This window comes from Talpa europaea (genome assembly GCF_964194135.1).
Source record: "Talpa europaea genome assembly, chromosome: 14".
Lineage (NCBI taxonomy): Eukaryota > Metazoa > Chordata > Mammalia > Eulipotyphla > Talpidae > Talpa > Talpa europaea.
The window spans coordinates 79,596,843-79,741,021 of NC_140082.1; the positions used below are offsets into that span (position 1 = coordinate 79,596,843).

The 144,179-nt window shown below is 43.5% G+C and overlaps 3 protein-coding genes across 3 annotated transcripts; 1 reads left to right on the forward strand and 2 right to left on the reverse strand.

Annotated features, from left to right (window-relative positions):
- Positions 1-494: 494 nt before the first annotated feature.
- Positions 495-40,726, forward strand: MTMR10 (myotubularin related protein 10; the record flags this gene model as incomplete). The annotated part of the gene is made up of 16 exons (XM_084253900.1): positions 495-687; positions 1,167-1,227; positions 9,358-9,494; positions 9,782-9,854; positions 10,378-10,520; positions 17,207-17,297; positions 24,194-24,359; positions 26,009-26,096; positions 26,179-26,267; positions 28,412-28,542; positions 29,991-30,060; positions 31,231-31,301; positions 34,981-35,150; positions 37,071-37,241; positions 39,414-39,596; positions 40,130-40,726. The coding sequence occupies exons 1-16, from the start codon at positions 628-630 to the stop codon at positions 40,724-40,726; spliced, it is 2,301 nt and encodes a 766-aa protein (XP_084110026.1). The 5' UTR covers positions 495-627.
- Positions 40,727-43,955: 3,229 nt separating this feature from the next.
- Positions 43,956-64,176, reverse strand: FAN1 (FANCD2 and FANCI associated nuclease 1; the record flags this gene model as incomplete). The annotated part of the gene is made up of 13 exons (XM_084253129.1): positions 62,880-64,176; positions 60,957-61,097; positions 59,170-59,371; positions 56,034-56,267; positions 54,976-55,107; positions 52,198-52,306; positions 50,995-51,114; positions 47,902-48,066; positions 47,395-47,542; positions 46,616-46,719; positions 45,861-46,055; positions 45,165-45,293; positions 43,956-44,093 (listed from the first exon to the last, which is right to left on the reverse strand). Exons 1-13 carry the CDS (start codon positions 64,114-64,116, stop codon positions 43,956-43,958), a joined length of 3,054 nt encoding a protein of 1,017 aa, XP_084109255.1. The 5' UTR covers positions 64,117-64,176.
- Positions 64,177-68,812: 4,636 nt separating this feature from the next.
- Positions 68,813-82,016, reverse strand: MPHOSPH10 (M-phase phosphoprotein 10; the record flags this gene model as incomplete). Its single annotated transcript, XM_084253657.1, has 11 exons — positions 68,813-69,055; positions 69,426-69,656; positions 70,610-70,717; positions 73,371-73,481; positions 74,105-74,242; positions 75,119-75,186; positions 75,941-76,082; positions 78,087-78,258; positions 78,765-78,913; positions 79,322-80,057; positions 81,928-82,016. The coding sequence occupies 11 exons, from the start codon at positions 82,014-82,016 to the stop codon at positions 68,909-68,911; spliced, it is 2,091 nt and encodes a 696-aa protein (XP_084109783.1). The 3' UTR covers positions 68,813-68,908.
- Between the last annotated feature and the right edge of the window lie 62,163 nt (positions 82,017-144,179).

The following is a 144,179-nucleotide window of genomic DNA, read 5'->3' on the forward strand; positions in this document are numbered from 1 at the left end:
CCTCCGCCCCGGGTCCCCCTCGACGACTTAAAAAATCAAAGATCGGACGAGCCGGGCGACTAATGAGGCTCGGTCAAGGGAGCTGTCCGAGGATAAGAAGCCCTCGCAGCGCCGGGTCGCGGCCGCCGCGCGCTGCCGCCATGGCCCCTGCGGGCCGCCGTAGACCCCCGCGGGCCGCGCTGGGCCCCGCCGGCCGCCGTAGGCGCGACCCGCCCGCCTGCCTCCTTAAGATGGCCGCCGGGCCCCGCGCCCCCCGGCGCCCTCGCTGAGGTCCCGGCTGCCCGCGCCGGGCGCCCGTCTTTCATTCGGGCGCCAGCGCGGCCCAGAGGCCGGAGAGGCCGGCCGGCGGCCCCGCGCACCGTCTCCCTGGGCGGGGCGCCGGGCCCCTTCCGGGGATGGGCCCCGGCGCGCGCGTCGGCCCGACGCTGCCCCCGCTCCTCCCCGCGCGGGCGGGCGCTCCGCCGCGTCCCCGCCCGTCAGTCCGCCGGGCCCGGCCGGCAGCAGACGGGGCCTGGGCGGCCGCGCCGGGAGCACAGAGCCCGCGGGCGTCCGGAGGCGTCCGCGCCGTCGCTGGCCCGCGGCGGGTCCAGGCTTCCGCCCCGGCCGCGGCGAAAAGGCGGCGGCACCATGTTCTCCCTCAAACCGCCCAGACCTACCTTCAGGTCCTACCTCCTGCCGCCGCCCCAGGTGAACGGCCCCTTCCCCGCCGGCGCCCCGGGCCCGGCGCTTCCGGGGAGACGCCGGGCGGCCCGGGGGAGCCTCGGGGGCACCCCAACTCCTGCGCGGAGCCTCCGCCGGCTCGGTGGGAACTTGCAGAGCTCCGCCGCGGCGCCCGACCCCGAGACCTGGGCCCGGGGTGTCGCGGAGGCACGAGTCCCGGGGGGGCGCCCCGAGCGCGGCCGGCTGCCCGGGAAGCCGGGGTGCTGCGCGCGGGTGGGGACCGGGCGGAGGAGGCTGGCGCGGGCGCTTGTCGTGTTTTATTGTGAGATGCCAGCTGGAGAGCGAGCAGGTCTTAGAAGGGGCTTGGTCTCGTGGGAGCGAGTGTTGGTGGGGAGTTCCGTGTCCGTCGCTTGTCACTTGTGTCGTAACTTGGAGAACCACATTTGCTGTAGTGTCTCGCGGGGGAGGGGAAGGAGTTTTGACTTCTTTTGCTGATGTTTTTTCAGGCTGACGATAAGGTGAATTCGGAACCGAAGATCAAAAAACTGGAGCCAGTCCTTTTGCCAGGTACTAGCGGGTACTGGAGTGATGCGTTCGGGTCTGAGATTATGGTGCCTCCTAGAATCATGTGGTTAACTTTTCTCCTCTGTTGACTTTAAACTTTGTCCAGTTAGAAGTACAACGACTGAGGGTGGAAAAAAGAAAGTTGGTTAAAACTAAGCCAAGAGTAATGATCGATTGATGTTTGTCCTGGAAGTCTTAAGCATCACAGAAAAATCAAGGGTATCGCTGCCTCGTTTCCTTTTTTGTCTGTTGAATTTTTTTAAGCCATCTTTAATTGCTTAGGCAGTGAAAGTATTCTTTGTGTCTGTCTGCAACTTGGTGACTTAATGATTAACAGATTATCATGTTAACAGTATGAAAAGCAAATTTTATCTGTGTCTATATGCCAATAACAAGTTTAGTGAACTTTTAATTACTTGGCAGTTGTTTTTGAAGGTGTAGGCTATGTTTGCAAACTGACTTGTTTGGGTTTAGAAGGGGGTTTCCCAACAGGTACTGTTGACATTTTGGGCCCCAGTACTCCTTTGCTGTAAGGATTATCCTGTGCATTATAAGATGTTAGGCAGCATTTTTGGCCCTACCCACTAGATGCCAGTAGTACCCTCCTCCTCCACCTGCTAGGTGTGACAACTGAAATGTCCTCAGATATTATAAAATCTTTTTCTTTCTTTTTTTTTTTTTTTTTGACCTGGGGGTGGAGGGGACAAATTTTTTCCCAATTGAGAATCACTGGTTTGGAACAAAATTTATGTTGGAGGACCTCAGATGTAGAGATAGGGCTTGGTGGCAGATAGTTTAAAGTATATAATAGATTATTTGATTCGTATTTCAAATTGTTCGATAATTAGGAAGAGTCAGTCATTTGCTATGATTATGGGAGAGGTAGGCAGAGACTCAGGAATACTTGTTTAAACCTGAAGTATAATCAAATACCCGTTTGTGTGTCTACCATCAACATTTGAAAAGTCTCAGGCAGTACTTAAGGACAAATCTAGTAAAATGATTTGAACTTTCTTTATAGTACTGTAGTAATTGGGCAAATATTGAAACTGCATACTGTGCTTTGTGAAAGTTTATTAAGAACAAATACATTAAAGATGTTAACCTATGGTTCCATATGGTAGATGCTAACTCTTTAAAAGTTGTTTTAAACTTTATTATAGGAGTTACAAATATTTTCCCTCGAAAATTTTACCCAAAAGTATGTACTAAATAGTCCTTTGTGCTTTTACTCAGAGTGAGCAATGGAATTAATAAGTAACTTGCTCCCTGTGTCCGCTGTTTTAGTCTTAGTCATTCCAGGCATTTAAAAGTCAGCTGTGGGGAACAGCTCTTGAACTTTGGCTTCCTTTACTTTGTGTGACTGGCCCCGTTCTTAGGCTTTTATTTCTCTTTCCCATATTATAATATAACACCAACAAAGAGCATGATCTTAGCTACAAATGATGGTATTTTTTTTTAACTTTTGTTTTAGAGATGCTCATGAAAACTGTTAGTAAATGTTATTAAACTTAAAGAACTTTACATCAAAGGATTATCCAGTCTATAGAATTGACTAAAAACATAACCTTTCCACTCAAAATGTCAGAGCTTCCTGGAGAAAATGTAAGCTCATTCCTGACTAAGTGGTTTACTTGTCCTAGAAGTAGAGGCTAAACCCAAGTCTTCTCACCATGTTCATTTTTCGCCCATTGGCTCTGTGTGTACATGAAGGCTCTGGTACCCTGCATTCTGTTTACACCTGCTCATTCCTTATAGAACATTTAGCCAGTCCTAAATTAATGTGTCTTTTTTCCCCTCTTCCCAACTCCTGTTCTTATCTTCTCAGCATCACCTTCCCATTCTCTTCTCTGTTCTGATTTATCTGGGCAATAGGAGATCTTTTGTGTTTCTGCTTCACTTTTCATGTCACATTTCTCCTTTTTTTTTTTTTTAAAGATTTATTTATTTATTCACACAAGCACTGGGTACAGTCAGAAGCGCGGGAGGGTAAGAGAATTCACCAGAGCCAGAGCTGGGAACAGAACAGGCAGACCAACGAGATACACTGCTGAGGGGAGCAGCGGGCGAGACAGGAGAGGTCTGTCGCGCCACGTGGGACCCTTGCTGGCGGCCGGGGATCGAACCCGTGCTGCAGAGGCTGCGTGCAGCTTCGCAGCCCAGCGCTCAACCGCTGAGCCATCAGGGAAGGCCCCCATGTCACACTTCTGATGACCACTCAGACCTCTTTTGCTCCTTCTTTAGCCTGCAGCTTCCTGCACTATCCATGAAATCTGAAAGACAAGGGGAAATTACTGAAATATTGTTGACCTAAAGACCTGGGCTGGGTTAGGGCTGTTACCGAGAAAACTAATACTATAGCTCTGGCCTTTGTTACACTCAGAAACCAAGAGAAAACTTGGCCATGTCACCTGGGGCTTTACACAGGCACACAGAACAAGAAGCAATTGTTCAGAGATGCATGTTATGTTCAATTGCATGTTATGCTTTGGCGTAATGCCTGGGTTCAAGGATATCCTACTTCAGTTGCCCAAGGTTTGAACTTTTAATTCAATAAGCAGATGAAAATTAGAATACAAAATGAATTATTTGTATGCAGTTACCATGAGCTCTTTTGGAACTTAACAAGTCTAAATTTAAGATGATCTGCATCTTTCATTAAGAAAAGAAAACAGAAGAAACTGACTAGTAATTTAATTTAGAGTGTGGTTTATGTTAGCAATTTTCAACTTGCCTAGTTCCTGAAATTCCTTGAGATAGAAATAGTTCCTGATTCAACTTTGTGTCCCTGAAGTCTAGCAAAATGCACTGAGACATTAATTGAACGAATGACTGAATGAAAGGACCCCTCAGACCACCTATTAAAATAGTATTGTCAAGTGCGTGCATGTGCACATGTGTGCACACGTGAACACGCACACAGCAACCCTCAGATTCAGTAGTAACAGGAAGACTTATTTTATGCCATGCGTCTCTGCTTTCTCCCAGAACCATACTTCTCAACAAAATTATAGCTGACCCTGGAATTAAAATACAGCCCTCTCTCAAAGCAGCTACCTTGGCTTTCTCGTCATCTTTCCACCGTTATATGAATCTTGTTCTTTTAATGATTGTGTGTATATGTGTAAAACCACCCAGTCCTTTTGAAAATAGGAAGAGTGTGAATTTTAACGTGTATCTGTGTTCCAGCTTATATTTGTTAAAAGCAAGTATTGCCAGATCATGCTCATTGTAGATAGCTGCTGGATGGGTGGACTGGTTTCTCTTGGGTGCCTGGTTCTGTGCTAGCTGAGCTGCCTGTGAACAAGGTAACCTATATCAGTGGTTCCCAGATTCCAGCCAGAACCTGACTGGCATCAGATAAGGAAGAAGTTTTTACAGCCCTTATTCAAATTGAGAAAATTAAGAAAAATGTAGCTTTTTTTCATAAAGGTAACTCAGTTTCATTTAAAGGATTGTCCTTTATTCTGAGATTTTTGTCCTTTTAGTTCCTTTGGTACAGGTATATTCTTTTTTTTTTTTAAGCTGGCGAAATGAACACTAAGAACACTTCATTGGTTCCCTGAATTGTTTTTGTAGTATACAAAACAATTTGTGGACACTGGTTTGTGGATGCTGAACTGGGAGCCATTCAATGAGATATTATACTATTCAAGGTGCAATTTCATGAGCACTCACAGAACATGGATTTTGTCTGCCTGGGAGTCTTTCCACCATCTTCTGAAAAAAAGGCAACCTCCCTCTTTTAACAAATTTGGCTCCCCACATCTCTACCTATCCTTAGGTTCTAGCGTGACCAGTAAGGATGAATAACCTACCTCAGATAGTAAGCCTGAGTACAGATCTGCTCCAAGTATTTTCAGAGTGATACTAATGGACGAGCTCTTTTTGGTCTTGCTGTCAGTGGCCAGAATTCCAGAAAACCTGTCCAAAAAGAGTAAAGTCACACATTGAGAGAAGCAGAGACACTGACCTCATTATTGTTAGCCACTGCATTTCAAGTATCCTCCTACCTACCTCACAGATCCTTAAAAAGATCCATGACCTTTGGAGAGTTCTAATGGTGCTCAAGGTCCCAGGTTCCATTTTCCGTGAAGTCCAGCTACAAAGCCACAGAATTCCCTTTTTGCTAAGTTAGGTCCATACGCATTTGTTAACACTTTGAACTATATTCCTTAACTAAAATGTAATGAATGTGTCATGACTTTTCCAACAACCCAGTAGCTTACAGATTGTTCCTCATAACAGCCCTATCAGCTCGGGTATCGATGTATCTTCATTTACCAGAAGAGAAAACTAGTTGTAAAGGGGAAAGCCAGAATTCTAAGACCGACTTCAGGCTGTGCCTTTAACCACTAAGCAGCAGGACCTACCTGTCCCCATGCTGGTGATATTAGGGTACAGAGTTACGCTCTGGAACTAGATAGAGGGCCAACTGGATGTCAGTTTAGAGGGAGTTCTCTCGTGAGGGAAAAAGAGCTCTCTGTGGCTGTGCCCTTTCCATAGCAGGGACAAATTTTGACCCAGCTTGAAGAATGACTTTCAGACAATTTCATTTGCCAGAAGATGGACTATCTTGGGAGGCAGTGGACTTCCTGTTACTGGCTGCTGAAGCAGAGACTGGTGGAATGCCAGCAGCTTTGTTGTAAGGATGTGAGATTTGCATTGAGTGGGGCTTGGGGGCCTTGTCTCTCTCCTGGCTCTGGGACATGGATCTTTTTAAGGATCTATTTGGTAGGAGGGAGGATGACTTGAATTCTGTGGCTAACAATAATGAGCTCATTGTTCTGCAGGTATTGAGTGCTTGTTTGATGCTGCCTGGCAGAGGAGTAACAATTTGAAAGAGTCAAAGTCCTGCGCTTAGTTTCAGTTCACTGGGGAAAAGCCTAAGTAGAGGAGAATAAAGGTTGTGAGAGCTCAGAGCAAGGTCACCTGAGCCAGATTTGGGGGAGGAAGTGATGTGTGCTCTGCATCTAGAGTGCCTCGAAGTCTCAGCCTTGAGCTAAGGCTGTGGTCAACTTAGCTCTTTCCTGCCGTCTGTGATGCCTATAGCGCTTTCTATCAAGATAAACTATTCCATGCATAGATGGATAATGAATGCACTGACTGTCAATCTTTTGTAATCAATCAGAAAAACATAGCCGTGGGCCATCTAGAACATGAAAGTAGTCTTTTTTTTTAAGCGTCTTGTTTATTTTTTTTAATATATTCACGGTTTGGACCTTTATTTTTGTTCTGTTCTTGTTTTTTGCCTCACTGTCTCATTTCCTCACTTCATTATGAATCCCCCTTCTTTGGGGGTTGTAATATGTTTTGTTTTTAATCTTTTTATAGGTAGGCTTTAGAGAGATCATTGTAATGTTTTAATGCATGCATACATTGCTATTGAAAAACCAAAGTACTTGTAACTTGCCCCTTGAACTTTGAACAGTGTCATCAACTGCAGTGTCATAGCTTAGGTTTGTGCCTCACCTGTAGAAGCTCTAGAGTGTGTGGGGTGGTCTGTGGTTCCCTCCGTAGGCTGCTGCTACAGCACCTATGTCAGCATTTCAGTACTCACTTTACTCCCAACTATCAGTCTATTAGTACCTTGCAGCTCCTGCGCAGAAACATTTCTTGAACCTCCATACGTGAAATCCCGTTAAACAGGATAAAATCCAAATTTGTGAATCTGTGGTTTGCTAACTCTTTACCTTGCTCCCCTATTCACTGTTTCCGTTCCTCACTCCTCTCCCAGATCCCTTATTCCTTATTTAGGCCTTTGTTTCTGTTGTCATCACACGTCCTCTCCAGCTTAACTTCTTGCCTTCAAGATTTCCTTCTAATGTCTCCCTAAGGGCTGCGTTGCTAACCTTGCATGATTACATGCTTTGTTGTATTTTGTGTGACCTTCAGAGTCAGATCCTGCAGAGCTTCCTCCACAAAAGGATTCCTTCAAAGGAATCCGTGAGGGTTGGAATCAGCTTTTTCAGACTCCCGTTCATGTTGCTCATCTGAATTTCCTCCCATGAATCAGAAATGTTCTTAATGGCTTCAAGAATGGCTAATCCTTTCCAAAAGGTTTTCAGTGGGCTTTTCCCAAAACCATCAGAGGAATCACTATCTATGGCAGCGATAGCCTTACAAAAAGTATTTCTTAAATACTAAGTGTTAAATACTAATTCCTTGATCCATGGGCTGCAGAGTGGATGTTGTATTAGACATCATGAAACAATATTCATCTCCTTGTACATTTCCATCAAAGCTGTTGGGTGACCAGGTACAATGCCAATGAGCAGTAATCTTTCGAAAGGCACTTTTTTTTTTTTTCTTGAGCATTATTTCTCAACAGTGAGCTTAAAATATTCAATAAACCGTGTTGTAAACAGAGGTGCTATCATCCTGGCTTTGTTGTACCATTTATAGAGCCCTGGCAGAGTAGGTTTAGGGTTGAGTGGAGCCCTAGGATTTTCGGAATAGTAAATGAGCATTGACTTCAGCTTCAAGTGACCAACTTGAGCCCCTAATAGGAGAGTCAGCCTGTCCTTTGAAGCTTTGAAGCCAGGCATTAACTCCTCTCTGGCTATGAAAGTCTTCCTACAACAGGCTGTCTCACTACATTGGAAATCGGGTGTTTAGCGCAGCCACCTTCATCAGTGACCTTAGCAGGACCTTCTGGACAACTTGCTGCAGCTTCTCCATCAGCACTTGCTGGTTTACTTTTACTTTCATGTTACGGAGACAACTTCTTTATTTAAACCTCATGACCCAACCTTAAACTTTTCTCTGCAGCTCCTTACCTATTAACTTTTAGAACTGGAGAGTTACATCCTTGCTCTGGGTTAGATTTTAGTTTAAGGGAATGTTGTGGCTGCTTTACCTTTTTATCCAGACCTCTAAAACTTTCTCCATATAAGCAATAAGACTATTTTACTTTCTTACCTTTTTTTTTGTGTCACAGGCATAGTATTTTAATTTCCTGCAAGAACTGTTTCTTTGCATTCACAATTTGGCTGTTTGGTGAAAGAGCCATAGCTTTAGGCTTGTCTTGGTTTTCAATGTGCCTTCCTCTCTAGGTTTAATCATTTCTAGCTTTTCATTTAAAATGAGAGATGTGGGCCTCCCCGGTGGCGCAGCGGTTGAGCGCTGGGTTGCAAAGCTGCCCGCGGCCTTTGCGGCGCCGGTTCAATCCCCAGCTGCTCCCCAGCCACCGGAGAGGAGGGTCCCACATGGCGCGCAGACCTCTCCTGCCACTCGTTGCTGCCCTCAGCAGTGTACTTCAGTCCTTCTGCCTGCTCTGCTCCCCGCTCTGGCTCTGGTGAATTCTCTCACCCTCCCGCGCTTCTGACTGTACCCAGTGCATGTATAAACAAAACAAACAAACAAATAAAATAAATAAATAACATGCCTCTATTAAAAAAAAAATTAAAAAAAAAGAGAGATGCGTGATTCTTCCTTCCACTTGAACACTTAGAGGCCATTGAAGGGTTATTAATTGACCTATTATAATTTTAGTATTTTTGTGTCTTAGGCAAAAGTAGGGCCCAAGGAGAGAGAGCAGAGGGACCAGCCAGTGGGTCGGGCAGTAAGAACATGCACATTTATTAAGTTCACGTGCAGTCTTATGTGGGCACAGTTCATGGTATTCCAAGATAATTACTATGCTGATATCAAAGATCACTGACCACAGAGCACTGTAACATATAATAATAATAAAGGTTGAGATATTGTGAAAATCGCCAAAATGTGACACAGACAGGAAGTAAGTCCTTGGTATTAGAAAAATGGCACCAATAGAATTGCTTGATGCAGGGTTTTCATGGACCTTCAATTTGTAAAAAAAAAAATGCAATACTGGGAAGCACAGTAAAGTGATATGTGAGAAAGGAGCTGTGCCTGTAGTCAGGAACGCAAACACGGGTGAGCCATTGTGTTCTACCATTCTGATTCCCACACCCTTAGTCTCCATTGCTCTATCTTACAAATGAGTACAACCCTTCATTCTGTTATTGTTGTAAGTGCCAGCACATTCAGTTTTTAGCTTAAGTTTTCCTTGTTACTGCCATCATCATGAAATAATCTCTCTAGGTCATACAATAACTGTTGAACACTTTATGGTATGGTTGTAGCTCACACAGTATTTTTCTTTTTAAGGAGAAATTGTTGTAAATGAAGTTAATTTTGTGAGAAAATGCATTGCAACGGACACAAGTCAGTACGATTTGTGGGGAAAGCTGATATGCAGTAACTTCAAAATTTCCTTTATTACGGATGACCCAATGCCATTACAGGTGTGTTTTACTTATTTACTGTTTTATTGTCAAGGTGTTTGACTCTAAACAAAATACTGTATAAAGCACAGGTACGAAGTAAACATGAACACAGCATTTCTTTCTCCCTTACTGTAGTACTAAAGTGTGTTCCAAGATACTGCATCCTTATGATTGTCATAGCTGCACAGACAAAAAAGCCTCTTCTTTTTAAAGTAGTTATCACAGTTTCTCATTACACCTCAAAATAATGCTCATTGCAATGTTATCAGGAAAAGAATTAACGTGAATATAATTTTTTATTTCAGAAATTCCATTACAGGAACCTCCTTCTTGGTGAACATGATGTTCCTTTAACGTGTATTGAGCAAATCGTCACAGGTATGTAGTATTCTTTCTCACTTCATCAGTGCTGTTTCTACTCGGGAAGTACTCCTTGAAGAGTCATCCATCTTAAATACTTGAGTTGGAATTTTATTTCTGTTGGTTTCCTTATTTTCCCTTCATTTCTCTCTCTCTCTCTCTCTCTCTCTCTCTCTCTCTCTCTCTCTCTCTCTTTGAGTACCAGAAACATGAAGAAAATGTTTAAAAATGGCAATATGAAATGTATTGCTGTTTTTATATTCTAAGTCTTGTCTTTATAATTAAAATTTTAATCATAAGTATGCTTAGATGGTAGTGGGTTTGTGGAAAGAATCATTTACGGTATCTTCACACACAGAATTCAAATTGATCCCCCAAAGTGCTAGGAATGATAGACAAGTATGAACGATTGCAGAAAAACGGTGCTCAAGTTCTGGGTGGCCTTACAGTGATTTTCAGTAAGAGTTTTTTAGAAGTATACTAAAAAGTGAGTAATAAGAAAGAATTTTTACACATTTTTTTCTTTATTTTTCTTTTTTAGTAAATGATCACAAGAGGAAGCAAAAAGTCCTAGGTCCCAATCAGAAGTTGAAATTTAATCCAACAGAGTTAATTATTTACTGTAAAGATTTCAGAATTGTCAGATTTCGCTTTGATGAATCGGGTCCTGAAAGTGCCAAAAAGGTAATAATGCTGTTAAGTTTTATTGAGTTCTCACGTTCATACTGTATTGACCTACTTCAGTTCTGTATGGAAGTTCTCGCTTCTCAATTGCTCAGATTTGGTGATGTGTTATCAGATATCTCCTATGTAAAGTCAGTCAGGAATGTAAGTAGAACTATTTCCCCTGACTAATTTATGGCTGCTTGAAAGGATGCTATATCATCTCTTTATTTTCATTTGTTCCTAAAATCTTTAAAACTGTCATGTGAAGATTACTCTCTCTTACATTACTGACTGGTTTCTATCTTAGCTAAAATGATTGAAAAGATCGAGATATATTATAATTGAGGCTTGGCAAGATTTTTAATTTACTACCCCAGTGTTTGATTAACAAATTAAAAATTGGACTTAGGGGGCCTCCCCAGTGGCGTGGCGGTTGAGCACTGGGCTGCAAAACTGCCCGCAGCCTCTGCAGCCCCGGTTCGATCCCCGGCTGCCAGTGAGGGTCCCACATGGCGCATAGACCTCTCCTGCTGCCCGCTGCTCCCCTCAGCAGTGTATTTCGTCAGTCTGCCCCTTCTGCTCCCCGCTCTGGCTCTGGTGAATTCTCTCACCCTCCCGCGCTTCTGACTGTACCCAGTGCTTGTATAAATAAATAAATCTTTAAAAAAAAAATTGGACTTAGGTTACGTAAGGGTTAGGTAAATGTATAGTTAAGGTATGGCCTAATAATTACTGGTACTTTAAAGAAATCTTAATGAATTAATTTGAGTAATATTTCACAGGGACGGCTAAATAGTAGACACTTTTTACTTGGTTTGTTTTTTCCCTGCATTCCACTGAATGTTTATTGCCTACTCATGGAGTAAGATTCAAGAACAGAAATCCTCCCTTCTTTGATTCCGTGGATTAGTTTGGCAGAGGAATGACACTGCTGGACCTGCTCCAGTCTGTGGTGTGGCAGATGTAGAGAATATTAACAGAATTTCCAGGAGAAACCTGCTCCCATGTATTGGGAATAGAGGAACAGTGTCTTAGTGAAATAGGAAGTTGCTTTTTCTCAGAAATGAGGCAGCTTTTGTACCACCCAAAAATAGATGCATTTGTTTTGCATTGTCAATAGACTTATTGCAGTAACTTTTCTGTTGCTATCAAAATGAGGCTGGAAAAAAAGATCATAAGGCAGCTGTCTTCATACACTTTGGTGAGGAGGTAGATTTAATTTTAGGACTAGAACCAATAGTTTGAGATGACTATCTTAACATGCATGACCATGGGACTAGGTTTTCTAGCAAAGTGATAGTGGGTTCTATGGCTAAAAGCTTTCAAATAGCTCTGTGTCTTACAACATGTTTCATTATTGAAAATTTAACTGGATCACTTAAAGTTCTTTTCAGGTGTTTAATTCTGCTGTTTTTGATTTTTGGCATTTTACTCATTTGAGATGCCTATTTTTATATAGAAAGACTTTATAATTAATTAACTAGTACACTGTATGTGAATATTTTAGCCAGGTTGCTGTCTTGATCTTCAATACTTGTAATTTAATTAAAGCATCAAAAATCTACTTATGAAAATCTTATTCAGGATGTATAGCATCTCGATAATAGGGATACCACAGAACTTAGGCAGTTGAGTTAGGACAGGATACTTTTTAAGTAATGAAATGATCCAGTGGTCCGTTATTCTTCAGAAACTTAGATCTCTCATGGTCTATTATATTTTTCAGACTATTTCAGTAATTGGAAATAATAGTATTTTGGCTTAGTTTCTCGAGCCATGTGGTGGGATATTTGTTGGTTATTTTTGATATGTGAGGCAGTGTCCAAATTTAGTTAAGAAAATAAAGCAGAAGGGGCCTCCTGGGTGGTGCAAGGGGTAAAGCACCGCACTATGAAGCAATCCACAGCATAAATTCAATTCCCAGCCAGCCAGGGAGCAACCCACATGGCGCGGCAGCCCTCTCCTGTCTCACCCACTGCTCCCCTCACCAGTGTATTTCAGTCAGTCTGCTTGTTCTGTTCCCCACTCTGTCTCTGGTGAATCCTCTCACCCCCCCCCCCCCACACACCTCTGGCCTGTACCCCAGCTCTTGTATGCATAAATAAATAAATCTTTAAAAAAATAAAAAAGAAAATAAAGCATGAACAAATGAAAAATTACAGGACAAAGTAAAAGCATAAATGAATAAGTACCAAATGAATGAAATTGGTAATAAGTGGTCTGGAAATTCAGGCCACCTCTTATCTGTTGTGCTGCTGATAACTGATAAAGGGGCTTCATTGAAGTGTGTATACAAAGCAGGTGAGTCTGACTTTCTGTACTTTCCCAAGACCAAGTTTCTCACCAAGTCTTTCTCCTCTGTCTTAAAATATGAAAGATGTGCTACCTTAAGCCCAAAAGAAATGCACTCTTTTTGTCTTTTCTACAGTGCTGGGGGTCAGGGATAAGTAGAGGGGGGCAAAAAAGAGGCAGTAGAATATGGAATCTTTTCCCCGGATCTGCATATTTTCAAACAAGCTTTGACTGCCAAAGCTTATAGGCTTTATGAGTTAAAAACAAAAATTCTAGCATAGTCTTTTATTTCAAGTGAAAGTTTTCATCTAATGTTAGTTAACAGCTGGGAAGATACAACTTGATTTTATCATCTAGAAATTTTGAATGCTGAGTTTTCTCTGGAAATGTTTCTATTTTTACAAGTTGTTTCAAAATGACCACATGCATAGTTGAGTTCTCTGGTAGGTAAACCATTGGTAATTTTGAAATATGGGAAGCATTTATATTTCTGTTTGAAATATGAAATCACGAAATACTAAATTGGTTCACATTTTGTTAAATGTGAAGCCTCTGGTAGTCGAGTGGGTGTTGCCTGAACTATGTCAGGACTGAATTAAATGAGTTTTGCTGCTGCATGCATTAGCATTCACCCTCATTGTTCTTGGGCTACCACAAGAAAATAGCGTGTTTGGGAAAGGTCTGTATAAAGAAAAAAGAAATTCGATGATGCAGAATTGAACATCTAAACTCAGAACAACTTTGAGCCACCATTTCCTTTTGAAGAACTTTTGCTCAAAGCGGAAAGATAAATTTGTTTTTAATGATTTATCACTTTAAAATATATCTACACACACACACACACACACACACACACGAGATGGTAAGTGAAATAGATGCTCTTTGTGTCTACTTCATTTTGCATTTATTTAGTTGATTGTGAGTCACTTGTTCAGGCATACTTTGTAGAAATGAAAATTCAGCTCGTCTATTTAAAGTTGACCTTTTTCTGAACTGTCATTTTTACTTTGACTCTGAGACTTAACTCCTTGGTGGTTGGTTTTCAGACGGAGATTTGCCAGTGTGCTAGAACTTGATGAGGTTTGAACTTCTTAAGTGCTGTACCTCCTACTAATTTTAGAGGAGAGCCATCATCTATGGGTACTTCTGACTTCTGTCCAGACAAAAAAATCATCAACCTTGGTCAAAAAAAAAAAAAAAAAAATCACTTCAAAAGTAGTTTACTTATTTTCCTGCAATAAAATATTTACCACAATTTGACATCTTTAATACCAAGAGTTTCTTCATCACCAGGGCAAATAACTATTTCAGAGGGAGTTTTTAAAGATACAAAGTTTAGTTTTTTTTAAGTATTTTTAATGCATAGGGAGGACACTACAAAATTTAAATGATTTTATATAGAAATAAAAGTTCCTTTTTTAAGCCTTTGAAACTCTTAGTAATAGAAAAAAGGAATGTGGACATAGGCTTTAACAACAGTGTGTATTTAAAAGTTCAAGGAAAAGAACCCCTGGCTTGCTTTCTCTTTTCAAGAGGTCCTGTAGTAACAATGTAATCAAGTCGTCTGTGCCTTTTTCTGGATTCACAAAGATACCCCTTACTTAAGCTTTACAAAAATAAGTTATACACACATGTAATTACACTCCCAAAAAGCAGCTTTAGTTTAAGTCCAAAAATCAACCACTGAGTAAGTGATTAAACAAAGTTTCAGTATCACAGTATTTTTTTATAGCCTTCTTTAAATGCAGATGTTTATTAGGACATACTCACTTGTTTTCTAACCTTTGGACTTTTGGAAGTGGGCTGCATTATATTTTACCTAGCAAAATGACTTTTTGTTTTTGCTTTGTGGCCAAATGTACATATTCCATAATCAATGATCTTTTGTGTAAACACTGCCTGTTGATTCTTTTCTGAATGTCTTAGAGAAAGTGATAGACTTGTACTATTGAATTGGAGCATTTCCATTACAATGTTAATAACTAGCTTTGTCAACAATATTTTTAGTGCTGCTGTTATCATAAAGTACCTTCAGAAAGCTACTAAAGAGGTGGCAAGAATGCAAAGGTCTTCGCCCTTTATTCAGATTTACACAGAGATGTCCTTCCTGATCTGCTTCTCTATAAATAATTAACCTACTTCTCCCTGTCTGTAGTGCTTCCTATACCCTTCCCTTCTGGATCTTTTTTCTCCTTTAGCACTTAAATTATTTAACTTGATGTATTTTTTTCTTCTTGTTTAGTGTCTGTCTTCCCCACTAGAATGTGAGATGAGTGAGGACAGGGATTTGTGTCTGTTTTGTCCACTGCTGTAGCCCCAGGACTTAGAACATGATGGACGTTCAGTAAATATCTGTTGAATGAATGAGAGATGGGGCATTACCATGAAGGAGCTGAAGGAAGTAAAACCAAGAACTCCAATGCCTACTTTATATATGGATAAACCACTCACATAACTCTTAACATGAATACTTTGGAAGTACAGCTACATAAGCACAATGAATGAAAGAGACACAGTTGGAACTGTGCAGAGAGAACAGAGGTTTCTACAATAAATGGTTCAGTCTGGAAGATTTGTAAGAGATTAGAATTGAACAGAGGTGACAATTTCAGAGAGAGCATGGTTGGCTAGGCAGAATGTGGCTGGAACTAAGAGGAGATAGCTGGAACTAAGTCAGATAAAATATGGCAAGCAGGTGTTTCTCTGACCAGAGACTACTGAGAAGGTGAGGGAAATCAGACAGAGGACAGCCAGTTTGGTGAAAAGTTAAAAATAAGATATAATTTATTCAGTTATCTGGTAATCACATCAGATTATCCAGGGAGCAAAGTTACTAGTCAAAATTCCACTTTCAGAAGAGAATTCATAAGTGTTACGGATTTTGTTTTAAAATGTAGGAAAGCCCACAGAAATGTCTTAGTGAGTATAACTTAAAGATGTGGCTATGGTAGTGCAGGAAAATGGAAGAAAAATGAAAAATAGTCTTGAAAAAATTGTGACAAAGCTTAAAGGTTAAATATGGTCAGAGGAATAAAAGTGATGAGGACTTTTGCTGCAAGAAGAATTGCTGTCAGGAAGACTGTTGGGCAGATTGTAGATCGCTCTCTCCTAAATTTTTTATGTGGAACTCTCATAGAAAGATCTCTATATGCATCAGAAAAATAAGACTATTACAAGATGTTTCAAGCAGTCTTTGTCGATGGTGGTTTTGGCCAAAACTAGTAATAAACCCTGTTCCATTGATTGTATGTTTTAATTTAGTAACACATGAAACCTTTGTTTATAGATAACTTTTTAAAAATGTTTTAAAGACGAAGCTAACACATGCTTAATAGAGTTTGTATCAATCTACCCCAAATACCAATAGTTTGACATGGACTAACAAATTTTTCTTTCTTGCTCACTAAGGAATTTCATTCTGGCTTAATGCTTTTCCATCTAAGTGATATTTAATATTTTTAAGTAAGGTCTTTTATTCTTTCCTTGCATATGACTTTAATTTCCTCTTTCCTCTTTGTTCATTTAAGACTTTTCTCCCAGCCTAGTCCAGGGCCTTGTAATCATAGAGCCCCATCCTTCTTACTTTTCAGTAGCAGTTGAGATAGTAATAACCATATTCCCATGTATGGAGCCCCTCCAGCAGCCAGGCATGCATTTAGATTATTAATCTTTATCAGAGCTAAGGGCATTGTCTTTATTTTACAGATGAGCAGACTGATGCCCTAGATAAACTGACTTGACACAAGTTTCATGGCATGTGCATGCTCGAGTTAGGACTCACACCCTGACATGTTTGATTGGAAAACCCATGCTTCATCCACCTCAAGCACAGTCTCAAACTATTTTATTTTAAACTCAGCCTTTATTTTCAAATGTACTTTTTTGAGCCACCCATGTCCTTCTGGGTTTCTTGCTAATCGTGTGTGTGTGTGTGTTTGTGTGTGTGTGTATCAAGTTTAGATTTTTTTAATCCATGAGGTATGAATATTTAACTTTTCATACCTTACATTAAATTGTCCATATTGTTGGTATGAAATCATTATAGTCCACTAAAAATGAAACTTTTATTTTAGGTGTGGGTATGTCATGGCCTTTTGGAGAAGGCTTCTGTAGTTTTCAAGTTTTATTAATTTGAATAAAATTACTTTCCTGTTAAAATTCAACTCAGCAGACATATACTGAATAGTTTCCATGTACTCACTAAAGATTAAACAGTATGTGAGGGTCACAACAATGAATAAGATATCTGGCCTTAAGGAGCTCTTTCAGATTCTAGATCAACAGAAAACTATGTAAATAAGTATCTATAATTACTGCCCCAAAATGATGCTCCCAATAATCAAGGCCTTATTGTACATTTCATTTAACTAAGTGTGTTAAAAATCAAATTCTAAATGTAGAATTTTTCCTAGGTATGCCTTGCAATAGCTCATTATTCCCAGCCAACAGACCTCCAGCTACTCTTTGCATTTGAATATGTTGGGAAAAAATACCACAATTCAGGTAAATATGAAAATATTAAATATTGTGACTAACTTTACATTGTGTAAATTTTATTATGTTTATCAGAAGGCTTCAAGTACATGAACTTTAATGATTATAGAATGATTAGCTTTTTAACTGCTAGAGAAATAAGCACTATAATTAACAGAGACAGTATTTGTCAGATTATTTCTTAAAAAGTGACCAGGCCGAACCCTGTCACTTATGAACCACTGTAACATAGGCATATAAGAATCATGTCAAATAATTTTACCTATATCAATGGCTTGCATGTTATGATGAAGGAAGATACACTTCCCCCTCTCCCCCCTTTTGTAATTGATAGCTTGAGGTAAAGTAATCTCCTCTTTTTTAATTTGATCTTTTAAGCAAAAAGTGAAAAGATAGTTAACGCACATAATCCTTTCTGACAAAGTTTGATTTCATGCAAAAGTTGAAGTGGTTATTTTTTAGTGGGCTTCAATAAAAAGTCAAAATAATGACTTTCTATTATGGAATAAGAATGATGAAAGGAAGAGGACCATTTGTCCAAAGGACAGGTGTATTCTGTGCATTTTCGTAAAGTTCTTTCCACATGTCTGTGTCAGCAGTGACATCACCAAATGAAAATTCCAGATGGTTGTATAATTTTGTACTTTCTTTTTACCTACAAATGTAACTTTAAGCAGCCACTTTAAAAATCTCATGAAAGGATAGATAGGAAACAGGTCATGTCTCATATTAACCCCTTTTTGGATTAGTAACCACTTGTCTACTGCTTACTGAGGCATTTATGCCACTTTTTATAGAAGAAAAATAAGTTCATTACATACTTAAAATGAGAGATCATTCAACCTTGCTTCCTATGGATGGAGAACTTACAAATTATTACTAGTAGTAGATTTTTTTACAATTAGTTACCTAAAAACATGGTGGCAATTTAAATTACATGCACAATCAAAAAATATATTCCAATATCACTATATTGTAAATAAATTATAGGAACAGTACACAGTATCTGCAGATGCATATGGTACCAAGTACATTTTCACTACTTTGAAAGATAATTATCCACATGGTAGAGATGATACTGTAAAAGCATGCTTTCTAGAATGAGAGGCTTTTGTGGTACTAATGTTTATAGAAGTTAGATAACACAAAGTATAAGTTAATTTTTCTTATCAAAATAATTGTATCTTAGGTTTGAACAATGCAGTTTACTTTTTTAAGTTTATTTCTTCTATAAGGAAAAGTAGTCACGTGCCACATAATGGTAGTCCTGACAGGCTGCATATATCAGGGTAGTCCCAAAATCCATGCTGCATAGTGATAGCATAGCCCACACTGCCAGTGTATTACAGCAGCATGAAGTCATGGATGCCCAGCTCCTCTTCCAGGATGCCCTCCTGTGCTGCTGTGTAAATGAAAAGAGAAGAGTTGTTTGGAGAATAGCTTATATTCTGTGATGTGTACAATGGTGAATTCACTTGCTACACATTGATCAGAAAGTACCTTAGTCGTTATATGACACTTGACTCTATTGTAGATCCTGCACTGTTAATCAGGTGACTCTGCCTTTGGATCATCATCGAGGTGTACACTGTGATCATCAGGGTTATCTGCCATAAGATCTTCACCCACAGCTGCAAGAGAGTAGCTGAAGTGAAAGTTTCTAGAGATGTAAGAGTTGTAGGAAAGAGTCTTTGATTCCCACTTAAGTTTGTTTATGTTACTGACCAGTTGTTGATGCTACTCTCTTTCTGGTGGAAATAATCCAGTCCAGGGTACAGATCTGTAACTTCTGCAGTACTGTAATGACATGGATTCAGCAAGTAGAGTAAACTTCATTATGCATGTGGTGACCTGACCCTTGCTTAAGTTTCTTTTCACAGTTTTCTTCATTCCTGGTGGGCCTCTCTGGGTTAATAATACTTTAAACAGTTTATTCAGACCATAGCTCTTCTGTGGATGTGCATATTTGCATCAGTCCTCTACATATTCAGTTGTTGATAAAATTTGATAATACCTAAAATATTCAGGAACTCTTTTTAGATTACATCCTTCAGACTGCTTCTTTGACAAGTACTTCATAAGCATTACACTTGGCCAGAGTTTTGTTAAGATTCTTCATAGGATAACATCCTTTAATATCCTTCCATGCTGTTGCAGAAGCATAAGCATCTTTAAGATCAAAAGAAGCCTGAAATTTCCACACACCACAGTCAGAATTCATTAATTTGTGAGTGAAAGATGCCCAATAATCCACTCTTGAACTCCTGGATGACACCTTGATTCATTGGCTGGATTAAAGAAGTCCTTTTTGCAGGCAGGTAGGTGACAAAGCTGTTTCCAAAAATAAGATTTAAGAAAAGAATCTTTTAGCCAGCCTTATTAGGCAATTTGAGACTTTCTTTCCTATTTAGCATCACAGGAGTTAAAAACCATTTCTGAAGAGCTCAGCCTTATCCAAGTCCTTCTGTGAGGACCCTGGAGTACAGGAAAATGGAAGCACCCGCAGGCTGTGGGCCATGACTACTGGCCCCACAAGACGCACTGACACAAACAAGAACAGTGATTCTGTTTTTTCTTTTAACTTGAAAGGGACCAGAAAGACTGTTTTTATCAGACATGTTGTTATTTTGCAAATAATGTCCACAACGTATAGATTTATCTTTGCTATAAAATTAGTAAAATGTCAGATTATACTTTAAAGAAGCAAAAGCCCCCTGAAGTTACTACTGCTTCAGCATTAGCAACTCGACTCCATCGAGTGTGCTTGCAAATTGTGATGTACGCTCACATCAGAAAAAAGTACATTTTCAGCAAAAATTTTAAAATTAACCATTTTGGTCTTGGTATTAGATTTTCTTTTAAATGCTTATTTGGAAAGCACAGAATACACATTTGAAACATGAAGGGATTTTTTAAGGTTGTTCCTTCTCAGGTATTTAAGATTCTAAGTATAGCTATAAATGATTGTGACTGACCCTTTTGTCTCTTGAATCCTGGTCGTTCTTAACCAGCCACGTGCTTCATAGTTACTGGAGGAACTTTTAGAAAAACAACCATGCAGTTTCCACCCAAGCCCACAAAGTCGAAACCTCCCAGTTAGGGCAGTCTGGTTGACTCACCTCTGTTGAACTTAGTGCTCACAGTTCTATTTTTGCCACCTTTTTTATGGCTTCTGGTATATCATCACTACCATAGGCTTTCTTTTCTTAGGTTGACCACTGTTGTGTTTGCTGTTGCTTGAGGCAAATCTAAATATGCATGAGCTAATTAAGTGGGAACTCCAGAGTAAATCCCTTGAGGCAGTCTAAGATTAGTTCAGAAGATGGACAAGTTAAGGAGTGCTTAGTATGTAGTTTCACTTCTAGTCAGCTGAGGAGCTGTGTCCTAAAATCTCAGTCAGACAGCAGGCAAAGAAGCTGATCCACCTAAGGTCTCCCGCTTTGCCAGTTTGTTGCTGCAGTCAGTGATTCTCTCGAGGAGCAGGCCACAGGTATCAACTGTTGGAACTTTCTGGAAAGCACTAGAATGTCTGGACTCTCAGCTGCCAGGTTGAGGGCCAGGTACACATTCTAAAATGAGCGATTACTGAAGAAGATATAGTGCATGTAAAAGGCCTAGTCCTGGTAGTTGAAAAATGGGAAAGTTTTGAACAAGCAAAATGGCAAACAGTATAAGAGCCTTTGGAAATTCTTACTTTATGTCAGAAAAATTTTCCTATTCTTACTTGTATCTTGAGACTAAAATATTACCAGATAAACAGTCTAATATACAATAGCACATTCTCAACCTAACTTATTTAAGTCTGTAACTTCAAAACTTAAAAAGTAGTCAATGCTATATTTTCAGCTAGGGGTATGCTGTCAGGCTATATAATTTTTTAAATGTTTTGAGGGTGTTTCTTAAACATTTTTAACAGTGGCTGTCCCCTTGTTGGGCAAGGACTTCCAGTAGTGTTGAGGAGTGTTTGCTTTTATAAAGCCTAATGAGGTTGATAACTTGCTGTGTGTTTCTGATAAATACACTTCTCAAGTTAAGGAAATGCCCTTTCATTCCTAATTTACTAATGTTTTTGTTTAATCATGAGCAGGTAACTATCACATGTTTTTCTGTACTTGCAGACTAATTAGATACATTCAAATGATGAATTAGATTTTCTAATTGAGTAGTTTTCTGTGTTTTGTTTGTTTGTTGGTGCTCTGTAACACTGTGTGTAAAGTGGGGCTGGTTGGAAATCCCATAAAGGTTTTGCATTCTGGAGAGAACCTGATTCCCCATTCCTCAGCGCATCTTCAGGTTGTTGCTTCAGAGAAGTTGCTGGGGTAGAGTGGACTCCAGGATATGTGTTTAGAATTCACATTTTACTTTTTAACAAACTCTGCTAAAGTTAGGATCACTGGAGAGATCTGATGCCACTTAAAGGCTAAAATTCAAAATTCCTTGGGGGTGGCACTTTAAGACCCTGTGTAATGTAGAATAGCACTCCCTATCCAGTGTAGAATGTTCTCTCATCTGCACTGTGCAGTGGAGGGGCCACTAGCCTCATGGGGCTCTTAAGCACTTAAAATGTAACTGGTGGGACTAGAGAACTGAATTTTTCATTTTAATTTCAGTTTAAATTGCATGTGTAGGGCCTCCTCGGTGGCGCAGCGGTTGAGCGCTGGGTTGCGAAGCTGCCCGCAGCCTCTGCAGCGCCGGTTCGATCCCCGGCTGCTCCCCAGCCACCAGAGGAGGGTCCCACATGGCGCGCAGACCTCTCCTGCCGCCCGCTGCTCCCCTCAGCAAGTGTACTTTGGTCCTTCTGCCTGCTCTGCTCCCCGCTCTGGCTCTGGTGAATTCTCTCACCCTCCCGCGCTTCTGACTGTACCCAGTGCTTGTATAAATAAATAAATAAATAAATCTTTTTTAAAAAAAAAAAAAAATAAATAAATTGCATGTGTAGCTAGTGGCTACTCTCTTGGGCAACACAGATCTAGTGTCTAGACCCCATCTAATTTCCCCATCTCTCTTTCGCCATCCCTTGCATTTCTGAAGTTCTAATTGTGTTTAATTTTTTAATGTTGTAAATTACACTATGTTTTCTATGTACTCTACCCAACATGCCTACTACTTTCTCACCAGCTACCTGGCAACATTTGACTCACTCCTTAGGACTCTGTTCAGCTGTGTTCAAGTTGTGGGTCCTTTCCTCTCCAGTGAGAGCTTCCTTCTCCACGCTCCCCCTGCCCTCGGACATCAGCGCCCTGTGACTAGTGCTGAGCCTCCCCTTCACTCTCCTCCTATTGCTTTCAAGATAGAGATAGGATCTTTTTAGGTTTAAAATGTTCAAGTCTTAGCATATGATTGGTTCTCAGAATACCTGATTGCACCGGATGTTACTGTCCCTAGGAATGGGCATGGCATATCAACGTGACAATAAAGAGTTTCTCATGGCTGTAGGGGAAAGTGGGAATTAGGGATAATTAGAAGTAAAGTTCATTTCTATGAGGGCTCTTTGAGAGAAACCATTTAGGTTTGCTTTATTTAGATGGAAAATGAGCAGCATCAAGTTTGGGGCAAGGAGAACATCATGAAAGCGTAATTTCTGGGAAACGTATCTTGTAGCAAGGTGCAGGCTAGTTTGAGTAGAACAGAGCATCATATCAGGGATGTCAGCTGCGAGACTGCCACAGTTGCAACCTGAAGCAGTGAGACACTGAACCAGGAAGGATTGGGCTCCCTGTCACCCAGGTTGCCAGGGCAGATATAACTGACAGTTGGGGCGACTTCTTTGTCTCTACTCACTCTGCAGACCCTCTTGAGGCTGTGGCCAAGCTCCCACAAGGTAGCAGCACTCCTCTGTGAGAAGGTTCCTTGCTAGGGAAATTCAAGTCTAGGCCCTCTCTTTGCTAACATCTGCATATGGGACTGCATTGGTGAAGTACAAGGAACCTATGTGAGATTGTCAAAGGAAAATTGAGTCAGACACCAAGAATTTTATAATAAGCAGTAAAAATGGGTTGAAAAAATCTATATTGGAAAAATGAAAGATTTGGATAACTTAAGAGATGATTGTTGGCATCATTCATTTCTAGGCAAAATGTATGCAGAGAATAGATTAACTTGTATCTACTCACAAAGGGGGCAGGGATATAGGAGGGATGGAAGACAATTAGAAGTTTAGGAGAAAATAAATGGAGAAGAAATGTAGTCAGCAAGCATTGTTCATCGTTGAGGAAGGTGGTCCATAAAAGGGGGATGGAAAAATGTTTGCAGAAGTCTCTCCTTATCCTTGAAGGAGACGTCCCACGACCCCCGTGATGTCTGAAACCACAGAGAGTGTGGAACCCTGTGCTTTTGTCTCCTCTACTCAAAATACTTAGTGTGGTAGCTTAATTTATAAACTAGGTACATAAGGGATTCATAATATGAATAAAATAATATGATTGTAACAATAATATATTGTAATAAAATGTAGGTAAATGTGATCTCTCTCTCTCTCAAAATATTTTATGGTACATAATAGCTTCTGGCCCTGATTGGCTGTGGAGAGTGAAACTTCAGATAAGGTTATTATGTAGCTAGAGTCCTGTAGTGTGATTAAGTGAAATTTCTTCAAAATCAAGTTTACCTGTTTGTTTAAAGGCAAAGGAGAAAGACCCAGTGGAAGGACAGAAAAAACAAAGGTGCTGAAGAGCTGAAAGAGATGGACCAGGACAAGAATAATTGAGTGCTTTGGAGAGGGGAGACTTGCCTTTCTCAGGACTGCTGGAACGGGGGAGATGGTCCTGGAGAAACTTGAAAACTGAAGCAGGGAGGAGATAACACATCAGAGTGTGTTTGTGATAGGACGTAGGAAGAGAGGAGAGGGAGTATTGGATGAAATATGGCAGTTAAAACAAAATTAATAAATTTGCTTTTTCCTATAGCCAACAAAATTAATGGAATACCCTCGGGAGGCGGAGGAGGAGGAGGCAGCAGCCCCAAAACTCCACTATTTGAAACTTACTCAGACTGGGACAGAGAAATCAAGAGGACCGGCGCTTCTGGGTGGAGAGTTTGTTCTATTAATGAGGGTTACATGATATCCACTTGGTAAGTCCAGCTTCACCAATGTTGTTTCCAGCTGGGAATGTCTTAATAATAATCCAGCTCCACTGTCAGCAATAACTGTGAAGATATGGTTAATGGAATATTTGTTTTTAATAATGTTTTGTGACTATTTGGGGCCTTTAAACATGATCACAATATCAATATCCATTGAAAGAAATGGACAGTAATTCTTTGTTATTGTCAACAATGCATCCAGTGTTTGTTTGCATTTATTGCTTGTAAATGTGTTTTACAGACCTGTCACACATTGAGCCTGCGTGGTCTGGCACTTTCACTCTGCAATGGTCTCCTCCCACTTTCTTTCTACTTACTGTTTATTTATTGGCAAAACCTGGTCATTTGTTCTCCAGAACTTTCCACACGCTAGGATAGCTGTGTCCCCATGGTATCTTTTAATGTTTTCGTCTGCCTCAGGTATTTTCCATAAAATGTCAGTTACCTCTAGAAGCTTAATGACTAGATTCCGCTTCCCAGTCTTGGCACAGATGCTTCATGAGGTTGCATCGTGTGTGCCTCCTGTTGCATCATCTGGGCCCTCAGCCTCAATCTGATGCTGACTGACCACGGGTCCAGCATTTAATCTATCCCATACAAAGTTCCCCTTTCATATAATGAGTTTAGTCACCAAAAATGGTTTTCATTAGGAGGATCATTACCCAGATCCTTACTTCATTAAGAGTTGCTGTTGATGACATTCTATCATTCATTGTTTTCTATCAGACTTTTCATCAACTCTTTAGTACCTGCAGTACAGTTTATACAAGAAAGGTAGTATAAATGTTTACTTTTTCCCTTCATTTAACCAAGTTTAAGATTAATAAGCTAATTCCCTACACCCTCTCTCAAAATGATCAGAAAAATGGTTTTTAAATTGGTTTGTTTAATATCTTTTAGTGGTCTTGGTTTTTGGGAATACTTCATTTAAAGATCATTAAAGTCTTCACTGGTTCTTGCAAATAAACAGCATTTTTGAACAAAAACTGCTCTTAGATATCACTGGGTGGTCCAATACCAGGCGCTTCTAGGAGTATATTTCTGGGGCAAAGGTGCTTTGGAGCAATTAGCTTGAGCCTTCTGCCTCCCCTGGAATATAAACTTTGAGACCAGTGTGTTCTGCTACATTATTTGTTGAAGTCTGCTTCTATCTGCCTGCTTAGCCTGATGGAGGAAAGAAGAGAGCAAGAGGTTTTATAGTGATACTTGTTGTCTGATTCATGCTAGAGTCTGAGTTTGAGGACTGGGACTGGAAAGGAGAGGAAGATAAAAAGGATGTAAAAACTTATTAGTATTTCTGTGGGTTGGGTTGGTTTGGTGTGCCTGGAATCTCTTTACCCAGTCACTGTTAAGAGAACAAGATGGGTAGACTTTTCAGAAACGGCCTACATTTGATTAAAAGTCATTCTTGAAAATATTTCAAGTATTCTTTGGATTTTTTTCCCCTGCCATACATATAAATTGACCACATCACATCTTAGACTGAGATATCAAGGATCATTAGTATCTTCCACTGTGCCCATCTGTGCCCACTAAGTAGGGGATACATATCTTAATTGTGAGTGGGGGCTACAGAGCACACTTATCCTGCCAAAGCACAGCACTCTTATGTTACAATTTGTTTTCCTCCCCTCCAGCCTTCCAGAATACTTTGTTGTGCCAAGTTCTTTAGCAGACCAAGACCTAAAGATATTTTCCCATTCTTTTGTCGGAAGAAGGATGCCAGTAAGTGATGTCTGTTAGAGATCAGTAATTCTGGTGTTTATTTCTTTTACCCAGTGAAGTGAAGGCTCTGCTTCTTTCCTAGCTCTGGTGCTGGAGCCACGCCAACGGCAGCGCTCTCGTGCGAATGGCCCTCATCAAGGACGTGCAGCAGCAGAGGAAAATAGACCAAAGGTAATGAAGAAATGGTCGTTACGTCAGACATTTTTATCTGTCCTAAATATTTATAGTAATTATCTAAATTTAAGTTAATACTATTTTAATTCTTTGACTCATTAAACAATTGAGGATCTTACACTGCAGACATCTTGCCATACATGGCCTTTAACATACTTTCATAATGCAGTACGTCAGGATGGTTCAAGGCTTTCATGTAGTTCAATGCATCTTACTTAACGTCTGTAATAGCTAGGATGGTGGTTTTAATTAGCCATCACAAACTTGAAGGGTACCACGACCTCCATGGCATCAAAGTAGTAGGCAATTCCAGTCTTCTCAGGGCAGTAGTGTTCTGGGCCCTCTGCTCCTGATGCTTTCCTTCCTCCATGCCACTCTGCCTTCTAAGCCTATTGTCCTTTCTGCAGGCATAGTCTCTCTAAGACCATTTCTCTATATTCCCTTCCTAAAGAAATTCACTTGTAGCTGTGACTTTAATGACTACAGATTTATATCTCCAGTCAAGTTCATGTCTTCCACATGTAAGGTCTCCAAGACCCTTGAAATTCATTATGCCCAAAATCAAATGCAAAGATATGGCTACCATACCCTCTCCCAGCCTGCTCTCAGGTGCCTAGGAGTCATCCTTGATGCCTTCCTCTTTGACTTCCCATCTCCATGTCCAACACATCATCAGATTCTGTTTCTTTACTTTTCAGAAATCTTACAGTCCATATGCTTCCACCCGTTTCCGCCCTACCACTGTGTTGCAGAGTGCCCTTGTTTCTCCGCATTGGGTCTCGTGCCACCCCTTGTCCTCCTCCTGGACTCCAGCCAGCCTGGACTTGCCCTGGTCTTTTCCAGTTCCTGATAAATATGGTCTTTTCTATCTCCCGATAAAGTAGCCATGTTCCTCCCTTCTGGCCTGCCTTTCTCATGCTTATCCACAAGTGCTCTCTGCCCCAGTACTGTGTCCTAGTACTCAGTCTTCAGATCTTACTTCAGACATCTCTTCTTCCTTAAGATTAGCCTTCCCTATCGTAAGGGATATTTGCACAAATTAGATCAGACCTCAACTTACACATTCTCTTTGGCTGATTTTTTTCAAAACCCTTATTTTGATTCTTAATTGTGTGGATGTTACAGTTCAGTTATTGCCTGTCTTTCTTACTAGACTGTAAGCTCCGTGAAGTGAAGGGACTATACCTGTTTTACACACCGTTGTATATTTAGCACAAAGGAGCGACCCATGATACTGAATAATTAGTCAATACTTAATTAGGTAAATGAAGAACAAAGAAACAGATCTTAGGAAACAGGCTCAGAGAGTGCCTCAAAATTGTTCATCATAGTCTATTATTGGTAGCACAGGATCTTAGGGTTTTTCCCACAGCACCTTAACTTAAGAAAATCACATATCCTGAAGCCAGTGTCTGTCAGGTGGCCTCAGATCACCCTTTCCAGAGAGGAGGAACTATAATTTATACAAGCCTGCATTCTCTGGCGTATTTTAATTTCCTTTTAATCACTTTAGAAATGAACCCTAATGTGTCGTACTGCAAGCCTTGTTTTCAGTGACATAGTTGCTACTTAAGTGCTCTGTTAGGGGTGTTGCTGTTAAAGTGAAAATGGCAAAAATTCTTTAGTGATGGTTCTAAAACCTTATGGCAGTTTGAATTATTTAAATTTTTTAAGCTAAGAATTATTTTAATTTCTTAAATACTCTATTTGTCATAATTGAGACAGATTCTCTTTGTTGTCCAACTTCATCTTGACCCCTTTTTTCCGCTTACTGACCTTTTCCAGCTTTCTGCAGCAGCCATGTTTGTGGCCTTTTCACTAGCTATCCTTCTGCCTGGAACATTTTGTCCCAGATCATTACAGGTCCCTGCTAACTTGGGTTAGCTTTAGTATCTTAAGGGAGGAGCCTTTTCTGATCATGTTACCCTACTCTCCTGCAGTCACTCAGTTCCATCACCCCTGGCATTCACCACGGCCTGTTCTCTCATTATGTATCCCCTGCCAAGAATGTAAATCCATGAAGGTGGAGACCCACTGTGTCTTGTTCAGCTCTCTAACCTCAACTCTTAAAGCAGTGACTTAGCTTACAGTAGTTGTTTAAAAGATACATGTGACTAAATGAATGGATTTTGTCTTTTTAGGATTTGTAATGCAGTAACTAAAAGTCATCCACAGAGAAGTGATGTTTACAAATTAGACTTGGATAAGACCTTGCCCAATATCCAAGAAATACAGGCGGCTTTTGTAAAACTTAAGCAACTGTGCGTTAATGGTAACTTCATTTTTATTTTTTATGCATATATATGTGTATATAAAATGAATGGGGGAGCACAGCACTGTATGAGGCGTGTGAGAAAAAGTGATATAGCTTAGAAATACTGAAACAGATCAATTTTAAATAGAGATTCGTTGAAATATTTGCACAAATTATTGTATAGCTAAAGCTCTTAGAAAATGAAGTTTAAACTGCTTTTCTTTTGGAAATAAAAATGAATCAGTTAATGGGGGCCTCCATGGTGGCGCAAGGGGTTAAGCACCACACTATGAAGCAATCCGCAGCCTCTGCAACACGAATTTGATCCTCGGCCAGCCAGAGAGGAACCCACATGGCGAGGCAGACCTCTCCTGTCTCGCCCGCCGTTCCCCTCAGCAGTGTATTTCAGTCACTCTGCCTATTCTGTTCCCTGCTCTGTCTCTGATGAGTCCTCTCATCCCTCTCCCCCCCCCCCGCCCTGTACCCCAGCTCTTGTATGCATAAATAAATGTGTCTTTTTTTTAAAAATGGATCAGTTAAGTCACCTTCAAATCATGAGGTATAATAGATAGTAATGTGTCTGCCCAAGGGAAAAAATGTTGCTACCTTGCGGATAGACTTACTAAGATTTTTATGCATACAGTTGTAATTTAAGATATATGACTTAACATGGATTTTTGAATAGAGCTGTGGTATAATCTTTGTGGCCTCAGAACAAATGCTTTTCATGTGTTCCATGTGCCCTGAAGGAATAACTCCTAGGGAAGTGTCTTTGGCACAAAATGAGTCCCCCTTGATGTGTGTACAGAGAGACCCCCTAAGTCACCTGAGAGTCAGGAGACACGAACATGGATGCATGTCCTGGAAGGAGAGCTGGGAGAGTGTGGCAGTGGTAAAAACACAGAAACATGAATGGTTACCAGTGGTCTAGTGAATTCAAAGTGAGTGACGCCTGGGGTTTGTGAAGTGAGAGGCACCTTGAGATGGACCGGGACTCAACTGGGTAGCAAGTCACATGCCCTACAAGGAAGTTGCCCTTATTCCTGCATGGTCAGCATAAGGCCACATGAGGCAGCACTGGCAGAAAGGGAAGAGGAGAGAAGCAGTCAGGGCCAGAATCATCAAGGGGAAGTGGGGACCGGGCTGGGGGGGGGTCTGAACTGAGTAGGAAGGTAGGGACTCACCAGCTCTTAGGAGGCAGAGGTGTTTGGACGCTCCAAGATTTCTTTGAAGGAGCCAAAAATATGATGGAGGCCTAGGGAATGCATTGGTTTTTATAGAATTGTAATTTACCTTAAATGTTTGTATTATTAAATGAAAATGAATGGCACTTCCTTAAAGCCAGTTCTTAAGAAATATTTCACTCTCATGTTGATCATGTAAAATTAAGCTTTCAACACCCAAAAATTTGTGTTTGTATATACAGTGTTATATACTGATATATGGAATTACCATGTTTATTACAGAGCCTTTTGAAGAAACTGAGGAGAAATGGTTATCTTCACTAGAAAATACTCGATGGTTAGAATATGTAAGGTTTGTACAACTCCTTTCCTTCCTTTTTTTTTTTTAAGATTTATTTATTTATTTATACAAGAACCAGGGTACAGGCCAGATTCGCGGGAGGATGAGAAGATTCACCAGAGACAGAGTGGGGAACAGAACAGGCAGACTGACGAAACACACTGCTGAGGGGAACAGCGGGTGCAACAGGAGAGGCCTGCCACACCATGTGGGACCCTCGCCGGCCAGCTGGGATCAAACCCGCACTGCAGAAGCTGCAGACAGCTTCACAGTGCTGTGCTCAACCACCTGCACCACCCGGGGAGGCCCCTCTTTTTTTTTTTAAATAATTCACAGGAGGTACAAAAATAGTATAGAGAGCCAGGTAGTCTTCAGTTTCCCCCAGTGGTAATATCTTACATAGCTAGAATATGCTGTCAAAATTAGGAAATTGTGGTTCAAGCTATAGGCCTTCCTCAGATTTCACCAGTTTGTATATATTTATCTGTGTGGGTACATGTGTGCATGGTTCCGTACAGTTTAATCACATGTATGGAGCTGTGCTACCACCACCACAGTCGAGACAGAATTGCTTTATCACCACAGGCTCCCTCATGCTCCTCTTTAGACTCGCCCCATCCCTGCTCCTGGCAACCTAATCTCTTCTCCCTCTGTAGTTTCATGATTTCAACAATATTGTGTAAATCAGCTCATCCTTTTTACAAAAGGTTAATGGATTTCCCTGATATAAAAATCAAAAGGTAATCTGTTGAAAATCATAAATACTGAAGAAATTCATAAAGGTTAAGAACACAAATATATAGAAAGTAAAATTAAATTTGCTTTATTTCACGTATTTTTTTACTTTTTCCTATTTTCATCTTTTTAAAATTTTTTCCAGCACAATCCCTAGTATCACTTTGACCTTTTCCCCCTCCTTGCTCCCTATTAACCTCAAAACCTCACTTCATTTAATGTCCACTAGTTTTTATAAGTATTTTGCTTTGTCAAATCATCTGCTATGAAAGCATTTGTTGTTGCTTTACTAGACATAATTCCCTCAAATTCCTTCCATTTTGCTGTAAAACTGGCAGCATTTTGTCTTTCCTTATGGCTAATATTCCGTAGTGTGATGTCAGGTACTTTTAAAAAAAATACTTGTAGTGGAAATTTGATGTTTTTACAGTGTTTTTCTCTTTTCAGGACATTTCTTAAACATTCAGCAGAGCTTGTGTACACGCTGGAAAGCAGGCGCCTCTCTGTAGTCCTGCAAGGTAACTGATAACTGAAAACATGATCACATGCCAGCTTCACCATCTCTTATTTACTACACTATTACCTGACACACTGCAGAGTTTCCACATCTTCAGAGTCAAACAGTAGCACCAAGACTGCAAGCACAAGAACAGAAAAGAGATCAGTGTTCTCTCCGGTGTGACATCCTGTCCTCTTCCTTTTATTGTGGGAAGGGTGGGTCATAGCTCTTACTGGATTTGTACAAAGTATTGTCTTGACAGAGCATTCATTTACTCTTGTCTTTTTGATTCATACAAAGTTTAAATGCCTCTGGCTCATTCTAGATTGTGACTCTAAAGGAAGTTTGGTATCAGCAAATTGACTTGTATATACCAGTGGTGTGACTTTTTTCCGTTTATTAGTAAGAATAAACTGCAGTATAAAAATCTTTCAGTTAAGGAAAAGGATAGTTGAATATGAAATAACTTTACAGCTAATGGAATTTCTGAGCTTACAGATAAAGTTAAATGAATCATGAACTAGCTACCTAATTTTATAATATACTGATATTGCATAGTAGGTAGTTCTACTATGCTACTGAAACTTCCAGGAGCATTTTTACCAAGTGTCAATTTAACTAATTTTAACTAGGTAAAAATATTTAAAACCCTTGTGGGGGGAAATACTAATAATGCAAGTAATATAGTAATACAATTCCAAGTAATCCTTTCACTGAAGTGATCTGAGTGTATTTAACATGTGTGCAGAGACTAGTGACCAAGCAGTCTCTCCTGTAAACCGGTGAGTATTCCCATCCTGTTGCAAAGTTCCACTCGACACATTTCTTCATGCACTTGACCTCAGAAGGGGTACTGAGCCTACATTTACTAACACAGTTTTTTTAGAATTTTTTTTTAAGTTTATTGAGGTGTAATTTACATGCATATTTCAGTTATTTTTAGTAAATACAGAGTTCAGTTTTAGTAATTTTCCATCACCCCAAAAAGATTCCTGTGTCCAGTCCCAGGCAACACTAGCCTGCTTTCTGTCTCTCTGGGTTTGCTTTTTCTGCATATGCCATATAAATGGAATCAACATGTGCTCTTCTGCCTCTTCCCTCTCTCACTTAACATACATGTATTTGAGGGTCAGTCACGCAGCATATATCAGCAGTTTGTTCCTTTTTATTTTTGAATAGTGTTCTACTGTTTGTAAATACCTTTAATTTTTTTTTTATTCATTTCCTGTTGATGGACATTTGGGTTGTTTCTACTTTATGGCTCTTATGAATTATTCTGTTGGGAACATTCAACAAAAAAAGGTCTTTGTGGGCACACGTAGGTTTCTTGATTAGCTACTGAAATTGCTCAGTTACGTGGCAGATTTATGTTAACTTTATAAAAGAAACTGCCAGACTGTTTTCTAAGGTGGCTAGAACACATTTCCCTTTGTCTCAGAAATGTATCAGGATTTCTATCTCCACATGGTCGCCAGTACTCTTCTTGCCGTCTCCGGGCTGTCATCACACTGGTGGTTGGGAAGCGTGGCGCTCATTGTGCTTTGTGTCTGTGTTTCTCCAGTGCCTTCATGTGCTCATTGCCAGTGGGTATTGTCTTTGGTGAAATAGCAAGTTTTTTGCCCATTCTTCTATTAGGTGGTTTGTCTTACAGAATTCTAAGAATTCTTGACCTATTCTGGGTACAAGTCCTTTATATTTTTACCTAATTAGCAAACATTTTCTCCTTTGTGATTTGTCTTTTTATTTGGTGACTTCTGAAGCACAGTTTTAAGATTTGTTATGAAGTCCAGTTTATCCATTACCTTCTGTATGTATCATGTTTTGGGTGTCATGTCTGAGAACTCTGCCTTATGCAAGGGTCATGAAGTCTCTCTCCTTTGTTTTATTTATTTATTTTTTTATTTTATTTTATTTTTTTGTGGGACCTTCGCCGGTGGCCGGGGAACTAACCAGCGCTGCAGAGGCTACGGGCAGCCTCGCAGCCCAACACTCAACCACTTCGCCACCAGGGGAGGCCCTCTCCTTTGTTTTACTGAATAAGCGTTTTATAGTTGTAGTTCCTAACTTTCGATCTCTGACCCATTTTGAATGAATTTTTATGTGTGTTGCATTTCCTTATTGAATTGCCCCAACCCAGTTTATTGAAGAATCATTTCTCTATTGAATTGCCTTGGCATCTGTCAAAAATCAATTGACTGTAAATTAGAAGGGTTTATATTTAAACTCTTAGTTCTACCCCATTGATCTTTATGTCTCTCCTTATTCCACTGTCACACTTATCTTGAGTACTGTAGTTTTAAAATTGAGACGTGTATGTACTCAACTTTGTTTTCAAAATTGCTTTGGTTATTTTGGGTCCTTTGCCTTTCTCTGTGACTTTTATGATTAGCTTAAAAAGCCTACTGGAATTTTGATAGGAATATGTTGAACCTATAGATAAATTTGAGGAGTATACCATGCCATCTTAGCAATTTTAAATCTGCCAGTTCATGAAATGAGCATCTTTTTATTTGGAGCGTCGTTTCATTTATCAGTAATGTTTTACAGTTTTTCTGTGTAAAAGCCTTACACTTACTAAAACTCTTAAGTATTTCATTTTTGATACTATTATTAATATGATTGATTTCTTAATTTCATTTTTACAGTTTTATTGTATACTCAAAATGTTATTGTGTATGGAATTCTTGAGGCTTTTTCATTAGATCTAGTAGTTACTTTGTGGAGTCTTTAAAGATTTTTTTTTACACATAGGGTCACATTGTCTGCAAACATTCTTATTTTCTTTGCCTTTCCATTTTGCCTTTTATTTATTTTTCTTATTTAATCCTCTGACTATAGCTTCTAGTATAATGTGTAATAGAAGTGGCAAGATCAGGCATCCTGGACTTGTTCCTGATCTTAGAAGGAAAGCATCCTATCTTTCACTAATAAGAATGGTGTTAGTCTTTTTTTAGAGATGCCACTTACAGTTTGAAGTTCTCACCATCATGGTTTGCTGAGAGTTTTTATCTGAAATGAATGTTGGATTTCTGTTACACAGATGTGTTTCTGCATCTAGTGGGATGATAGTATTATTTTTGTACTTATTAATATGGTGTGTTTCATTCAGTGTCAGATGTTAAACTATTCTTGTATTCTGAAATAAATTCTCACATTCACGAGATAATTTGGTTTACTTATATTTTGTTGCTGACTTACACGTAATCATGAGGGCTATTGGACAGTAGTTTTCTTCTCATTTCTTTGGCTGGCTTTGATAGCAGGGTACCACTGACATCATTGAAAAGGACAACTATAATAGACAGACAGAAAATGGATGATACTGACAATCTCATTCCTCTCATCCACCTCTGAGTCACCATGTGGAGCTGTGGGTAGAAAGACTGTATTTACTATCCTTGACAAAGCAGAAATGGACTCTAGAAAGAGTTGTATCATGAACTATCAAAATGTGAGGAGTGCACTTCCTACTTTCTGTAAAATATTCATGTATAAAGGGCCATCTTCCATTAAATTCTAATTATAGTTTAGTTGATCTTAAAAGTCTATAATAGTTTAGAGTTGCTGGAATCCAGTGAAGCTTCCTAACATGGATTGTTTTGAAGGCAGCTTAGGCACAGAATACAGAATTATTTACTTTTCCTTCCCTTTCAGCATTTTTCTATAGATTAATAATTTTCTTTCCATTTTATTGACAGAGGAAGAGGGAAGAGATTTGAGCTGCATTATAGCCTCTCTTGTGCAAGTGATGCTGGATCCCTATTTTAGGACAATTACTGGATTCCAGAGTCTGATACAGAAGGAGTGGGTCATGGCAGGATATCAGTTCCTAGACAGATGCAACCACTTAAAGAGATCGGAGAAAGAGGTAACAAAAAATCTTAACATTTATTATCAATCTTTAAGTATATTCAAGTTAAAATTCATGTCATTATGTGAAGGGATGTTAATCTTAAAGAGGAGGCCTCCCTGGTGGCACAGGGGTTAAAGACAGTGCTGTTAAGCTACTGCCAGCCACTCCAGCACAAGATCGATCCCTGGGTGGCCAGGGAGCTGACTACATGGTGCAGCAGACCTCTCCTGTCTTACCCACTGCTCCCCTCAGCAATGTATTTCAGTCAGTCTGCCTGTTCTGCTCCCCACTCACTCTGGTGAATACTCTCATTCCCCGCACCTTTGGCTTATACCCCAGTTCTTGTATGCATAAATAAATAATAAATCTTAAAAAAAAAAGTCTGAAAGACTAGGAGGCTCTGTAAAGTATGAATTCAGTACACCCTAGCTGCCTTAGTCTAAGACTAACCAGTGGGTAGAGTCCAAACTGGTGTTTAATATCATTATAACTATAGGGGTGAAATTCTAAAAAAATTTTCTATTGAATTTCTCTAAATAGAAAGCTCATTAAAAAAAAGGTTGCATTAACTCTTCTGCAAAGTAGATTGAGCACATTAGATACTTCGAAAAAATCTGTTTTGGAGTGCTACATTTTCTTAAAATGGAGTGCATGGTGTAAGATGAGAAAGTTTGAGAAGGAGATCTCTGATAGCTTTGGATCTAGTGCCCCCTTGGGTCCATAGGTGACTGGGAAAGGCACTGCTGTTATCTTAGGAAGAGGGCCATTTCAGAGAGCACAATTTGATTTGTCTTTCATGTTTAATAACAAATTGTATTAGTCGAGAAAATCTCAACAGTGAAATACTTCACTTTTAGTGCTGGGACTCACTCCTTGAGACGCACTGGGCAAGAGGCAGTGGCTGTCAGTTGCTTTGCTTGGGATTCATCATGTGACTGAGAGGCTGATGCCAGCAGCTTTCTGAAACAGGAAGTTTCCTGAACCTACAGGGCCAACCAAAAACTAATTATACATTTGGTTTTTGGGTTGAGTTTTTTTAGTTTTTCTTTCCTTAAATGTTCTAAGTGACTGTTTTCAGGATAGGTTTAAATATATATTTCACTCTGCCACATCCATGGAGACAACCTGCCCGCCTGATTACCGCACCATTTCAACTTGGTGTACTCACTATGGGGTTGTGGTATTTCTCATGGTCAAACAGATTTCTTAGGTTGATGTAAGTGATGTTTAATCTGCTCACTTACCTTAGCTCATGTTAGGAGCGAAGAGTTTTAGGCTTAGATGGCCTCTCTCTCCTTAACAACAGACATAAATTTGGTAGTAAAAGTGAACAACTCAAGGATCACATTAAATAATTCCAGTTTCTCAATTCCACTCCTAGATATTTACCCAAAGGACACAGAAACATTAATTCCAAAGGGCACCTGCACCCCCGTGTTTATAGCAGCACTATTTACAATAGCTAAGCTATGGAAACAGCCCAAATGCCCAAAAATAGATGACTGGATCAAGAATCTGTGGTACATATATACCATGGAATATTACTCAGCAATTAAAAAAGATAAACACATGCAATTTGCAGCAACATGGATGGAGCTAGAAGGGATCATGCTCAGCGAAATAAGTCGAAAGAAAAATACCAGATGGTCTCACTCATAGCAGGAATTTAGAAAACCTAAATAAGGGACCAGGAGAAAGACTAATTATAATAAAGTAAAAATCAAAATCAACAAGCAACTATAAGCCAGAGACACACTACGGCAGGGGAAGGAGGGAATAGGATCAAAACAAGGGTGGTGGGAATCGTATGGGGACTATAACCAAGATGAAAATGCATACATTGTGCAATGAAAAATGATGTTAAAAAAATATGTACAATTTAAAAAATAATTTTTTAAAAAATAAATAATCCCGCTTTCTGTTTCTATTTGCCAGTCTCCCTTGTTTTTACTATTCTTGGACACCACGTGGCAGCTGTTAGAACAACATCCTGCAGCTTTTGAGTTCTCAGAGACCTACCTGGCTGTGCTCTATGACAGCACCCGCATCTCGCTCTTCGGTACCTTCCTTTTCAACTCTCCTCACCAGCGGGTGAAGCAAAGCACAGTAAGTGACATTGTGGTCATAGCTACTTATTTAACTACTTTACTGAGATACTATTGAAGTACAGATAGCTATGTGTTTAAAATATATATTTAAAACAATATATAATCTAAAACAATTGTCATAGTCACTGAGTAAATTAGAGACATAGACATCTAAGAACTCATGAATGAGCATTTTATGGTTTGTCTCCATTATACATTGTTCATAATAAGCCAGTTTAAAAGCCAAATGATTTTAACCACCTCAAGTGTTTTGTTTCTGTATTTATGTTTTCACACTAGGGTCGTGGGGATAGGCATGCACACGGTTTGAGCCTTCAGAGGTGACATGAGGCTAGGATATCCTAAAGCCTGTAAGGGTTTGGTGTAAAACCTGGGCACATGGGCCTGGGTCCTAGGGGCAGCGGTGCCTTCAGGCACCTGAGTGCAGGACTCTGGGGACTGAGAGCCACCTGCTCCTCACCCTTGCTCTTGACTGCATTCTGGCCACGCCCATGTGTGGTTACAAATAAATTCCTAACTGGAATAAAAGTTAAGTGTATCATTTGCTTTCTTTGTTCTGTGCTCTAATGCCGTATTTTTTAATTTGGCTTTTTTCAAAAGCTTTTTCTGGCAAATACACAACCCCTGCTCCCCCCTTGGTATTTTCATATTCATGATTTGATGTAATAGCTGACTGGAGGCCCAGAGGAACTTCATTTTCTCATGGGGAACTGCCCTTCCCCTCCCACACAGTCAGAGGCCTTTCTCTCCCTTCTGAGAGAGATAGTGATCAGGTACTGTTTGGGAAAATCCACTCTTCTTTGGAGATAAATATTTTTAGTTTTTACATTTAGAAAAACAGACTGCTTCCTAAGGTCCATTAAAATAGGTTAGGGTTTATGTTTTACTAGATTTCAGTTCTTAAAATACTGTTTTCTAAAGTAGATGAATTATTATCCATGCATTTATATGAGGAAATTTCAAATAACAAAAAATGTTAATTATATCTGGGGTCCATTTAATGAGTTTTACTTGGAAGTTTCGTAAAGGGCCCTGTGCTGTGGGGCACCTTGCCCATCACCTGCGGGGCCTGCACCAGCAGCACAGCCTGGGTGGTGCCTGGCTGCCATGGAACGAGTGAAGACTCCTGACTTGTAGTCTAATAATGCCTAGCCCTTGCCTTTTCCCCCTAATTTCCAAAGAGATTCTTACATTTTTGAAGAAAATTTGGAAAATTCTGAAGGTACAGAGCAGAAAATAAGAAATCAGTGATTTCCCACCGTCTAGAGACTAAGGATTCGGGGATATTTCCTCCAGAGAACAAATCTGTATGGGAGCTTGCTTTTGTCACCCAACCAAGATGAGGCTCCTTTCACCACATCATTAAGTGTGACAGAATAGTTGAGAGGTGCACATTTCCCCCTCCACAGCAACATCAACTGCCTCCCGCAGGGCTGTGCTGCTTGGCTTTGCTGTTGGGGGAAACCCAGCCACCAGGCGGCAGGTAGCCAGAGCAGGGCTGGAGGTGGGTTCCTGGAGCAAGGGGCCCAGCCTCGATGTGGTCCTCGGTGTAGGGCCCTGAGACCTGCTATCTCCCTCAGAAGGGAGACAGGCCTCTGGCTGTGTGGGAGGGGAAGGGCAGTTCCCCATGAGAAAATGAAGTGCCTCTGGGCCTCCAATCAGCTATTATATCAAATCCACATAGATGTGGATTCCTGCTGCCTGCTTCTGAGCCGTGCTACAGATACTTAGTCGCTGGGCAAGTGAAATGTAGCCACACACTTGGAAAATAAAGGGGAAAGCTAGAAGACGGTGCTGTCCTGTCCATCCACACATCGTTTTGTTCATCCACTTACATTTTCACACACAGCAGGTAGTTGCTTAAATGTATGATCATGTGCTTTAAAAATTAAATTACTGCAATTATAAAAATAACTGACACATTGAAGACATTGTGGTATCACTTAGTGAAATCTTACTTCTGGTAACACCACACCCATGGCCCACGGCTCCAAGAGCATCTTCTCTCGGAGTGAGACACGCTGCTGTAGTGGGCCTGGGTGCTCTAGATCAGAACTGTGATGTGTAATGATGAACAGTTCATCCAGAAAGGAGAGTGGGGAGAGGACTTACAAGAGAAAATCTTTAGTTCAACATCATTTCACATACACTTATCTATTTTATTTTGCAGGAATTTGCTATAAGCAAAAATATCCAGTTGGGTGATGAAAAGGGCTTAAAATTCCCCTCGGTTTGGGACTGGTCTCTTCAGTTCACGGCAAAGGATCGCACCCTTTTCCATAACCCCCTGTACATTGGAAAGAGTACGCCTTGTGTGCAAAACGGTTCTGTGAAATCTTTCAAATGGACAAAGGTAAATTACAAAAATACACTAACCATAAAAACCTGGTATTTGTTCACATACAACCAAAGACATCTTTTACAGAACACGGTGTTAAAAGTCACTTTCCATGCCAGCACTGCTAGTGCAGGTCTTGAGCATCATTTACTCTCTAACTGAAATGACCGTGCCTTGACATCTTGGTGACTGACGCCCACAGAACCCTGGTTAGCATCTGAGAATCAGCAGGGTGCAGCTCTGAGCCTGGGAATTCTGATCCCAGAATCCATGAGCTCTGCCTTTTCCTTTTCCTAGTGAATTCTAGATGTTTCCCTGACCCAGAAGTCTCAGAAATTTGCACTTAAGCAAATGCATGGGTGGGATGTATCACCTTCCCACCAGTCTCAGTAAGTACAGCTTTGGGGAGGTGCTGGATGAAATCTCATAAAAAGGAAGGAGCAAAAATGTCCAATTTTCCTAATGCTAAGTTTATTCTTGCTGTTGGACCTTCTCATCTAAAAAGGGAAGCTTTAGGAAAATAATGCTAACATCTCTCTTCTGTACAGAAAAGCTACAGCTCCACATTGCGAGGAATGCCAGCTTCCTTCAAGAATGGAATCATCAATGACCAAGAGTTACTTCCAAGGAGAAATTCATTGATATTAAAGGCGAAGCCAGAGCCTCCTCAGCAAGCCAACAGCCAGAGCAGGGGTGTGGAAGAGTATTTTCAAGAATGGTTTTCCAAGCCAGTTGACCTGCACGGTGTCCTGCTGCCACATCTCTCTGGAACACACATAAAGCTGTGGAAACTGTGCTACTTCCGCTGGGTGCCCGAGGCTCAGATCAACCTCGGGGGCTTCATCACTGCCTTCCACAAGCTCTCCCTGCTGGCCGACGAGGTGGACATGCTCAGCAGGACGCTGCGGCAGCCCGGGGCCAGCCCCGTGGAAGCCTGCTCCCCGGAGCTGGACCAGAGCAGGATGTACTTCCGGGCCAGCAGCCCACCTCAGACCCCGGGGACACCCGAGTTCCTCTCCTCCTCATTCCCCTTTTCTCCCGTAGGCAATCTCTGCAGACGAAGCATTTTAGGAACACCGTTAAGCAAATTTTTAAGTGGGGCCAAAATATGGTTATCTACCGAGACCCTAGCCACCGAAGACTAAAATCACTGTTTTCTGAACATTCGAGAGAAGCTATGAACTTTTCCTCTGGATTAAATTGCTGACGTAGGCATTTGAAACTTAATTTTATACATTAAGAATAACAGTTGAAATTTGCACTAATATTTTAAAACATGCTGAGTAATGCTTCCTGTATACTTTTTTTTTTAAAAGATAGATAAATCTTGTTTTTTTTATGTCCTCTTGTCATTTTCAGGTCTGGCTCACTTTTAGGTGAGTTACAGGCAGACTTTTCCCACTTTTTAGTACTGTGAGCAAAAGCTAGTCAGGTTATGTCTGCAACATTTATTTTGTCTGCATCCATTTTTCCTGCCACCTACTAAATGTTCTCTGATCTTTGGCCATATTGGCAATGCAAGATGCAGTCAGGAAAGTTAAGAAATTAGTGCTTAGAATATTTTCAAGACGCAGCCAGTAGCCCCCCTCAACAGGCATTAGTAGGTGTTCATGTATTTTTCTGGTCATTTTCTGTTCCTTCTAAATGAACTCACCAGGGGTTCAGTGTCCAAGGCCCTAATTTATTTTAGATCACTGTATTTGGGACCGTAGATCACTGTGTTTTAAAATCATGAGTTTGCTTTTAACTTCTTAGGACTAATGTTAAAATGAGATGCACTGTTAACTTTTAAAGCATTTGCTGTAGATAATGTAATTAAACTTAGAAGTGCCTTTGACATTGATATAAGGTATAAATACCACAGGAAAATATGTTTTTAAAGTTAACTTGTTCAAGTCCCACTGCATATTGGAAAGAGACTGTTCACGCTAATCTTCACACCAATAGCCAGGAATCCCCTCAGTCACATTTCCCACCCCACAATCCCAAGGGGTGTGAGGGTTAGATGCTGCTTCTGTCCAGAGCAGTTGGAGTTAAGTGCTATCTACACCAAACCCACCCCCAAAATAGAGGGCTTTCCCATCAATATTTCCAGTGTGCTAAAGTGTCCTTGGCACTGTCCCTTGGAAATAATAACTACTAATGGGGTCACAAGTCAGGTGACCTGCACAGATGTCCCTCTGCCCTCAGACAAAGCTCTTAATTCTTAGAGAAATCAAATGCACTTCTGTCAAAATACTGCTGTTTTAATAGATGAAAAAAAGCCTCACCCCACCCCCAGCTTTTGACAGCAATATTAATTGACTGAGAAGCAAGCAAAGGTGTATTCTTGGCCTAAAATGCCCTTGCTTTCAAACAGCGTGACAAGAGCCTCGCCAGAGCTTCAGGGTCAGCATTTAAGCTTACCGTGGTGGTGACATTACCACCAGTTCCCCACACCCCTCAACCCCATGTACACCCCATTTCCTGTTCAAAAGATGGATGTTTTCAAATTTGGCTATTAGAATTTCTTAAATTGACATCTTAAGCTTTAAAAACATTTTATATTAAAATGTCTAGTTGCCTTATTTCCTTTTCAAAAACAAGTTTTTTTCAAAAATTACCTTTTATGTCATGAATAGCCATTTCTATTTGAATTTATTTGCCTTTTAAAAATTGATAGTCTATATTTAAAGGGATATTATCTTAGAAAATTGTGCATATCTTGTGCATAAACCCAAAGTTTTTGCCAACTTGTTGCCTAGAAAATAAGGGCTTTGTTCAGTTTATATAAACAGCATTTTTGCCATTAAACATTTTTATAATCCTTGATTGGAAGCCAGTGCCCTTAAAACACCACAGCCTATCATGCCGTCGAGAGTGGAGTAATTCTCCCCTTTTTTATTAAGCTTCTTTATTCTTACAAATTAATCTAAATTTGATACTTTGGGGGAGGGCTGATCATTTAATTCTCTTCCTTAACACATTTATTTCAACTTTTTTAGCGATTTCTTTTGTTAATTTACAAGGTAAAGATTAGGTACTATTAATACTGTTTTAAAATAGAAAATGCATATTTTTATATGATAATCAAATGTAGTACAGTTTTTCATTTTATTTTTGCTGGACAGTTGTTATAGCATGATTATTGTGCCACAATTGATTGTGCATAATATGAAAAACAACTATAACAGCCTTAAATCCTAGCCATCGCAAAGCTGCTTGGTACCTCTGCCAGCAGAAAGGATGTTTTGGCGATGAAGTCCCAAGTGTGGGTGCAGACGTGGAACCAAAGAGCTGAACACTCAATGCCCACAGCCCTGCGGCGAAGCCTTTGCTGATCAATGCCACCCAGATGTCAGCCAGCTGCAGACTTCCAGTACTGAACTCAAAAGTGACAATGTTTTGCTGTTATTTTATGATGGAAACCAATTTTAAAACCAAAAATGTCTACTTTTTAAAGAAAAGTACATTAATTTGTGCTAAGAGGGCAAACACTTCACTGTATCCTTCAACAAAATCTGCTTGCTCCAGCAGTAACCTCAAGTAGTTAAAAACTTGATTTTGGGGAAAAACTAAAACCTTGTGCCTAAAATTGATTATGACTTGACTGCAAGTAGGATGAGCAGGAAGCTGAGAGATCTTGTTCAACAGTAATGAATGTGAAGGAAATTCTGGTTGCTGAATAAAATTTCCACAAAGTGTTTGTTGTAGTTATCAATGCAAAAATCACCTACCACAATATAGAACAGCTGAATGTACATAAATCCAAGAATCTACTTCCAGTATACTTATTGGAAACTGTGTGTACTACTTTTATAAAAAACCTGCAGATCATCTCATTTGGGTGTCAGTAAGTCTAATAAAACAGATCACATCCAACCCCTAAAATGACCACAAAGGTTTTGACCTTTAAAAAGTTCATTACTTGGGCCTCCCTGGTGGTGCAGCGGTTGAGCGCTGGGCTGCGAGGCTACCCACAGCCTCTGCAGCGCAGGTTCAATCTCCGGCCACCAGGCAAGGGTCCCACATGGTGCACAGACATCCTGCGGCGCCCGCTGCTCCCCTCAGCAGTGTACTTCGTCAGTCTGCCTGCCTGTTCTGCTCCCTGCTCTGGCTCTGGTGAATTCTCTCACCCTCCCGCACTTCTGAGTGTGCCAAGTGCTTGTATAAATAAAGAAAGAAATCTTTAAAAAAAAAAAAAAAGTTCATTACTTGCCTTGTGGCTAGACCAGTGTATTCTAGCCAATACAAGTTTTTGTAATATATAGACACTGTGCAAGATGAGTGGTTAAACCGTCAAGTTTATTACCACCAGTAACAAAATTAAATACAGGGTCACTTTATGCTTTTGAAATCTTATATATATGACTGATATTCTCAATTCTACAACTCTTAGTTAAGACCTTTGCTCTTCGCGCCAACTGCAACGACATGGCAGACTTCTACTTCAGCCCCTAACTTCTGCAACTCATCCAGCCAGATCATTTGCTTCTGTGAAAGACGGTCACTGGGGCCTTTAACTTCCACCAGCTGTAAGGTAAAGTTATAAAAAATTATTAGCATCTTATTGAAAATGGGCCAATGAACTACAGTAATTTGTACTGTTCACATGCCTGACTTTGTAGCCTACAAGGCTCATCTTAAATTCATCTCAGAAGGCCCAGCGCACCTCTTAGGGGCCTTCCTATATACTTTATGATGGTCTTTATCATAAGGATTAAACTTCACACATCAGCTCCATGAGGGCAGGAACTGAGTCAATCTCATTCACTGCAGATTACTAAGCCTCAGGACATGGTGATGAAAGGCATCCAAAGTGAAGTTAGAAGAAAAAAATTTTAATAGACCTATTAGCAGCCTAATAGATGTCTAATCAGAATTCCTAATGGGAAGAGGTGAGAAAGTTATTTGGAAAAGTAATGGCTAAAAATTTTTCACATTTTATGGAAACTAAACCTAAAGACCCAAGAAGCTTCATGAATCCCAAGCACAGAAATCTACAATTATAGTCACATGACACCAAAAGCTTGATCCGTTAAAGAACAGGTAAGTTAGACATAGTCAAAATTTAAAACTGCTTGTCAAAAGACACCAGTAAGAGAAGGGAAAGACAAGCCACAAATTGGGATGAAATACCCAATAAAGGGACTTGTATCCAAAATTCTTTTTTTTAATCTCAAAACTCAGTAGTAAGAAAAGACCCACCCATGATGGGCAATAGGGTGAGCCAAGGAGGGCACCCAAAATCAAGGAGTCTAAAGAGCTCCCATCCTCCGCTGATGCCCTACAGGAACCCCACCCTTTCAGTGTGGGATGATGCCTTGCGTCGAACCACAGGATACAGCAAGAGAGACAGAATGTCACCTTTAAAAGCAAGTTACACAGACTTCTGTCTTGCTCACCTGGTTCTCACTTGCCTGCTCTTAAGAAACCAGCGCTCTAAGGGCTGTGGGGGAGAGCTCCCCACTCCCCACCAGTGGCCCCTGGGTCCTGCATTCAACAACTTAAAAGGGACTCAAACTTGCCATCATCATGCAAGAAATGCCTCAAATATCTTTGATAAAAATTACAAATATGACCTTGCATTATGGCTCAACTGACCTTAAAACGATGATTTTGGGAGTTCCACACAACCAGGTCGGGGAGGCCTCCTCGGCAATGGCGGAAATCCACAGCCAGGCGCCTGCACACACCACTGAGGATGGGACCCCCCAAGCAGGAAACAAGATCCTGAACACAAAATCCATGGATCATTAGTCATCCGCTTATAACTGAGACCCTGAGATGCTTCAGTGTTTATGAGACAGAGAAAACTCAGTGTGTAATTCAGCAGAAACAGGTTCCATGAACAACAGGTGCTGTGTGCTGCCTGTCTTGGCCTCCAAAGCCATTGGCTAAGGTCCCGACTGGCCAGTTCTGGGACACCAGCTTGCTTTTGGTCAGTTGCATACTTCTGCCCAGTTGGGAAAATCCCAGGAAGCCGATGAGGAAAAGGGAATGTGGAGTGAGCGCTTCAGAGTAAGACAGCCATGACTCCCAGAGACCAGAGGCCAGCAGTCAGGGAAAGATGGCATGTGCTCTCTGCCCGGGGTCACAGGTCACGCAAAGGGAAATAGTCAGCTGGAAAAGCCATCATTGAGACTTGCTTATGTCCTAACAAGTCCCCTCAGTAACAGTGGCAGCTGGGCTGGAGTTACATAGATACATGCGTACATACATGGATATACACATGTTCATACAGACACACACATTCACATTGTTTGGGAGTATGCTGGAGTATGCTGTGCAGATTTTCACCTGAGCTTGCTGAAGAGACGAGAAGCGATCCCAGCTGACAAGGGAAGCCACTTTGCCTTCCTGGGCCTGCCACGTGGCTGCCACCCAGGCCCTCAGGCTCTCCGCCGGGGCACTGTGGATCTGCTGCAGCCGGGCCTCGATGGCTGGCCGCCTGCTTGTGAAGAAGCTGTCTGTACACAAGTCCAGGGGGAACGCCTGTGTTGCAGGAAAACAAGCTCTCACAGTGGACCGGAAAAGAACCAATTAATCAGAAGAATATTCACTACCTACAGAGTCTAGGAATTGGCTGGTTTGATTAAATCAATACATCCTTTTCCTCAAACGATATGTAAAAATTAAGTACTCTTTAATATAAAAGCAATTTCTGTACTGGTATTTTAGAGTTTGTGAAAAGAACTGGGTTCCATCAGCAGAAGTTCTCATGTGCAAGTGACAATGCTCATGGCCGTGCCCAGCACAGCACCGCCCGGACACGCGCTCAGGAAGGGCTGGGGCTGAAGGGCCATACGCTGAAGTTTCCAGTGGGAACGCTGAAGGCAAACTGGGCTTAAACATTTAAAACAATGAACTTGCATTTTTCTGTGAATCAGATTTTAAAACGAAAAGCTATTCTAAGAACATTAGCATCATAATGCAACGGGGGCAAGGTGGGGTTCTGACAGCCCCCGACATGTGCTCACGGGTGGGCCGGTCCCCCCAGTGACGGTGCCATTCGCGTACAGAGCGTGTCCGCTTGGCCCACAGTAACTGGTTACCTGGTAGGTGTTTCTGAAGACATCTGGTATCCCATCCGTGAAGATGATGTCCCACAGGAGGAGGCCACAGAGTGTGCTAAAGGTGGACCCTTCCCCGTGAATACCTAAGACAGCCACACAGGAAAGGTGAGCTTCCTCACTGCCTCAAAGCCACCACCACCGCCGCCCATTCAGTTGTGAAGGAAATAAAAGCTATTTTAGATAGGAAAGCAAATGCTGCTTTTGTGCCATTCCTCACTCAGTTTTATCCAGTTCTTACTTACATTCTCCCACCTGGGGGATCGAGAGCTCATTTTACAAGGAATTCAAATGACTGCTCTTTCTAGTAACTTCTCTGGTTCCCCTGGTGCTACTCACCCAGGACTCACACTCCAACCTTCCGACAGTAGATGCCTGGCTCTGAGGCCAGCCTATTGCTTTCAGTCATGGCCTGGTCCCTCTCCTCCTCTGGGCGCTCTGGGCACAAGCAGTGGCTCCCTGGGTCCTCTACCGAGGTCCTCACCCTCCCTGCCCACAAGGCTCTCTGAGAGCAAAACCAGCCTCACTCCTCTTAACATCCCACCCAGAGCACCACTCCTCACACACACCCGGCAGCAGGTGCTGGCCAAGTGGAAGAAAACGCCTTTAACAACAGTTGTTAAAAGTTCTTTTCCACCACCCCTGGGTGGGTAGCTCCACCTGCCGGGGACAGGACAGAAAGATGACAGCCACCAAGTGCTGACCACCGACCCCCAGGCTCTACCATCGGGTGCCCAGGCAGCAAGAGATGTGCACATTACCCTGGTCAAAGCCTTCACATCTATAATGGGCCAGAGCCAGCTCCTCCACAGAGCACAGGACGGTGGCAGGGGCGGCCCCCCCAGCCTCCATCACAAACACGGACTTGCCCATCCCACGCTGCGGGCACAGCCGGCCCGTGATGGTCACCTGCAAGGCGGTAAGAGAAGGCAGGTTAGCCCGTCAGGGGAGGCCTCTGGGAACCAGACTTCTGTGTCCTGAAGACACGTGTGCCGAGCAGAGCACCAGTGTATGACCCACACTCCGATGCCTGCAAAGATGGGAACAGGTCACTACCTGGGTCCCTGATTCAGGAGTTTAACAGCAAGCTGCTCCACCCCGGGGGTGAGCAAACCCCCCTTCAGCCTGCCCAGCCCTGAGATGAGAGGCCCTGTCCAGACAGGTGTTCAGTTGTTTTCACACTAAACACTGCTTATAAGTTTCTTCCAAGGAGAAAACCAAACAGTCAATGTTTTTAAGTCCAAAGTGCCCAAAGGCTATTTACGTACATGCTTAACATCTTCCACCGTTATTTCTGGCAGCTGCCGGAAGAGGTGTCTGTACTTCTGACAGCTCGGAGACTCTCTCAGGCGCACGGCTCTCTGGTAGAGCGAAAGGCGATGCCCCGTCCTGACCTCTGGATCCGCCAGCCCTGCTGCGATGCACTTAATGGCCTAGCAAAGAAGACAGTCCCATATCAGGATCCCAAAGGCCCCACAGCAGCAGCCATTAATTTTGTGTGACAGGAACCCAAACATTAATTAATTATTCAATTGTGCTAATTAACAAATGGCCAAAGCAGCATTTCCAGAGATTAAAGCTATTCCCTGAGATCCTATTCTAATGCTTTTAGTGCAAGTGAATCCTAATCCCTGACGCAAAGTGTGGGGAGCACAGAAGCCTGCTGGTTATCTGTGGTAGATGTGGACATGGTAGAGCTCAGTTGCCACCCCTCAGGGCCTGAGAAAGAGATGGCCTTGGATGGCCCTGGATGGCAGGGTGGAGGACAAGGGTGGGATGGGGGTGAGAAAGCTCTCTCAGGGCACCGCTGGGGAGCTTTGAAAAAAGACACATGTCCCCACCCCTGATCACAGGATGTGCATCTGCAGGGCAGGGACCCAGGCATCGATCCCTCCAGGGCCCTTAGCTGAGCCCCGCACGCACCTGGGGTGGTCCAACTCCTCAGTTAGGGAGAACCTTAGGTTTGGAAGGGCTGGATACATTTCCTAAGGTTATTCATAGTTGAATACACAAACAAAAATACTGAAAACCACAACAGGGTACCAATTCACACCTACTAGGACTATAATCAGAGAAATGGAAAATGAGTTGGGAAGATGTGGGAGCAACTGGAACCCTCTCACACTGCTGGCAGGAATGTAAAAAGTGATTCAAGTTAAAACCAGCTTGGCAAGTCCTCAAAAAGCTAAACACACCAACTCCATTTCTGAGCACAGGACCAAAAGAATTGAAGGCAGAGCTTCAACAGGGGCTTGCCTGTTGAAGCCAAAAGAAGGAAGCAGCTCAAGTGTCCATCAACAGATGAATGGATAAATAAACCGTGGTCTATTTGTACAGCAGAATATTATTCAGCCTTGAAAAGAAAGAAAATTCTGACACATGTGGCAACATGGAAGAACCGTAAGAACATTACACTATCTGAAATCAGTGAGTAACCAAAGAACAAATGTTATAGTAAATATCTAGAATAGGCAAACTCCTAAAGACAGAAAGTAGATTAGTGGGTACAAGGTGGGGGTTGGGAATAGGGAGTAATTACTTAACAGTTTCAGAGTTTTCAGAGTTTCTGTCTGGAGTGATGGCAAAGTGTGGAAATAGAGGTCAAATTTGCACTACATTGTGTGTAATTAATGCCACTGAATTGTATGCCTAAAAACTTAGAATGACAAATTGTATTTGTATTATATATTTTACTACAATAAAATAATAAAAAGCAAAAAAAAATAAAATAAAATAATAAAAAGCAATAAAATAAAATAATAAAAAGCAAAAAATAATAAAAAGCAAAAAAAAAATACCTTGAAAATCAGTGACAGGTTAGGCCACCATTAGTGGAGGGTTAAGAGGGGCTGGGAAGAGAAAAGGAGGCCTTTTGGGGGTGCTGGCTGCAGGGGAGGGATTGGCCCCTGGGCACTTCACAGGAACAACCTGCTAGCAGATTTCCTTACTGGAGAAGCACGTAAAGTAAGTGAGGTGCAAGGGGTTAAGACATAGGTTGCTATGAAGCTGTCCACAGCCACTGCAGCATGAGTTCAATCCCCGGCCAGGGAGCTACCCACATGGTGCAGCAGGCCTCTCCTGTCTTGCCCACTGCTCCCCTCAGCAGTGTATTTCAGTTGATCTGCCTGTTCTGCTCCCCACTCTGTCTCTGGTGAATCCTCTCATCCCCCCTCATCTCTGTCCTGTATGCATAAACAAATAAATATTTGAAAAAAAAAAGCAAGAAAGTGAGGAGTGGCATCAGAATAATGAAGATTATGAGTGTGACTACAGAGAATTAGGATTTTCCATCCAACTCAAAAATTAGCCCAGGGGCTCATCCACCTCTGAAAGTGACTGATGCTCCATTTATGAGAAGTGAGCGCAAGGGGGACATCTACAAAATTTTTGAACCTTTCTTCATTGAAAGAAAGAGGCCACACAGCCTTTCTCCACATGTGCTCTGGGCTCATGGATGCTTTCTTTCTCTTGCTATTTCAGCTCAACAAACAGAGAGGTGAGGCCGCACCACACCCACCTCCGAAAAAGGAAACTGCTCTTTCCTCTGGAAGCACTTTAGGTAACAAGGCACTTTTTCATTAGAAGCAATTAAGGCAGTCTACGCTGTGTCCACACCCAAGGTCAGTTTTTCCACCATTGCATCACCCAGATTCAACAAAGATGCCACTGGGAAAACCAAAGGTCCCAGTCCTCTCCCTTTAACACAAACGCACCCCTGGCATGAGGCCTAGAGCCTGGGGCAGCCAACATAGAGCCGCTGCAGCAGCCTTGGGGCCCCAGTGAGGCTGCTAGCCACTGAGACTACCAGTATCCCCACTTCCAAGGGCCCTGCCGGCCCCAGGGATGAGCAGCGCCTGGAGGGAGAAGGAGGCCTCCTCAGGGCTGGTCAGACAGTGCATTTGCCAATGGCCTCACAGAGGGCCCCTAAAGTCCCTGCAGTAAATCAGGGAAAAGAACAACTTCCATCTCTCTTTCTACCTGCAGGCCCCATGCAGCTCATAAATAAAACCACCATTTCCAAAACAAAGAGCACCTTCCTTGAGAGCACCTGCAAGTGTGGAGACAGCTACCCTGTCTAAGGCCCCCACTCCTTAACTTTCAGGTCCCAATTCCCAAATCCCAGTGCAGACTCCCCCGCCAGCCATCTCCCAAATCAATGAAGAGAAGACAGAAGTAGGCTACCGCCTGCTGGGCCTGTGTTAGTGTCCCTGTTACTCCTCTTGGGGTAGGAAAAAGACAAAAGAACAGCAAAGAAAGTACAAATTGCATTTAGATTGTTAAGGAATAATACCTACTATTTTTTTTTAATTTATGCAAAAGTAAAAAAAAAAGAAAAAAAAGGCTCAGGCATAGTGAGTTACCGGCTCTAGGCGTTTCAGGTGCTGGTGTAAGTTCAGAGCCAGCCTGTCCCACCACCGGCCTCTGCTGTCAGGACAGTACACTTGCTGGGACAGAAGGTTCTCGAGCTCCTCCACTGCTTCCTATGGCACCAACAAACGAAACTCATCAGATTCACACATACCAGAAATGGTCACTGTACTGAGAAGCCAGTAAGACAGGCGAAGGGCAAGCATAAAGCTTCCCTGTGCATTCTAAATAAGGCCAGGGACCCAGGACTGAAAGGGATTGCAAGGCAACCTCTGGAGTGGGCCCCCCAAGCTCCCTGAGGCATCCCTACTTTTCACCTAGGTCCACTGCTAACTGGGAGTAAGCAGAGGTCTGGACTGTATTCTCTATAAAGCAAGTCAACAGCTCAGGGCCACAAACAAGAACTGGTGGGGGGGCTGTAATCCCACAGCTTCTGGGATGCCAGCAAGTTACAGGATGACAGCAGAGGAATTAAGGGTGGACAGGACAGTAATGAGGGGTGTCCTCATCCCCACTTCAACAGGGAGTTCTGTGGAGATTTATATACACACACTTGGTTCATGCTTTGTGTAAGTCTTCTGTGGCTCAAGGATGTCTTTGAAACATCTGAAGAGTCTCAGAAAAATGCACAAACTCTCATGTGTACACCATTGGGGTTCACAGGTCCCCAGAAGCTCATCCAGTGGATCTTCTTGAGATTCATGGACCTAGGTAAGAACCCCATCCTCGGTACACCCTCTTAGTAAAATACAATTTTAATATAGAAATGCTAAACATGAGAAAGTTAACTAGTAATCTCACGATATTTTGTGTGAGGAGAGAACCAAATCTCTGATTGTGATTGTAAATTATTTCCAGACTGTCCGCAACAGCTGTCAGGGAGGCCCATGCAGGTATGAGGTTTCCAGCTCAGAGACCTCCCAAGCCACACAAGGAGTTCCAAAAGAGACCAGGCCTAGGCTGCAGAGACTGTGGCTCCTGAAGGCTCTGTCCTTGACCCCCGGGGCACATGTCACTCACAGCAGAGAATGCCAGGGGTAATCTTCAGGCTTCTCTCTAACCCCGGGGACACAGGAAGTGAGCTTTATCAAATCACTGCGAGCTGACCACAGATAGTGCAGCAGAGGGACCAGGCAGCTCTTGTCAGGCTGACTGCGGCCATGCCAGTGTGGAGGGGCAGGGACTCGAGCTCTAACCTTGTACAGGTGGAGTCTCTGCAGCACTTCCACAGACCGAGACAGAATCCTCGTGTAAATCCACCCGACCGTGAAACACCGCAGAAAGACCGGTAACGTCTCATGGTACCTACAGTGAAGATGTACACCGGCTGCTTAGTAATTCAGTCTATTGTTGCAAGACAATTACAAGACGTAACAAAGCAAACTGGATTCCTATCTTTTGAAAAGACAGATCCTAAGCACTGTCAGTTGCATCCAATTTCTGCAGCACAAATCTACATTCTCACAGCAGGCCCCATCCCCAGGTTACTTAGGTCACCAAATTTGGGTCTCAGGTCAAGCCAAGGGCCTACACCTGTTTTGTATGTCATGCACGCTAAGCGTGGTTTTCAAAATTTCGATGGTTAAAATAAATCCAAAGGAAAATAACTTTCTGTGGCAAGTAGAAATTATATGAAATTCTTACCTGAGTGTAAATAAAGTTATTCTGGAATCCGCTACCCTGGCAGAACAGACACGGTGTTGTCTGCAGAGCCTAAAACACTGCTGCGCCTTTCACAGAGCTACCAATAATCTAACTTCCTGGCTTATTTTTCTTTTCTTTGTCTTCTTTTTTTTTTTTTTTTAAAGATTTATTTATTTATACAAGCACTGAGTATAGTCAGACGCGCGGGAGGGTAAGAGAATTCACCAGAGCCAGAGCGGGGAACAGAACAGACAGACCGACGAACTACACTGCTGAGGGGAGCAGCGGGCACGGCAGGAGAGGTCTGGCGGCCGGGGATCGAACCAGCGCTGCAGAGGCTGTGGGCAGCTTCACAGCCCAGTGCTCAACCGCTGTGCCATCAGGGGAGGCCCTCTTTTTCTCTTTTTTTTTTAATGAAGAAAATAATTTATTAATGTGTTTGACCATTTATTTTATAGTTTGGCTTGAGTAATGGTAAAAAATTTCCCTACACTATCTTAGGGAAATCCTCTAATGTACATGCACATCCCAGGGGTAACATGTCCACACAGGTCTCCTCATTTCTAGAAAACTGTTTAAGTTCTGGACCTACTAAACATAGAGCTTCCATATGATCCAGCAATTCCACTCCTAGGTATTTACCCAAAGGACACAGAAACATCAATTCCAAAGAACACCTGCACCCCTATGTTTATAGCAGCACTGTTTACAATAGCTAAGCTTTGGAAACAACCCAAATGCCCAAAAATAGATGACTGGATCAAGAAGATGTGGTACATATACACCATGGAATATTACTCAGCATTCAAAAAAGATAAACACATGCAATTTGCTGCAACATGGATGGCGCTGGAAGGGATCATGCTCAGCGAAATAAGCCAAACAGAAAAAGAAAAATACTGGATGGTCTCACTCATAGCAGGAATCTAGAAAACTTAAATAAGGGACCAGGAAAATGAATAACTATAAGAAAGTGAAAATCAAAATCAACAAAAAACTATGAACCAGAGACACTTTTTGGGGGGTGGGGGGCAGGAGGGGAGGGATTGGGGTCAGAATGGGGGGGGTTGCAATTGTATGGGGAATATAAAAATAAAATTTATTATTTAAAAATAAATAAATAAATAACAAAAGAAAAGAAAACTGTTTAAGTAAATGGTTCAGTTTTGGTATGAATTACAAAATACTCCAAATGAAATATGGGCAAAACTCACTGCTCCCCTCAGCAGTGTATTTCAGTCAATCTGCCTATTCTGTTCCTCACTCTGTCTCTGGTGAATCCTCTCACCCCCGTACCTCTGTCCTCTACCCCCATTCTTGTATGCATAAATAAATAAATCTTTAAAAAAAAAAAAAGAAATATGGGCAAAGGGCAAAACTTTTTTTTTTTTTTTTTTTTGGCAGCAAGGGCCATTTTCCTGGCTATGATTTTTTAAAGTCAGTATTATTTCTGTATTAAATTTTATGCTGTTGGGCCTCCCCGGTGGCGCAGCGATTGAGCGCTGGGTTGCGAAGCTGCCTGCAGCCTCCACTGTGCCGGTTCGATCCCCGGCTGCTCCCCGTCCACCGGAGGAGGGTCCCGCATGGCGCACAGACCTCTCCTGCCGCCCGCTGCTCCCCTCAGCAGTGTACTTCGGTCCTTCTGCCTGCTCTGCTCCCCGCTCTGGCTCTGGTGAATTCTCTCACCCTCCCGCGTTTCTGACTGTACCCGGTGCTTGTATAAATAAATAAATAAATCTTTAAAAAAAAAATTTTATGCTGTTTTTTCCTAAAAGAGATATTATACTACTTTTCCTCATCATTGTGTAATAATAGAAAAAAACTTTTCTTAACAAATAAACACTATATTTAACATTAAATAACAAAAAATAAACAGCATCATGCACTGATAAACTTTTACAGTAAATGTTTGATTTAGCTTTCTTTTTCAGAGTAACATCTGCTTGCATTTCTACTGGAAGAACATATCTACCATGCTTCCCACAACCCACATCTCCCCCAAATCTACATTCGGCCAGCAATACTAAGAGAAGCCACACAATAACATACTACTACAACAGATGGCAAGCTGGAAGGTAAGTGTTCATTCACTTGAATGTCTGTTGCACAGGGATCTGAGTTATATAAAATACACTTCAAGCTTTCCTACATCTCCTACTATTTTACATGGCACTTTGCATAATGTAAACCAAGAAGGAAATTCAGTTCCACAGCTGGCTTGACCACAGAACAAAAGGAGTTTGTTCTTCATGAAAAAAATTACCTTAAATGGTTGGAACAATTTGGTCAATAAGTAAATTTTGACAGGCACCTGAAAAAAAAAATCTCACCTCAGAGAAGGGTGGTTTTTCAGATTGTTCCAATCCCTTTTCGCACACTGAGAGAGCTCATTAGCTTCCTTCCAGTTCCCACTAGCCATTGCAGTAGAAATATCATTCAGCATGTGCGAGGCAGCTGCATATCTAGGGGGGTAGAGAGAGGACCCACATTATCCAGTTTCAAGTGTGAATGATGTAGATAAAAAGAATTACCACATCTCTCTACTAGATCTAATTCTGAAGTTGTTAAAGTATGTTTTTGAAAATATGAGGATTATTTAAATGTTATTCTGGTGATAATATACTCCTCCACTGGAGTGTCCTAGCGGAACTGATACTGATTACTCAGTTAGAAAGAAAAAAAAAAACCCATATGTACTATTACATAACATGCTCCGTGCTATAAAGATGATGTCAATCAACTCATCCTTCCCCATTTTGTACTTACTCATTCATCCATTCATTCATTCCTTCATTCATTCAGCGATCTGGCAGCAACCACATAAACACGTAACTGACTTAGATTTATAATCTATAAGGTATAGCTTCGGTAACAGCAATTTAGTCAAGAGTTTGGTTTGACTTATGCTGGTCAAACCAAACAGTACGAAACAGACTGGTGAAAACTTCTGATTTATCAAGCACATTACTCTACTCATCATCATTATTAGCTTTATCTTAAGTTATTACAAGGTAAATATTCATCTTCAGTCTTATTCACACCAACAATATACTCACAAGGCAGGTTTGTTCAGATGTCTGTATTTTTTAAAAAGCTCTCTGCAAAAGCTTTTAAGGACTATAAGCCAGAGAAATTTTGTGTAGCTCTCACTCAAAACTTATTGCTTTGGCAAACCTAATCTAAGCACATTTCTACATTTCCCTGATAGTCTTAGAAATGTTTACAAGTGAGGCAGAATGATAACAAGCCAAAGAAACTTCAAAAACTGCTTTGATTATGAACTTATGTTTCTACTGCGGCTGGCAAAAAAAATACTAAAACTTCTTATAAAATTATTTTATAAATTAAAAACCACACAAATAATTATAGCCAAAGAACTTGATCTTACCTGATAAGATCATCTCTATCTTGGAAGATTTGGGTTTTCCGATTGACGGTGTACCTGGGAAACTCCATCCGACCAAGATTGACCAACAGCACAGTAGAGAGCTGTCCCTGACCACCACAGGCGGCTTCCTCATCTTCCAGAGAGTCGGTCAATGAGAACAGTAGCAAGATCCGGGAAAACACAGCCCGAGGGCCTCTGCAGACTCTCAGTGACTGTCCTGCCAAGTCTTTAGCCCTGAAAAACAAAGAAAACAGATACACCTCTCTTTCTTTTTTTTTAAAGGTATTTTTTGGGGGGTAAGATTGATTGATTTATTTATACAAGCACTGGGTACAGTCAGAAGCGCGGGAGGGTGAGAGAATTCACCAGAGCCAGAGTGGGGAGCAGAGCAGGCAGAAGGACCGAAGTACACTGCTGAGGGGAGGAGCGGGCGGCAGGAGAGGTCTGCGCACCATGTGGGACCCTCCTCCGTTGGCCAGGGAGCAGCCGGGGATGGAACCGGTGCTGCAGAGGCTGCGGGCAGCTTCGCAACCCAGCGCTCAACCGCTGTGCCACCGGGGAGGCCCTACCTCTCTGACTTTTTAAGCATTTGGATATCATATTTTACAAGTTACTTTCAGATAAAGTGAAGATAAATGGCATTCATTAGTCTAAGTCTGAAGCAAAACTACCACTTCCAAAGCTGTGTGACACTGGAGTATTACTTAACCTCTCTGGGGCTCAGATCCCTATCTAGGGACAGTGAGGATTTAATGAAATTAATTAAAGTTTTATACACAGTTTGGTTAAATAAAAGAGCAGATGAAGGTTGACACTGGTCATGAATGTGTAAAATACCAGCAAATTTATAAAGTCTTAATTTATTTGACATTAGCAATTCTCAACTCTTGACTGAAGTGACACTTTAATTAACAGGCATCTGTTTGAAAGGTCATTATCAAAGGTTTTGTGTACAGGAGGTAGTATAACTCTGCATCCAGGTTTGCTGCTGTTCTCTGACATGCAAAATGGTCCAGAAGCATCTCTATTCCAGGGTAAACTCAGAGTGAATTCAGTTTGATTCTGGATGTCTCCAAGGGCTTGAGAGTCTGAATCAAATCCAGGGCTCTAATAACTTTGCATACACATCCAAAACAGAGTTTCTCATTCTCCACATTGATATCTGCCCCAGGGGTGCTGTCCTGCGCATGAATTACAGAAGGCTCCGAATTATGCCTGGCCTCACTGCACTAAATTCCAGGAGCAACTCCATGACTCCCCACTTCTTCATGACAACCAAAAATGCCTCCAGACATTGCCAATGTCCCCTGGAGGGCAAAGTCATCCCCATCTGAGAATCACAGCAGAAAACCTCACTTTCCTATGCATCCCAGAGGCTATTAGACAAAGCAGTGCTGCACCCCTGGGGATGCTGTAGAGATCAGCGCCACCATCATTACATGAGGGGACGGGGTGGGACTCCAATCACACCACCATGTAATCAGGACCCACACACTGTGAAGAGTGATGAAAAGCACCTACTTCCTTCATTCCATGCACAGCCCAGAGAGTCCCAGTGGACCAAGCCTCTGAGCTGCAGAAAAAAGCGTCACACATGCTAAAGTGAGTGGTGGCTATCCAGCAGGATGAGGAGAATGTAAATAGTGAGCCTTGCGCTGTTCCCTCACTGTAAGAGCAGAGTAAGATGAGGGACACTGCCCTCCTGTGGGGCTGTCAGACAAAGAATCTACTGCTGGGCTCAGCAACAAAAGAAGAATCAAGACAATCTTAAAGGACAGTGACTTCAGAGCAACTAAAATAGCCTTAAGAATCTCATTTTCCTACAAGCCCAAAGTCAGTCCATAAAAAAAAAAGTATTTTCATTTATTTATGTTCAATGCTAAGTGTTTATAATGAGAGGGTTGCTAATTTTAATAATTATTCACTCACTTGAGGTTAACAAAATATTTCAGAAACAATTAGTAAAGAAAGGATTTAAAAAATATTTAACATACCACAGGGATGAGGACTTTATACTCCTAAAGTCAATTAACTATAAATATGTAACTTATTAAAATACTTTTAAACACAATATAAACTTTAAGTGTTAGCAGGAACACTTTTCTTAATGTATGCCTTATTTATACCTATGCTTTAGTAAAGATTGTTATTTGCAGTATCTTCTCAACAAAGATGGGCTTTTGGCACATAACAACTGAAGGCTACTTGTGTGCACAAGTGCCCACAAATATGTACATGTATATGTATGTGTAGACACACACACATTATATAAAATAACTAACAGTGACATCTCTTTTTTAGTGTTTTCAAAAGTGTTGTCATTCATCCTCAACAACTCCAGAATAGTGGATTCCAGGCTCAGAATCAGTGGATTCCAAAGCTTATAGCAAACATTTATGTTTAAACTCAAGAAAAGTTACATATTAATATTGACAGATTAAACTTCAATAACATTTACTGAAAAAAAATTGGCTGAATAGTTTACCCTTAAATTCTTTAAGAACAGTAGTTGAGGGCCTCCCCGGTGGCGCAGCGGTTGAGCGCTGGGTTGCGAAACTGCGCGCGGCCTCTGCGGCGCCGGTTTGATCCCCGGCTGCTCCCCGGCCACCGGAGGAGGGTCCCACATGGCGCGCAGACCTCTCCTGCCGCCGCTGCTCCCCTCAGCAGTGTACTTCGGTCCTTCTGCCTGCTCTGCTCCCCGCTCTGGCTCTGGTGAATTCTCTCACCCTCCCTCCCGCACTTCTGACTGTACCCAGTGCATGTATAAACAAAACAAACAAACAAACCAGCAAACAAATAAATAAAGCATGCCTCTATTAAAAAAAAAAAAAAAAGGAACAGTAGTTGAGAATGAATTTATTTTGAATAATAAAATACTCTTAAGTATATACCAAAGGCCTACTGCCTTTGTTCCCCAACCTCGAAAATTTTTTTGGTCTTAGAAATTAGTATAAAAAAGAAATTATGAGTAATATACAAAGAAAGAATTCAGTCTAATGTAATTAATATTCTGTCTTCTCAATCTAATTATACCTGAAATAAGCAATTACAATTAAAAGATGTACCATCTACTAGAATAAGTTTACATGTACTATCAACATTTCAATGTTTTTACTGCAACAGTAGCCAACAAAACCTTTTTAAAATTACTGCACTGATTCCAGGCTGATTCTTGCTCCAAGTACAAACTGAAGGCTGTCTGGCCAATTTGAGAAAGGTGTCCACCAGCTGCTGTTTCTGCCCATTGGGATTCACCAAGTGGAAGGTCTTTGCCAGGGTTTTTAGTTCAGGAGCAGAAAGAAGTTCAAGCACTTCAGAGAGTTCTTGCAACTCAGATTCTAGAATGGTTAAAAAAAAATTTAAATAAAAATAGTTGTAAAGAATTTCATTATTGGGGCCTCCCTGGTGGTGCAAGGGGTTAAGACACAACCTATGAAACTATCCGCAGCCACCACAGCATGAGTTTGATCCCCGGCCAGGGAGCTACCCACATGGCACAGCAGACGTCTCCTGCCTCCCTGCTGCTCCCCTCAGCAGTGTATTTCAGTCAGTATGCCTGTTCTGTTTCCCACTCTGTCTTGGTGAATCCTCTCACCCCCCACACTTCTGGCCTGAACCCCAGTTCTTGCATGCATAAATAAATAAATCTTTAAAAAAAAAAAGAATTTAATTATTGGACCTCCCAGGTGGTGCAGCAGGTTGAGTGCAGTGCTGTGAAGCTACCTGCAGCCTCTGCAGCGCAGCTTTGATTCTCGGCCAGCCAGGGAGATACCCACTTGGCGCAGCAGACCTCTCCTCCTATCTTGCCCGCTGCTCCCCTCAGCAGTGCTTTCGGTCGTCTGCCTGTTCTGCTCCCCACTCTGTCTCTGGTGAACACTCTCACCCTCCTGCGCCTCTGACCTGTACCCCAGCTCTTGTATAAATAAATAAATCTTTTTAAAAAAAATTTCATTATTTCCTAGCTTTATTTTCTCTAAAAAGAAGGCAGCTTAGTCAAACACAAATGAAATAACATGCTACTGTAGAAAGTTTGTTTACCAAACCAATTATTAAAGAATATGAAAAATAGATATAAAGGTTAAAACATTACAGAACTTCTCACTGCAGAGTAAAGGAATTCTAAATAAAATATAAAGACCCACTATTGTTTGGCCATCCTCCTTAAAGACTTACATTCACTCTTTTCCTGATTATAAAAACTCAAATCAATTGTGCAAAAATATCAGCTCTCCTCTCTCCCCACAGGCCTCTGGCTGAGAACTTATTAAACATACAGTAGACATCATGCCATTATGAGACCCAGAACCATGGTAGACCTGAGGATTGTGCTGAATCAGACCTGGCTAGTCTCTACTTTCAAGGTATTCACAGCTCAGCAGTGCCTTCACTCTCCTTTTAGCAAATAGGTATTGGGTATACACTGCATGACCTGGGCACAGGCGCTTACCTCCTCACACAGTGAGTGAATAAGCAGCCATGCCAGGCAGGATAACTGCTATAAAGACAAAACTGGACAAGGCCAAGTGAACATGGCAGGGCAGTTGTACACAGGTGGTCAGGCAACTTTATGAGGTGACATGCAGAAGAAGTGGGTGAAAAGAGGGGGCAAAGGTATGGATGAGGGGGGAAAGGTATGGCAACAAGAACAGGATCAGACAGAGGAGTGGTCCTGAACCTGTGATAGTCAAACAGATAACAGCAGGGAATCTCTATTATGCTAGGAAAATGTAACCCAGGCTGAATCTGGCTTTAACATCACATGAATAACTTATTATACTCCAAAGTGTAAAAACTCTGCAAAAAAAAAAAAAAATACTATTTTCCAGGCACCATGGCAGGAGCAGGCACCACACTATGACCACCATTCTGCAAACTTAACTCTTATGCATATTTTCACTTTGCACCTTCTTCAACCAAGCATACCTGTCTGCAGAAAGCCTGCCTGCTTTAATTCTCCAATCACTGGTGTTAAGTCAGAAGCAATCTCTGCATAGTCCAATTTATTTATCTTAATCCAGCTGAATTTACGTTGAAAAAGTCGTACATATAACTTTTGACCATTATCTGCAATAAAGAAATATAGTGAAAAATATTATTTCTCCTCAAAAACAACATACTAATCTCATTTACTCTTTAAAACTGGATGAGTAAAATATGAGAAATACATGAAAGCTTGCTCAACTCATCTTCTAAGAAAATCTCTTTCTTCCTTTGGGAGATGTAATTTATTTCAAATAGGAAGTCCCTTGCCTTGTGCGCCTGTTGCACAGGACAGAAAGAGCATCCAGGATGGAGAGCCCTGGTCCAGCTCTGCCTTCTAAATTATGCATGTCTTTGAACCTGAGATTTCATTCTCCTCCATTAAAAAAAAGGGGGAGGGGAGAATAATACCATATTCTTAAAGCTGGGGGGAAATTAAACAAGATGAGGTATTCAATGTGTGAAAACTACTTTTTAAAAGCTGCAATATTGGTAATGATTATTGACCATTTAAAAACTTCTAAGAACCAGGCACCCTATTTTCTAGCCACCAACATTAGTATGCCCTCAGAGATGTCCTATCCAGGATTCCAGTTGTGTTTTCTGCTTTTAGTTTAACATACATTATTCCATTTCTGGTGGAAAAGAATTTTCAAAAACTAAAGTCTAGGTCTCTTAGGGCAGCTCCTCTCTATCTCAAGATCTCAGCCAAGCTGCTGGGTCTATTTCCCTACTACTTTGGTTATCTTTAACTTTCTGCCAAATCTAAAATGGTATACTTACACTTCTAAATTTTTCAGTTTTCCCTTTTTTTTTTTGAAGAGGCAAAATCAATTAGAAGTCATTCTTTTCAGAGACACTAAAGATTCTCCGTGGAGCACAATATACAAGAATGCTGCAGAACATGCAGTTGGGGACCATCAGTTTTCATGATATGCAAGCATAGAGCCAACCACTACACGTGCTCACAGGGATGGATGCAAGCAGCACCCAAGCAAAGGTCCGTGAAAACTCCAGACAGGAGTGGGTGAGGACAGCACAAGTCAACAAGGAAGCTGTGTGGATTTAAAACAAAAAACCCTCCTCCAAATATCAGCAGCACTGTACAGGATTTTTTTCTTTAACCCACTGAACAGTCATGACCTCTACGAAAAGTTCTTCCACCTTGGGAGGATATCAGGTCCACAGAGCCACCACGGCCCTGCAGGAGGGTGCAAATAGGCTGGCTTTTGCTTGGAACTGGCACTATGGGCTTAGGGCCACCACTGAATGCCAAGGAACTGAGGCAGAGACCAATGTTTTTAAATGTACGGATTTAGCTTGAAATGTTTCCATTTCCTCCACACCCTGACTTTTAACAGGGTGAGTCCAGGGAACTAAAATACTGTTGGAGGAAAAAAGCTGCCTCAATACCTGTTTGTTCTATTCCTGTATTTTATTTTACTAACTTTTGAAGAAATGGTTTGAGAAATCAGCAAAATAATCAAATCTTGATTATATGCTCAAAAGGCAAAGTACACTTTTCTAAGTCACACAGTACTTTTTAAAATCTAGAAACAACTGTTTTATAACCACCAAACACACATATAACATACACCAAATATAACCTTCTATTATAACCAGAGTAGCACTTGTAAGGCATAATTCTGCAGAAGCAGACATCAGCAAGAGAGCGCGCGCGTGCGCGCACACACACACACACACACACACACTCACTTGTCCATCTCTAGAAGAACCTGGGAGAGCTGACTCCCAGAGGGCTCACTAAGCCACACTGACTCCTGGTGGCCATTACATTACTACCCGTCACATCACAGTCCAAATCAGGGCAAGTGGGAAACAAGAAAGCAGATAGGATCAAGATACCTGATAACTGATAAAATTTCATTACAATTCCCTTCTCAGCTTCATCAAAGAGCATCTGATCATCTTCATTCTCAAACACGGCTTTCAGCACCATGAGGAAACTCTGAAGATAGTAAGGATGACTCGGCCGTGCTGGAATTGTTTCAGCGGGAACATTAGCGCCTGATCCTTGCTCCAAAGGAATCTTGCCAATGATTTCACTCCTGAAGCCACCGTTATCTTCCAGAAGAAGTTCTTGGAGGCTAGTCAAGTTAGAACCAGCATGTGCAGACCCAGGAGATCCTGTCTCCTGATGTGATGACTGTCCTGTAACTTCTGAACCAATTGTCATCTTTACCTCTTCACAACTTGCTACCTCGTATTTTTCAACACCTTTTCTATCTACTTTGATATTCTCCTTTGCAAAACTGTTCTCTAAAGCAGACTTTAATTTATTCCCAGGAGTTAAATCTGGTGAATATAACATGGTAGCAGTATCTGAAAGGGCGGGAGTGAGGGCTGATTGCCCACGTTCCTGGGGGGCCTTTAAGCTTCCAGCTTCCACTATTTGAGTGCATTCCACAACATTCTGTTCTTTAAAATCACAAGTAAACATATTTTCCTTTTGAGAACTATTCTCAAAAACTGGATCCTTGTCCTCAATCTCTGTACAGTTATCTACCAGGCTCCTGACTGCAGTGGATGAGGAACTCGGTGGACTATGATTGACAAATTCCTCATTCTTATTCATTGATCTTTTAGCCTTTATGTATCTTCTGGACAATTTAGATGACAGACTTCCCAAAGGAATGACTTTCGCATTGCGATATGACAGTTCATCTTGATTTTTGTGCACCAAATCATCCTTACTTTTAAAGTAGGGGCTTGTCTGCTGTTTTATGCCAATTTTTGTTGACTCACTTTGGCAAGGGGTTAAATTGGTCTTAGGTGATAACAATTTCTCTGGGGTAACATTTTCTACCGTAACACTGGTTAAATTCATTGTGGATACATTTGATTTCTTTAAGCCAGTATGCCCTGAACCAGCAGGAGCGATGTCACCATTGTTAGCACACACTTCATCGAGGTGCTGATTTAAGTCATATCTTGGCACCATTTTACTACAGATGGGGCATGCAAGTTTTGCAGGGGGTGCATTGTTAAAAAATGAAATAATTGAGTTAGATTCATTTTTTTTAGCCTTGCTAGTTGATAAACTTCTACGAGGTCTCTTTTTCTCAGGTTTCCTTTCTGACATGATGTGTATAAGGAAAACCGGGTGTTTCAAGTAACAAAACACCCGATATCACCGGGGAAAGAGAGCAGTGGTTTACTTTTACCTCCCTGACTTGAAATAAAAGTGGAGTTTTATTTGACTTCATGCTCTTCGTTAAGGCAGTTTCTTCTTCCTACAATATAAAGCACGTGGATTAAAAATATGTTTAGGACGTCAACAACAGAAGGGGCCAAGTAAGCACTCAACAGGCGCTGGCAGTATCTTGGCATGAGGACAAATGCGTGGACCTGGGACAGCCAACCGAGATGCCACTTGGAGCTCTACAGGCAACCGCAGAGAGTCCCTCAGCCCTAAAACGACAGCGGTGGCCTTCCCAGGGCTCGTTTCTCAGATTTCTCTTTAGGACCTAAACCTACACTTACCCGTTTCAAAAGGGGACACTTGGACTATTTCAAATCCTGTGTTTGAAGCCCCTGCCTTGGTAACTTTCTCTGGGCGAGACCATGCCCATCTAGGCTCCACCTTGCTTTAGAGGCCCGCACAGTCCCCAAGTCGCGGGCCATAAAAACCAGAGGAGTCCCCGCTGCAGCTTCGGCCACCGAACCCGGGCACTGCCGGCCCGACCCCAACGCCCGCCACCTGGGACGCGCACCTGCGGCTCCGCCACCCAGCCCGGGCCGCAGCCCGCCCCCCCCCCCCCCCGGGGCCCCACCGCCAGGGGCCGCCCTCCCGGCTGCTGCACCGCCGCCCGTCGCGCGCCAGTGACCCCAGCCCGGGCGCCCCGCGCTCCCACCCGGCGCCGCGCGCTGACGGTTCCAGACATTCCCAGCCGATCCCCGGGTCTCCGCTCGTCACAGGCTCGGCAAGTAGAGGCTCGAGTGATCGATCTTCCCTGTCAACCTTCCGGCTTGGAAGACGCTGCGGAGCCTCAGGAGGCAACTCCGGCGCTTTCTTCCCCTCACGCCTGGAGGAGGCGGGCCGCCCGGTGCAAGCCTGCAGGTACAGTCTGAGGGCCCCTTTCCCCAGTGCATGGGGTGGTTGCTTGTTGGGGGGCATCAGCGTCAAAGTGAAGGGGCCTCCTGGGAGGAGACCGGGCACCTGCGGTGAGCGAGGAAGCGCCGCGCGCGCACCTGCCTAAGGTAAGAACTGTGAACAACCCCAAAGGCAAAGAATAACGTACTCGAGTTATTGGGGAGTGGTGGTCCTGGGGCATTTCGTACTGATGTTTGCTTTTATTTGTGAAGTTGTGCAATTTGGTTTTTCAATAATGGCTAAGGAGCAGATAAAGAAGTAAATCAATGAGTATGCAGCCTTTGCTTCTGCACAGCGTTCTTTCATTTTTTTTTTTTTTAGTAAATTTTATTTTTATATTCCCCATACAATTGCAACCCCCTTATTTTGACCCCAATCCCTCCCCTCCCCGCCCCCACCTCCCATAGAGTGTCTCTGGTTCATAGTTTTTTGTTGATTTTGATTTTCACTTTCTTATAGTTATTCATTTTCCTGGTCCCTTATTGAAGTTTTCTAGATTCCTGCTATGAGTGAGACCATCCGGTATTTTTCTTTTTCTTTCTGGCTTATTTCGCTGAGCATGATCCCTTCCAGCGCCATCCATGTTGCTGCAAATTGCATGTGTTTATCTTTTTTAAATGCTGAGTAATATTCCATGGTGTATATGTACCACATCTTCTTGATCCAGTCATCTGTTTTTGGGCATTTGGGTTGTTTCCAAAGCTTAGCTATTGTAAACAGTGCACAGTGCATTCTTTAGAAAGGAAGATTATCCCCCAAAGACAGCATTCAACATATCTTTAAGTCAAAACAACTTTAGGTCGTTTACTTAGAATTAGAAGGTCTCCTCACCCCCAAGAATGGTTCTATCTTTTCCAGTCAGTGTCTCGATGTTCTTACCTATGTACACTAAAATCAAACTTAATAATTGTTGGGCAGTTCCAAGGTAACAAAAGAGATTGTAGGGATGTGACCTAATGGCTTAGGATTCAAAGGTGAGAGAGGGGGGGTTTAAAAGGACAGAGAGAGGATGATCTGGAAAGGGTAATTAGAAGCAAAGGCTTCTAAACTTCCACCTTCGGGTCAAATAAAGACCAGAAGGAAAAAAGAAAAAAAGAAAACAAAATATCAGCCACCATTTGAAATAGCTGTTGAAGAAGCACTGTCTTTAGGGAAGATTCTGGTTTTAATTACATATAGGAATTAGTAAACTTTTTGCATCATGGAATTGTTTTTCTGTATGGTGACTCTCATGGACAGTTTTAAAATTCACAAAGTAGGCAGATTCTGCTTCTAGCCAAGACAAAAAATCCTGATCTCTTTCACTTTGTATATGAGGTGAGAAAGACACAGCACTGCTGTTTTTCCTGCCAAAAATGCATAACCTGAATCTAAACATAAAAAACAAACCCAAATTTGAGGAAAATTCTATTATAATTTTGCCCTGTATACATCAAGAATGTGATACCCAAGAAGACAAAGGAAGGCTCAAGACCTGGTCCTCTTAAAGAATGGGGCAGCCAAACCCAGTAAGATATGCTGGGATGACCCTGGACAGGGGAGAATATCTGGAAAGGACACTCTTGGGACAATTGACAGAATTTCAACAATTTCAACATTGTATCAATATTAAATTTCTTGATTTTTGATAATTGAGTCTTCGTAAGTGAATATTCTTGTTCATGTAGAATATTAAAAATTATCTTTTAATACAAAATACTGGAATATTTAGGGGTAAAAAGCCATGTTTTCAATTCCCTTTCAAATTGTACAGAAAAGAGAACTAAGGCAAATGTGGCTAAATTTATTGGAATTTTTCTGTAACTTTATAAAAATTTTAAAATGATATAGAATATAACAAAGTATCTCAAGTAAAAAAACATAAATCTAGGCCACAGGTATAGCACTTTTTACTCAGCATAAATGTAAAAATGACAAATGCCATCAGTACCAAATGGTGATATACGGTAAGTGCAAATATGTACAGCTACTTTGAAATATAATTCGGGGCCTCCCTTGGTGGCGCAATGGTTGAGCACTGGGCTGCCCGCAGCCTCTGCAGCCCCGGTTCAATCCCTGGCCGCCAGCGAGGGTCCCACATGGTGTGCAGACCTCTCGTCACACCCGCTGCTCCCCTCAGCAGTGTATTTCGTCAGTCTGCCTGTTCTGTTCTTCACTCTGGCTCTGGTGAATCCTCTCACCCTCCCACGCTTCTGACTGTACCCAGTGCTTGTATAAATAAGTAAAAATCTTTTTTTTAAAAAAAGAAAAATAATTCTTTACCTTTTGAACTTTCTGCTCAGCAATTCTAAAGAACACTTGGAGTTAGTGTGAGTACAGGATGTTCAGATTGGCATTATTCTTGTCAAATCGGAAATGAACGTTTTCAAGAGAATGAATAAAACTACTTTATTCACGCAATATTATGAAACAGTGAAAATAAAGGCATTACGGATAAATTTGAGGGAAATTAGTGAAAAAGCTGTAGAGGGGTACATATGTTCTATTTTCATAAAATTCAGGTATTAGCAAAATTAAACAATGTGTTGGACTAAGGATATGTGAGGATATGCTAGATACAAATGCAAGTGATAAACACAATTCAGACCCATGGTTCCTTCTTCACCTCTTTGTGTAGATCAGAAAACCATATGGAGGAGAGCAGTGTATTTTGTTTTTGTAGATGCTGTAGCATGCTGCTAGCTTAAAGTATGTAACATTCCAGAATGCACACTTCCTAAGGTTAAGAATTGCTATCTGTTTTTGCTCTGTTGTATCCCTGGTACCTAGAACATTGCCTGGCACACATCAAGTACAGTAGGTCCTTGAATGTTTTGTCATTTGAAACATTCAAGATCTACTTTTGTTAAGTATCTTCTCACTAAAATTTGTACTCTTCAAAAGCCCATGATTGATGGCGAGGACTTACTGTATTTCAAATGAATATAATGTGTCAAACATTACATTGAATGTGAGTGGGATGCTATAGCTCACATAGATGTGGGGGGAAAAGGGGAGACAAAAGAGATTTTCTGTCTGCATGCATCAAACTGTCCTTAGATAAAACAAATTACTCCCAGATCAATCATCATGGTTTTGACAAATTATAAGAGAAATAATGAAGGGAAAGAACTAAGCCAGCAGTGAGTGGGAACTGATAAAATGTCTGAATTTAAAAAGAACAACAAAAACAGGAACTCTTGGGACCATATAAGTGAAATCACCACTAATAAAAATGACACACTAAGATTAGAGTGAGGCCAGGGTTTACTCCTGGCACACTGGTGACAAGAACACTGTCCTAGCAGAAAAAATTTAGTACTGACAGGGGCGCCATCATGGCCAGCTCCTGCAGCAGTACACAGAAGGCAAAGAGCCAACCTCCCAGGCTCTTCTTGACCACAGGGATCATCTCTTTGATGAAAAACCAGAAGCACATTCCCTATTGCTTCTGCTAAACCTTAGGTTTCATTGCCTACCCATCTGGAGTAAAGCTTAAAGCATTTTCATCAAAGCACAACATGAAACCCTTCTCAGCCTGCCAGCCACCTCCCCACTCACTAACTCGCATGCCCAAGCTGCCTTCACTCAGCCCTGGCAGCATGGGAAGGGCCTTGGAAACTAGGTCCAACTTTATACCCAAAGAAAGCAACATGGGGCTTCCAAAGACAGTTTGGAGTTTGTCTTTTCAAACTGTGGAATTCTCTGCCATTCATGCAAAAAAATAGTTCTGAAAAGTTTTATTATAAAACAATGACAGAACACAAATTTACACATTAATATTTACATAATATTCAAAATATTATAGCTTTAATTTATGAACAGAAATTTCTTTTCTTTTCTTTTTCTTTTCTGTTTTCTTTGCATCACTGATTTGCATTTTTACTTGATCTTGTAATTTAGAAAAGAAGGCTTGAGATGACTTTAGGGCTTTGTCTTTACCTTCATCCTGTAATTAAAAATAATACATGCTCATGTATTATAAGCTATAATTATATAATTATAATTGCTATAAATGGAGAAAAATGATCAATTAGTGTAATAGAAGTTTAAATATGACAAAACACTAGGAGAAATTATGGAAAAAAGTCACTCAACAGGAGCATGACATATGTTCTGTGCTACTAGAGGACAAGGGAGTGGAAGAAAAACCACCACTAGGTCAAGTCACTGTGCGGGCCCTGAGTTAAAAACTCAAAGCCATGGGCAGCCTCTTCATCTGTCGTGGGCTCAGTCACTCCAGCTGATGTCATCTAAAGCTTGCCATTTGCTTCCCCCCAAAATCCCTTCACAGTAGCCTCCCCACCCCCCATTCTTACCTTCAGCAGCGAAGCTTTGCCAGTTTTGGTCAGTTGTTTTAGCTTCTCTGAAGCTACTGCTTTGCTGTATTTCCCTTCTTGATCTGGGTTGCTCTTTTCAAGCAGTTTTCTCCGCTTTTCCTTTTCCTTTATTTTCATACGCTTCTGATATTTCTTTTTCCTCCGTTCTCGTTTCTTGTCTGTAGCTGTTTTCTCAGCAGGTGTTTTTATATCTCCAGCTTTATTTTTCTCCTATGAAAAAATAACCACCAGCATAGTAATTAATCTCACCTAGTAACTCAGGGAGTCAGAGGAAGCAATTCCACAGAACGCGATCCACTGGCCAGCTATGGTGTGGGTGTAGAGAACACCCCCACTCTCTCCAAAGAGCTATGGTGACCCAGCTCTTGAAAAGCTGAAGCACATCCCCTGGCAGGACAGTGTCACAATGAAGGGCCAGTTCACCAAGGCAGCCTGGACAGAGGGGCTCACACTTGTGGAGAAGCAGCCCCCTGGCATGTAAACTCCACCAAGGGCTTCGGGGACATAACCACAGGCAGTCCCAGCTCTAAGCTGCTGCTGACAGCCTCTGGGATGGTGGCAGGGGTTCCCAGAGATGGAAAGGAAACCCCTCCAGTGAAAGGAAACCCCTCTAGCTACTAGCCTATTACTGCAGAGGTGGGCCCTAAAGGAGTGGCTGTGGGCGTAGCCACACAAGTGAGGCGGGATAAGAGTCCCTGGTGCTGGGCCACATCATTACTGTGTACAGCGTGAGCTTCGATGTCCACAGGCAAGGGACTACCTTGCCTCTGTATGTTCAACTTCTTCCGGTATCTAAATGCTCTTCTAGACCCGACTCCACTACCGATAAGCACAGGTTGGCTAAAATAAGGCAGAGCAGCCTGTTAATTTTCAACTTAAAACGTCACTACTAATTTTCAAACTGGTTTATAAGGACATACTTGTATTGGATATTACAAACAGTTCTTCATACTACTTCTCATAGCTCTACCTCGTTATGATGCTTGATTACAGGAAACTGGTGTTTGACTATATAATGTTATCCGTTTGAATATACTGAGAAACTGAGATATATTAAAATAGAAATCAAAATCTCAAAGGAGGTCATGGGAAACAAGAGATATGGCTGTGTAAGCAACTAACTTATAGACAGCTATGTCTTGTTTACCACACCGCCTTCTTACCTTGACTTCTTCTGGGGCCAGGAGAGCTGCATCGCTCACGCTCACTGGGGCTACTTCCTCCATGGTTATAGCTGGCAGATTTGACACAACTTTAATCTCTGGAACAGGCTAGAAAAGAGACAATACATTGCTTGAACAGGAAATCAGAAGCACCCTAATACAAATTATCTGAACTGCGAACCTTTTAAAGTGTAACATACAAAAATACTTTGTAAGATTACTTAAAACGTTGAGATGTGTTGACAGCAAGCGTGGTAAGCTAACTGTAAGGACAGCAGTGTTGGCGGCAGCACAGGCTGCCTGAAGGTTCATATGACCCAAGAGTATTTTAGGGGCTGTGTGACGCCACACTATACCAACAGCACTTATTTCTACACTTTTTCCTGACATTTCTACTACATCCAAAAGCCAGCTCCTCCATCTGTTGTTAAACGCTTACCATCTGCCACGCATGTGGACATTCTCAAACAAGCTGATCGACTTTTAACAAAATCTGTTTTGTGTGAATATTATTATCTTGCCTGTGGTCATGCAATAAAGGCTGGCTATAAGAAATACATGGGAAATGATGCAAGGAAAATGTTTTGCCAAACAAGAGTCAAAATAAACTACTTGATAAAAATTTTTCTCACCTTCAGGTACTAAAAACAGAAATATCAAACTGCTCTGGAAAGATAAAGCACTACTGAAATAAAGCCTTTAATTTTTTACAGAAAACTATGCAAGGAGAAAGGAGAAAAGAATGCAATGCTAGCTGAAGGGCCATTTGTTGTTTTTTTCTTTTTTGTAAGAATTGCCCAAGAAACTCACACCGATCACGGTAATGAAAGGACAGTGGTGGCTAGTTGTGGAACACTTACACCAGGGTTCACATCTAGCCCTCGCATAGCTCTGGGATGGCCACCAGGGGCAGGGACCCTGTCAGCCAGAGTGGAGTGAAGTGTGGGACACAGCGGTGTCCTGGGGTGAACTCGGGGTTGAGACTCATGAGGAAGGGCTCTACCACACAGCCCATCACTGACTCCTTATCGCAGTGCTGCCCCTCCTCCAGATATTGGCCCCCCAAAACAAAGACAAGCCATAAACACAACAAAGGCCTGGACTCCAAATGAGAAACATCTCTTGAGTGTGATATAAATCATTTCCTCCGCTGAGCCACCACTCATTATTTGGTAACACAGCACTCTAGTCTACGACTTAAAAAGAGAAAGGAGAAAATGGAGCAGCTCCCAAAACAACAAAGTATAACAACTAGTTAAGGGTCTATGAAGATAGCACACGAACGCCCGCCTGCATGTAACAGATGGCAGCATTGAGGGAACCTGTGCAGAAACCCTACATTTCTCCAGAGGGATTAAGAAAGGCTGCGATTTGGGGCATACAGACACAAATGTATTCATTCACTTCTTATCTGATTCCCAAGATTCCCAGGAATGTCTGAGGGCATCCCCACGTCAGAGTCTATGCTCATGTGAGGAACACACCAGTGAAACCAGCAGTGAACAAACTATACACTGTGCTGGCTTGAAAAGGAGAACAACCACTGGCTGCAACTGTTCTGTGGTGCTGTGAGCCAGAGAGGCACAGTAGTGAAAACAGCAGGAAAGGGATGGAGATTTAGTCTGAGACCTGAGAGACAATAAGGGGCCAGATGCATCAAGAGGAAATGCAGCCTAGTGCACTAGGGCCTGGGGAAGGGCTTGCAGGAAGGAGGCAATAAAGGCACCGGAAGACCAATGGGGCCAGGGGAGAGGGCAGGAAGGAACCAGATCACGTGGGGCGTTGTAATGCGTGGAAAGGGTCATGTTTTTTGCATCAGTAAGACTTTCTCACACTAAGAACTTCTGGCCAAAGGGGGTTGGAGGATTCCTCTTTACTCTTCATCTGTTGCTTTTACACATCTCAAACCAGGCACTCCGGGAATCTAAAGGTTGTCCCTGAACCTACCACTACCATCCTGTAAATCACACCCAGTTAAATAGAAACAAAAAAGCAGGTAATAAATGCTAATTGTCTGAGAAGACATACACAGGAAAAACCATCTAACCATCAAAGAATCAGGTATTGGCGATTACCTCTTCTATATAGATGACATGTAAAGCAATTTGCCTAAACCACAAAGCTAGTTAGGGGTAGAATCAGACTCAGGTTCTGACTTCTAACTAGTCTTTGATTCATGACATCCAAGGGGCAACAGGTTGAGCAAATACCCAAAGAATGACACAAGCACATTGTAGGGGTTCACAGAAGGTGGGGAGCAGGAGATGAAGCTCCGTGGAGAACACAGGCAGCGGGCCAAGTCTGGGTGAGAGCCCACAGGTGGAGAGGAAGAGCTCTAGAGAGGTCTGGCTTGGCTCAGGGAGTATCGTGCAGTAAAGAGCATGAACCCAGAGTCAGATCCTACCTTCTAAGCCTGTTTCCTCATCTGCAAAATGAAAATGGTAATATATTTGCCTCCCTTTCTCGTGGATTAAGAGTAATATAATAAAGAGCCTAATAGGTAGTGGGTACTCAGTAAATGAGGAGACCCCATGGCTTAGGCTGGGGGTCTGGCAGGGACCCACGAGAGATCAGGCGGGGGGCAGGGGGGAGGAGGGTGTTGGTGTTGGTGTTGAGAACTGTTCAGGACCAGATAGGAGGCCCTGCATGAGATTTACAGGGAATTCCTGCTAGTGTGTACTGAAACCAAATAAAGGATTAGTCTCACAAAAGTTCAAAGAGGAACTAAGAGAATTACTCACTGAAATGTTATCACACTTACAGGTTTAGGGATGAAGTGAAAGTTTGAAAGGGCATCCAATTTTAAGAAGAGGGAATCCATCATTTTCTGAATTTCTTTGTGTTCTGGATTTTCTTCTTCTGCAGTTTTTTGCTTAGGAATTAAGTTCAACAACGTGAGACCAGAGGCATTAGAGCACTGTTTGCTGTTGCTTTTAAGTGACATTAACAAAATCTGGTAGGATCTTAAATGAATTTTGCAAAATAAAAATGACATCTCAACCCCAAGCACATATTGGCCACAGTCCCAATAAGTAAAACATGAAGAAATAATCATTATATGGCAGGTATAATATTTTCGGGAATTACAACTTTGCCTATTTAACCAGATCATTTTTTTAGAATCTAAGTGAAAAAGAAAAACAAAGCACCCTACCACCCAAAGATCTGAATCAATTCAGACCTTATAAAACATCCATAACTTCAAAATATTAAAGATAAATGATTTTTAAATTGCAGCACTACTATAATGACACAGCTAGAGTTATAACTAACTGTGAAAGGAGCCAGTGACCCATGTCTAATTGCAAACTTCCCCCGATTCAATGGAACCTTGTAACCTCTCTATTCCCAGTATGTTGTTCCACACTAAGTGAGGAGGCCACAGAGCTCCAGATTTGTTCTGTGAACTTCAATGTCAACAGTGGAACCAGTATGGCTGGTTCTCTCTTCGTCTCTTCTTTTACTAACAATGGTTTTCCTCAGCGGCTTCCTTACCTGATTGAGTTTGATGTATTCCTGTTCATAAATTTCAGCAAGGCTCAATTTACTCTTTTCATGGTCTAATGTTAAACGTTTTTTATATTCATACGCATCCTCTTTAGGTTTTTCTTTACGTACTACATCATCCCAAGCCTGAAACATGAAAAAGACATGGAACATAAATCTATCATTTCTTTCTAAAGAAGTTTAAGACATCCTCTGGAAGTTAAGTAAATCGCAGCAAAAAGGAAATTTTCTGAAATGAATATTCAAGTCACAGAAAGTATTGTTAAAATCAAAGAAGACATTACTCAAATATCCTTTCTGGGTTTTTGTTTTTCTACCCCCTCTGTGCCTCCCCACCTTTTTGTTTTGTTTTAAAGCATCTTCGGCCATGAGCTCTAGATCCTATAAGGCCACCAACCTTAATATTCCACATTTTCCTATCAGTTTATTTGAAAGTCAAGATCAAATTTGCCTTGTTTCATTTCAAATTTAAAAACACTCTGCTAAGTGTAGCAACCCTTTAAACCTCCCCTATTTTAGACACAAGTATAAACAAACATTTTACATGTTATAAAGTCAACTTTTATTATACAAGTCATATATACAAATTTTATTCTACCTACACAAAGACAAATTTTTAAATAAAAACTTTTTTGCTAGAATCTCTGAAAAAATAGGCCCGTCATATTTCATACCAGACACTGTGGCTAGACATAGGATCCCACCACATCAGTCAGAAACCAATTACCACGCCCACCACTCCCCACCAGCCTCACACCAGGCTGCCCAACAGGTCAGTAAGGCCAGAGAGATTGACAATGGCTCCAGCTACCCCTTTCTCTTCAGGCACTATGAAGGGCAGCATCTCACAGCAAAAGCTTAGGAAAGTCTAGGATTTTCAAATGAAGAACTGACACAAAACTTCTGTTAAAATAAAGAGCAACATTATTCACACTCTCACAATACACTATTTCCAAAAATTCCAGGGAATTTTAAGTTCAGTTAAATTTCATTCTTACTGACCTGATCTCTTATCCTCTGCTTAATGATATCTTCTAGTTGAAGAGTGGTTTCCTCTGTGATTACAGGTGCTAAAGGAAATATGATATGTGCTCATTAGGTTGATATAAACTAGCCCATAGGTTCTCAAAGGGTGGTCGTTGAATGAGAAGTATCAACAGCACTTGAGAATTTGCTAGAAATGTGAACTCTTGGGCCCTACCCCACACCTCCTGAGTTCTAAAAAACAGGGGAAGGGGACACCTGTTTTAACTAGTCCTTCTAATGTTCACTCCTGTTTGAGAACCACATTCTCTTTAGCACTGAAATAAAATGGAAATTCATTTTGACTTAACGGGTACAAGAAAAAATTTGGTGAGATGATAAATGTTTCTGGCTAGAGCTCACAATTTATTCAGTGGACAGTAACAGAGAGAAGAGTCTTGTAAACAGAGCACTGTAAGAAATCTGATAATGGCTTATATATTAGGTATCATTAGTATATCAGAAATTCTTGGGTGGATGAAGGAGAATGTCCTAGTTTTTAGAAGACATGTAAAAACACTCACAAGTGAACTGTCACAACATTGGTAGTGATTCGGCGGGGGGAAAGTACACAAACATGTAGGTGTGAGAAAGTAAACAAGGCAAAGTGTTAACAATCAGAGAATCCAGTTGAATGTCATACAAATAATTGCTGCACTGTTTGTTCAACTTTTCTATACGTTTGCAAGTTTTCAAAATAAAAAGTTGAGGGAAAAAACATCACCCCCAGTCTTTCTGTGAAACAGAACCACAGAGAAGGCACAGCAAGGACCCCTCCAGAGGCCTCGCAGGCACACCTACCCATGCGGACGGCATGGTCAAAGTGCAGGGTCTCCTCCAGGAGGCTGTTCTCTGGTCGCTTTTGGGCTGTTATTTCCCCTTGAAGCTGCCAAGGTTTTTTTTCCAACAAATCTTTTTCTAACGATGCAATTTTTGCATTCATCTGAGAAAGTAACAGAGTTATCACACATTTAAGAAAAAAATATTTATTGTTGTGTAAAAGCAAATAGGATTTCTGAAGTGTAGCAAGAAATGTATTGTTGTAGCTCAATACAATTCTGGTTTTTGTCACCATTTTATTATGCCAGTAATAACTTGTGGGCCTCCCCTGGTGGCGCAGCGGTGAGCACTGCACTGAGAAGCTGCCCGCAGCCTCTGCAACGCCGGTTTGATCCCCGGCTGCCGGCGAGGGTCCCACATGGCGCGCAGACTTCTCCTGCCACCCACTGCGCCCCTCAGCAGTGTATTTCATCAGTCTGCCTGTTCTGTTCCCCACTCTGGCTCTGGTGAATCCTCTCACCCTCCTACGCTTCTGACTGTACCCAGTGCTTGTATAAATGAGTAAATAAAATCTTTGGAAAAAAAAAAAAAAACAACTTGCTCTCCTGTCGCTTGATGGGGTGAGGAGGTGACCTCTTTTTCCCACTGATTTGAAATGCCACGTTTATAACATATTAAATGCCCCCATCAGCACTTGAATATACAGTTAAGTCCTCACTAATGCCATTAATATTTAGCTCAGTCTGCAGGGATTGTTTTTCCTCATCAATGACATAATGAAAGGAAGGTGAACAAACTACATTATTCTAGGACCTGCTATATGTAGACAAATGATCTATCTATGCACTAGCTACAATGAATTTTAAATAGAGCATTCCAAATTAAGTTATTTTTTTGATTAGAACATTAGCCTGACTCTTGACTTCACATACCAAATTGTAATTATATTAACTTCTATAGTGATGTCAGGGTATCAAGTGCCAGCTGTTCCAGCTGTCTTATGGAATTCTTTTATATGTTTCCCAATTGCTTTTTCAGTTTATATGCTTGTTCCAGTCTCTGCAAATATTAATGCTCTCATTTGTTTTTCTTGCCTATCTTTTCCTTTTGTAGTTGAACTTGTTAACACTTTTTGAAAAATGTTAAATAACAGCACTAATGGTAATAATGAGTATTGTCATATCCTTGATTTTTAAAAAACAGTTCTAAAATTTCACCATGAAGCACCTTTGGGTTAAATACATTTGTATTTCACTAGGAGTAAAAAATAAAATAATTGGGCCTCCCCTGGTGGCACAGCGGTTGAGCGCTGGGCTATAAGACTGCCCACAGCCTCTGCAGTGCAGGCTCAATCCCCAGCCGCCAGCGAGGGTCCCACATGGCGCGCAAACCTCTCCTGCCACGCCCGCTGCTCCCCTCAGTCTGCCTATTCTGTTCCCCGCTCTGCCTCTGGTGAATTCTCTCACCCTCCCACACTTCTGACTGTATCCAGTGCTTGTATAAATAAATCTTTTAAAAAAATAAATAAAATAATTAGGAGTGGACATCGAATTTATTTAAAAAGTGTGTGTGTGTGTGTGTGTATGACCATATAGTTTTTCTCAACCTATTACAACCAAGAATGAAATTAATAGATTTTCTAATTCCAAATCAAGAGAGTGAGGCTCACTCTGTTATAGTGGTATTATTCTTTCATTGTGCAGTTTTGATTTTTTGCACCACTATTCAGGAGTATGTGTTTTAATGTTATTTGGTCAGGTTTAAATACTCATGATCTAATAGCTTCACAAGAAAAACGTTTAGAAGCTTTACTTTACTTCACTCTTTAGAGATAGGCAGTACAACTTCAGAGTCGCTGAAACACCTACAAGGAGAGGCTCACAGGACAGCTGATCAGGAAAGACACACCACAGGCATGAAGACACCAGAGAGGAAAAAAACAGGTTTTACTGATGGGTCAGAATGGAAAGCTACAGTTCAGAAACGATTTTTACAAATTAGCTGCTTTCCACTATACACAGTGCTTTAAAGAGTAGCAATAAGATTTTTGTTTTGTTTTATAAATGATGATTAATAGTTTCACCAAGAAAAACAAGACATGTTAGTTAGTAGTCTGGGTTTCAATCATATTAAGTAAGCAAAAAATACTTAAATTCTTAAAAATTACCTTTTCCTGTCTTTTTTCAAAGGAGGATTTAACTTCATCAGAATCCTTTTTTACATTTAAGGTGTCTGTATCTTCAGTTTCCTCATTGTCAGGCAAATCAAAGGTCACTCTTTTCAAGCTTTGTTTATGTTGTTTATTGTCCTCACTTTCTTCAAGGTCACTCTCTTCATCCCTGTAAGACCAAAAGACTAGTGAAAGGAAATATATGACGTTTCATCAGAAAAACAAAAGAAATAAATCTTCTATTAATAAACATTCTTGTTAGCTATATCTAGAGGAACTAAATAGTCAGCACTTCTAAAGTCATTCAGTTACTAAGAAGCAAAAGAAAGAATTAGGCAAAAAAAAGTGTCCAACATACCAAAAATAAATTATTCATTAATCTATAGTAAAAATTCATCTCACAAAATTAACAAGGGATTTACTGGCACAAAAAAAGATCAAAGTTCATTGTAATAAAGGTTGATTGCCAGTGATATTTATCTCCATTAGGGGATCACTAACATCTCTTTAAGTCCAGACTTTCTTCTAGTTATCTTGAGACTACATGATCTTAGGATACCTCCTGTTTGATTTTAGCAAATCTAACTTAAAACAAATACTCATTCCACAAATATGAGTGCATGTATGATTGGGGAGCTCCAGCTTATAACGTAAATGACAATGCAGAATACTCACATTTCAGAAAAGCTTTCTTTTCCCTCTTCAGCAATTTCTTCCTCTTCATTTGAAACCAGTTCGTCACCATGAACACCTGCTATGTCTTCATCACTTTCAACTGGATCAAAGAAATCTTTGTATTTCAGGTCTCTAGAACTTTTACCTGACTAAAACAAAAATACTCAGTTTCTTTTTAAGGATAGGAAAATACATTAGGTTTAGGTTATTAAATAGGAAAAATTGGCATCTCATAAAACTAGCATAAAACCATGAGAGCAACTATGATGTAACAAATGGAACAGAAGTATAGATTTACTTATAACTGATAAACACAATATTCCAATCTCTAAATCTAACTATAATTATTTCTAAATCTAACTACAATTATGTTTCTTAAGCTACAAAACAAAGGAAAGCTTCAGTTTAATTTTTCTAGCCATTTTTTTTTTCAAGTGACCTAAACAGAATGTCCCTTAATCCCTGGTAAATTTTGAGATATTTTAAACCTCTTTTTCAGAAACACAGCAATACCTAATTTGAGGTAGAAAGTACTCTTTCTTCTCCCAAAACTTTACCTTAAGATTTCGCCTTCCAAACAGTCCTCCCTCATCTTCATCAGAATCAACATCTTCAAAAAAATTAATATCCTCCTCCTCCTCCTCCTCATCATCATCTTTTTGCTCCGCTTCTTTTTCTATCTTTTCTAAAAAGTTCTCCATTTCAGACAGTTTGAAGAATTTATCATCTACTATGGACTTCTCTCTTGTTTTACCAGGCATTTTGTTGTGCGCCTTGTTCTGTTTTTCCAATATGCTTTGCACTTTGCTCTGTCTTTCCAATTTGCTGATATCAAAATCAAGATCAGAATCCTCATCACTGAAATCTGGGCTTCTCCTCAAATCAACTTTGCTAGGGTTTTTAGCTCTCTCGCCCCCTTTAGAATCATCATCACTCAGGTCTGACGCGTCTTCCTCCTCCAAATCTTGCTTTAGGTCCTTCTGACCATCAGCCCCCATCTCAGAGCCCTCCTCCTCCATCTCAGAGCCATCCTCTTCACACTCCTGCTCTTCAGTCTCTGGGAGAAGACTGATGTCTTCATCTTCAATGGTTTCATTAACTTTATTCTGGAGGTACTGTAAAACTGGCTCATTTTGCAATTCCAGTTGTTGCCAAATCTGCTCATCATCAAAATTGTTAATCACCAGCTTTTGTAGAGGACTTCCATGGATCCTACCATTCTCTAGCATTTTATTAAAGTCATAAAGTACTTTTGTTAAAGAAGTAAAGTTTGATGCCAATCCATCTTGAATCCTATTAAGGAGGCAGGAAAAAAAGGAAGCTAAGTGGACTTAGAATTGTGGGTAATAATTTGACAGCACTCTGAATTAAAAGGGGGAAAAAAAAGCCCAACTCCTATGCAAAATTGAATGACATGTCAATTTTAAGTGTAAATTCTGACCCTCAAGAGTATATTAAATTACCACATTGATATATAAAAAGTATCACTTAATTATCTGTGAATCTGCTACAATGATTTTAGGTGGGAAAACTATTTCAGATCTATTTGCCTAGAGATATATATTGAATCCTACCTTTAATTTCTCAACTCCACCACACTATATACTATTCTACTCATTCAGTTAGCCAATGGTCAACATTTGCTTTGACAAGTGTAGTTAGAATACCTCTCTGAGGATGTCTTATCTGAAAACTATACATAGGGAGACAGTCTTAAAAAATCTGGAAACATGTACTCTAGGCCGAAGAAACAGCAAGAACAAGTTTCCTAAGATGGAAATCAGCTTGGTGAGTTTGAGAAACATAAAGGCCAGCATGACCTTTACCTGCTGGCAAAGAAGGCAATAAGTAAAGTTAGAAAAGTAGGTAGGAGGGCCTCTCCTGGTGGCACAGCGGTTGATCGCTGGGCTGCAAAGCTGCCCTCACCCTCTGCAGTGCTGGTTCCATCCCCAGCCATGGGTGAGGGTCCCACATGGCGCAATAGACCTCTCCTGCCGTGCCTGCTGCTCCCCTCAGCAGTGTATTTCGTCAGTCTGCCTGTTCTGTTCCCCGCTCTGGCTCTGGTGAATTCTCTCACCCTCCTGTGTTTCTGACTGTACCCAGTGCTTGTATAAATAAATAAATAAATCTTAAAAAAAAAAAAAAAAGAAAAGTAGGTGGGAGCCAAATCATGTACCACTCTGAGGAAGGAGTTTGCCATTTTAAGTGTAAATACTTACAAAGGGCTCTAAACAAAGGGAAAAAATGACCTAATTTACGATTAGAAAGATGATATGTAGAGGGAAACGAATGAAGGTAATCAGAAAGTTAAAGATGGAAAATTGCTAGGGTTTGAGCAGTGGATGAGAGAGAAGTCATCTAGTTTACCATACAGCTTAGGAATAGAACTGTCAGCATTTGCTAACGAATTAGACTTAGAATGAGAAAAAGGACATCAAGAAAGTCAGTTACATGTCTGAATCACCGGAAAGATAGAGGTGTCATTTACTGAGATGGGGAAGACAAATGGTGGTGCATGGGTAAAGAATTTTAGGGAGGGCAGGTTATAGGGGAGTAAACAGAACAGTTCGTTTTGGACTTAAGAAGAAATTTGAGATGCTGAGTCTATGGAGTTGTAGTTACTCTAAGTCTGGGGTTCACGGGAGAGGTCGCAGTTTGAAATATAAATCTGAGTCGTAATTTCATAGGTTGTATTTAAGTCCTTCAACAAAATACAAAGAGCTTGTGTTGGGTGCAGAGAAGATATTAATTCTCAAGAAGCTCGGCCGTGGGGCGTGACGAGCCGGACGACAAGTTAATACTTTAACAGAATATGATGGTGGGTAAACACTGAGTGCTTTGGAAGTAACAGGAGGAAAGAAAGAGCAGCCAAGGGACAGAGAATTAGAGGGATGGGCGGGGGTGCATACGCCTCTAGGGAGGCCCCTGGCCCTTAATAACTGAGCATGGTTTGATTTCAACAACACACGACTGGGAGAATCGCACTGCACAGCTTTGAACAATTTTTGAAACTTTAAAAGACTCCTAGCGTAGACTATCTGAAATCTGGGGAAAAGAGACCTGCACCCACGTTACCTTCCCCCTACTCCAGAACTTGGGGGCCGGCAGTCGGCGGCCACGTGAGATCAGACCGCACTCTGAGTCCCCGACTCGGCGCACTTACGTGAGGAAGCATTCTGGCCGGCCCGTGGCTTTGTCAACCTCACTCAGGCACCGCTCCAGGGTCCGTCGACGCCAGACCTTCGGAGCCATCGCCGCTCCCCGCTCCAGCCACAGCGCCACATGCAAGGGAAGCGGGCTGCCCGGAAGCCGCACCACAAAGACGACCCCGGCGCAACCTGGCGCCGAGAGGCAAAGGTTCCGCGACGCAAAGGTTCCGGACCCACCGCCTCCAAGAGCCAATGGCAGCGCGAGTACTGGCCGGGCTTGAGCAGAGGGGCGGGGTGGGAAAGCAAAAACAGACATTGGTCAGCCCAAGCGCCTTTGAACTTTCTCCAAACTTTCTTTTTTGAGGGACTCCCAAGGGCTGACGCGTTCTCGCGTGAAGCGTCTTCTTGAGATGCAGCAGGTGGCTTCACTACGTCGTATTGTAAAAGAAGAGCAGGCCGCCCCCAGCGCCCACAAGGCGGCAGCCCTCGCCACGCCCACTAGCTGCGTCTGACCCCGCCCCCAGCCCCTGTTCCCCCCCAGCCTCTAACCCCGCCCCCAACATCTTGCCCCGCCCCCGCCAAGTTGCCCCGCCCCCCGGCCGAGCTCCCAGCGCCTTGGGACTCGTCGGGTTTGAGGCGGGCGCTCTCCAAGATGGCGCGCGTGGTGAAAGCGGCTGCGGCGTCGGTGCTGGCTGCGGTCGCCGGAGGTGAATACCCGCGCCGTCGGGGCGCGCCGGGGGCGGGGCGCTCGGGACGGGAGGCCGGGGCAGGGCGAGGCCGCGCGGGGGCCAGGGCGCCTGGATCTGCGCGCTACCCCGAGAGGCGCGCCCTGCGGCCGCTGACGGCATCTCTAGGCGCAGGTCGGCGCCCCCGGGGGCTGCAGGTTAGCGAGAGGATTTCCTGACGTAGTATTTGCGCCCCGCAGCTGCCCTGGGAGAGCTGTCCACTTGACAGCGCCCCTTTCCTTTGTGGCCCCAGAGGGGCGGGGGGACCTGCCCCAGGGGACGTCAAGGCGGGACAGAAGTAAGTGGGGTGAACGCAGAGGGACTTGGTGTGTGAGAGACTGGGGGGGCCAGAAGGAGCAGGGCAAGTCCTGTACCCTAAACTGTGAGCTGAACTTCAAGCGTGTCCAGTATCGCGGTGGAACATTTGAAGGTCAGTGGTGTGAGGAATGACAAAGGGGTGTTTTTCCTTCATGTGTTTATTGTAATGTGCATACACAGGGGAGATAAAAGCCAGCGGATTTGAAAGGTGCCTTGAGTTCTCTCCAGCTTCATTTAAAAAAAAAGTAAATCAAAAAAAAAAAAGTAAATCAACAATGACAATAACTCGTTTACTGACTCCCAGTCTATCCAGTTTTCTCTCTTTTCTTCCTCTCATCAGAGAACAACTGTTTCCCTTAATCTGAGATTCCTTATTAGAAAGGAAATACCAAGTGTTAATGCTTCATAGTTGCTCCAGAACATTTGCGATATATTCTTAGCACCTTCAGAAAGTGTTCGAGGATGAATCTTTAATAATATCAGATTTGTCTCCTAGAAAGTAGCCTCTGTTCCACCTGTTGAACCTTATAGTTCTACTTATTCTTTGAAGTTCCATCTCAAACTGAACCAGTTTTCTGTTGATCACTGTCTTTCTTAGTAATCACCAAGTTTCCTGTACATCTACCAACACAAGTCACCAGGACTAAGTGATGAGACACTCAAAGAAGTGTAATAGATAGTTTTGGCTGTGTCAACTCTTCATCAGTTTAAAGAGCTGATATGTATACATGGAAAAATATAACAGGCTGAACACACTTTATAAAAATAAATCCCTATTTAATAGGCAATACTCAATTTTTAATACTAGCACTCCATCCTGCCCCTCCTTCCATTCCTTGGTAAACTACAAGTCAGCATCTAAGCTCACATACCATTGCAGGTATCTCTTTGCAGGAAAAAAATAAAAAGTTAAGTCATTGCTTATCTGTTCTCCTTCCCTTAGAAAGTAGATATTGCCCATAGAACATACTCTAAAGATATTAAAATTGAAGAGCCAAAAGAATGGAAAAGAATTTCAGAGGAACAAGTAAGTTAAACATAATGGGTTAGCAACATCAGCTTTAATGTCAAACAGACCTGGGCTTGAGGCCCAGCTTTGCCACTTAGTGTGACTTTGTCTCTAAGTAAGGAAAATAATATCCCTTGTTCCATAGAGTTATGGGAAGAATTATAGTGCTCACTGAGCTATTATTATTATCTCCATGTAATGATTGTGAATACTGATAGAGCGGGACTACCACACGATGTACTCCCACTTCAGATTGTGTGATATCACAGTTTGCTTGGGCAAGATTACTTAGTGGTATTGATCTATAACTTATGGTGGAATAAACCTATAGGTTTCTACTGGGAAGGTGAGATCATAATAGAGAGATGCCATGCTTTGACATTCTGTTCTCCACTGATAAGGCCAGCAGTATGGAGTATGCCGAGAGACTAGGGCCTCTGCTTGGGATAATAACCAGCTTATAGGTTCTTGACAGGCAGATGTTACAAATGTGCTTTCCACTTCTGTATATTAAGAGAACTTCCCAGATTAAAACAAAAATTGTCGCAGTTTGGGTGACTAATTTTAACTTGGAAAAACTATAAATTCATATTCCTATGTCAAAAAGTAAAAAGAACATGTTTATAATACCTTCCAGCAGCATTATTCCACCAGGATGCCAGTGGTCACTAAATACTGAAATGCTACCAAAGGTGTTCTAAAATCACTCCACATTTTCCAGAATGAAAAGGCGAGTAGTCTCCTTATCATAAAAAGTAGTAAATTGTGAATTGAGGAAATGAAGAAATAAATACAACAACACTATATGTCTGAAAACATTGCAAAGTATAAGCAATTTTTGGTTAGTTAAAAGGATTTTAAACATAAATGTAGTACCATGTACAGGGTAAGTACACAATCACGTTTTTCCTTTAAAAATATACAGTGTGTTAGAAGTTAAATGCTTACATTTATAAGTTATTGCTGTAACCTTTCTGAAAGTGCCAACAGTGATAATCCTTGGAATGTTTTGTACTCTCTACTAAGCACTTTCTGAACCCTTTATATGTGCTATTCAGTTTAACCTCATTTGGCAATCCCGTGAAGATATTATCTTCCTGTAGGAGGAAACAAAGGCACAGAAAGAGTAAGCAGTGAGCCAGAGTTACACAACTAGGCTAGTTCAAGATTAGACTAGGGTAGGCTAGCCCTAGAGCCCACATTCTCAGCACAGTGCCTCTCACATGATACTTATAAAACCAGAAGGTGAGCATATAAGTAATAATTTGAAATGAGAGGAAAAGCATTTTATGTATATATATTTAATATAGGTGAAATATATATTATAATATATAAATATATGTATATTTTTAGAAATTTATTCAATAGTTGTTACAGGAAGGGACTATAACTTCCAACAAGTTATAAAATTATTGCAAGAATGAATACTGATAATGATTCATGTGTCTTTTGTAACATATATTGGCATAAAGGAAAAATAAAAGCAAAATAGTGTATTGATTAAGTTGGCTTTCATTAATCCTACCACTTTTGAAGCTTAAACCTTAAATAACCCAACTTTTATTGTGGATAAATATGGAGAACATAAAAGTTACCATTTTACCCATATTTAGGTGTCCAGTTCAATGGCACTGCTACATTTCATACTTTTATTTAATCATCCCCACCTTTTATCTCCAGAACTTTCATTATCCCAAAGTGAATCTCTGAACATTTACAATAACTCCCACATTATTCCCTCTCCCTACCCTCTGTTAACCACTGTCCTATTTTCTAGATAAATTTGACTATTCTAGGTTAATGTTTTGACCTTATATGACTGACTTTTTTTGTTTTTGTTTTTTGTTTTTTAAGATTTATTTATTTATTTATACAAGTGCTGGGTACAGTCAGAGGCACGGGAGGGTGAGAGTATTCACCAGAGCCAGAGAGGGGAGCAGAGCAGGCAGAAGGACCGAAGTACACTGCTGAGGGGAGCAGTGGGCGGCAGGAGAGGTCTGCGCGCCATGTGGGACCCTCCTCCAGTGGACAGGGAGCAGCCGGGGATCAAACCGGCGCTGCAGAGGCTGCGGGCCACTTCGTAACCCAGCGCTCAACCACTGCACCACGGGGGAGGCCCTGACTGACTTGTTTTTAAGGTTCATCCATGTTGTAGCATGTGTCAGAATTTCATTCTTTTTTGAGGTTGAATAATATTCCATTGTTTGTGTATGCCACATTTTCATTATTCTTTTGTCTTTGGACAATAGAGTTGTTCCCACCTTTTGGCTATTGTGAATAATGCAGCTATGTGCATAGCTATATAAATATTTCTTCAAATCCCTGCTTTCAGATTTTTTTGACACATACCTAGAAGTGGCATTGCTGGGTCATGTAGTAATTCTGTGTTATGGCTCTGCATTTAAAGAACATTAAGTCATCACTGAAAAGCAGGAGAAGCTCAGAAAACTAGATAGATCAGATTAAACACACACGTTCTACCAGCTCCAAAGATTGGCTTTATGACAGGGTTTGTTGTGAGAATGGAAATTGAACCTGTTAGACAACAAGAGTGACCAAGTCACATGACTGTGAAGAGAGTTTTACTTTTATAACATTGTCATATATAGATGGGGTAACAGAAATGTGGTCTATTTTGTTATAATTATAAGTATAAAATTATTCCTCAGAATAGTTTTAAACAGGTTAAAAATAAGTGTATGGGGTGTGAAATCATCTGTTAAATGTTGAAAACTTAAGAACTTCTTGCCAGACTAGCTTGAAGATTCTTCACATGATTGACTTTCTAAGTATGCTGTTTACACAAAGCAAGAAGGCAAAAGTTCAAACTTAACAAACTTACTGTGCATTCTAAAATTACATTATGTGAAGTTTGAATAACTTTGCAAATATATTTTAAAAAACACTGAATTGTATACCTTAAATAGGTGAATGGCATAGTACATAAATTATATCTAAATAAAGCTGTAAGAAAATGTTATTACAAGTGATCATTCACAATTTTATAACACTTCATTAGCAAAGTTAACATATAATTTCTTTAGCTATTTAGTGTCCATAATGTCCTTGAATATGTGATTAAGCCTTATTTGGAGATATTTGGAAAGCCTATGTGAAATAAGTGCAATCTGAATCCAAAGAAATGCAATGTGATTTTTAAATTAGGGTACCCAAAAATATTTGATGATGACAATTGTAAAGGAGAGACAGGTTAGAATTCACATAATACATAAGATTTGGAAGCATATTTATTACTTACACTTAAGATTTCTGACATGTGTGGTCATTTGTTTCTTAAATCTGTACTTACTCATCTTTACACTCTTGCTTCTTTTTTTAACACTCCTGTTTTTAAGTATCTTATACATTTTATTCACACATATATTATAGTTTTTCATGCAAAGTAACCATTATTGGAATAGCCACAAATTACACATTATGGAGTTCAGAGTAATACAAATCTGCTGTATCTTTCTGAGCTGACTGGCAGAGACACCTAAAACTAAAGAGTTGTGAATTCCTACCATTTGAAATAAAAATATTTTTTAAAATTGACAGAAGTCAAAGGAGAAAGTTGGATTTTTTTCCCAATTCACAACAAACTTCTCAGGAACATAATTCTTTTATTATCTATAGGGATCTATATCACCCCTTTATTCCATGTTCCCTATCCCAGTTTTCCTGGCCTGTAGGATTTTACCCACAGATTTTTACTGCTAGGAGCATCTTCTTTTTTTTTTTTAACTAGTTAACCCACTTAACATACAATTACCATTTTAAAATGTACAACTTAGCAGCATTTACCACATTCACTGTGTTGTGCAACCATCACCTGTAACTAGTTCCAAGACACCCTCCTTCCATTATTTGGGGTGTTTAGGAGTGGAATTTCAAATGGTAATTCTATATTTAATTTTTGAAGACCCGCTAAACTTCTTTGGGGGCTGCCCCAGTTTACATTCTTAGCAGCAGTGTTCAGTTTCTCTACATCAACGCTTAAAAAAATAAACAGGTGCAGCAGACCTCTCCTGTCTTGCCTGCTACTTCTCTTAGCAGTGTCTTCCCATAAGTCCGCCCTTTCCGTTCTCCAGGAAAAAAAAACTAGCTGTACTGGTGAGTGTGAAATTGTAACTCACGGTTTTGATTTGTTTTTCCTTAATGACTAGTTATATTGAGTATCTTATGTGCCTTTTGGACATTTTTATATTCTTACCCTTCATTTTAAAGAAGCTGAATTATTGAAATCTCATTAGTATATCACTGTGTTTACTTCTGTCTTTTTCTGTCTAGAACTTACACTTTAGAGACCAAATCAAACTAATAGTATTATAAATGAAAAAAATTTTATGAATAAGTTTTATAAGTAAACCAATAGCATTTCCTTTCTCAAAGCATTTTACATTTCTAGAGATAAGATAAACCCACATTGCCACAAAATCTTAATTTTGTTATCATATAAAAACAAACATTGTTATCTTTCTAACATATAAAGTGGGTTTTGTGTTCTAGTAAAGGAAAAAGAACCAGAAATTCTAATAAACTGTTTCCTCTCCTACTTAGAATCTAGTGATAAGAAAGTAACAGAGATTACGTTGAAGCTTCTAATAACATGAGTTGCTTGAGCTTCCTTTTCAGTGCCAGAGTGTTTGCAATGTCCCTGAATGCAAATTGACATAGAATATAAAACTAAACTTGGACTTTTCTAATTTGTTCCCCTGAAATATGTTTCATTGCTGATAATAAGGCATTACTATCAAGGAACCTCCAGCTGCTGCATCTTCTGTAGCGATAACACTGGTAACAAGAATTCAGAAATAAAAAAAAAAAAAGAAAAGAAAAAGAATTCAGAAATACCTAAACTCAATATTGGACGTACCCTTAAAATTCCACGGAGCAAACGACTTATTAGTCTGCCTATTACTCTAAAGTTCACTGACCCTTCCTATATTTGTATTCTTAATACAAATGCCTTCTGTATTGAGCTTTCATTACAAACTGCACTTGTTTCAGAGAGGCAGGAGAAAATGGAAGGGGAGTTCGACTAGTGATTTTGTTGATGGATAGCATTTTAAAAATTCACTACCACCAAACCCTCAAGAAGTAGTTTCTTGGTCTCCACACATAACTCTGCATGCCACTCATTAGCAAACAGTCTTCTTACGTCATTAACAAGAATGGCTAAACTTAATGTGTGTATATGCTAGGAATATCTGGTACCTTATTATATTTTTCACACCAACTGTCTAATCTTCACAACAAAGCAGCAAGGTAGATATTTAGAGGGTATAATGGTATTTTTAAGAAACTAAAATAAAACACAATAGAAAATATTAGTACATCACACCTAGTGAGGATTAGGTGTTCTTTTTGTCAAATTTGCTTTCACTTACTCATTTATGTGTGTGTATACTGGGTTGGAATAACTTGCATTTCATGATAATGTAGTGAGGCCACAGAACCAGGCCAGTGATAAGAGAACCTTTGGGTGTGTCAGTAATCAACAGTACAGGCCAGGGCATAGCAAGAGACCTCTTAGGCAAAATTTTGCCTTCTACTGACCTATGAGGGATCCCTTTCATCAAGCAAACGGTGGTACAGTTGTCAATCCCAAGGGAGTAGGGTATTGTTACAGTCTGAGGGGAGGACCCTAAACACTTCTGCCCATTGCATCTTGTTATTGGAGTCAGTGAGAACACAAGCACAGGCTGGAACGCTGCTTTTCAATAGAGAAGAGACGAGCAAGATCACCTTCAGTAGTGAATGCTACTGGGCCTCTCCCAGTGGCCAGCATGGGGCAGTTTGCCTGAATACACCCCTCTTGTGCCGCAGTAGGAAGGACACTTTTCCCTCCCCACAGAGGCCAGAATGACAGTGCAGGTGCCATAATGATCATGTGCTTTGGAACAACAAAGGAGTACTCACTGAGTGTGAAACAGGGAAAGCTGTCCAACGCAAGGTGATAAGATCAGGCTGCATGGCTCTTCATCTTAGTGAGGAAGCATCCAGGCCCAAGGCCCATTCCTGTGTGGCTGAGTGGTAGCAGAAGGTCTGAAGCAGGAGAATGCCTTTCCAAGCAAGGTTGGAAATAGTATCAACCGAAATAAATAATTTCCTTGTTGTTATCAAACATTTTGGTGAGAGGGAGTTTTATGTCAGCTGTGATACTAGGTACTGTTTAAAGCATTTTTCATTAAAGTTAACAACCTGTGTTCCTCAGTTTGCTATTTCATAATCTTATTAAATAGTGTCAGTTTATATTTAGAACTCATGTGTGTATGTAATTTTCATCTGGGGAGAATCTGGCTCTTAAAGTCCAGTATTTGGGGGAACAGAGAAATAGAATAATACACGGGAAGAATGTATTTCCATCTTCTTCAGTTTCTGAATTAAAGGTTTTTTATTTTTTGGGTTTTTTTTTTTTTTTTTTTTTTTTTTTTTTTTTTACATTCAGAAGCAGTCTATCTCTAGTCCTTCAAAATTATAAACAGAAACAAAAAATCTGGTCTCAGAGGAAATCCTCATAAATTTAAGTACCCTTTGATCCATCCTTGTTTTTCTCTCAACTTGAGATGTTTCCTTTAGTTGACAGCCAAATAAAATATATATTAAAGAGTACTGTGTGGTTAAGGTTTTATTGAACTTATTGTAGAATAGAAAACAAAAAGTTGGTCATAGTTGGGGAAGAAAGTTGCTTGCTGTCATCATTGAATGTCCATTACCTCACTCTCACATTCAAACTTAGCCTTTGTGGAGTGCAGCAAATAAGTAATTCTTAAAGATAATGCAGCTGCTGTTAGGTGTTATCAGTAAATATAAAGTACTATTAAACATGTCATTCTTCTGGATTCATTTGAAGGTCAGAATTAGCTTTATAATTCCAGACAGTTATTTAAATGGGCAGAGCAGAGTGTGTAATTTTGAATTAAGTTTTTCCATTTATCTCCCCAGTTTAATTTCAATAATTAAAAAGAATAAGTACATAAATAATTTTTGTATGTATTATTTATTTTTATTAATTAATTTTAGTAGTGCATTAAGTCTCAAAAAAAGGGTTTCAGTGGCTGTTCAATTTTTCAGGGCTCTTTTCCAGACTTCACATTCCAGTTTCAACAGTAAGAGCCTTCTCTACCTCACAGTCCTTGAATCAAGCACCAAGTCTCATATGGAACCTGGGTCGACTCAATCATGTAGCTATAGCAGTGCCAGACTTGGACAAAGCCAAGGCATTTTATAAGAATGTTCTAGGGGCCCAGGTAAGTGACGCGGTCCCTCTTCCTGAGCACGGAGTGTCTGTTGTTTTTGTCAACCTGGGAAATACCAAGATGGAGCTGCTGCATCCGCTGGGAAAGGACAGTCCAATTGCAGGTTTTCTGCAGAAAAACAAGGCAGGAGGAATGCATCATGTCTGCATCGAGGTACTTTGCTTGCTGTCATGTACGGTGTTTTTGATTTCCCTCTTATAAAATGTCTTTTATTCTTTAAGTCTATGTATTGCTGCAGTTATCAGAAACCATGATTAGGGCCTCCCCGGTGGCGCAGCGGTTGAGCGCTGGGTTGCGAAGCCTCTGCGGCCTCTGCGGCGCCGGTTCGATCCCCAGCTGCTCCCCAGCCACCGCAGGAGGGTCCCACATGGCGCGCAGACCTCTCCTGCCGCCCGCTGCTCCCCTCAGCAGTGTCCTTCGGTCCTTCTGCCTGCTCTGCTCCCCGCTCTGGCTCTGGTGAATTCTCTCACCCTCCCGCGCTTCTGACTGTACCCAGTGCCTGTATAAACAAACAAACAAACAAACAAATAAATAAATAAAAATTAAAAAAAAAAATTATAAAAAAAAGAAACCATGATTAAATTCTGTAAGGGGAATGATAGTGTTGGGCCTACTCAAAGATGAAGCCATAGGGCCGCCTCTTGTGGCGCAGGCGGTTGAGAGCCGTGCTGTGATGCTGTCCGCAGCCTCTGCAGCGCTGGTTCGATCCCGGCTGGTGAGGGTCCCACATGGCACGGCTGACCTCTCCTGTCTTGCCTGCTGCTCCCCTTAGCAGTGTATTTTGTCAGTCTGTCTCTGTTTCTGGTGAATCCTCTCATCCTCCCATGCGTCTGGTTTGTACCCCAGTTCTTGTATAAATAAATCTTTAATCAAAAAAAAAAAAAAGATGAAGCCATAGATATATTCTCTTTCCCTCTAGAAAACTGCAAAAAAATAAAAATAACGTTTTATCAAAATCTGGATTCAGCAGTCCCTGCAAAGGCTGGGTGTTGGTCAGCACACTTTTGACCCTTCACCCTGGTCTTGGTCTCAGCTGCTTTCACTGTTACAGGCAGTGAGGAGAAGCAACTGAAAGGACTTTTTAACGTAAGACTTCCCATATACACGCTATTATAATTATTTTCTATCCTTAAAATTCTAATATCTTGTTCCTTATTATAAAAGCAATGCATTTTCAATTACTATGGTTTTTAAGATCTTCTGAATTGCATTTGCTAATAATTCTGGAGAAAACCTGAAATGTAAGACAGGAACATTGTCATCAGAGAGCTTTTATCTGTAGATGTTCGTGTTCATATAATTGCCTTATGGAATATCAATTGATACCAGTTATATTTCAATTTAAATTGTTTTGCTCGGGTAATTCATTTGATAGAAGGAATGACATAATTAATAGCAAGATCTCATTCCCAATCCAGAAGAGAGGTGAATTTATTCTAGAATATATGCAAGGATTTATTTAGTTCATATTGTAAACATTTGAGATCCTAAAATGTATGCACACTAAGTACTTGAAATTCAGCAGTGACATGGAGGGGCAGCTATTAGCTAATTACGGTGTACTGTGATAAGCAGAATCAATAATGTGTCTGCTCAGTCACACAAAGAGAAAGATATTGATTACCCCTGCCAGGCTGAGGGGTGGGATGGTGTCACAGGCTGAATTACAGTGAATGTCCCAGGAAGGTATTCCAGGCAGAGGGGATAGCATGTGGAAAGACATGGAGTTATTGTAGCAACTAACATTGAGTCCTCTGGCAGCACATGGAGCACCGGTGTGCACTGTTTCCTTTAAATCTCCTAGTTTCCCTGTGAGGGTACTGTTAATTCCCTTTCACAAGTGAGGAACCTTGAGACTTAGAATAGTTAATTCGCCCATGGCAAGTTTAGTGTACATGGCAAGACTAGTGTTCAAACCCAGATTTGTTCTGATTCCAGCATCTGCACTGTTAGCCATGGCACCAGATTGCCTTCATGGTGTTAGCTGAGCTTTATATTTGAGGGGGGCAAGCCATAAGACATTAGGCCATGGAGCTAAACGTGGCCTGCTATTTAACCTTTATTCCTTTTTGAGGAGGTTAATTTTGGCTAGAGTTTTATTTCACTGGACTTGGAGGATTTAAGACCCCTCCCAGGTTGAGAAGCAGGATCGTCTGTCTTTGAATCCACTCTTTCCTCTCTGGCACTACACTGTCTGTTCCACATCAGAGAGCCCACGCCTTCAAAGGAAGCCACTATGTGAGTTAGAAGTTCAGTTAAGCAAAGAATAGTGCAAGTTCAGTAATGTAACAGCAAATTCAAAAGCAGAGATTATAACAGCAAATTCAAAAGCAGAGGGAAATGAAAATGTATGTCTATAAGATGAAGGTAGATAATGGGAGAAGTTGTTGGCTAGTCAGTTGCTATATTAGTATAACAACTTCCTCTCCCCATCATCATCATTCCCTGCACTCCATAAAAAATAAAGTGGTTTAACTAGATAGATATTCCATTTTTCTGTTCTCATTCTAAAAGTGACCTGTCCCAATGCTGCTGGGGCAGCTCCACTACCTATAATACGTCACTTACCAGTTACGCCAGGCACTGCCATTATCAGCCAGAAGGGAGGGAAAGCAGAGAGAGAACAGCTTGCAAGTGCCTTTAAAGAGATAATCCAGAAGTCACACATCATGCCCAGTCATACCGCTTGGGCTCCAGCCTCTTACATTTGCCTGCAAGTGGAGTCTGGCCAGGCAGTATGTGCCCTTCTATAACTTGGGCTCTGTTGTAATCAAAAGAAAGAAAAGAAGAAATGGGCACTGAAGGCAAACAATCTCTTCACCCTTGGTAACTTTTTTAAAAAATGGTATTGCCAGATTAGCGTTTCTGAATAAAGATGTGCTGTAATCTGGAAACATTTAAGAATTAGTGTCGTCTACTACAGCAGTCTTTGAGATGGAAAGTTGTCACTAGATGCAGGGGACTTGGTTTCCTGAACCACCAGATGGAGCAAAATTCCTCACCTGTTCTTCAACAGAATGTATTTTTTTAAAAAGCTACTTTTTTGGGCCTCCCCGGTGGCGCAGCGGTTGAGTGCTGGGTTGCGAAGCTGCCCGCAGCCTCTGCAGTGCCGGTTCGATCCCCGGCTGCTCCGGAGGAGGGTCCCACATGGCGCGCAGACCTCTCCTGCCACCCGCTGCTCCCCTCAGCAGTGTACTTTGGTCCTTCTGCCTGCTCTGCTCCCCGCTCTGGCTCTGGTGAATTCTCTCACCCTCCCGCGCTTCTGACTGTACCCAGTGCTTGTATAAATAAATAAATAAATAAATCTTAAAATAAAAAAAAAAACTTTTAAAAAAATAAATAAAAAGCTACTTTTTTTTAGATTTATTTATTTATGCATACAAGAACTGGGGTATAGGCCAGAGGTGTGGGGGGAGGGTGAGAGGATTCACCAGAGAAAGAGCGGGGAACAGAACAGGCAGACTGACTGAAATATGCTGCTGAGGGGAGCAGCGGGTGAGTCAGGAGAGGTCTGCTGTGCCATGTGGATAGCTCCCTGGACGGGGATCAAACTCGTGCTGCAGAGGCTAAGAATCGCTTCATAGATTGGGTCTTAACCCCTTGCACCACCAGGGAGGCCCCAGGATGTATTTTTGTTGCATGAAGCTAATATTTCATGATTGTTTTGCCGCAGATAACTTAGTCGATTATAATATAATGTAGGTCTGAAACCCTTCCACCAAAAGGTACAGAAAGTGGTAGAACTAATCAGAAGATATTTCTTTGGTCATTTCACTTACTATTGTATGTACAACATTATTTCCAAACTCCAGGCTATTAAACAGTTCTTTGATTTTGCTCAGCATTTTGTGGTTGAGGAATTTGGGGGAGGGCTCTGCTAAGCAGTTCTTGCTTGTGATCTGTCATGGAGTTGTAGTCATGTGAAGGCTCACCTGGGCTGGGTGACCCAGATGCCTCATTCACCTGGGTGCCTGTCAGGTGGGTGCTCAGCTGGGTCTTCCTTATGGGATAATGAGGCTGGATCTTCAGGTGATTGTGCCAAGTGAAGTAGGTTAGAAAGTGAAAGACAATTACTGAGTGATTTCTCTCATGTGTGGAATATAAATAACCAATGAAAACAAACTGGCAAAACAGAACAAAAATGCCTCAGACTTGATGAAAACTATGCTGGTTACCAGTGGGGAGAGGTGGGGTGGGGAGGGGATAGGGTATTGGCCTTGGAGCTTTGGTGGATACAAGTGAATCCACATGTGTAAGTGTTAGGTGTGAAATTGTACTCCCAAACATTTTTGTAAACAAAAGGCAAATTAGTAACATTTTAATAGGAAATTAAATAAAAATGAGATAGAAAAAAAGATAACGCAGCAACTTTTTTCATTGAGCTGCATAGTCCTTATGAAAGAAAACTTATATAACTCTAAGGTAAAAGGCTAGTAAGGTAATTAAATTCTTGCATGCTGGAGGATAACTGTTCTTCAGTCAAGAAGGGAGAAAAGGACCTCCCTGGTGGCACAAGGGGATAAAATGCAACAGTGTGAAACTATCCGCAGCCACTGCAGCACAAGCTCAATCCCTGGCCAGGGAGCTGCCCACATTGTGCAGCAGACCTCTGTCCTATCTCGCCCACTACTCCCCTCAGCAGTGTATTTCAGTCAATCCGCCTATTCTGTTCCCCACTCTGTCTCTGGTGAATCCTCTCACACACACCCCACACACACCTCTGGCCTGTACCCCAGTTCTTGTATGCATAAATAAATAAATCTTTTTTTTTTTTTAAAGGAAGGGAAAAAATTCAGCTTTTTAAACAATTCCATTCTCAGGCTGGTGTTAAGGTAACCCGTAGGCAGTTGCCAAGCTCTGTGAGTGGTCTGTGTGTCATTGAGTCCCAGATGTGGGAGTTTGATAGGACGATGACAATTCCCATGAGCACAACCAAAAAGTGGGCAGTTCGAGGAGGAGGTTTTTAACTATTCAGGTTATTAAGTAAGAAAGAATTTTTAACTTCTCATCTACTGCTAACATCGTTTCATCAAAGAAAGTACATTTTATTACCAAACAAATAGTAAAAAAGAAGAAGAAGGACAGATGGTCTTGGTATTAAGAGTACTGTCAATTAACCAAATTTAGTTTTGATTATTTTTTAATGTTTTGCTATCAACTGGTGAGAATTGCAGGGGAAAGCCACATTTAAGAAACTTTCAACATACCCAGGAGCAGCAAAGATAGCAAATGTGGAAGTTTGGGAATTATATCCTTCTGAAATCATTTCAAAGAATACACAGGAGCCCTCTGAACCCCACACAAATTGAGAACAATGTTAGATTTTCAAAATTCCTTAATTTTTAGTTTTTGAGGAAAACATAATTGAAAACATTTTATGTCAACTTTTTACTTTAAAGTTCATGGATTTATGTCACATTGAGGGTTGAATCCATTTAGTGTTAATTTCAATTAACACAATTATAATTTTATATAAAATTAAAAGTCTATTTGTGGCATCAAACAAGATGCCATGCATCATTAAAAATGACACATTATTACTTGTTCATAAAATTCGGTCAGTGAGAACCTCATGCTTTAAGATATTTTCATAGTTATTTAGTCCAACTCCTTATCTTCAAACAAGATTGTATTCCCATTTTCGAATGAAACAATTGAGGACTAAAGAAAATTCTGATTGTGACAATCTAAAAAAAATTTTTTTAAAAGATTTATTTATGCATACAACAACTGGAGTACAGGTCAGAGGTGCAGAAGTGGTGGGGGCAGGATTCACCAAAGATAGAGTGGGAGCAGAACAGGGAGATCTACTGAAATACACTGATGAGGGGGCCAGCAGGTGAGACAGGAGAGGTCTGCTGCTCCATGTGGGTCAGCTCTCTGGCTGGCCAGGGATTGAACCCATGCTGCAGAGGCTGTGGACAGCTTCACAGTGCTGTGCTCAACCCCTTGCACCACCAGAGAGGCCCAATGTAAAAAATTTTTGATTGGATACTCTCACTCTAAATTTACAAATGAGAGAGGGAAACCAACATAAATCCTCAGAAACAGATGAGCACCCTCTCCCCGCCTCAAAAAAAAAAAAAAAAAAGCTGGTAGGATGTTTAAGTGAATTGTCCAGATTTTCACTAATGGCATCCAAGATCTTCAAGAGCCCTATGATGCACAGCTGTAATTGTTTGAAGGATTATAAAAGCAGATTTTTAAAACGGGTTTATTATTGACTGTTACTTTTATTACTTAGGGGGACAGACTTAATTTCCCAAATCAAATTGCTTTGTATTTCTTATAATCTTAAAGTAGATAATGCATCTACTTTCAATTTAGAAAATTAAAAGACACTTTTATTTATTCTTTTTATACTGCCAAAGAAAACATTAGGAGCACTCTTAAAGAATTACATATTTTATAGCAACACTCTAACAAATGGAGGAATGTGGTACAAGATCTTTAAAACCAAAGTTAGTGATAGAAATAGTAATAGAAACAGAAGGTAGTAAAAAGTCAATTAGGTATTTTCAGAAAAATAACTATAATTTTGTAAGTCTTAGAAGTATTTCTTGGATTAGGGGATATTGAAGAAGCAATAAACTGAAAGTTGAGATGTACCATCTGAATTAAAGATATTTGTATTTGGATAGAATGTTGATAAATGAAAATATTCATGATCACATATAGAACAGAGGTTATCAAGGGCATTATGAAAAACTTCATGATTGCGTTTGGTATCATCAGTAGGAAAAAATAATGTAATGAACTCCCATCAAGGAGTTTTCAAGGTCTTGCCACATGTGCTTAATCTTTCTTTTTTACTTTGTTAAACTACTTTAAAGTAATTCACAACATGTCATTTTACCTTTTATCTCTTAAGAAATAACTGCAATGACGTTATTATATCAATCAAAATTAAAGAAAAATCTTTTGTCACTGTCATAAGCACAGTCCATAAATCAGATTTCTTAAATTGATTCTCAAGTGTCTTTATCTGGATCCAAGCTACAAAGGTTGTTAATCTCTTTAGATTGTCTTTTAAAAATTACTATTAATATCTTATACTAGTATGGTATGTTTATCATAATTAATGACCAGTAGTAACACATTACTAGCTAAAATCTATACTTTATTCAAATTTCCTGTATTTTTACCCAGCATCCTTTTTGTGTTCCCATCCAGACATACATTTGGTCATCATGTCTTTGTGAGCTCCTCTTGCCTGTGACAATTTCTCAGACTTTACTGGTTTGATGACCTTGACACTTTTAAGGACTTCTGGTCAGTTATTTTGTATAATGTCCCTCAATTGAGGTTATCTAATGATTTTCTCACCATCAGACTAGGACTATGACTTCTAGAGAAGACCACATAGGTAAAGTGCCCTTCTCATCACATCATCCCAACAGTCAGCATGACTGACCACTGTTGATGTTGACCTTAATCCCCTAACTGAGCGGGTTTCTCCACTGTGAAGTTGTTCTCTTATATTTTTTACCTCATTCTCCATATTATAGTCTTTAGAAGGAAGTCACTGTGTGAGGCAAACACCCAAGGAATGAAAAGTTATAATCCATCTCCTTGATAATTCCATAAAGTATTTGAAATTTTTCTGCATGGAAGATTTTGATATTCTTCCCCCATTAATTTTTGAACATTTATTCAATTATTTATATATTCAATCATATGTCACTTTGGACTTGTAGATATTTATTTTATATATTGGATTATAATCCAGCACTGCTTTATTTTGTTATTCTAACTTAGCTAATAGGATCCTGGTTAGCTCCTCTGTCCTTTTAACACACCTCATCTTTTCCCCCCTACCCTTCCTTACTTTCTGCTACTACAAGATGCTTGTCTTCTACATTCTGTGCCCCATGCTAGTACCAGCCACTTCTCCAAGGAGCCCTGGTTCTTTCTCATGGGGTATGGTGTTAGACCCCATGATCTGGGCTCTGGATGTGCTTGTTGCTCAGGAAGTTCTAGGTCACCTCAGTTAACAGGCAAGGACATGTAAGTGTGTATACATATATACACATATCTATAAATATTTCTATATGGAGCCAGTAGAATTCATATGTTGTCTGTGATATTGTGATTTTAATAAATATTATAAAAATATTTTTGTACCTTTGTCCCCACTTTTGGCACAGAGCTCTTAAAACCACTGGTGTTTCCTAGGCAACCTAAGGATGGCAGGTTACCAGAGGACCCTACCAAGTGCCTGAAGGGTTGGAATTTTCAGCCCCACCCCCAGCTTTCAGTGGGGGGAGGGGATGGGACTAGAGATGGAATTGATGGCCAGTGGCCAATGAGTGAATCAATCATACCTATGTAAGGAAGTCTATAAAAGCCCAAAAGATTGGAGTTCAGTGAGCTTCCAGCTTGATGACCACTTGGAGAGTCATTCAGGGAGAGTGACATGCCCAGAGGGCTCAGAAGCTTTGTGCCCTACCTCCTTCCTTGTCCTATTTATCTCTTTCATCTGACTGTTCCTGAATTTTATCCTTTTATAATAAACTGGTAACCTAGTAAGTAAAATGTTTCTCTGAGTTCTCTGACCATTTAGCTAATTAATCAAATCTCAAGGAAGGGATTGTGGAAACCTGATTTATAGTCATTTGGTCAAAATCACAGGAAGCAACCTGGACTGCAGTTGCCAGACACCTCAGGTGCAGGGCAGTCTTGTGGACTGAGCCTTTCTGGCATCTGATACTCTCCCCAGGTAGTGTCAGAAACTAAGTTGAATTATGGGACACCCAGCTAGTGTTTGGAGTATTCCTTGATACATGGGGAGAACCCACACACACACACTGGAATTGGTATTAGAACATTTAATGTCTATATCGCACACTCATGAACACATGAGTCCATACTGATATCTCTGATTCTATTACCACATGAACCACAGAGCCTTTCCTTTGCCTCCTGCCATCTACCACTGTCCACCTACTTAAGTGTTTTTATATATATGATATTAGTTTTGATGACAGTTTAATAGTGATTTTCATGTATTTGAAGTTTTAATCTCAAAAGTCTCAAAATTTTCAAAAACTACCAAGTGATTTGGCAAGCAGGAGGTTTGGGTACTAGAGAAGTATCCATATTTGTTTCGTACCTACTATGTGCCATAACTGTGTGCTGCAAACTTACCTGTTACCTCATTTTAATCTACAGTCCGTTTATATGGAAGACCTCATCTCCCTACTAAGGATGATTAACATCTCCAAGACTCTTAGGATGAAACAATTTTTGTAGTACCACCACTAGTACTTCTAGAAGAAAATATTATGAAGTTTAGTATTTATGATTTTAAGTTACTTAAGGAAAATATTTACTGATGGTAAAAATTCTTAAGTATCATATTACTCACCTAGCAACTTCTTTTCCTCTCTGGAATATTAGGCATATTTTTCTTTTTTTTTTAAGATTTATTTATTTATACAAGAACTGGGGTACAGGCCAGATGTGTGAGAGGGTGAGAGGATTCACCAGAGAGAGAGCAGGGAGTACAACAGGCAGATGGACCGAAAACACTGCTGAGGGGAGCAGTGGGTGAGGCCGGAGAGGTCTGCCACACCATGTGGGTATCTCCCTGACCGGCCGGGAATTGAACCCGTGCTGCAGAGGCTGCGGACAGTGCAGCGCTCAACCTGCTGTGCCACCAGGGAGGCCCTAGGCATATTTTTCATGATTGTTTCAAAGCAGTTCTGCCCAAGGGGAGATGCAACAGATTGCAGGAGTTCCCAGTTTCTTCTGAGACTTATAATAACTATAAATTGTTATTTTTATGACCTCAGATATGTTCTCATTTTTTTTCCTCAAGGTGGATAATATAAATGCTGCTGTGATGGATTTGAAAGAAAAGAAGATCCGTAGTCTAAGTGAAGAGGCCAAAATAGGAGCACATGGGAAACCAGTGATTTTTCTCCATCCTAAGGACTGTGGGGGAGTCCTTGTGGAACTGGAGCAAGCTTGATTTATTTTTTGCAAGAAATAAGTTGATCAGCCTGAAAAAAACTTAATCAGAAGGTACTTCATTGCTCCTGTCACTTAAAAGTTGAAAATTAAGAACTCAATTATAAAAAGAGATTAAAACATGTAAATAATATTTTTGATTTTTTTTCCTCCTGATTTGGAGAAAATATTGATTATAAAATAATTAAGGAACATTAAAATCACATAAGAAATAAATATTTTGTGTTCTAAAATGGGGTAGTTGAGTATGGTATGTTGCGTGAAAGGGTGTGAGAGAGAGACCCTCACAAAGGAGTTAGGACAGATGGGAATTCTACCACCAAAGCACTAATGCCTGATGCAGAGCAGTTACAGAAGTCCTGGGTTACATATTAGGGGCAAAGCTGCTTTTATGGATGTTTTGGACCAAGTTTTTCAAAGGAAACTGTTTAAGCAATTTGACATCAAAGTTTTGACCTTTTCTGGAACCGATCATGTTCACAAGTTTCTTGTGAGCAGTTGTTTTGAGTCCTATTGCTAGGTATAAAAAGGAAGTTCTGGAGAAAGTTTGGTGCATGATCTAGTAGGTGTATAGACAGCTAAAAAAAAATTTATATTTTTTTAAAAGATTATGCATACAAGAACTGGGGTACAGGCCAGAGGTGTGGGGCGTGAGAGGATTCACCAGAGACAGAGTGGGGAACTTAACAGGCAGATCGACTGAAATACACTGCTGAGGGGAGCAGTGGACGAGACAGGAGAGGTCTGCTGCGCCAGGTCTGCTGTGGGTTGCTCCCTGATTGGCTGGGGATTGAACTCATGTTGCAGAGGCTGCGGATAGCTTTACAGTGCTGTGCTCAACCCCTTGCACTACCAGGGAGGCCCTAAAATATTTTTTTTTAATGGTAGACATAGAGAGGGCAGTGAATTTGTAGTTGCTTATCACCCAAGTGCTGGAACACCAAAACAAACCCCAGGGGAATATACAAAGTGTGTAGAAACCCATTGCCAAGAAGCTTACGGGCCAGTTGGGAAAACTACTTCATAAATTAGCTATAAATACTTTTAAAATAACATATGAGTGAGTCGAAAAGGAATATAGATCTTGAGGATGGAGTTATATCTGGTTTTTAATCAGACTTCTAAATGTAATAGAAATAAAAAAAATATCAAGGATACAGATGTATGGAATGCATACATAGTGTACGGCAAAGTGGTAAACATCTTAAGTTCATGGAGACTGAATGTTGAGTGAATGGGTAGGTAGGTATACACAGAGCTTATTATGGAAGACAGGTGTAACATCCAGTATCATATGGGTGGTTTTGGGGTGGAAAATAAAGGGACTTAAATGCTGGTTAAGTATCTGTAGTCAACTTGAAAAGATAAATGTTGATACTAATAGACTGGTAAACTACATGTATATATGACAATTCCACTGAAAATAAACAGAGAACACTTGAAATACACATGAATCAAAATGAAATACTAAATATTGTCCAAATAACTAACCTGAAGACCGGGAGGGGAAAACAGGGAAAAAATAATAATAAAATGAAAGACCTACATCTTGACATACCAATAATTACATTGAATGTAAATGGTTTTGGGAGACTGAATTAAAAACATGACCCAATCAACCATATGGTATCTGCAAGACACCCAATTCAAATACAATGATACTGGTAGGTGAAGAGTAAAAGAATGCAAAAGGATAAACTTTGCAAACAATAACCTGAAGAATCCTGGAGTGGCTGTATTAATATAAACGTAAGACTCAGAGTTGTTGAAGCAGTAGTAAAATCAAGATGGACAAAGGGCTTTTTATGGGCTTGGTGCCCTCTTCAATCCGATCCCCATGTTAAACTAGCAGTTACAGAAACTCCAGTCTTCTCTGTCTCAAAGTGACCTACAATGTCGCACAGGTTTCCCAGCAGCCACAGGGTGTGAGCATGGATGGCACCATCCTGTTGAGTTTTGAGCAAAATAGCGGTTAGTTCTGTGCCTTTTACCAGCTGGACAAGTATTTTATTTTTAAATGCTTACTGTAGGCAGAAAACTGCCTTTTGGTTTTAATTCAAATCTTAGTTGTTTAAATGCCAACCACAGACAGTTTCCTATTTATGGTGGTTTGACTTAGGATGTTTTGACTTTATGGTGATATAAAAGTGATACAATTTCAGTAGAAAACATACTTTGAACTTGACCTTTTCCTGGACCAGTGACTTGTAGTAAGACGCTCTCACAATGCGGGGCAGCAGCAGGAGCCACAGCGCCCAGTCATCCACAGCACCAGCAGGAGAAAGAAGCCGGCTCCATAGAGCTTCCTACCGGCTGTTCTCCAGCCTCAGAGTGTCGCGGTAGCATCCCAGCATCCAGCGAAAACTCCATGTCAAGTCTTCAGAAGCCTTCAGATCCGGGGAGCTTTTCAGCTGTGCATGTGAGTGAGGGGTCCCCAACATCTACTCATTTTCACTTTCAGTCCCATCTTCAAGAAATTACAAGAGAGATTCAGCATTTTAGTATCAAGTAGGCTTAGCGTTAGATGATTTTGCCCAACTGTGGGCGAATGAAGTGTTGCAAGCAGATTTAAGGTAGGCTAGGTTAGGCTATGGCATTCAGTAGGCTAGGTGTATTAAATGCATTTCAAATTACAATATTTTCAACTTATAACTAGTTTATCAGGTTATAATCAAATAAAAAAACAAGAAAGATGTGTCTTCTTCTTTATTTTTACAAATCAAAAGAATTGGGTGTTGTTAAAGAGGAAAGCTGCCTTGCTTTCATGGAGCACAGCACCCAGAAAGTGCATCCTGAGAACTCGGAGGGAAGGGAAGCAGGGCTGCCCCCTACTGCGTGCACAGGTGAAAGCCACTACAGTGGGTGTGACTGACAATCTTCAGAGACTAAACCAAGAGATTGTTTTCAGATGTATAACTAAGTAGTTCCTTCCAAACGCCTGTGAAGATGATCAGAGATTCAAGCTCAGAGTAGAAAACAGGAAATAAATATAATTTACTAACTGAAATTCTAATCATTTGCAAGAAGGCTGTGGATGACTGCCTGGGAACAGAAATGTTTCCTTATCACCTGTTCCTTTGGTTCCTGATTTCCTTTCTTTCTTTTTTTTAATTTCCTGTCTAAGAACTGATGCAAACATATTTCTATAGCTAAATGGAATAAAACTATACCTAATTAGTTGCTGACTTTTAAAAACTGGCTGCGTATATAAGCTGTTTCCCAATAATATAACCCTTAATAAACATTGACATGTGCTCAAGATTAATTTGTCTAAAAAGTTTGTTGCAAAGAAGTAAAAAACAAAACCAAATCCAGACCCCAGTGTGCTTTCAACATATACAGTCCATTGTCATCTTCCTGTCCAAATGTAGTTTGGGGCAGATAAATCAATATTAGGTGTTTGCATTATTATGCTCCATTATTATGACCACAAATGATTATGAGACAGAATTGTATGGTGTGCTATGACTTCCTTCCCTGTGAAATGCTTTCTTTTCCCTTGAATAAATACTTACATTTGTGTTTGTTTCATTAGCTATATATGACCCCAAACCATCAACCATCTTATCCTATTTCAATTTTTGAGGTGTCTTTAGGTTGTTTCTTAATGGATGATATAATTTTCATCTTTATGACTTCTTTCCTTAAGCCTTTGGACCTACTCCAGTATGGGTTGAGCTGTCTTCTGCACTCAGCTGAGATAATGGAAAACCAAAATACTTCCCTACCCCTGTACTGAGCATTACCACAGCCAGGCCAAATACCTTATTACTTACTTCAGGAAACACTTACTCTGGAACTGAAGCAACTAAAATAATTTACTAATCAAGACTCACACTGGCTGATCAATCTCTCAGAAAAAGTTGCCTAATCTAGTTCAAGGAAAAAGAAAAATATCGGATGGTTTCACTTACAGCAGGAATATAGGGGAACCAAACAAGACATCAGTGTAAAAAAATAATAACAGTACAAAACACAACAAAGCAAAAACAGACAGTTATAAATCAGAGACATCCTGCAGGAGAGGAGGCCAGAGAGGGATCAGAGGGAGGGCGGGAGGAGCACAGGGGACTGAGGTGATAGTGCACGGGTGCAGCGGGGAAGGAAACTCTATGGGGACTACCCCTGAGAGGGTGGGGGGAAGCAAACATTGTTTAAAAATGAACAATGATATAAAAAAATTTTTTTAATAAATGAAAAATAAATAAATCTAGTTCAAACCCTAAATTCCCTATAGGTAACCTTCTCTGGTTTCCCCTTTGTTGAGATATTACTAGACTTCTGTCGAGGTGACTTTCTCTTTTCATTGCAGTAAGTCTAATAGATTTGGCTTGATCAATAGGTTTGTTTAATTGAATGTTTAATCAATAGGTTTCTGGAGGCAGTTTTTGAGCTCAGCAGTCAACAGCTGTTTCTCTGAGATTTTTATCATCATCTTGGAGGTTCTTTTTGCCTCTCTTTTGTGATGATCACACTTTTAAAAATATTTTGAAAATATTAAAAGTTAGATCACATAGTGTTTCGCTGTCTGATTTATTTCACTTAGCATGATGCCCTCAAGGTCCATTCATTTTATCAAAAATGTAAGAGTTTCTTCTTTTTTTAAGATTTATTTTATTCATTTATGCATATAAGAGCTGGAGTGTAGGCCAGAGGTGCGGCAGTGGTGGGGGGAGGGAGGGCCGGGGGATTGAGGGGGGATGTTGAGAGGATTCACCAGAGACGGAGTGGGGAGCAGAAAAGGCAGATATGCTAAAACACACTGCTAAGGGGGCAGCTGGCAAGAGAGGAGAGGTCTGCTGCCCCATGTGGGTCAGCTCCCCAGCCGGGGATCAAACTCATGCTGCAGATAGCTTCATAGTGCTGAGACTTAACCCCTTGCACCACCAGGGAGGCCCAAGTTCCTTCTTTTTTTATAGCCAAATGCTGTTCTATCTATCTACCTACCTACCTACTTCTGTTTCTCTCTATACACCTTCTTTCTCCATTCATCTATCAGTAGACAGGTTTTCATGTCTTGGCTATTAGAAATAATGCTGCAACGAACAAAAGGGTGCAAATAACACTTCAATGTATTGATAATATTTTGAAATTTCCTTCAGCTATATTCCCAGAAGTGAAATTGAATGGGATTGCTGAATCACATGGTAGCTCTACTTTTATACTTTTATGGAACCTCCATACTGTTTTCCATAATGCCTGTACCAGTTTCCATTCCCACCAACAGTGCACACAGGGCGCCCTTTTCTCCACACCTTTGCCATACCTCTTGTGTTTTAGATGACAGCTATTCTAACAGGCGTGGGAATAACTCATTGTGATTTGGATCTGCACTTCCCTGATAATGAGTAGTGCTGTTGAGCCCCATTTCATGTATCTGTGGACCATTTGTATGTCTTTTTTGGAAAAAAATGTTTATTCAGATCCTTTGCCCACTTTAAAATTGGATTATTTGGTTTTTTTACTTCTGAGTTATATGAGTTCTTTACACATTTTGGATATTAGCTACTTATTAGACATGTGATTGAAAATATTTTTTCCTGATTCTATAGATTATCTTTTCATTTGCCCATAGTTTCCTTTCTTCTTGTGTATTTTAGATTTTATGCATTGGGTATCATATCCCAAAATATCATGGGTCGACCCATGTAAAAGAGTTTTTTCCCCCACCATGTTTTCTTCTAGTATTTTTATGGTTTCTGGTCTAACATTTAAGTCTTTAATGCATTTTGATTTAATTTTTGTGAGTGGCATAAAATAGGGATCTAGTTTCACTCTATAGCATGTCAAAATCCAATTCTCCCACCACCATTTCTGAAAGACACTGTCTTTTCTCCACTGGACATGCTTGACTCCTTTGCCAAATATTAGTTGACCATATATGGATGGGTTTACTTCTGGGCTCCTGATTCTGTTATATTGATCTATGTGTCTATTTTTATGCCAATACCATACTAAAGTTTTATGATATAGCTTGAAATCAGGAAGTATAATGGCCCCACTTTGCTCTTTCTTTTTCTCAGAATGGTTTTGTCTCTTCTGAGACTTTCATGGTTTCATCGGAATTTCAGAATTTTTTCTACTTCTGTAAAAAAATGTTTGATTTTTGTATGTTTGTTATTATATCTGCTCATCTTGCTGAATGCTTCTAAGAGTTTATAAGTTTCTTAGTTGGTTTTCGTAGGATTGCTAAGGAGGCAGTCATACTGTCAGTGAATCATAATGTTCATTTAACTTGCTTTGAAATATTATTAAATATCATTTCTTTTTCTTGCCTCATGACATTAGATAGGAGAGAGTTAATTATGCTACTTAGTAGCCAAGAGAACAGAAATCATTGAATAACATGATTAAAATCATTCCTGATTTATTATTATTTATTCCTCAAGCATGATGCATCCTGTAGATTTTTGGTAGATTTATTAGTTAGGACTGCATTTAGCTGCACAAAAAAGAAACCTCATGCAGTAACTTAAAGAAACAAAGGTTCTGTTATTGTCACTGAAAATGTGCAGAGGAAGGCACATTTCCAGGCCTCTTTCCAGCTTCCTGATATCATCTTTATTGTGTGGTCTTGTTCTCGTAGTTACAATATGGCTGCTGTTCCTGTAGGTCTTGGGTTGCTTTCTAGGCAGGAAGGAAATGGAAGGTCAAAAATCTGAGTCTGTCTCCTTTATCTGAAAAACATAGATTTCTCAGGAGTTTGAGGATTAGGCTTCCATTTTCATGTTTTTGGCTGCATCTGGATTATGTTACAGTCCCCAAGCAGTGAGTGTTTTTTACTGGCAATGTGCCACCTCTTCCATTAGTAAGGAAAAAGGGGGTGATGATGGTAAGTGAGCAACACATATTATCTACCATGGTCCCTTACCAGGTTATAAATTTCATTTATGTTCTTACAATTTAAATTGATTCTATTTGTTTAAATTTTAATTGATTTTATTTTTAGGGGGGAAGGCCTCAATTGAATAGTCCATATGATTTTTATTTTTTTACTGTGATAGATTTTATGATGCTAAATAAACCTTATATTTCTGGAACAAAATCTACTCTGTCATCTTCTATTACATTATATTATGATTTATAATAAGATATGCATATCTGCTCCCCCAGTTCCTGACATCAGGTTCCTAAAATGCTTGTAAATTCCTGAGCAAAAGAGCGCTATGAGCATCTATTGTTCTGAATATTGGTGTTTGCACCCAGTTCCTGACAGAGCACTTGAACCTATTAGAGTTCTTATCTGACTGTATTGATAACGTGAAAAGAATTTAGAGAGAGCTCTCATCAAAGATTCTAGGGAGGAAAGAACAACATTTATTGTGGATCACACAAGGGGGCAGCAACTGCCTGGAGCCACAGTCCTGGACTGAGAGGCGGGAGTCTTGGTCTGTCTCTCACTGGTGATTGTGGCCAAGTTTTTGTGGTTTTCCTATTAGCCTGTGCACTCAATAACAGAAGGGTAACACCCAAGGGCCAGGCTGTGGGGGGCCTGTAACAAAACCCTTGTAATTTCCCAGGAGGTGACTCTGGGTGGGCCTCTGCATGGAGGCTGGTCACCAGGAAGACCAAGCCATGAAGGGAGGCTTAGACTTTTCGGGTCCCTCCCATTTTCTTGAGAAGGGAAAAAGGCTAAAAATAGAGTTAATGATCCATCATACCTATGTGATTACATCTCTATAAAAATCCCCCAAGCATAGGTTTCTGGAAGATTCCAGGTGGGTGAACACATCCATGTACTGGAAGGGCAATGCACCCCAATTCACAGGAACAAAAGTTCCTATGCGGGGGCCACTCCAAGGCCTTGTTACATGTATCTCTTCATGTGATAGTTCATCTGTATCCTTTATCATATCCTTTAACAAACTGGTACATGCTTCGGAGTTTTCTATAAAACAAAGGTATTAAAAACAATATAATATTAGCACAAAAACAGGTACATGGAACAATGGAATTGAAAGACCAGTAGGGCTGTTAGGGGGAAAAGGCTGTCCTAACGCTAATTCCGTACAGCCTTTGTGGACTCCACCCCTTACTCCAGACCAAAGCCAAAAGACACTGGGAACTCCAAATCCATCACCACCAAAGGGAAGGTGGCTGGGACCTGAGAGTGGGGTTAAGCAGCCAGGTGTGGTATAAAGCCAGACACATGGGCTTTGGAGGGGATCCCCCATTTTGGCTCCCCGCCAGCTCACAGCATCAGGCCAGCTCTGAGAGTGCCTTTGGATTTCTAGGTCGGCGGATTGGATAGGACGCATTAAAGACTTTATTTCCCTATTTTCTCCCTGAGTTGTACATTTCCTTAATTCCCTTTCCCTTGTAAATAAACCTTTTATTAACCTTTTGTGTGTGCCTATAGTGGAGTATTAATAAGTCCCTTTTAAGCGCGCGGGTGAGGACCCACAGCCAGGCAACCTGTTTTATATCAGGGTTGCCCTATAACAAGGCCTCCCCTGGTGGCGCAGGCAGTTGAGTGCAGCGCTGTGAAGTTGTCCTCAGCCTCTGCAGCGCCGGTTTGATCCTGGCCAGCCTGCGAGGGTCGCACATGACGCGGCAGACCTCTCCTGTCTCACCCGCTGCTCCCCTCAGCAGTGTATTTCGTCACTCTGCCTGTTCTGCTCCCCATTCTGTCTCTGGTGAATCCTCTCACCCTCCCGCACATCTGGCCTGTACGCTGGTTCCTGCATAAATAAATAAATAAATAAATAAATCTTTTAAAACAAAACCCAAAACAAAAAAGAAAGCCCAGTAACTAATTTATGATAAAGCAGTTATGACCATAAAATGGATAATTGGCAGTCTCTTTAATAAATGGTACAGGGAAAATTGGGAAACCATACATAAAATAAACTCCAAATGAATAAAAGGTTTATTTTTTTTTAGATTTATATTTTATTTATACAAGTGCTGGGGTACAGGCCAGATGCGCAGGAGGGTGAGATTATCCACCAGAGACAGAGTGGGGAACAGAACAGGCAGACTGACTGAAGCACACTGCTGAGGGGAGCAGCGGGCGAGATGGGTGAGACAGGAGAGGTCTGGGCGAGACAGGAGAGGTCTGCTGAGCCATGTGGGATTCTCACCAGCCAGCCAGGATCGAACCCACACTGCAGAGGCTGCGAACAGCTTCACAGTGCGGCGCTCAATCGCCTGCGCCACAAGGGAGGCCTGGAATGAAAGATTTAGATGTAAGATCTGCAACAATAAAATACATAGAAGAAAACCTGGATGACTCATTCTATGACAGCAACAATAAATGTGTTTTTTGAGACTTGAATTTTATGGCAAGGAAAAAAAAAACAAAAATAAGCAATTAGGATTACCTTACATTGAAAAGGTTTTTTTGACAGCAAAGGAAACTACAAGAAGTTAAAATATTCACACAATATCTAAGATATTTAAGAGACTTACACAATTCAAAAGACAAACAAGCAACCTAATTCTAAATGGGTAGCAGATATCTAGAAACTCAATAGACATTTGGAAAAATGTTTATCGTTGTTTTCAATAAGAGCTGCAGGTTATGGGCCTCCCCAGTGGCGCAGCGGTTGAGCGCTGGGTTGTGAAGCTGCCTACAGCCTCTATAGCACCGGTTCGATCCCCGGCCGCTGGGCGAGGGTCCCGCATGGCGTGCAGACTTCTCCTGCCGCCCGCTGCTCCCCTCAGCAGTGTATTTCGTCAGTCTGCCTGTTCTGTTCCCCACTCTGGCTCTGGTGAATTCTCTCACCCTCCCGCACTTCTGACTGTACCCAGTGCTTGTATTAATAAATAAATAAATCTTTTTTTAAAAAAAAAACTAAACATGGAAATACCATACCATATGACCCAGCTGTCCCACTCTTGAGCATCTATTCAAAGAGGAAAACACTAATGCAAAAAACTGCATGTTCCACAACGTTCATAGCAACATTATTTACAATAGCCAAGGCCTGGAGCAGGCTTCATGTCCATCAACAGCGAATGGATCAAGAAGATGTGGTCTGTTCACACTATGGAATACTGTTCAGTCATAGGAAAGATGAAATTCAGCCATTTTTAGGAAAATGGAGGGAATTGGAGAGCATTATGTGTAGTAAAGCAAGTGAAAATGATAAAAACAAATACTGAAATTTAGATAGCAGGTGATTTGATAAAGCAAAATCCATACAAAAGCCAGTAATTAATACACATAGTGAATGAAGGTGGTGGTGATGCTGCCGGTACTGGTGGTGGGGGTGCCACAATTTGAGATCCACTTTCCTAGACAGAGGAGCAGGAAAATGTCCCTCTCTCTTTTATATCCAGACCTTGGCTTTTAAAGATTCAAATTCAGGACTCTGCCTGACTCTTCTTTGATTTTCTGGCTTGGGAATAATTCTCACAGCTAAGAGGCTGAGTGCAAGGTTGAGAGAAACATGGAGGTCTTAGGGCAAAAAAATAGCATGAATTGGTCACAGTATCATTTATTCAGACTTTTTTGGGGGACGGGGTATTTTAAGGTGATGATCTTTTTTTCCTCCAAGAATATATGTACATGTATAATTTCTAAAATCACACTTTTTGTTCTTTTCAGTAGTTACTTCCTCCACCCCCTGGAGTAGCAGACTGAAAACTAGGTCAGATCCAGGGCAGCCACCTGGGGACATTCCTCTTGCACACCTGGGTCAAAAGGCCCCTCAGATGTAAACAACTGAAGCTCTTCAGATGCCTCTGTTGGGGAGGAAGTCCATCTTCTTCCACCCTCCTAGGTCCATAAGGCTGGAAAATAACTAAATTGATAAAGGAGATTAGCAAAAGAAAAGACAAACTTTAAGGATGAGCTTATGGAGGCCACACATTAAAGGACGCAGTCATCTGGTCATTCCAGAGAGGTTAGAGTCTAAAGGGGCATCCATTCAGGAGGGAAAGACAAAGACCTTTGCTTACAGAAAAAGGACTTAGAGTTTATCTACATATGCACTGAAAACAGTCCTCACCAACCCTAATCTGGGATGATAAGGTTGTTGGGCTGTCTCCTACCTCCAGAGCCACCTCAAGACTTATTTCTTGGTTTAAGGGAGATAGATAATTTTTTAAAATTTTTTTAAAGATTTATTTATTTATGCATACAAGAACTGGGATACAGGCCAGAGTTGTTTTTGGGGTGAGGGGATTCACCAGAGAGAGTGGGGAGCAAAACAGGCAGACTGACTGAAATACACTGCTGAGGGGAGCAGCAGGTGAGACAGGAGAGGTCTGCTGCGCCATGTGGGTCACCTCCCTGGCCAGGGATCGAACTCATGCTGCAGTGTCTGTGGATAGCTTCATAGTGCTGTGCTTAACATCTTGTGCTACCAGGGAGGCGCAAGGGAGATAGATAATTAAGCAAAAGGCATTGTTCTTGCATTGTCTCTTAATTTCTTTCAATTCAAAGTAATCAGCATGCTACTTAGGGACAACTTGGCCAGCCTGTCTTTAGCCCCAACACGTTGCCCAAGTCACAAACGGGAGAAACCCAATTTTGGGGAGCCCTGTCCATCTGTATCATGCCCAGGACAGAACACCTGCTCCAGCACCCAGCAACCACCCTCTTGGGCATATGTCTCCTCTGCACACTGTAGAAGAGCAGAGAAATATTCAACATTTTATCGATAGTCTGACTTGGTATTTTAAGTATGTTAAATCCAGGGATACGTGTTACAATTTAAAACTCCGCTGAAGTGTAGGAGGAAAGCACAGCATATAGTAAATGCAAGAAGTTAACAGTTCTCATAGCAACAGTGGGGAACATATCAGAACTTCCCCACAGCCTGGTCCTCCTTAAGTGTCTCCCCTCCCAGTGGAAGGCACCATCTTTCTTCAAGTTGCACAAGCCAGAGACTGAAAAGAAATCCTGGCACCATGGTCCCGCTCCGGGGCACACACATGCACCCCCAGAGCACACAAAGACTTGAGTCTTTCAGGCAGCTCTCCCTCCCCTGCTGCGCCCCACCCCCTTAGCATGGGCCCCCTGCCTCCACCCGCCTCCTTGCAGTCCATTCTGTACTTGGCAGCCAGAGGATGTGTTTCTGTGTTCGTTTTATGATTTATTCATTTATTTTTTACCACATATCTGTAGTCATGCCAGCAGTTATTAAACTTGTCAAGAGATTTCTCAATCTCACAAATCAGATGGAGGGGCAACTTCCGGCTTCACTGGGGAGTCTTTCTCAAGAACCTGATGGGCCAAGATGAAAACATTTGATAACGCTGTTGACAAGGTGGGGGAAGGCTCCCTCTGCCCTAGGGCTGCTGGCTATGTAAATTAGGAAGTCTCTCCCCGAGGAGCCCATCTTGATGGTAGCTTGGCCATATTTATCAAAATTATATATTTGCATCCTTGGGGCCCCACTTTTAGAAATGTATCCTCCAAAGCAAAATGTTGTATGGCCACGATTATTCATGGCACCTTTGTTTGTTACATTCTTGGAAATATTCTAAAAGTTTATCGTAAGGAAACAGGTTTAAGTGTGTAAGAGGACATTCACAAAACGGAGTTCTATATAGCTGTAAAAATCAATGAGGAAATGAGCAGAATGTTCTTTCAGACACAGTTAGGTGAAAATAGCAAGTTGCAGAATGAGACCCAACTTGCATTTGTTTGTTCATGCATAAAATCCTTCTGGAAAGGTACACTGGAAATGACAGCATTAAGCCATGCTAAGGGAACCGAATGTCTATGGGGAGAGAATTTTCCCTCCATCCCTTACTGTTACTTTAAAATTTCACACGGATGTGGGCCTCCCTGGTGGCACAAGGGGTTAAGACACAACCTGTGAAGCTATCCGCAGCCTCTGCAGCACAAGTTCGATCCCCAGGTAGGGAGGTGATCCACATGGCTCAGCAGACCTCTCCTGACTCGCCTGCTGCTCCCCTCAGCAGGGTACTTCACTCAGTCTGCCTGTTTTGTTCCCCACTCTGTCTCTGGTGAATCTTCTCATCCCCCCACAACTCTGGCCTGTACCCCAGTTCTTGTATGCATAAATAAATAAATATTTTTTTTAAAGATTTATTTCTTTATTTCTTTATACAAGCACTGGGTACAGTCAGAAGCACAGGAGGGTGAGAGAATTCACCAGAGCCAAAGCGGGGAGCAGAACAGGCAGACTGACGAAGCACACTGCTGAGGGGAGCAGCGGGTGTGGCAGGAGAGATCTGTCGCGCCATGTGGGACCCTCGCCAGCAGCCGGGGATCGAATCGGCTCTTCAGAGGCTGCGGGCAGCTTCTCAGCCCAGCTCTCAACCGTTGCACCACTGGAGAGGCCCAAATAAATAAATCTTTAAAAAAATAAAATAAATAAAATAAAATTTGGGGCGATGTTACTCAAAACAAGGACATAAGAGTTTATAAAATGCATTATGTCAGCATGTCTAGCATATAGCTCCTCTGTAGTAACTACATGAATGCAATAACGCAGCCCTCAAGGCCTGTGCTCTGCATTAGCTATCTGCTGTGGTATAATGGACGACTCGGTGTCTCTGAGTTGCAGTTAAGCTATAGGTTGGAGCCACAGTCGTTTGAAGGTAACTACCATCATGCAAACCTTAAGGATGGGGACACAGTCTGAGAAAGACATCATTAGACAATTTTGTCCTCTTGCCAATGCAGAGTAATTACGTAGTGACAGATTGCCTGCACCCAGGCTGTGGTGGACCCTCTCGGGGCCACTGACTCACACGAAGCTGGAAAATCTCTGCAAGTTCATGCACTTGGACATTGGCAGTGACCTCACCTGGGCACCTCACCACACAGGCCACCGCACAGGCTCCATGGGGTGGCCTCACAACATGGCAGCTGAGGGGAGAGAGAGAATTTTGTAACCCAACTTCAGAGGTGACTTCCCAGCACTGCTGCCTCGTCTGCTCATTGGAAGTAAGGAAATGAGTCCAGCCCACTCGCAAAAGGAGATCCTGACACAGGGCCCGATTCTCTGAAGGCCGAGATCACTGGGGGCATCCAAGGGACCACACGCTCCAAAGGCCTGACTTGTTCCTCATTAGGATGATGCCTTTGGTGAGGCCTAGAAGGCCTGGCCTGCCACCTGCACACCCTCCGTCCTCCTTGATACCGTCGTTTTTAACTTCCTCACATGTGCTGTGCCCCTGCCCACTCCCCAGCCTGGCATGTCCTAGCATGGACCTCACTGAACCTCACTTGTAAGCAGACACCCCACTGTTTGAGCTTCGGAGCACCCTGAGCACCTTGGGCCAACCTTCCTTGTGGTCTCCTCATCTGCGATTTCCTTTGTCTGGGTGATTGTTGGAGGAACACCCATCTCTGCCAGAAAGTTCTTCAAAGGCAGCGAGTGTAGGGTCTCCCTGGTGGCGCAGCGGTTGAGCGCTGGGTTGCAAAGCTGCCCGCAGCCTCTGCAGCGCCGGTTCGATCCCCGGCTGCTCCCCGGCCACCGGAGGAGGGTCCCGCATGGCGCGCAGACCTCTCCTGTCGCCCGCTGCTCCCCTCAGCAGTGTACTTTAGTCCTTCTGCCTGCTCTGCTCCCTGCTCTGGCTCTGGTGAATTCTCTCACCCTCCCATGCTTCTGACTGTACCCAGTGCTTATATAAATAAATAAATAAATCTTTTAAAAAAAAAAAAAAAAAACAAAGGCAGCGAGTGTGTTCAGTGTTGCTTCAGTGGTATCCCAATGCCTGGCATCTCAATAAATAATAAGTGAGTGAATTAATAATTCTTGCTCTTGAGTTATTCAGGGTCTCAGCAGGAAGCAACTAGTACCCTCAGAAGAGGGAAGTGGAAGAGAGTCTAGGAAAAGGATTATCTATGATCCACAATCTATGGTGGCATGTCTACCAGGCCATGACACCATTCCGTACCTCTGTTGTATTAATAGAACTCCTTATTTTGAAATATTACTTCAGTTTTATTCCTGAAATTTTTCTAGAAACTTTCTTTAAAATTATGGTTATTGAGGTAACATTGGTTTACAACACTGTATGTTGTAGGGGTAAAGGTTCACACCTCTACAAATGTATTTTATCGCACCATGCCCACACCAAAGCCCCAATAATTCCCTACTGTAGTCCATTGGTCCCTCCTCCCTGTTGCTTCCACCCCCCACACCTCCCCTTCTGGTAGCCTCAGTAGAGCCCTTCATTTTTAATTGAGTACCTGGCAGTTCAGAATAGAGATTACAGTTCCCGGCCACCCTTTAGTTAGGTACACATGCCAGAGTGACTTGAGTTACCATATGATGTGAGGGAACAGATTAAATGCAATTTCCAGGAAGTGTCCTTAAAGGAAGGAGGCATGATCTTCCTCTTCCCTTCCTCCTTCCTGCTCACTGGAGCAGAGCACCACGGCCTTCAGCAGGTGGCCAGACACACAGCAGAGAAGCCAGAGGTCAGAGGCCTGGGTGTCTGACTCTGTGGGACACAGGCCCTGACACACGCCTTTAGAAGTTAACATGAGATGTTAATAAAATTCTATCTGGTTAAAAAAAAAATAACACAATCCAGCACTTGGGGCTAACAGTACTAGGGAGCTGCTAGCATCCCCAGGCCTGAAAAATCAAGTTGAGGGAACAATTACTGGTATTGTAGAAGAACATGAGCAGTTCACAGTGCTTTGGAAGGAAGAGAGTTGGGGAGAATTCTACCCACCACCTCGCTGCTCCCTCCATGTTCCTACCAATGTCTCCCATTGAACAAAACCAGCCAGAAGCCGGAGGGCCAGGGCACCCATGGAGATAGTCCACAGCGGCCAGGTCCCGGGCCCAAGGCAGGCAGGAAAGAGCAGAGCCTGTGTCCTTCTAAAGGCATGCGTCAGGGCCTGTGCCTGAGAGAGCAGAAAGGAGACCTCTCGTGCAGCCCCCCCTTTGACCATTTCATCCTTCGTCTGGATGAAGAGTCTCTTCTGCCACCCTATTATGGCACAATCCTGTCAACTCAGCCACCATCCCACTTGGAACTTAAAATGTTAACCAGTTTTGTTTATATGAGGAAGTGAGGGGGAGGTAACAGCTAACATGAAGCAGGTGCCAAGGAACGACTGTTTTGCCGACATCGGAAATATTTCTGAACTGCATCTGGAAGAACAGCTGCAATTGGAGTCGCCACCAGAGTCAGTGGCTGTCAGGCCATTGTCATCTTCCCAGGTCTGCGCGTCACCTGCCCAGGCCCAGGGGGCACATCGAGCAGGACAGCCAGGCGGCCCGCCCAGCCTCCTTTGCGGTCTCAGATGCTGACAGTGATCTCTGCGGCCTCCTCAGGATGCAGGGCTGACTTGGGCTCACCATGCCAGGAGAGAGGAAGGGGAGGAGCCTTCCTCTGGGAGGGGCCCCAACCCATGGGTCAAGGGAGCCAAGTATGGGGACTCTGCAAGGGGCTGCATTTGTCTGGTCCAATGATAAGTCCCGGAACCAGGGAAAGAGCCACAGGATACACCTGCAGATCTGCTGGTCCACGGTGAGTCATCTTTAGGTCAAAACTCCATTTATCACCTGACCACCACCAGCCCCCACTCTGGCAGGTCGGGCCCAGTGGCACTTTGCTTTCCTAAGAATTTCTAAACATTTCTCTGCAGAATTAATGTCATTTCAGAGCCAATGTCAGGGAGTCCCTAAAGGTTTTGACGTGTCCCTTTTTGCAATACATCTACGATCCTGGTAAAGGGCCAGAGGTCCCTGTAAGGAAAAATTGGAGAAAGAGTTGTGGCAAAGTCGCAGGATCCTTCCTTGGGATGTTGCAGACCCCCAAAATACTTGGATCCAGAGACCCTCTGGGAGAAATAATTTACAGAGTGTTTTCAGATGAAAGAGACAAAGGTTTATTTTAAAAAACGACTGGGGGTTTATAGATAACCAGAGACACACTCCGGGGTGGGGTGGGGGATGTGGGGGGGGGGGCGGGGAGAGGAAGGACTAGGGTCAAAATAAGGGGGGGTGCAATTGTATGGGGAATATAACCAAAATGAAAATGCATACACTGTGCAAAAATGAAAAATGATGTAAGAATTATATAAAATAAAATATTAAAAAAAGAAGATGGAAGGACTTGACATAGTTTATGTGACTGTTAATCAATTGAATTCCATTTAATTGAACATCAGTTAAAGATCCCAAAGATGGAAAAAAAAACAAACCGACTTGGGGGAGCTCAAACTGGTGGGAAACCAATGCCTAGAAGGCCTGGCTCCCCCAGGGGGACAGGCTCACAGTGGGGGCAGAGGGGAGCAGCGTCACCATTTTCTCTGGGTAGCGCAGTGTCCTGGTTTGCAGGCCCTCCACCCTCCCCTCTCTGGGAAATTTAAGACAATTATTAATCAGGGTTGGAGGCTTTTGTTCTAGTCAGTGCCTTTGGTTAGTCTGTCTATTCTTTTGGGTGGGATGTGAGGGTAGGGTTCAGAGTCTGTATGTTCAAACAGGACTTTTGGGGATCTTAGCCCAAGATTCAGTTTCCCTACTTAATCAAGGACTGGGCTACCCAGTCATGGCCCAATTCCCTGTCCAAACAGGAACCAGGAGACTTAATTAGTGATCCAATTTCCTTTGTTGAGATAGGAAACTCATCTCTCACCAGCTAGCAATTTTTCTCCCTAAACTGCCTCAGCAACATTCAGCCTCCACTTTAATCTAGGGCCTTTGGGTCTGGGAATTGGCCAGCTTCAGTATGCAGACCTAACTGTTACTCATTTTATTGTTTGGGGTCCATCAGTCACTGCCAAAGGCCATGTGGGTCATCCAGACGGCTTATTGCTCTTACCACCCAGCATGACCTACTCAGCACCTTGTCTCTGGCACTTATGAACCCCACCTGGTCTCTGCCACGTGGAATCCCACCACCCCCAATGAATGTCAGCAGTGACCTCCCCCCAGCTGTAGACCTGGTCTTCGGGGGTCTTTCAGCTGGAGAAGACTGGTCCTTAGACACAGGCGAGCAGCTCTTTCCACTACCAGAAACAGACACAGGTTCAAGATTCTCACTTCATGGGGGATACTTGCTGGGGTTTGGTGAGTGGGGTTCTTGGGTCCCTCTGATAAAAGACTTTAGCAGAGTGCCTCATTGGGCAGCACACAGCTTTCCCTTTTTTTTTTTTTTTTTAAAGATTTATTTATTTATTTATACAAGCACTGGGTACAGTCAGAAGCACAGGAGGGTGGGAGAATTCACCAGAGCCAGAGTGGGGAGCAGAGCAGGCAGAAGGACCGAAGTACACTGCTGAGGGGAGCAGCGGGCCGCAGGAGAGGTCTGCGCAACATGTGGGACCCTCGCCGGTAGCCGGGGATCGAACTGGCGCTGCAGAGGCTGCGGGCAGCTTCGCAGCCCAGCGCTCAACCGCTGCGCCACCATGGGAGGCCCAGCTTTCCCTTTTTAATTAAGAAAAAGGGAAAGGAGACAGGAGAAATGGCTACACAGACACAGAGGGCAGTTCTGAAAGGGCAGGGAGCTGGCCCCACCAGAGCAGGGCTTCCTCTTCCCACTGTTCTCTGGGGGGATTCATTCCTTCGTGGAATTTTACCCATTGTGGAATCTACCTCTGCCAGAGGCTGGCTGGGTTAATCTGTAAGGACTGCTGATCTCTTCATAATGACTGACAATTCTCCAGTCCCCACCTCCCTTGCAGATCTTCTACAGCCATTCTAATGACTTTTTAATCATTTCTATCCCCACCTCTGTTTTCTGGCCTGGTGAAACTTCCATCCTCAATGTTCTACTCTAAGCTTCTACCCATTCAGATGTTACCTTCCAAATCTCGGGGTCCCTCTTCTTTCCAAAATCCTTTCCATTGGTCCATACTCCAGTAGGAGATGTTTGTTTGGGCTTTGAATTCAGTTGACATTGTAATTCTGCACCACTCACAATTCAAGTCTGCAGCTGACTTTAAGGGAGGTTTACCCTACAACTTCAACAAAGAACAGATTCTCTGGGGAACATGCTAGATTGTCCCTGGTTTTTTGATTGTCACTTAAACTCAGGGTTGATACACTGAGTTTGTCATTTTCTTTCTGTAAGATCTCTGGCCATAAGGAATTGATTAAATTTTCAGTCCCCACCCCTCAACTCCCATCCCTACACCAAGAAGTCTGGGAGGGTCTGGACATTCCAGCCTTCCAATCATGTGGTTGTATGATTGCTTCCTGCTCTTAGGTACTTCTAAAAGTCACCTTATTACCTTAACAATGTTACAGGGCAGGGAGAGGGGCAGCCCAGACCCCACAAACCTGCCTGCTCCAAATAGGTTCTGCCATCCGCCTCATCAACACAAAACATAGGAGACTTTAATGGGAAGGAACTTTAATACAATTAGTAAACAATACAGGAAAGGCAAAGAATATAGTTTCTAAACCAAGCACCCAAAGTCACCCGTCCCCTTGTGGGTAAAAGTCCGCCCAAGCAGGATTGGCCCAGAGCAAGACCCCAAAGCCTGTCCCAAGTTTAAAGCACCTTCCAGTGGGGACCCACAGAAAAGGATCAGAAACAACCAGACAAGTCTGGGAGGAAAAGAGCAAAATCAAAATCAAGACAAAATCCGCCATTGTCACCCCACCACGGGTCTCACCCACATCTGTGTCACCCAGTCCATGACCAAAAGGCAAGTGCAGTTTCTTCACGTATCTCTCGGCTCCATGTGCCTTCTCCAGGGCTCCTCCTGGCTCCATCCTGCTTCTTTCCTCCCTCAGTCTCTTCTGAAGCTTCTTCTTCTCCCTGCTCAGCTCCACCCTCCTTTGGGTGGGGCAGGGAACCCGGAACCTCCACCTTTCCTGGGGACCACCCTGTTAAAACAAGAGACACATATATTACCCTCAACATTTAGGAAATTGCAAGGGTTTGGGGAGTTGTGAGCCAAGAACCTTTCATGAAGATAAAATATATACGAGAAATATACTTTGGTTATCTGAATGACCTAATATATATTATACATCTTATAAATCACATTATTGCAATGACTTAAATAGGTGGTTGATCAAACGGAGTCCATAATATCCCCCCTTGATAACCAGAAATACTGGTGCACCCCTTTCCCCCTGACTTCCTGTCACAAGGAGACTCTCAGGGGCAATGCTCCAGAAGGGGGTACATGTAGGAGCCCTAGGTACCCCATTCACCTTTGCTGAGGAGTCATCTGTCTCCTGAGTCCAGCCTCCAGGCTTCTTTTCTAGGCCCACATGTGCACCTTTATTCTTAGGTCAGGAGCCCTGGAAGCAGAGCTGAAGATGCCCATGACAGTGACTTCTAGAGAAGTGCTCCCAGAATAGAGGGAATGGTTTGCTGGGAGGGAACAGGCAATCCATGGATCAAACTGAGGAGGGAGCAATGGCAGGTGAATACTCAGATCATACACCTGGTCAACACTGTAGCTTCCAGGCTCACCAGCAACCAGCCATCTGGTAGACCCAGGTAGCCTTGCTATTAGGGCAAGGCCAGCCTGCTGGTCAACCCCACAGCCTTGAGGCAGAGCTCAGGGTCAGCCTGCTAATCTACTTCGAGAGCCTATGGCACAACCTAGTGTCAGATTCCTGGTAGAACCCCTGCATCTTGCAGGCTTATCTGGGACTGGCCATCTGCTGGACCCAGGTAGCCTTGGTATTGAGGCTGGGAGCGGCCTGCTGGTCGACCCCATAACCTTGAGCCTGATCTCGGGGTCGGCCTGCTGGTCAACCTTAAGAGCCTCAGGCACAACATGGATCCAGACTCCTAGTTGACCCCTGCAGCCTTCAGGTTCACCTGGACTGGATATCTGGTCGACCCATTCAGCCTTTATGATGAGCACAGGGTTGGGGTGCTGGTCTACCCCGTGAGCCTTGGGCTGAATCTGAGGAGAGCCTGTTCGACATTGGAAGTACCCAGGCTCAACCTAGGTGGGACTGCTGGTTGACACCCCAGCCTTGAGGTTGAGCTCAGACCAGCCTACTGGTCGTCCTCCAGAGCCTCAGGCAGAACCCAGGGTTGGGCTCTTGGTTGATCCTTGCAGCTTGAAGGCTCACCCAGGACTGACTGGTCATCTGCTGGACTCGAGCAGCTTCAATGTTGAGTCCGGGGTCAGACTGCTGGTCTACCCTGGAAGCCTTGAGACTGACTCTGGCCTGATCTGTTTTTCCATTTTGGCAGTACCCAGGCTCAGACCGAGGTCAGACTACTGGTCAACACCTACATCCTCCAGGCTCACCCAGGAGCAGCCATCTGTTAGACCCAGGCACCCTAGCTATTAGGACAGGGCCAGCCTTACGGTCGACACCACAGGCTTGGGGCTAAGCTCGGGACTGGCCTTCTGGTCCAACTAGAGATCCTCGGGCACATCCCGGTTCAGACTGCTGGTCGATCCTGCAGCCTGCAGGCTCACCTGGGACTGGATAACTGCTAGACTCAGACAGCCCAGAAGTTGAGCCCGGGGCAGGACTCTTGGGCTGCCCTGGAAGCCTTGAGGCTGAGTCCAGGGTCATCCTGTTGTTCAATCATGGCAGCACCCAGGCTCAACCTCAGCTGGCCTGCTGGTTGACCCCTGCAGCCTCCAGGTTTATCTGGTACCAGCCATCTGGATGACACAGGTACCCTCACTAATGAGGCCGGGGGCAGCCTACTGGTTGACACCACAGCCTTGAGGCTGAGCTTAGGGCCGGCTTCCTGGTCAAACCGGAGAGCCTCTGGCACTACATGGGGTCAGACTCTTGGTTGAGCCCTGTAGCCTGCAGGCTCAACTGCTACTAGCAATGTGGTACACACAGGCAGCCTGATGTTGAGCCCGGGGTCAGACTGCTATCTACCCTGGAAGACTGGAAGCTGACTCCTGAGCTGGCTATTTGTATGATCTTGGCAGCACAGAGGCTCAGACATAGGCTGGACTGCTGGTCAACCCCCAAAACCTCCAGGCTCACCCGGGACCAGCCATCTGGTAGACCCAGGTAGCCACCCTATTGAGAACAGGGACGGCCTGCAGTCAACCCCACAGGCTTGAGGCTGAGCTCCAGGCCTGCCTGCTTGGGGATATTGAGACCCTCAGGCACAAGCCTGGGTCAGATACCAGGTCGATACCTGCAGCCAGCATTCTCACCCAGGACTGAACATCTGGTACACCCAGGCAGTGTTGATGTTGAGCCCGGGGCTGGCCTGCTAGTCTACTCCCCAGTCTTGAGGCTGAGGTCGGGGCTGGCCAACTGGTCGACCTTAAGAGCCTCGGGCATAACATGGGGTCAGACTCCTGGTTGACATCTGCAGCCAGCAGGCTTACCTGGGGCTGGCCATCTGGTGGACCCAGGCAGCATTGATGTTTAGTTCTGGGCCTGACAGCTGGTCTACCCCTAGCCTTAAGGCTGAATTCAGAGCCAGCCTGCTGGTCCATCTTGAGAGCCTCAGGCACACCCCCTGGTCAGACTCCTGGCCAGAGCCTGCAACTTGCAGGCTCATCTGGAACTGGATATCTGGTCGACCCAGATAGCCTCAATGTTAATCGGGGGCTGGATTGCTGGTTTGCCCTGGAAGCCTCTAAGCTAAGTCCTGGGCTGGCCTGTTTGAACTTGGCACCACCTAGACTTGGACCTAGGCTTGCTTGCTGGTCCACCCCTACCCTTGAGGCTGATCTTAGCGACGGCTTGGTGTTGTCATGGAGAGTCTCAGGAAGAACTTGAGATGAGACTCCTGGTCGACAACTGCGGCCTACAGGCTCACCCAGGACTGGCCATCTGGCGTAGCCTGGCAGCCTCGATGTTGAGACCAGGGCCAGATTGCTGGTCTACCCCAGAAGCCTTGAGGCTAAGTCCAGGACCAGCCTGTTGTTCAAACTTAGAAGCACCCAGTCTCTGACCTAGGCCACACTTCTAGTCGACACCTGTAGATTCCAGCCTCACCCGGGACCGGTCATGTGGTAAGCCCAGGCAGACTTGCTATTGAAGCCAGGGTCGGCCTGCTGGTTGATCCCCTATCCTTGAGGCTGAGCTCAGGGCCGTCCTTCTGGTTAACATCGAGAGCCTCACCCAAAACCCAGAGTCAGAATTCTGGCCAAGCACTGCAGCCTGCAGTCTCACTTGAGACTGGCCATCTGTGGACCCAGACAGCCTCAGTGTTGAGTTGGGGACAGATTCTTGGGCTACCATGGAGCCTTGAGGCTGAATCTGGGGCCGACCTGATGTTCAATCTTGGCAGCACCCAGTTTTGGACCTAGGCTGGACTGCTGGTCAACCCCACAGCCTAGAGCCTGAGCTCGGGGCTGGCCTTCTGGTGGAACTCAAGTCGGACCTCTGGTCAACCCCTGCAGCCTGCAGGCTCACCTGGGAGTGACCATCTCTTGGACCCATGAAGCCTTGATGTTGAGGCCGGGGCTGGACTGTTGGTCTACCCAAGAAGCCTCGAGTCTGAGTCCAGGGCTGGCCTGTTTGACCTTGGCAGCACCCAGGCTTGGTCCTAGGCTGGCAAACTGGTCCATCCCCCCCAGCCTTGAGGGTGAACTTGGGTTCAGCCTGATAGTCGACCTCATGAGCCTCAGGCATAACCTCTGGTTGACCCTTTCAGCCTCTTAGAAATTCTAAGGTCCAAGGGTTTGTGCATTTATAACTTTGATAGAAATGATCTAATTTTCCTTCACAGAAATAAAACTGATTTAGACTCAACAGGCAATATGGGAACCTGCCAGTCATCAGTTGCCAACTCTTTGGAACATACTATGTATTGCATTCTGCCCCTGGTGGGTTGAAACTATGGTGTCTAGATGTGTGTTTAATTTGACTTTCTTAATATGAACACGGAGAACATCTTCTCAGATATCTCAAAGTCACTTTTATTTTCTTTCCTATGAACTGTCTGGTCCTTCCCTTGTCTATTTTTTTTTTTTTTCTATTAAGTTGTTCTTTTTTTCTTACCTATTTCTAGGTGCTATTTATATATCAGGAAAAGTAAATGCTGGTCATATGAGTTGCAAATATTTTTTTCCTGGTTTGTTGTTGACTTCGCTTACAGTAGGCAATTGCCAGGCAGGAATTTTCCTGAAGCCAACTTTAGCAATTTCTTTTAATGTTATGGTTTCTTAGTTTTGTGGAATACTTAGGCCTTTCTAGGTCCAACCTTCCTCTAAAATTCTCTGAATAGTGATGTGACTCGAGCCCACCAGGTTTAGGAGTTCCGAATCAGGCTAATGCCTTTGACCTTGAGGACTGGTGGCTGTGAGCCACTCTTGCCCCTGTGAGCAGGAATGGGGTCTATCCCAGCAGCTGTTGCTGGGAAGAGCACTACAGAGGTTGTTGAAAGGTACAATGCAGAACTAAAGACCTACCCACACCCAGAGACACACAGGGCAGCCAGGATCACCTTCTTGCAAAGGCGTTGGGTTTCCTACAGCATTTCACCACATCGGAGTCAAGGCAAGAAGATAAAGAATTTGGACTCCATACTTATGTTTAAGGCTAGAGAAACATTGCTTCCCAGTTGTTAATATCCAGTCATGGGCATTTTACCAAAACTTGGGCACAGAATGTTAGGTGGAGATGAACTTTTTGCTAGTTGGATGGTCTGAATATTTAAGCAGGTGGACAACAAACAGTAAAGACAACCCCATCTGTGGAGAGGAGGGAAGGCATTGGGTTAGAAACCTATAGAAGTCTGCTTTGGGGCTCTGCCTTTGCATGGAATCTTAGCCACAAAGCTCCAACTGGTGGTTCTTGTTCTCTAGGACATGTGAGGGGTGGATGTGTAGGGGAGACAGGGGGGACTAGAAGATAGCCCTGCCAGCAAGTTCGAAGGAGTCTGAATCTGCCGATTAGATTCTCCAGCTCCAGCTCAGCTCAGGCCTCAGTGGAGGACCCCGGGTCTCCTCTTCCATTCCTGGCACGTCTTCAGAACTTCCCCAACCCCAACTTCACCCTAATTTGCCCAAGAGAAGACATTAAAGCAGAAGGAAAAAAACTCAGGCTTTGGGGGAGAGAGGTACCTGAGCTAAGGCACCCCATCTACCTCTCCAGGTGGAACCTACAGGCAAGCCCATCTGCATGGGACTGAATGAAAGGAACAGAGGGGTCAAAGGTGACACCAGAGTCTCCAGCACAATCTTCAAGGGCTTCCGGGGGGATTATTCCCACTGAGGGCCGGATGACCAACTCTCCTTATGCTATTGGTGGGTGTCTGGTTAGGGTCTCCCTTTACTGCAGCAAGGAGAGAAAGGGCAAGTGGGGCCCAGAAGTAGGGGACTAAGGAAGCGCAGGGCATTAAAATGGGGGTGATGGGGTGGGACTAGGAGAGAAGACCTGGAATGCAGCCCAAGCTGCCTCTGGAGTGGGGGAGGCAGCGGGGAGCCTCCCCTGCTCAGATGGGCTTTTCCAAGACCACCACCCCCGAGGGTTTCTCTCTCCCCTGGAGCCCTGGGCCACAGTCGCGCGGGCCCGAGCAGGGCGCGGTCGCCGCGGCCCCTCCGCGCCACACGCGCTCTGGTGCCCGCCAGGGGGCAGCGCGGCTCCGGGGGCAGGGTGCGGGCGCCCGGCTCCCCGCCGTCACCTGTTCTGCTCGCTGGAGGACCGGACCCCTACGGCTCCCTATCCGGCAGGTCCGGGGCGCGCCCGGGAATCTGCGTGCTCCCCAGAGCTCGGGGAGGTTGGGGCGCCGCGGCTTCCAGAGCCTGGGCTCCGGCCCTGCCCCCCGCCCCGCAGGACACGGGCCCCCCAGGTGCGCCCGGTCTCCAGCCCCGGCGCCGGGCTGGGGGAGGGGGCTCGGCGCGGGCGCATCTTTGTCCTGCCTTTCTCCCCGCCGCGCGCTCTCGCCGGCCGGCGCGCCCCGACCTCAGCTCCCCGGGGCCGGGCGGGAGAGGCCGGGCGGGGCGCGGCGGGGCGGGGGCGCGGGCGCCCAGCCGCAGCCCGGTGCGGGGTGCCGCGTGCGCCGGGCAGAGACGGCCCTGCGTGCCGTACGCCGCGTCCGGGGCGCGCCCGCCGCTATCCAGCTTCCCGGGCTCATTAGCAGTCTCGGTGTGCGGCTCGCGCGGGCTCACAAAGAGCTGCGGCGGCGCCCCGCGCGCGGCCTCGCGGACCGAGCCGGCGGCGGTGGGGTGGGGGCGGCCGAGCAGCGCGCAGCCCCGCGCCGGGCCAGGTAAGCGGGGGCCCCGCCGCCGGCTCGTCCGCGGCCGCGGGCTGGGGGCGTCCGGGCCGCCGAGGAGCAGGGTTGGGGCGCGCGGAGGCTGCGGCCCGAGCGCTGCGCCCCCGGACCTGGCGGGGTGGCCGCGCGCCCCTGGGGTCTGGGGGTGCGAGCGGCGGGCGGGCGCGGCGCGGCTGAGCCGGAGGTTCGCGCATCACGGGTGGGGGCGCCGCGGCGAGGGGCGACCCCGAGCGCACCGGGGGCGCGAGCCGATGGCGGTTGCCTGCCCGGGTCCCGCCGGGGTGGCCCGGCCGCCAGGACGCTCCGCGGCCGCGCTGGGCGCTGGCACCAAGTCCCCGGGCCGGGCGGCAACTCCCGAGTTTGGGGTCGCTTCTGCGGTGCCCGCCGCGCAGGAAGCCAAGCCCCGATCGGCGCTCCCCTCCCTTTCCTTTTTATAATGAGGCCCAAAGGGAGAAACTACTCAATTAAAAATTCCACTCCTGGGCTCCCCAGGGCCGCGGGCGCGGGGCTGGGGCGGACGCGGCGCGGACCGAGCCCTTCCCCACGGCGGACGCCGCCTGGCCAGGCTGTTGAAGGGGGCTTGGGCCACTGTCGATCACGGCGAATATTGCGCCCCCTGATCTCCCCGCTGGGCATGGGGCGGGCGCGGCGGGGCGGGGGGCGGCGGGCCTGGTGTGCCCAGGCTGGAGGTGAACTTGCCCTGGGCCTGGGCGCGGTGGCCGCCCGCCCCGGCCTCACCGAGACGGTGGAGGCTGACACCGCGCCTGCTAGTCTTAACTTAGTATTTACTTCCAGAAGGAAGACTTAATTTTTTTTTTTTTTCATATCTATTCAGATAGGGCCTCACAGGGGCCAGCCTCCTGCCTGGGGTTCAGCGAACTTACAAAAGGTCTGGGCACCGCGAAGTACCCAGGCTGGCCCACTCCTTTGGACACTTGGTTCTGTGGGCAGTCGCTGGCTTTGTCAACCTCTGTCTCCCTTCCTGGGATTTTTCCCCTGTGGCTCGTTCTCTGAGAAAGAACAGTGGCTTTAGAAATAATGACGGAAAGCTTTAAGGGTGCAGGGGACAACTTTTCGGAGGCCACGTTTGAGATGCTTGGAGGTGGTGGCGCTGATTTGAGATGCATCAAGGTGGTGGCTCTGATGAGGTGAGGCAGGGGGGCTTCTCCTTCTCTGGGTGGGAGGGGCCACCGTGCAGGGGACCCGGTCTGGTTTCCCAGCCCAGGGGTACCAGGATGCCCTGCCCTGTGCCTTCACACCTGATGGCATCTGTGCTGCCTCCTTCTACAGCCTGGCATGGAGCGGGTCTCTTGATTGGGGGCGGGGGTTGGACAACAGGGACATCGACTGAGCTGGGATTCTGGGCGGTGTCCAGGGTGTTAGAGTGAGTTGGAGCTGGCGGGCAGCCACCCGCACTGGGCACCAGCAGTACCGGTGGAGAGACCCTTGCATGATCTACAGAACCGGCCAGGAGGGTCTGGATGATGACTCTAGTGACGGGGAGCCCCAGGGAATCTTTGTGGGAGCCTCTGTCCCCAGACCTCTAGCCATTGTTAGGGAGCATCATCATCCCCCGTCCCGACACTGCCTCCTTTCTATCTCCAGGGTACTGGGCTTCTGTGTCTGGGAGAAGTACAGCCTGAACCAGATGGGGTGTTTGCGTGTGTGCATGTGCGTGACGGAGTGTGAGAGGTGGAGTGGGTTTTGGCAGGAGGGGGAAGCCTGTGGTGGTCAGCTTCTTACTCTTGTCCACCTTGCTCGTTTGCTTGCTCGTCCCCCACACCCCCCAGCCCGTGTTGTGACTCTTTAGCTTGTTTGCATAACTATCCCTTGAGTACTCCTAACCTTTTTTTTTTTAATTATAAAATATTAGTTTCACAGGAATAATTGGTGGGGACGAATTGTGAAATGGAGGCACATAAATAATCCAGTTTGCCAACTGAGCTAAGAAGTGCCAGATAAAAATAAAAGATAATTGTAAAAGACACCAGTCGCACCCCTGAAGCTGAGAGGGAGTGCTAAAACACCTTGATTTTTCCTAGACACAACTGAGGAACTCAGAGGAAAAACATGTTCGATGGGGAGGTTGGCACTAGACTGGGCTCTGGCGGGGGTGCCTGTGGGGTCTGCCCTGGGGGCCTGTGGACAGAAGCTCTAGGCCTCAGGTCCTCCTTGGTGCCCCCTCTGTCCTTGGATCTGCACAACCGCACCTGGAGACTCAACAGGTGGGGACATCTGGTAACACCACTGTCTGGAAACCTTGGAGGAACCTTTGCTGGGGGGACCTGAGAGGGCTATGAGCAGGTGGGCACAGAGGCCCTGAACACATCATGCCTGGCCTCAGGGGCCTTCCGGAATCAGTGGTAGCAACCAGCAGGCCTGCCTTGCAGCCTGGCCTTAGAGAAGGTAGGGAAGGGCCTTCAGTGACAGTAGCCCAGACCTTGCAGGGTGACCGTGAGGACTGAGCTGTGTCGTCGGTATGACTGTCATGCTGCAGCTGGGAGGTGGCCCGGGTGCCGGATGGTATGGGGCTGTGAGCCCACAGGGCGGGTTCTCCAGCTCTGTCCCCCTCCCCGCATCCCCCCACCCACTCTCTGGGTCTCGTCCAGCTCGTGTCTCAGAGCAGCCTGCTGGCACAGGCTGAGTCAGCTGTCGTGGGCGCTGTCTTCCCTTGCAGCCAGTCTTCTGTGCTCCGTGTCCTCTCCGATGCCCCAGGAGGACAGCGACCTTAAGGTCGTGTAGCTGGGCTCTCTCTGGGCGCAGTGGGGCTTGAGATTCCTGCAGCTTTTTGGGAACCCTACATCTTGGTGGGGTGCCATAGCTGTGTGAATTAGGACTTCTATGCCATCTGCAGGACTCTGCCTTGGCAGCTGGGCCCAGGCCAGGTCTCCCTTGCTCAAGCCCTCAGTGGCTCCCCGGTGTCCACTCCAAACCCACATTCCTCAGCCTGATTTTTCCAGTTCTCTCCCCTCCGCTCCAACGTGGTCCCTCCCACTGTCCAGGGTCCAGACAGACAGGCTCTCTGCCCAGGCTTGCGGTGTCCCCGCCTTATCCCCACCTGGCACATTGGCCCAGGGCCTTCTTGGCCATCCTTGACGATCCCAGCTGCGTGCAGGCTCTCTCTCTCTTATCCTCTGGTCCTCAAATTTGCCAAGCGCTCGCCTGTCTTGGGGTCTTTGCACCTGCGTTTTCCTCTCCTTGACTTGTGCCTCCCTCAAATGTGCATCTGCCCTGCTCCCTTACTTCAGTTCTCTGTGGATATGCCAGCTCCTTGGCGACCCTGAAAACCAGCATCACGTCCCCCTTCTTGTCCACCCTGCTTTGTGTTTCTTCTTGACTTTAACGTTGGATTTGTTGTTTCTGTGCCTGTTTGTTTACTGTCTGTCTGTTACCACTGCAGCATAAAGACTTTGTTCACCTCTGCGTCCCTGGCAGCTAGAACAGTGCCTGGCACCCTGTAGACCCTCTGTGCTACTTATTGGATGAATGAAGAAAACCCCAAGAGAGTCTTTCTTTCCTTAGAGTCAGCCTGGCATCCCCGCCGCCTTTGCCCGAGACCCAGGCTGGAGCGCGCTGTGTTCACATTTGGAATCCCTCCTGGAACCTAGCACAGAACCTGTGCTCAGTGGCACACAGGAAGAGCTGTGGACTGTGGGTTTCGGTCGCTTTTCACCTAGGCCAGAAATACGTCATGGCGGGGAAGGCAATCTGCAGAGCGGCCACACGGATTCGTCCCAGAAATCCCCTTTTGGGTGTTGGGTGGTTGGGCCTGCAGTGGGGCGTCCCTGCTGCCAGAGCCAGCCCCGCGCTCCCCTGCGTCACCTGGGCTTTGCTGTGCTGGGAAGGACTCTTCTCCAGGTTTCCCTCCTCCTCCATCTGGATGTTTCTAAACCCGTCTTGTACCTTATGTCAGACCTGGTGTCTCGAGGCTGCTAGCCATTCTGCCTGTCCCTGTTTACCAGCCTATCCTTCTAGAAGCCTTCCCCCGCCCAAGTCTCCCTGCCAGTCTCCCTGCCTGCGCTCTGGCCTTTCGGGGAAGGCATTTTGGTGTTATAAGGAGACAGGCAGCACGAGGAAGGGCAAGAGGATGGGATTTGGAGTTAGGAGAGCTGGACTTGGACCTGATTCTGCCAGGGCTCCCTGAGGCCTTGGGCCACTCACTGACCCCGGAGTCTGAGGCTCAGTCGCCATAACATTGCTGTACCGTGTTCCTCTTGCTGTATCCAGTGCTGGATGGAGCGGAGCTGTGGCGAGCACAGCCAGGGCTTCCCCGGGGCCGTGGTATGGCCTCTATTTCCTGGGGAGTTTGAAGGGTCAGGCCTGTGAGTTTCAACCCCACCCTAGTAAAAGAGCGTAGCGTAGGCGCTCTGTAAACTCAGGAGTGCTGTTCCAGTAGAAGGTGCTACATCTGTTGTTTTGTGTGAAGGATCAAAATTAAGAAAGAAAGAATATGTGGTTGGGATTCTGCATCTACTGATGGTGAAAATATTTTCATCTTGTCGTTTTCTGAAAAGGGAAGCACTCCAGTATGCGAAGGGGTTTGCATGGAGAAACCACCGGAATGAAACACCCGCTGCTGGGCACCTCTGTGTGGGGCATTTTGCTCCTCTGTTTGTTGTTGTTTTAAAGATTTATTTGTTTATGCAAGCAAGAACTGGGGTATAGGCCAGAGGTGCGGGGGTGGGGTGGGGTGGTGAAAAGATTCACCAGAGACAGAGTGGGGAGCAGAACAGGCAGATCCACTGAAATACACTGCTGAGGGGAGCAGCGGGCAAGGCAGGAGAGGTCTTGTGGGTAGCTCCCTGGCCGGGGATCAAACTCGTGCTGCAGAGGCTGCAGAGGCTGCAGATAGCTTCACAGTGCTGTGCTTAACCCCTTCCGCCACTAGGGAGGCCCCTCCTCTCTTTGTTGTTTTAAATAATTTCCCACCAAAGCCAAGAGGCAGGTCTGTTGCCTTACCTTGGCAGGAGGAGGCTGAGGGCCAGGCGGCTGTGACTTGGCCAAGAGGGCGAGGCATGCCAGCTCTCTCTGGATGCCAGGAAGCCCAGTTTCCATCAAATTTGCTTTTAAACTGGGAGATGAGGCTAGGACTTAGGACCGCTCACGTGAGAGGCGCAGGGGTTACTTATCAAAGTGTGCTTTGAGAATCTGATGGCTGGTGGGAGAGCCGTGGAGATGCCAGAGTGACCCAGGCCCTGCCGTCCAGGAAAACAGCTCCCGTTGTTGGTGGGGCTGTAAGATGTTTTCCTTTTTGTTGTGGCGCTAACACTCAGACCCTCGTTCCAAACAAATGCTAATCATCAAATAGTCAATGAGGAGGAGAACAATATTGGCATTTAGAATTTTCAGTTGGGTTGTATGTATCTTTTCATTTGATTGCTTTTATGTTCTTGGAATTGATTCCACAGCAAGGCAGCTCTAAATAGGAATGCCTCTGGATGCTTGTATGCATTGTTAATTTAATAAGAAATATATCGTGGATAGTTTTCCCCAGTTGGTTTGATCAATAATTGGAGGAATCCATTGTTCCAACCCGGGAACTGAGTGAGCATGTGCATTCAGGGGTGATGGATTCCTCAGGTCCCTCTGGCAGCAAGTGTGCGCATTGTTCAAATAAAACAGTTTACGTTTCTCGGTCTTTTGGTGTAATAAGTGAGCCATGTGCTCTAACATCTGTCCGTATGATCCCAGGCTGGTGACAGCTGTCACTGTTGGGTGGAGCGGCGCGGGCCTGTGTTCGGCAACTCTGGAAAGCCAGCTGGCCAACCCCACTCCCAGGAGCTTGCCTTGACTGCTCCTAAGGAAGGCACGTGGAGTCTGCTTCATCCTCACCAGCCACCCAGCGCCCAAGGATGAACTGGGAAGAGATGTGTGTGAGCATTTGTTCCAGAAGAGGGCTGGGTTAGTACGGTCAGTGCCTGTCACTGGTGTGCGTGTGTGTGTTTCTCTCCAATGTGCCTGCCAGTCTCAGATACTGGTCACTACCTTGGCTCTCTAACTGGTCCTGGCAATGCCAGGGAAGCTGGTGTTGATGGATACGTGATTGATTTAGCCGTGGGTCCCAGGTTACCAGCCCTCCTGACTGCTCGATCATGAGCCCTACAGGAGGACTGAGTCGCTGGTGTTGATAGATGTCTCTCCAGGGAATGGCACTGGGCTAAGCCTGATCCACAGCTGCTGGATGTGACTTTCCTTGTGTGTGTGTGCCGTGAAGGTTCTTCCCATGCCTGCCTCTGCCCTTCGGCTTGCTGGAGCGGAGCAGGCCTGCTTGTGGCAGATGGGACGTGTGGTCAGCCTTCTATTCTTGCAGGAACATCTCTGCTGTTTCTTGGGTTGGAAACTCTGAGAGCAGAAGCCCCTCTAGACCAAGAACTCCTGATTGTGTGTCTCCTTTGGGCTTTAACAGATTTTGGCTTCTACGTTAATTGCATTTCATTAAGTAATGGTTTTCTTCTTGATCACAGCTGGTCTGTGCTTAATCAGCAGCAGTGAGTGGCGCTAACCAGTTGATGTGACACCCCCAGAGGCAGATGCCTCCCTCTTGTATCAATGTCATATGGGGAGTTGCTTTGGAGGACCTGGGCAGACTTCTTTCCCCAATTTGCTCAGGGGAACCCAGGTCCTAACTCTACATGCAGTTTTCTCCTTTTATCCAGCATGTAAGATAGTTCACCTGACAATGGAAACAAGGGGTCATGGATGCAAATGGCAGCTCCTCCCCTGCCTCTGTCATTCACCTCTCAGTCCTTTGCTATTCTGGGTGTCTGCATGCTAGCATTGGGGACAGGACAGCTCTCCACTTTCGCTCCCCTGTACTCCTTTGCTGGGAGCCCAGCCATCCACCTTCCCACCCACCCACCCACCCACCCATCCACCCATCCATCCACCCATCCACCCACCCACCCATCCACCCACCCACCCATCCACCCATCTATCCACCCACCCAACCACCCACCTGCCCATCCATCCATCTACCTACCCATCCATCGAACTGGTATTTTCTGGTGCTTTTTTCTGTTCCATCTTTGTTGACCCCTTTTAAATACTGAATATGTGAGATGGCATCTGAGCTCAATCCTGACTCAGGTCCAAAGATCTCCTGGAGAAGCACAGACTAGAAGGTGTGGCAGCCCCAGTGTGGGTGGGAGCAGGTCATGGGCCCCATCCTGGAGAGTGGGTGCATCTGCCCTCCCAGAGCCCAGGCCAGCAGAACCTCCTAGGTTACCTGGGGGTTACCTGGGGGAGTCGTTGCTACCCTTGGTTACCTACCCTTGGTTACCTGGGGGAGTCGTTGCTGTGAGAGCACGTGGAGGGATGATGATGTCTGTATTTTGCCCAGCAATCTCTAGGAGAGGATTTTTCATAGCCAGGTTTCTTGACCAGTTGGGGTGAGGAGAGGGTGGGGGAAGGGGACATCATCGGGGAGGGCCTGAGGAGGAACAAGGCGGAGGTACCTAGAGGAGACTGGCCTTGGGGCCAGGGGCAGTGGAGACCGTGCTAGGGACTTGGGGAAGGGACTGTCTAGGGCCTGGGGAGAAGCACTGGGAGGGGTGGGGGATGCAGGGGCCTGGCCTGGGAAGGATAAGCCTTGCTCTGGTTCGGCGCCATGGATTTTGCTCCCCACCTTATGTAGGAGGAGCTGCCCCTGCCAAGTCCCAGCCTTGCTAGTGTGGGGTTTAATTTTACCTTTAGAGATTTACAGCCTTTCTAGGTTAAATTGCCACTGTTCTTCCACAAGAATGACAAAGTCTATGAACAATCATAAATCCCATTATTAATTTGCTCACATAGATCAACCTCTGCGACTCCACTGGAATACTTGGAAGGGCAGCCGGGAAAATGGGCACACTGACTTTTCAGTTGCCAGTGCGCGTAAAAGACTAGAGGGACATAGGTCATGGTGACCGCTGCCCCTGGCCTGTTGGGGCACACTGCCCTTCGTGACAAGAACTCTTGGTGGCTTTCTGGCCCTCTGCTGGGAGGTAGATGGGCTCCTCTGTGCCCGGGCAGAGGGCAGCAGGCATGGGGAAGGGAATGGAGAGCTGAGGTGACTGGTCAGATGAGCTGACACTGCCAGGCCAGGCCTCTGTAGGCTGGAAGGTCTGGGCTGTTCAGAGAGCTCCTCTCAGTGGCTCCTAAACCCACAATTCCTGCTCTGTCTTCCACTCTCAGACCCGTGGACCATGGGAGCTGTTCTTCCTCTCGGTAATGATGGGTCAGAAAATCTCTCTTAGAGTTGCTGTGCATCTCTTTTTTGGAGCTGTGGTCAGTCTAAAGAACCACTGCCTTGGGCGGGGCTTGGGCCCTGGCTAATGCTTCCCTGGTGCCTGGAAATGGCCTGCTAATTGTTGGGCTGATTAGGTATCATACTTTGTTGGGAGAAGCTGTGTTTGATGGGATGCACTCTGTGCTCGACCTGTCTGCCTCTGTGGGCCACATGGCTGCAGCGGGCCTAGAGGGTGGAGCGCAGCACCGGAGGGTGGAGAGCTGCAGGGGAGGAGGTCTCATGTGTTTCAAGAAACACCTACCATTACGCTGTAGTTCATTTTGGAAGTTGTCCCTAATATGCGTTCTTCCTTTATAGTCATCTAGAGGCCCCAGACTCTGGGATATTTAATTTATGCTATTTCACAGAAATCAAAGGGTTATTTGTGTTGGTGGCCTGGCTGCTTTCCGTGCTCACGCATGATAGCTGCAGCCTGGAAGGGACACCTTAGTCTGGGGACAGGCCATCTAAGTCAGGCAAATCTCATAAAATCCACATATATTTATAGAACTACAAAAGGAGTGGACTGACACAATGGCTATCCTTGAGGTGAAATTGACTTTGGTTTCAGGGAAGTAAATAGAGACAGGGTACATTAATTTGGGAGTGACTTTTGTCTCAACCATTGCAGTCATGACAGCAGTCCTTGTGCGTATTCCTATGGAAACTGTCCAAGCTGGCAGAGGCCTGGAGTCCATCATAAGTATTCATGGTCCAGAATTCATGCCAGCTGATGGCGTGGACACAGCCAGACCTGGAGCACAGCTGGACCGTGGATACAACCTGGCCTTGCCTCTCAGATCCTGGCTCCAGAAACATATTTTTCCTGCTGCACACATACGTTTAGTGGACTATGGTCTAACAAATTACTCATCTTTAAATAACAGTATATGATTAACAAGAAAAAGACAGCCAACCAAATAGAAAGAGGAGCAAAAGACTTTATCAAAAGAAGCTCCAGGAGCCTCTCTGGTGGTGCGGCAGGTTGAGCACAGTGCTGTGAAGCTGTCCACAGCCTCTACAGCATGGGTTTGATTCCCGGCCTGCCAGGAAGATACCCATATGGTGCAGCAGACCTCTCCTGTCTCGCCCGCTGCTCCCCTCAGCAGTGTTTTTGGTCTGTCTGCCTGTTCTTCACCCTGCTCTGACTCTGGTGAATTCACTCCCCCTCCTGCGTCTCTGGTCTGTTCCCCAGTTCTTGTATAAATAAATAAATCTTAAAAAAAAAAGAAGTTCCAACAGACATGGGGAAAAGGTGCTCAACTTCAGTAGTCATCAAGGAGATGCAAAATAAATTGTAAATGTATGGATTAGCCAGAGTTCTCCAGAGAGACAGAAGCAATGAGATAGGGGTGTATGTGTGTGTGTGTGTGTGTTTATATGTGTGTGTGTATTATGAAGAATTGGCTCATGTGATTATGGAGGCTGAGAAATCGCAGGATCTGCTGTCAGCATGCTGGAGACCCAGAAAATCAGTGATGTGGAGTAAGTCCTCACTTCACATCTTCTGTAGGTTCTTGGAAACTGTGACATTAAGTGAAAGGACTTAGAATGAAACCAAATCTTTGAACACAGTTGATCTTTGGACAGTGTCGGGATTGGGGTGCTTACTTCCCCCCAGCATGCCCTCACAGTTGAAAATCTAATATAATTTTTGGCTGTGCAAGAGATCTCTTTTTTACTGCAGATATACAGTTTCTGTCTTGGGAATGTCTAGCAACATGTTGAAAGTGAATGCTCACAACACTTGAGCTCACCCAAATAGCTACAGGAGGTGGCCCTAGAAGTGCATGCACTTGTGATTTAATACTGCGTCTGTACATTTGTTCATAATTCTCTTGACACCTTAGTTGGGGACAGGTAGCCTCTGAGCCACAAGTCTCATAAAATCCACATGTATTTATAGAAACACAACTGGAGTTGGTGGTCTCGGTGTTCCTCCTTGAGGTGACAGCTGTGTACAGTCTGTTCATGTGCGTAGGTTCTGATAAAGTTGAACTTTTTATAATAGAGTTGTGCATATTTTAGGGTAATAAATGATAAAATAGACTACTGCCTACATGTATTTAGTGCATTCATGACATTCCTAACTTTTTTCTTAGGCTGCATGGTTCATAGGCAATTTTTTTCCAAATTGTCACAAATCTCCAAAAAAATTTCAATCTGGACACTCCATGGCCGATCAAATTGATATGTGAAATGAACCATCCCAATTTGATAGCTACTAAAATGGCTCAAGTTAAAAAGAGCAGAAAATAACAAGTGTTTGTGAGGATGCCAAGTAACTGGACTCTTTATTTTTTAAGATTTATTTGTGAGTGCAAAACCTGGGGTGCAGGCCAGAGGTGCGGTGGGCGAGAGGATTCACCAGAGACAGAGTGGGGAACAGAACAGGTGGATTGACTGAAATACACTGCTGAGGGGAGCAGCGGGTGAGACAGGAGAGGCCTGCTGCCCGGTGTGGGCCACCTGCCTGCCCAGGGATGGAACTTGTGCTGTGGTAGTTGTGGATTGCTTCATAGTGCTGAAGCTCAATCCCTTGCTTCACCAGGGAGGCCCCCTAGACTGTTCTTGTTGATCAGGGTATAGATTGTGCAACTGCTTTGGGAGGCTGTTTTGCAACATCAACTAAAGTTAAATAAAAAGTAACATGTTCTCTCTGACCTCTGAATGAAATTTGGTGAAATGTGTGCTTAGGGCCTCCTTAGTGTGCTCAAGGTGCCCCCTAAAAGATGTCAGGTCTTAACCCCTGAAACCTGTGAGTGTTACATTATCTGGTAAGATTTTTGTAGAAGTGATGAGAGATTTTGAGATGAGATTATCCTGAATCATTTGTGGCCCTATATGACATTACACGGCTCCTTCTATTAGAGGTAGAGGGAGATTTGACACCGGGGAGAAGCACCGGGGAGAAGGCAGTGTCACCAGGGAGGCAGGGCTTGGAGTGATGTCACCACAGGTCAAGGAATGCTGGTGGTGACCAGAAGCTGGGGGAGACAAGTTGTAGATCAGCCACTGAAACTGTTTGCAGACTTTTATTCTCTGGAACTGTGAGAGAATACTTGTGCATTGTTTTAAGCACCCAGTTTGGTGGTGATTTGGTACAGTGGTCACAGGGAGCCAATGTCACCGCTGTCATAGTTGTCATTGCCAAATTGCAGACAACCCACGTGTCCTGCAGGAACACACTGGCCTGTGACACCAGGGTTTCTTTGTGTGTGGAAAACTGGTCAGTCAACTGAGAATGGACACTGCATGTGCCACAGTATGGCTGGATCTTGCCACATAATGTTGCGTGGTAATAAAACAGACACTAAGTGTCCAAACTGTATGATTCCATCGAAATAACAAGGGCCATGGGCAACTGCCATCTATGGTGATGGAGGTCAGGTTGCCCTTGGCAGGGATGGTGATGAGAAAGCAGACTCGAGGCCAGATGCGATGGGGTGGGGGGTCAAGGGCTTGTGGAGGTGCTGGCCTGTCCATTTCTTGATCTGGGTTTGCATATTCCAATTTATGACAAAACTTTTCAGTACATATATTACACTTCAAGAAAAAATAAAAAATAAAATCAGAGAGCACTAGTACATCATCTTAAAATTTTCAAGAACTTTTAGTGGACTAACTCCTGGCTTATTTTACAGCTGGTACAATAATATCAAAATCAAGATGACATTTAACATGATGTGAGATAATTAAATGTTGCTTATTCCAACCAGTGCTTATTAATGTTTAGCTAGAAACTTTATTTTCTGAATGAAATCTGGGAACAGAAACCTAGCTAGGATGCTAAGATGTAGACACACCTAATCGGTATAGATAAGCAATTGAGAAGAGATGAGTTTTTCTTCCTGCATGTAAAGGGAGCTGTGCTCTCCCAGAAGAGCAGGCACAAGCAACCCAAATGTTTGTGGGTCACGGGCTGTGTAGCCTCAGCTGAGCGGGAAACCAGAGAGCTTTAAGGAGTCAGCGGAGGGGACACACTGTGTGTGAACAATTCCCCGGGTCAGTCTCCAATCCTTGTAGCCCAGAAATTGTGGGTGGAGGCTCCAGAGCCTCGCCCACCCTCTTATTCTCCAGGTCACCTTGCCAAGTATGTTCAGTGAGCTCAGTGAGCAGGAGACGGGTGTGCAGGCTCAAGGCCCCCTCGATCCTGGACATGCGTCCCCCAAGACTAGATTACACCACAGAGTCTGCTCTTGTGGTCTTTCCCGAGGTTGCATCACTGAGATGTGAAGGCGGCAGGGTGGTGACAAGTGATGGGAGTCACTCTATCGCCCTGAGGTTCTGGGGGTGTCCCTGTATGACAGGTGGCCTCTCGGTGCTGTCCTGGTGGACTCTTGGTGCTGTTCTGCTGTTGGAGCATCGAAGGAGCATATCAGGGGTGAATCTGCATAGGGCACAGCTGGAGCCTGCGGGTGGGAGCTTGGACGTTGCCCTCACTCTCCTGGGGCTGCCCTCACCTTCACCACCCAACCTGGTACAGCGGGACGTGAGGCGTGGAGGGGCTCCCCAAGCTTTCTTGGCTGAAATTTGTGATCTGAGAGCACCTCTATTTGTTGTGGGGTGCCAGTACTTTTACCATGGAGGAATGTTAGGAGCACCTTTTATTTCTGGATGGTGCGGTTCAGAAACCTAGAGATGTCAATTCTCTGAGCCCAATGAGCTCACTCCAGCTGTATCTCTGCATCCTTGAGGGTGGAGGCTTTGTCTCTCCTGTTGGGTTTGGGGGCAGTGTGGAATGGCCCAGAAGGCAGCTCCTTACCTCTAAATGCAGGTACACACCCCCATCTACCCTCTCCGTAGCTGCACGTGGCTTCCTAACTGTCCCCTGCATTCCCTTAGCACTGCTGTTGAGGTCTGTTCTCAGCTCAGAGCCCCCAGATTGCCCTGTCTAAAATCTGTCTCCCTTCTCCTCTCCTGCTTGACATTACTGTCACTGGGCATGACTCTATGGTTTGTTGTCCACTTTCTGTCCCTCTGGACAGAGGCCCCCTGAAGGCAGGGTTGAGCCTAGCTTGGAGTCTAGGTGCAGGGAGATAAGTGGGGAAGAGAGGTGAGTGGTGTTTGCCAGGATGATTAATAGGGAATCTGGACTCTGGCCAGAGACACCCCCTGCTTGAGTTGGGGACTGCTGTTGGCAGCCTGGCCACCGTGGGGACCCTGGGACAGCTCAGAGAGCACAGGGTACAAAGCAGCATGCCGGATTCTTGCATGAGCACAGGAAATGATGTGAAGATTAGGACTTTGGGTGTGTGTGTGTGTGTGTGTTTCTTCATTGCTGGAGATAAGTATAAAGGGTCAACTGGGGTCTTGCAAGGTGCGTCAGTTGGAGGGTAGACTCGGGTGTGAATGCGGTCACTACTGATGGTGCCTAATAAAAATTGGAGGATGGGCCTCCCTTGTGGCTCAAGGGGTTAAGCACCGCACTGTGAAGCTGTCCGCAGCCTCTGCAGCACGAGTTCGATTCCCGGCCAGGGAGCAACCCACATGGCGCCGCAGACCTTTCCTGTCTCGCCCACTGCTCCCCTCAGCAGTGTGTTTCGTCAGTCTGCCTGTTCTGTTCCCCACTCTGTCTCTGGTGAATCCTCTCACCCCTGCACCTCTGGCTTGTACCCCAGCTCTTGTATGCATAAATAAATAAAAATGTTTAAAAAAAATTGGAGGACAGAAGGGGGTGTGGCTTCCTACTCAGGTGTGGCATTACCTGGTGACTTCTTTCCAAAGAGCTCAGTATGGAAAAGGGGCCAACAGAATAACTTCAGTGATGAGACCTGCAAGCTCGGCCTCAGCCAGGGGCCAAGGTCAACATCAGTGATAGGTGGTGTTGATTGTGCCCCTGGTGAGGTGTGATGAGAACAGCACTTTGCCTCTGTGGTCATTTCCCCACAACCCAAAACCTCTTGAGGGAAGCAGTTAAATTCCCAGAAACATTCAACCAGACACCTGCCGGGTACTCCTTAAAACCCGTGGATCCAGTTTCACCAAAAACTGAGACTATCACAGCCAAGAGGAGGCTCGGGAGATGTCGTGTGCATGTCGTGTGATGGCCTGGAAGGAAGAAGGACACGGGTGGACACTGAGGAACTGTCAGTGACTCGTGGGCTGAACTTAAAACAGTATGTACTGTTGCTAGCTCATTAACTAGAACAATGTACTACGTGAGAAGACGTTGTTACTAACAGGGGAAACCCTAAATGGGTGTGTGTGGGAATTCTAGGCCCGATTTTTCTGGAGGTTTACAACTGTCCTAAAAAATAAGACTATTTTAAAAACATCAGAGAGTGGTTTGAACCCATCACCTTGGGCCTCCTGGGATGGTTGGACCTGAGCCCTAAGCCTCTCGACCCCCTCTGCTCCCCCCAGCCACCTCCACATCACAGCTATGTCATCTACATTGTCCTCAGATCATTTTGTTTGTGTGAAAACTGGGGGAAAGTTCTCATTACTATTGAGAATATATTTCTGTGCCCCTCGTTTCTGGGTACTTGAAGCCAGTTAGTTCCTTAGCTGCAGTTCTTCTGGGTGCTGGGGTGCACCCCAGGTTTCGCTGCTCTGAAGGTTCTGGACTGTGCTGCTCTGGGACTTTGCTTCCTAACGTGCGTGCCAGGGACAGCTGACCCTTGAACAGCACAGGGGTTCGGGGCGCCTCGCAGCTGGAAATCCTTGTGTAATTTTTGGTGCCCCCAAGAGATTAACTACTAGTAGTCTGCTGCTGACCGGAAGCCTTTCTGTTAATAGCAGTCAGTGACACCTGTTTTGCATGTTGTGTTTTATCTACTGTGTTCTTAAAATAACCTAAAGAAAATGTTAAGAAAACCCCAAGAAAGAGAAAAATACATGTATTATATTGAAAAAAATCCACATGTGAGTGGACCCACATAGTCCAAATATGTGTGGTTCCAGGACCAATTGTATTGATGTCCTGGGAAGCCAATTTCCCTGATCAGCCTCTGGGTCGCTTACAGTGAGCGGCCAGTGGTCATTTATTTTAGGAGGTAAGATTGGTCACAGAAGGACCAAAGCTGACAGGTGTGCGGTTGACAGGCCAATGAGGAGGTGAGCTGGGCTGGCACTGGACAGAAGGGCGGCTCTGCCATAAAGTGCGAAAACAGGCCTGCCCGCCAGCAGAACCCCTGGCTTTGGGTAATTTCATTCTTTTTTATGAAGAAGAACGTCACCTCCAATATTTTTGGAGAAGGCACAGGGTGCAGTGAAAAGAGCGAGCCCACTGGGAGGAGGCGCCTGGTCGGGAGTCCCTGCTGTGTGCACTGCCAGTCACGGCCGCGGCAGGTCTTGCAGAGCCATGAGAAAGGCAGGGGTTTATGGAGAGTTAACCTGCTCCCCGAACCTGGCCGGGCAGCCCTAGGGCATCTTCCAGCTCCTCCACTGGAGTGGGGATGTCTGCAGGTGGGGATGGCGTGAGGCGTGGATGCCACATACGTGTGGCGTCTCCGCGGCATCAGGCACATGGCAGGGGTGGGGTGCACAGGCGACGTGACATGTGACAGGGCTGCGGGGGGCACCGGCACCTCCCTGGGAGGCTGCAGACCCTGCTCCCCAGCCCCGCTGGGACCCGGTGTGAGTCACGGCTCCTCACGTGTGCCCAATCTGCCCGAGGAAATGATTCCTGTCGGCCTTAGAACTCCTCCGGATTTTGTCACGAAACCAAGTCGAGCCATATGAAACTGCTATTTTTGTTATGTCAAAAGCAATCACATGTAAGCAATTTCATATGGTTCAACTCAATAGTTTAGTGTTCAAGCAGTTCTTGGCAAGAGGGAATACAATTTATTTAAAAAACTTTATTTTTAGTTATCACATACCTACAGATTCATTGTGTTAGAAAACAGAAGCACAGGGGAGAAACCTGGAAATGCAGGCCCTGGCGATGGGGTGTGCGCGGGGAGGCAGGTGCTTGCGTGCACATGCGCACGGTGCCTACAGGCAGGACCCTTCCTCCAGGCGCAGGTCAAGGGCTCATGCCAAGGTCTTCACCTTCCACCATCCTTTTTTTTTTTTTTTTTTAAAGATTTATTTTTTTAATTTATTTATACAAGGACTGGGTACAGTCAGAAGCGCGGGAGGGTGAGAGAATTCACCAGAGCCAGAGCGGGGAGCAGAGCAGGCAGAAGGACCAAAGTACACTGCTGAGGGGAGCAGCGGGCGGCAGGAGAGGTCTGCGCGCCATGTGGGACCCTCCTCCAGTGGCCGGGGAGCAGCTGGGGATCGAACCGGTGCCGCAGAGGCTGCGGGCAGCTTCGCAACCCAGTGCTCAACCGCTGCGCCACCGGGGAGGCCCTTCCACCATCTTTTAATGACCTGGGCCCCGGAGCTTGGACATTGGAGTTGTTCAGGGTGTTTTTCTGCTGTCATCTGTGCTGTACTATTCTTGTAGTGATTTTTCTCTTCCTGCTTAAGCACGATTCTTTACTTACCTACGTTTGCTGAAGCAGAATGGCTGGGCCAAGTGGGAAGGCTTCAGATTGGTCCCCCCAAAACGTCTTCATCTCTGCCTCTCCTCGCCTACCCGCTCCTTTTCCTCTGCCTACCCCTACTCTCCCTCCCTCTTCTGCTGTTGAGCTTCGGTCTGCAGACAACATCTCAACCGCCCCTTAGTGCTCACAACACACTGGCTTCCTGGCTCCCTCTGGACCATCTTGAAGGGGCATGACTCAGGGATGGTATCCGTTCTTCT